This window comes from Amblyraja radiata, chromosome 18, assembly GCF_010909765.2.
Source record: "Amblyraja radiata isolate CabotCenter1 chromosome 18, sAmbRad1.1.pri, whole genome shotgun sequence".
Classification (NCBI taxonomy): Eukaryota; Metazoa; Chordata; class Chondrichthyes; order Rajiformes; family Rajidae; genus Amblyraja; species Amblyraja radiata.
The window spans coordinates 33,626,338-33,733,781 of NC_045973.1; the positions used below are offsets into that span (position 1 = coordinate 33,626,338).

Consider the following 107,444-nt stretch of genomic DNA (forward strand, 5'->3'; position numbering starts at 1 on the left):
AGCCTTCTGTGGTGGGGAATTTAACGTTCACTACCTACTGAGGGAAGTCACCTCATTCCTAAATAGCATGTTCCATCTCCTGAGACTGCAAACCCTGGTTCTATACCATCCTGGCCAAGAAAACAGCCCCCTGTATCCAGCCTGTTTAGGTTATTAATAAAACACCCACTGTAGATTATTAATAAAGCATGGATTATGCTTTTTAAGTAAACCCTGCAGGTTATCTAATTATACAATGAAATTGGTCATGAATTCCATTAATTTTCTTTTTAGAAGAAATCCTTAATCCATTGTCGTCCAAACTCGTGAGTTTCTGAGTTAATCACAAAGACTGCAGTTGAGACATACATGGATTGGGAACTTCCGTGTTTAATTAAAAATAGATGACACCCTCTCCTCCAACCATTACACGTTTACAACAATACTAATACATAGCATATGGTTAAATATATGGTGATAGAAATCCATTCGTAGTTGCCAACCACACAATATAGTTGTGGCTACATGTTGACCTTCACTCCAAGACTGGATTCTATTCAATGGGGCAGAGCTTCAGATGCAGAATGATACATGCAACCACTATAATATCATCTATTAAGCATACAGTATATGCCTGAGGACAAATTGTGCAATATAAATTATGTAGCTGGAAGTTTAATACAATTGCAGAAGAAAACATGCTGTTTACTTAACCCGTAGTATCCATTAAGGAGTGAAATCTGCTTTCTTTACTTGTTTTGGCTAATGTATGACTTTGGGCTCATAAACATTGCTAGCTCTGAACAACCTATCAATTCAAGGGACAATTGAAGATGGGTATTAAATGCCATGTTTTCTGCTGATATCTTCATGCATTAAATTAATAAGAAATATTCACTTCAGAGGCCACAAAGGTAATCTGGGCTTCTGCCACCAGAGGACCTGCTCCCCTTAGCAGGCTTTCTGCCACACTCTGGTCCAGCTTCCATTCTTCCATTCGGTGATCTGTTTGAAGATGCTTCTTTAGCACTCTATACCTCATCTGGAAATTTAAAATTAGGCCCGAGGCACTTTGCTCCTCTGACTCGTCAATCAAAAATGTACAAATCCTGTAGCTTACTTTCTGTTATTTTTTGTAGATTCTTGGAAAACCATGTATAGCTCATTACAGATCAGTCAGAGTTAATATATTTTTGCTTTAAAAAAAAAAATCAAATGATGCAATTTGAACCACGATACAACAAACACAACAAATTGGGAATTTAGTTCTTACATAATTGAATCATCAAGTAATTTAAATTAATCAATTTTAAATTAAGAGGTGGATTGAATTCTACAAATATTCGGGACTGTGTAATACGCAATGTTCTTTCAAGCCTCGGATCTGGGATTTGATGCAGTCCAGGCTAAATAGTATACCAAAATCTGATGGAAATATGTTCACAATAGGGCATTTCCTGTAATTCTAAACACATTGTCACTTTCAATTTGGAGCAGTCCAATGTTTTTTTTTCCTGCAAGGCCAGAATTTAATGGCCTCCTGTAATTACCTCAAAAGGATGGTAGCAATCTACCTTCTTGAACTACAGCATGAAGAATCTCCCACAGAGCTGAAATATGAGTTCCTGTATTCTGGCCCAATGACAATTGAAGGAATGGTGATTAAATTTCAATTCAGGATGGTGTATGACCTGGAGGGAAGATTGCAGATCTTCTCATGTTCCTGTTTCTTGTCCTTCTAGCTGATTTAAAGGTCACAGATTTGAGAAGTATGGTCAGAAAAGCATTGACAATTTACTGTGGCGCATCAGTAAATGCTATGGAGTGTACCATGGTGCATAACACAAAGTGCTGAAAGAACTCAACGGGTCAGGCAATATCTGTGGAGGAAATGGACACACAGGGTTTCTGGTTGGGACCCTTCTTCATTCTGATAGTGGTCGCGGTGAGACAGCTAATGGGTGGAGTAAATGACAAGGACTAGAGGTGAAGAGATAAAGCGTCAGATAAGAAGAGGAGAGGAGAGAAATGTAAAGCCAGAAGGCGGGAGATTGGTGGAAGGGAAAACGGGGGAGTGGGAGGAGGGGTGAAGAGGGATAACAATAAAATGGAGGATGGAAAATGAGTGAATAATCACTTATCCTGTTCTTATTAGTGCTTATGGAATAATGTCTGCTGGTGCACAACGAAAACCACACTTTTTTTCAAGCTAACTTTTTAAGTCCTGTCAACTAGGCATACGAGGCTTCAGGTCTTGTAGGGAAGAACGTACTTTCTGCAATACAGCATTATTTTAACAATACACTGATAGGTCAGCATATATTATGAACCAAAATTAAAACTGAAGCAAATGTGAGAAAAATTGAAACTTGGCAATTTCATATCATTATGGATTGCACCAGTCCAAACATTCTTATGTTTAACTATCTAAAAAGATCCTAATGTTTTGTTCTGCTTGGAAATATTGCTGATAACCAGAATGCTGTAGTTGATGAATTGTTACTACAATCAGTCTGAAGAGGGGTGTAGACCTGAAACGTTATCTGCGCATTCCCTTCGCAGAAGCTGCCTGACCCACTGAGTTCCTTCAGCACTTTGTGTTTTGCTCCATATTCCAGTATATGCAGTTCCTTGTGTCTTCTCCACAGATGTTGTCTGACCAGATGAGTTCCCTTGTATTTTGTGTTTTATCACTGAATATTTATCAAATTTGATGCTCACAAATTTAAACACCAGCAGATGTAGAATGGCTATTTCCCTTGAGTGAAGAGTGGAACCAGGGTTTGAGGGATGGGGGTGGGAGGTAGGTGGGGGGGGGTGGGAGGTAGGTGGGGGGGGGGGGAGTGTGATGAGATCGAAGTTTAGGGATTAGGTAGGTGTTTACGACTAAATGTGGTGATGTTTCTTTCCTCAGAGGGCAATGAATCTTTGTAAGTCTTTGCCTCAGAGGGTTATAGATGTTCAGAGGCATATTCAATACTGAGATTGAACCTGCCCTGGTTAAAACAAGACACTGGTCACCTATCCTATCTTTGCCTCTCATCATTTTACATACCCCTTCCATGACACCTCTGAGTCGCCTTCACTTCAGGGAAAACAGATCCAGACTATCCAATCTCTCCTCCTCACTCAAGCCTTTCAACCAATATTTTCAGCGCCTTCTTCATCTTAATCACATCCTTCCTACAGCGCAGCAACAAGAATTGCCAATAATATACCATGTGGCCTAATTGACATTTTGTACAACTGCACAATGACGTCCTGACTCTTGTACTCAATCCCTGAGTCAATGAAGGTAAGCTTGTCATATGCCTTCCTCACCACCCTGTCAACCCATGTTGCCACTTTGAACCATGTACTTGTACACCAAGGTCTCTCTCTTTAATCACACTCCTGAGTGCACTGCCATAACTCAAATATAGGTTTAACTTCCCAAAATGCATTTAGTTAAGTTAAATTCCATTGCAGTGACTGACCTTGTACAACTGTAATAGGACCTCTTTGCTCCTATACTCAAATCCTCTTGCTATGAAGGTCAACATGCCATTTGCTTTCTTCGCTGCCTGCTCTACCTGCATACTTACTTTCAGTGACTGATGTGCAAGGACAACCCAGGTCTCGTACCTCCCCTTTTCCTAATCTGACACCATTCAGATAATAATCTGCCTTCTTGTTCTTGCCACCAAAGTGGATAACCTCACATTTATCCACATTATACTACACCTGCCATGCATCTGCCCACTCACCCAACCTATTCAAGTCTGCAGCCTCATAGCATCCACCTCGCAGCTCACACTGCCACCCATAGGGTAAATGGTCAGAGTCTGGTAGAAATACGAAATGTTAGTGGACATAGAAATAAGATGAGAGGGGGAAAGTTTTACAGAGATTTATTAGACAAGATTTTTTCACAGTTTGTTGGTGCCTGGAACACGCTGCCAAGAAGAATGGTGGAAGATGATAAACAGACACATGAACAGGCAGGGATTTATGGAACAAATATCACATACAGGCAGATGTGTAGTTTAAAATGGAATCATGATTGACACAGATATCATGAATTTATTTGTGCACAAAACAGTTCTATGTTCTAAGGTACAATTTCTGTGCCAGCAGGTGGCACTGATGTGCTGCAGTATTCATTTTTGTAATTTTGTGGCATCTTCATTAATTTCATAAAGTTAGTATATTTAAGTACTAAGTTGAGAGAAGACACAACCAGATATAATTCACAATTATTGAACTTGTAATTTTGGGCCTAACCCAAGGTCAGGTGAATATCAGGTTACAGCTGTTGCAGCAATACAAGTTGCCCTCAATACATTATTTAAATAGAGTGAGTATTGAGATTAAAATTAATCTTAATTGAAAATTTTATTTTTTGTTTGTTAGACGATGATAAAGTTAGGTTTTACTGAAGCACCTCAATGAGGAATTGCACTGTCAAAACTTTCCAATAAGCGAGTTCATTATTACAACTGCACATGCCCAGGTCATGGGTCATTCGAGATAAACATTCTCGCCAGCTGAGCTACAGGGTGTGTACAGACCTGCATATTCATTTCAATGACATTTATAAATAAATGTATCCGTGAAACATGTCAGCAGTAGGCCACGGTGTACTGCAGGCTACACAAATCCACAATTGTATCTATTTAAATTATTGACTCACTACAGCACCAGCCTTGAAAACACAAGAATGCCTGGAACGAACCTGTCAATTATCAAATCCGTGGCATTAGCCTGAGTCACAGCCATTCAAATTCGATATTGATTTACACGAATTACAAGTTGTGTGGTCAACCAATTTGAGACAGTCCTTACATTCCTATCTAAACAACCTTCCTGTATTGAAGGAAACGAGGAGAATGTGCTGTGTGGGGGTAGGTTGGAAAGTTCATATAGGATTCAAACAGGCTGCTTAAACCTTTGAAGTGGGTTGGCTTCAATAAAAATGCTGTCGCTTCAACCTCTGGAATTGGTTCCAGTCTGTCAGGACACAGAGTTGGGAGCACCGTCCGGGTGACCGGGCGGTGATAATTATGAGAATTTGCAGCTATTTGAACCGCAGCCAAACTAGAGGCTTCACTCAGGAGTGGGTCGCAGCTCCCCAGCTGACGACACCTGTTCTCGCTCTCTTTAAAGGAGGCATCGTCCGCCCCAGTGAGTGGGCAAATGCGGAGTCAACCTGTAATATGAGTGGGAGCATTTTCTCAGTCAGACTTTGTCGACCGTTGGGGTGGGGGATCTGGGAGAGAGAGAGACCAGACGGAACAGTTTAATAACGACCCATTGAAATCCGCCCTTCGACCACTCGGCAACCTGGGCTGATCTGATCTGACAGCCCTCTCGTTAGCTCGCTGTTCCTTCACAGGGCCAACCCTGTACTCAGTTTTCCTCGGAGATGAATCTTTGCCTTAACGGTACATTCACACAGCCTGTAGGTAAAGCATCACCCCACATCACACTGATACAGTCACTGCTTGCCTCAGATTAAATAGATTTTTACAGATAAATTATGAATAAAGATACGAAAATATTTCAAACACAAGTTACAGAGAGCAAAGCATTTAAGAGGCATTTAGATGGGCACATAAACATGGAGTAAATCGAGAGATATGTATTATGTGCAGGCAGATGGGGTTAGTTTAATTTGGTATCAAAGTTGGCATAGGCAGATGCCCGACGATGTCCGCCTCATGCTCGCCGGCGCGGATTTCTCAGATCCTCAGCAGCTCGACAAACGGGCCGACGAGCTCTGGATGACCAAGCATCAAGATGGCGGCGCCATTAACTGCGTATCCGCATCAGCATGTTTTCCGCCTCAGCAGGCCCGTGATGAGGCCCTGCCCACGTTTTCCAGCGCTGATCCACAGCAGCGTCCTGGGACTCGCGGTAGGCACCATTGGTGTTACTATCACTTCCGCTACGGCGCGACGCTGCTGCCCACCCTGTACGTTTCAGGGAAATGCCTCGGCCGATCGTCTGTAGAGGCGATCGCGATCGGCACAAACAACCGGCTCTATGTCCGCGGCCGCACATCTTAAACCTGCCCACGTGGATGTGGACAGCTACGACTGCGACATAGAGGTCGTCCGCCATTCAGGCTGCCATTTCCTAGCGATGTTACAAAACTTACCTTCAGCGGCGCTGCAGTTCTGCCACTAGCCGTGTGCTCGACTTTGGCGCCTTTGAGGGAGGGGGGGGGGGGGCGGGATTAAAATGCCGTTTTCTCCTGTTTATCGGAGGCATCTTTCCTCGGGCTGCTAAGCTGCTGAAAAACAATCGATTGGACTTCCGTTCCCGATTTTTTAATTTATTTAATCGCGCGACAATTCACTAAATACATTAAAATAAAAAGTGACTTCTTACGCTCTCAATGCCTACAACGGGACAGATCGCATGAAGGGGACAAAACATAATGTAAGTTGTTTATTTCACATATAAACTTGTTTCTTGAGATGGCTTTAATCTAATTTTCATTTGCGAAAATGTGATTTGGGCCCCATATGAATCGGCAGTGTTTTTCCTGCCGATATGGGGTTCAAATTCACCGCAAATGCAACGTTCCAATCAATCGCGTTTCCGAAAAACCCACTCTCGATGATTTTAATGCTCTTTTTTTTGGACAATCATGTCATAAGAGCATCTAAATCATCTATATTTTGTGTTATTGTCTACCCATAGTCAATATTTTTAGACTAAATATCAGTTTTAGTCCCTTGTATTGTGCAACAAAATTTTTTTTTAAATTGTATTGAGTGGATGTTTCTAGATTCATTTATGGGAATTAAACATTAAATTCCTTCCATCTGGCATATAAATTCATGACAGTGAGATTTAAAAATCATGTTATATTGTGAATTCTTGTGTGAATGGGATTAGTTTGTTATTTGGATACTTAGGCTATTTAAAACAAATATCCTTTTCTTAAGAAATTGAATCGACAGGACATTCTTAATGGGAAAGTAGTGGGCAGAAAGGCATGTCATGTGTGGTTTGAAGAGCAAAAACTTGTAGTTTACAATGCCAACATTGAAAAGTTGAGGAAAAACAAGGTGTACAGAGTTACTTATTGGTTACAATCTGAGGAGTATGATGATGCTACTTATTATGATATGCCAATGTACCAGCAAGCAACTGATCTTCTCCATAAAGACTTGGTCTATTGCTAGAAATTGTAAATTATTTACCTATCTGTTACAGATGTACAGCATATAATACAATAATATTAAAGTTCTGATCTAAATATCACATTTTTGAATTTTCAAGGCAGTCTGGGTGTTTATTACTATTTCCGTCACAATGGTCAATTTTGTAATTAACTACAATTAGGTAATTAACTAATCATATGCTTTAATTTCAGGTCACCCAAGTAAGATGTATCATATTTGTTTCAGAATGCTTCAATCTATAATAACTGAACATTTCAAAGGTTCAAAGGTTCAAAGGTTATTTATTGGTCACATACACCTAGGTGTAGTGAAATGCTTCTTGCCAATGCAGCACATAAAGAAAGAATACAGACATAACATTAATAAGAGATTTAAACATAAAGAACATCCCCCCACAATGGCTCCCACCATGAGGGAAGGCACAAAGTCCAGTCCCCAACCCCAGTTCACCCATAGTCGAGCCAATTGAGGCCTCCACAGTTGCCTCTACGGAGGCCCGATGTTCCTGGCCGTTCTCGCCGGGTGAGGGTGCTCCGGCGTCGGGAGAATCCTCACAGCGGCTTGGGACACCTGGAACGGCCGCTTCCGTACTGGAGGCCGCGGCTTCCAAAGCCAACAAGGCCGCGCCAGTTGGAGCTCCACTACTGGCGATCTCGTCGCGAGATCCCAGGCTCCCGGTGTACAGTTCGGCGTCGCCGCCCGCAGCTGGCCGCTCCTCAGACCCGCAGCTCCGCGATGTTGTTCCCGGCGGTCTCAGCTCACCGGAGCTTCAGCGCGGCGACCCAGGCAAGGCATCGCCCGCTCCACGATAACGCTCCAGCGCTGTGCCGCTGCCGAAGCCGTGGTTCTGGGCGGTCCCCGACAGGAAACGCCGCTCCAGGCCCGCTGGTAGGCCGCAAGGACGGGTCGAAACTGCAGCCCGGAGAAAAGCTGCCTCTCCGACCAGGTAGGGACCCTGAAAGGTAGTTTCCCCCTTCCCCCCCCCCCCCACCCCCCCACATAAAAAAGTCTAGAACTCCAGAAACAAAAACACTAACTAACTAAAAATTGCAGACTTGATTTTTTAAATCTCAAAATTTTATAACATTGCTACATTTCCTGGTGGACTCCGGTGTAATCGTCAGCATCCTTCCCCCGACCGCCGTGACACTCATGCTGGTAAACGGGGCCCCGTTCTCTTGGCCGTTAACAGGAGCATCATCCGAACGTACGGTACGCGAACCCTTGCGCTCACTTTCGACTCACGCCCGTACAGTGAACGTTTATCGTGGCGGATGTCGCTCAGCCGCTCTTGGGAGCTGATTTCCTCCGCTGCCATCATCCGCCCCCTGTTCCGGTGCCTGGCAGGTAAGCCGCGGGATCTCGTGTGGTCTGCAGAGACAGACGTGGCTTTCTAGGGTGCCAAGGTGGCCTTGGCCAACGCCAACATGCTGGTACACCCGCATTCTTCCGCCCCTACTGCGCTCACCGTTGGTGCAATTCTGGAGCAGCTCGTTGACAGCCGCTGGCAGCCGTTGGCTTTTTTCAGCTGGCAGCTGCGGGTTCCAGAATACAACTACAGTGCTTTCGACCACGAGCTTATGGCGCTGTACCTGGCCGTCAGGCATTTCAGGTATTTTCTCGAGGGCCGCGCATTCACTGTGTTCACGGACCACAAGCCCCTTTGCCCTCGCTAAGATCGCTGATCCATGGTCCGCCCGGCAACACCTTGCCTACGTCTTGGAATTCACGACTGATATCCGACACGTAGCCGGGAAGCTTAACGTCATTGTCGATGCCTTGTCCCGCCCCATCATTCCCTCCGTTTTGGCCCTGGCCCAGCTCTACGGTGCCCGGTTGCACCACACGACCGCCTACCACTCGCAGGCTAATGGGCTGGTCGAAAGGTTCCATCGGCACCTTAAGTCAGAGTCTGAACTGGGTGGACCAACTGCCCTGGGTCCTCCTTGGTATCCGCACCGCGCCTAAGGAGAATTTGGCCACTTCCTCCGCCGAGCTCGTGTCTGGCTTGGCCCTGCGGGTGCCTGGGGATTTCACGGGGGCTGATGCTGGTCGCATCAGCCCCCGTGTTGCTGGCCGGCCTTCAACGGGTGCGCACATTGGCCCCTGTTCCCACTTCCAAGCACAGTTCGTCCGCGGTGCATGTGCCCGAGGTGTTACAACAGTGTGCCTATGTTTTCAGTCGTAGAAGCGCTCACCGCTCGCCATTGCAGTGGGTCTATGAAGGGCCTTTCCGGGTGCTGTGAGTGGACATGGGAGGCCGGGAGGAGTTCGTCTCCGTTTGCCGTCTTAAACCTGCCTAAGTGGATGTGGACATCCCGGTGGTCGTTGCTGCACCACGACGTAGAGGTCGGCTGCCCGCTGTTCCGCCCATACTGAGTACGCCCGTTTCCTCCACCACCGTTACTTCTGCTCCTTCACCTGCCCCCGGTTTTGTTTTGCCGGCCCCTCATGTTAAGCCCGCCCTGCCTTCACGGACCATGCGTTCCGGTCGTCCCATTGTGTCCCCGCTCAGTTCCGTTCCTCGGGTTCTGGGGGGGGGGGGCCTGTAGCGGCACCTGCTGGTGCCCGTGGATAGTCAAACCCTGTGGTTGGTTACTTCGGTCATGTGACTGTGAGGAGGGGTTGTGTGTTTGTGCGCTTTCTGGTTGACGCCCATCCGATCTTCGACCACCGTTGTGGTTAGATAGTTTTTGTTGGCTATTGTTCAAGTACTGTTGTTTTCACCTCTTCGTCAATAAAACTGATTTTGAAACCTTCTTAACCCGCCAAAGTGCAATAATAATAATAGTCTGTTGCAGAGCTTATTTGTTGTTGTGTTTAATAGCCTGATGGCTGTAGGGAAGAAGCTGTTCCTGAACCTGGACATTCAGTTTTCAGTTAGTACGATAGCTATTGCAAGAAGATTTATTTACTGGCTCAATTTGAATAGTTTTCTCCAATCATTGGTAAGCAAATGCAGTCCTTGCCAAATTTGTAAGAAGTCTCCCAAAAACGTATTTGCAACCATGGAGATGACCCACTACACCATTTCAGAGAATATATTTGGAAGGGTAGAATATGTAGAGTATGTGAGATAGAAAATTTAAAAAAATGTTATACCTGCAATCCAGCTCAAGTTGTTCTTTTGACAAAGTTAATTCTTCTTTGGGCCTTGGGTTTCTTCACAAGTTCTATGATTTTTTTTAGGTAGAGCCAGGGATTCAAGCCAGAGAATTGCCAGGACAACAGAGGACAAGGCCAGCTTACAGTTAAAGAAGGCTAACTAAAGCAATGTTCATCTATCTGCCCTGGGTGAGTCTCAAGTACGAAGGAGCTGGTGGAATATATACCTTTCACATTCCTTCATAATGTTGCACAGCACGTTACAGCCAATGAAGTGCTTTTGAAATGTAGTCACTGTTGTAATGTCAGAAATGTGGCCGTCATTTTGCACATATCGAGCTCTTATGCATAGAAATATGAGGCATCAGTATTGGGGAGAATATTGGGAAACCTCTGTTCTTCAAAATAGCAACAAGAGATCTTTTACTGCCTCTTGAGAGTACGGGTGGGATCACGGGTCTTCGCTCAATGATTAAACACAGGCACGGCACTGGAGAGTACAGATGTGACGTACAATACTGAGCTGAAGTACTGGTGGGGACTGATCTGCTGCTGTGTAACAAAAAAGTACAGATCTCTGCTGTGACACGGTAGTTGTATTCCTAAGAAACCTTATGTTAAAGAAATCCTCACAGTAAAAACCATTGATTCACTGGGAGAAAGGGTTGAAGGCCTGAGAGTTTCAGATTCGCAATAACCGTTATATTTCCTGCAGGATTTTCAAAAACAAAATTGTTTTTAGTAGCTAGTTTATTTTGTTACTGCAAACTAAAAATGGTTCAATGGCCCTTTATTGTCACGTTACCCAAGTACAGTGAAATTCTATATTTGCTTACAGTTCAGTGACAATCCTACTATACATTAGGCATAATCATACTAAGTATAAGTGAAGATAGTGGACCACACCGTGGCCACACTACATTAAAGGCACCATCTTAAATTTTTTTTTAAATTCAAGAGTTTTAATTTTGTTTACATTTTGACCTGGCGACAGCACAGGGTGAAAGTTGCAGGGATTGTCATGGCAAGGCAACATGTTGATGTCCTCTGCTTCTGCTCCGTTGCACCGCGCAGTGCCACATTGTTTCATCGAGTATGGTTGTACAAATGTCAATCCAAAGATTTAAAACCACTCTAAAATAGGCCTCCTGCTGTGAAGCTGGTGACTTATGTTTCTAAGGGGTATTATGGAAACACAAGCTATAGCAGGACTATCGGTACCATACTAGCGGGTACATACTTATTACACAAACTGGAACACAGCTTTTGTCACTTTTATTATTATCAGTCTCTTGTACGTTATTCTTGCTACACTCCTCAGCTTGTTTATGAAAGAAAGAAGTTAACGTTGTTTGCATAGAAGCCACAGCGTTGTTAGTGAGAAAAATTAACTTTAGTATTAGAGAGTAATCTACGGAGTGGCATGGATTACCACAGATGTGGCCTTATGTGCCTGCCCCACTTACATGATTTGTTCGGCGACTGCCGGCACCCATCATAGGTCGTTGCAGGTCGCCGAAAATTTGTAACATGTTGAAAATCCAGCGGAAACCAGAAAGACGCTACGACTCTTTGGGCTAATGAGGAGACTACTCATGACCATACAGGCGACAACCCAGCGACATGTCGCGGGGTGAAGCCTGTATGGTCGTGAATAGTCGCCCAAAGAGTCTTACCTTGTTCTGGTCGCCGCTGGATTTTCAACATGTTGAAAATCTTCGGCGACCTACAATGACCTATGACGGGTGCCGGCAGTCGCCGAAAAGGTTGCGTAAGTTGGACAGGCCCATCACTAATGCGACTGAGTCAGAGCAGACAATATGGCCCGCAACGCTTAGCAGTGTTGTTGAGCTGCAGTTATAAAAGTAACAGAATTTACTGAAATAAAGCAAATACGTTTCTTTTGCATTTTAGCCACCTAAATTGGAACCAATGCAACCAAGTAATCAAGTATGAAAAAAGAACATCAAATGAACTATTGCTAAAGCCACGAATATTGCAGAATATTACTATCAAAGGCGGTAGATTGGCAACTCTGTCTCACACCGTTTCTTTCGCAGAAATGTTTGGACAGGAAGTGTACCTGTCGATACAATATCCTCACACATCGGGTATTACATAATTAGTAGACCAATACAAATCGTGTTTTGTTTTTAGATATATAAGAAGTTATAGAAGGTTGAATCATTACATAAATTATGAGCTTATCTACCCCAACTACGCTTACATAAAATCCCCTTTATTTACTATGCGGCCGCTGTTAAATTCCCTGCTAGTTAAAGTTTCACGGCTTATTTTAGCTTTTTTTTTTAACAAAGGTGCCGGAGCAGCATTCCGGTGAGCTCCGGCAGCATTGCACCCCTGCCTGTCAAGTCTTTTATTGGCTGCCAGGGGTACTTCCAACCAAGGGACCATCTTCTAAACCATTTGATTCCACGAATCTTGCTACTGATTGATAGTCACTGAAACTGGGAAATGTGTGGGGTGCAGAAACAGATTCACAAGGAGTTATAAGGGGAGATTGTTCAGTTATTTTAACATCACCAATGACAGTGTAAAAGGACTAAAGACAAAATTTATTTTTCTCTCCATTGGTCCACAAAGTGTACCAGAGGACAGAGTCACCTGATATACAATGAAAGAGCCAGTTTCAGTTTCAAGCACTCTTTTCCACTAATGTAACTGTGAATTTCATCATTCAACCATTTGCATTTGTTGTGAGGTGGCTCAGATTTGAAAACAATCTGTGTTTGGAAGCAGAAGAGACTGCTAATGCTGTAATGAGTTTAAAAAAAACACTGGAGGAACTCAGCAGGTCAGGCAGCATCTGTGGAGGAAAAGGAGTTAATCAATGTTCGGGTTGAGACTCTGCATCAGCATTTCATGTGTTGTGTGTTATGGCGAGCAAGTGCAATGTTGCAACAAAATCAAGATAAAGGGCGGAGCAATAATGCAGTCTACATCAACCCAATCTTAAAAGGAATTGGATCAGTGGTTGGTCTAATGTTTAGAATCAGAATCATGTAGCAGGTGCGAAGGCAACAACATTTGAGAAGGGATTGTCTATTGTTCCCCTCTGTTGCAAATTTAAGGTTTTTGTTAACTCAAATCTGTGACTATGTGGTGGTTGATAATGCATCTGCAATTTTTCTTGCAGTTCTTACAGGGAGAAAACTTATTTTTAAATATATTTTTTTAATTAAAAGTGGGTATCAATCTAGTGCAAGGTTGATGTGCCAAAACAACAACCTTGATTTCAACATCAGTAAAATCAAGGAACTGATTGTTGACTTTGGAAGAGGAAGATTGAGGATCCGCAACTCTGCCTTTATAGACGGGATGGCAGTGGAGAGTCAAAACTTCAAATTCCTGGGCGTGCATATTCCTGAAGATAGACGCAAAATGCTAGAGTAACTCAGCGGGACAGGCAGCATCTCTGTCAAGTCATCTTTATTAGTCACATACACATACAAGATGTGCAGTGAAATGAAAGTGGCAATGCCTGCGGATTGTGTAAAAACAACAGAACAACAGAACAGAATAGAACAGAACCAGTATTTACACTTTAGGAAAATAAATTTAAAAAAAGACACAACCCAACAGTAAATTAGTCCCTGGTGAGATAAGAGTTTACAGTCCTGATGGCCTGTGGGAAGAAACTCCGTCTCATCCTCTCTGTTTCCACAGCATGACAGCGGAGGCGTTTGCCTGACCGTAGCAGCTGGAACAGTCCGTTGCTGGGGTGATAGGGGTCCCTCATTATGTTGTTGGCTCTGGGTCTGCACTCACTGGTACAGGGGTGTGAGTGTAGTTCCCATTGTGCGTTCGGCCGAACGCATTGCTCTCTGCAGAGCCTTCCTGTCCTTGGCAGAGCTGTTCCCAAACCAGATTGAGATGTTGCCGGACAAGATGCTTTCTACAGCCCCAGAGTAGAAGCACTGAAGGATCCTCATAGAGACTCGGAATTTCCTCAGCTGCCTGAGATGTTAAAGGCGCTGCCTTGCCTTACTTACCAGTGCGGCAGTGTGTGTTGTCCATGTCAGATCCTCTGTGATGTGGACTCCCAGGTATTTAAAGCTACTCACCCTATCCACATTTATCTCCAGTGGTGTGTACGTCCTCGGATGTTGAGCCCTTCTAAAGTCCACAATCAGCTCCTTAGGGGCCTGTCCCACTTTACGAGTCATCCCGACTATTTTTTTACTCGTGGACATTTTTCATCGGGATGAAAAAATGTCCCGACTTACCTGATGCCCTGAGTACCTACGGCTAGCGTAACGAGCCGCTACAATATATCTACGAACTCCTACGGACTCGTTACGAACATTCTGCGAGTTTGAATCGGGGGAAAAACTCGGGAGAATTCGTGAATTACCTCATATAGTGGGACAGGCCCTTTAGTTTTTGTGACATTCAAGAGGAGGCTGTTGTCATGACACCAGAGAGCCAGATCAGCCACCTCCTCCCAGTAGGCCTTCTCATCGTTATTGGAGATCAGGCCCACCACCACAGTGTTATCAGCAAACTTGATGATGGAGTTGGAGCTGAACCAGGCCACACAGTTATGTGTGTACAAGGAGTACAGTAGGGGGCGAAGGGCGCAACCCTGGGGGAAGGGGGTTGCAGGTATGTCTCCCCATCTTGACCACCTGGGGCCTGGCGGTGAGAAAGTCCAGGACCCAGGCACACAGGGGAGTGTTCAGCCCCAGTTCCAGCAGCTTCTCAGCAAGTCTGGTGGGGACTATGGTATTGAAAGCTGAATTGAAATCAATGAACAGCATCCTCACATAGCCCCCTTCTGGCTGTCAAGGTGAGAGAGAGTGGTTTGCAGAACCTGGGAGACCGCATCATCCGTGGATCTATTCAGACGGTATGCGAACTGCAGTGGGTCCATGGTGCGAGGGAGGAAGCTGAGGGAGGAATTCCTTCTGGATAGAAGAAATGGGTGACGTTTCGGGCCGTGACCCTTCTCCAGCTTTTTATGTCTATCTTCGGTGTAAACCAGCATCTGCAGTTCCTTCCAACACTATAAACCCTTCCGTCGGGCGCACAGCGTGCATTGAACTGGTCCTCTTTGTAAATATATCAAATATATCACTCCAAAATGTATTCAACTTTGTACATCCTACAAATGAATGTGTTATATTAGCGTTTTGAAACAAACATTTATCGCATCTGGGAGAGACGTTTGGATAAAATGTATTCAACCTCGTTTTTGAATAATACAGTCTATGTAATAATTTGAATTGAATTAAATTATGTCTTGCATTAATAGAACAGTTATGTGTATTCATCAAATACTTTTCCCATCTATCCTTCGAGATCTTTATCATTAGCTCATGTTCCCAATCTTCCCTTAGTGCTTCTGTTGAGGGTGATTCTCTATATAATATATTATTATAAAAGTATGATATTAATTTTTGTGAATCAGCCTTAATATTCATTGCTTCTTCTAAAGGGTCTAAAAATATAGTTTGAAATCTATGTGTATATTTCTTCATAAAGTCACATACCTGTATATATTGATTATCCTTCAATTTAAATTTTAATTTTAATTGTTGAAATGATAACAGTTTACCCAATTCATACATATCCCCTACTTTCCTAATCCCCAGTCTATCCCATTGTTGATATGTGTTGTCGATGAGAGAAGGTTTGAATGCGGGGTTGTTCAATAGTGGGGTTAGTACTGAGAAATTATTTAATTTCAAGGATACTTTTATTTGTTTCCAAATTCTTATTATATTGTGAATAATTGGGTTCTTCTTATATATTATACTATTCAATTTTATCGGTGAGAGCAGGATCGTTCCTATATCGTGCGGATAGCACTCCTCTTTCTCCATTCTTATCCACTCCAACTGCTGAGTGGAACTATCCAGCCAGTACATTATGTTCTTAATATGCACTGCCCAGTAGTAATACATAAAGTTAGGTAATGATAAACCCCCAACTTCTTTAGATTTGCACAAATGCTTTCGTTGAATTCTATGTGTTCTGTAATCCCATATAAAATTAGTGATAGTAGAATCTAGTTTTTTGAAAAAATATTTTGGAATATATATTGGGATCACTTGAAACAAATATATTAATTGTGGTAAGAAAGTCATTTTTATAGCGTTAATTCTACCTATCAATGAGAGCGGAAGTGTTTTCCAAAATTTAATCATATCATTCAGTTTATTTAATAGTGGTATAAAATTGGCACTAAATAATGATTTGTGTCTTCTCGTAATTTGAATACCCAGATACTTGAATTTTTCTGTTGCAATTTTGAAGGGGAATTTTAGTAAGTGTCTCGAATCCTGTGGTTTTAAAGACATAATTTCGCTTTTATTCCAATTTATTCTATATCCTAAAAAAGAGCCGAATTCCTCAATTAGTGTTAATAAGGTGGGTATACTCGTTTGTGTATTAGTAATATATAAAAGAATATCATCAGCATATAGTGAAATTTTATTCTTTGAATCCTTAGTGTTATATCCGTGAATATTCGGGTGATTTCTAATCCTTTCGGCCAACGGTTCTATCATAAGGGCAAATAGCAATGTGATAAGGCACACCCTTGCCTATTACCCCTTGATAAGTAAAATTTTGGAGATAGCGTATTGTTGGTTAATATTCTTGCCGTAGGTCTATCGTAAAGTAGTTTAACCCATCTAATAAAATTCTCTCCCATATTGAATTTTTGGAGTACCTTGTATAAATACTGCCATTCTACTTGATCAAATGTCTTCTCTGCATCCAGCGTGACAACTGAAATATCTTCATTGTCCTCATTATGAGAGTACATTATATTGAAAAGCCTTCTCAAATTATTAAATGATTGTCTTTTGGGTATAAATCCCGTTTGATCCGTATTTATTAAATTGTTAATATAATTATTTAGCCTTCTAGCTAGAATCTTTGCTAAAATTTTCTGATCCGTATTTAGTAGTGAAATAGCTCTATAAGAACCCGGTTCATCTAAATCTTTATCTTTTTTTGGTATAAGTGTTATTGTTGCTTCTGCTAGGGTTTCTGATAGTTTATTTTCGGTATAAGCCTGCGTGTATAAATTGAATAATCTTGGTATAATAGACTCCTGAAATCTTTTATAAAATTCATTACTGAAAACCGTCTGGTCCTGGGGTCTTCCCATTTTTCAGTGAGTTTATTATTTGTTTTATTTCTTCACTAGTAATCCGTGCTCCTAATTGCTCTTGTTCTAAACTATCCAATTTTGGGAGCTTGCAATTATCTAAAAAATTTGTAATTTTACTTATATCTGTATTTATTTTCGATGTATATAAATTGTGATAAAATTGGGCAAACCTCTTATTAATATCCTTAGGCAGTGTTAAAAACTCACCCTTATCCGATTTAATTTTAGTAATAGTTTTTTCCTTTTCTCGTTGCTTCAGTTGCCTCGCAAGTAGTTTATGTGGCTTATCCCCAAATTCGAAGTGTGCTTGTTTTGTAATTTGGAATAATCTTATTACTCTAGTCGATAGTATTCTATTAACTTTACATTTCAATAAAGTTATCTTATTATGTTTATTTATGGTTGGGTCAGTTGCATTGTCCAGTTCTAGTAGTTTTATTTTCTGTTCTATCCGCTGAAGTTCTCTTTTATTTTCCTTATTTTGAAAACTTTGGTAAGAAATTATGACGCCGCGAATATATGCCTTGAAGGTTTCCCATAATAGCGGTGCAGAAATACCCGGCGTATCATTTATTTCGAAAAAAAGTTTTATTTGTTCTTTTATATGCTCATAACCCTGCGGGTTATTTAATATATGTACATTGAATCTCCAAAAAGGTTTTATACTCGGCATTCCCTCAATTTTAAGTATAAAAGTCAATGGTGAATGATCAGAAATAATACTATTATGATATGATGGTTTATTCGTATACGGGATTAATTTTGTGTCCAATAAAAAATAGTCAATTCGCGAATAAGTTTTGTGAACTGATGAATAAAATGAGTATTCCCTACCGCTTGGATTTGCTATTCTCCAAATATCAGCTATGTTATTATTTTTTATATAAGTATTTAAAAATTCACAGGTCTTAGTTTTAACAAGACGCTTCCCTAGCTTTATTGATTTATCTAAGTATGGATCTATAACACAGTTAAAATCTCCCCCCATTATTATATTTTGATAATTATGCTCTGCGATTAAATCTATTATTTTCCTAAAAAATTGTGGGTTATCAAAATTAGGCGCGTAAATATTTATCATAGTTAATGGTGTATTGTAAATTTCTCCCGTGACTATAACATATCTTCCCTCTTTATCAGATATAGATTTCTTTAATTTAAAAGGTATACCCTGCCGAATTATAATAGCCGTGCCTCTTGCTTTAGAGGTGAATGAGGAGTAATAGGTTTGACCTATCCAATTTGCCCTTAATCTGATCTGAGTTTGTTGTTTCAGATGTGTCTCTTGTAGGAAAGCAATATCTATATTTAATGATTTTAATTGTGCCAGAATGTTACCCCTCTTAATTGGCTCATTCGCACCTCTGATGTTCCAACTACAGAAGGTGAGACCTCCGATATTTATTCGACTATTATCTTGCATTGGCTATTATTACCAGACTGTATGATTCGTGTGATGCAGCCAAGTACCTCGGAATCCCGAATCCAGAGTTGTCCTTCATAATTTCTACAGTAGTTCTACATCTCCTGACACTATTAAACATAATTAAGGGAAAGAGAAAAACATAAAATAAAGTGTACATAAAAATTGTTAAGTCATACAACACACAATTGTGAATAAACAAAAAAAGTGAATGTAATTTATCAAAAAAGCAATAAATTACAAAAAAGCCACCTAAGGTAGCTAGATTTGTTTTTAAATTGACCTCTGTCGATGAGATTATGCACTGGGCCTTATCCCCCTATTAGAATTTGACCAAACGTTAGTCGGTTCCCTCTAATTGTTACCAAAATTATCATATCAGGTCAATTAATCGCTGAACAGTTTGAAATAGAATAAAATAAAAGGGAAGGTAGAAGATTTGGATTAAAATTAAAGAAATTATGGGTTAAAGTACCTCGTCAATAATGACACTTTTCATTTACCTGTATGTTAATTAATTCATAATTAGTATTTAGTATTTAAAATATATGTCTAACCTCCCCCATCCTTCCTGCTATATAGTTAGTCGTGTTAGTATAGTACATTACACCTTTAACGTTAGTTGAGTTTATTGCGCGTAAGTGGTTAATTAGTTAGTTAATTATATATATAAATAATAGGTCATATAGTGTGGAACAGATGCCTCATAATGGCCATTTCAAAAGGAGACGGTCTCATAGTTCTCCGTGCTGAGGGGTTTGTTGACGAGCTTGCGACCTTGAGCTTCCATCTGTGCTTTCTGTTCAGAAGTTTAATTCGGCCTCTGTTATTGAACAACACATTCTTGCCAGATAAGCCTGTCTGGTAACCGTCTGAAGCGTTCTAGTGTCTTAATTGAAACAGAAAAAACAAAGTTCCACAGATAAAATGTCTATTATTCTGTTCCTCCTTGAATTTTGTTTAAAATCTCCTGGGCGTATTTGCAAGCAGAGTCCGGGTCCGTAAATGAGCGTTGCTTGCCCTTAAACGTAATTAGCATTTTCGCTGGATAGATCACGCCATAACGAACTTCAGAATGTCCATATAAAATACTGCTTGCCCTTTTAAACTCGCGTCTTTTTGCCAAAATTTCCCGAGGATAATCCCTGTAGAATCTTACGATATTATCAGCAAATGTAAGATTTTCTCCATAGGTTATCTTCTTTAATAGAGTTTCCAAAGTTGAAATATCCAGGAACTTTACAATGATTTGCCTTGGTTTAGCATTATCATGTTTTTGGAAGCGACCCACTCGATGAACCAGATCTATCTTTGGTTTTTCTGGAAGTTTGAAAACATCTTTAAGTAGATTAGTAATTAAATCACGCATTTGAAGGCCGTGTTCAGCACCCTCTTTAACTCCTACTATTCTCAGATTTTGCCTCCTTGACCTGGCCTCTAAATCTTGACATTTCTCATTCAGTTTATTCGTTAGCTCCCAATTAGTATCGTGTTGTTTTTTCAGACCTTGTATTTCTTGGCTCATCTGTTCCATTCACCATCCATCTCTTCCATCAATTTTTCCGAGTCTGTTAATTGCTTCAGCAGGGTGTCATGTTTATTGTTATAATCTTTCTGCATACTTTCCAATTCCTTCGCCGTCCTGGACTCCAAATCTTTAAACTGCTGGTTCAGGGCTACATAAAGCTCTTTTACTTCGCCGCAGCTATTACCAATTTTCTTAGAAAGATTGCCCTCCATAGTGGAGAAGTTGTTCTGAATTGTAGAATTCATTTTGGCAAATTGCTTCTGAAGATCTTTAGTAATATCTTTAAGAATATTAGCTCTTACCATTTCTTCCCAGCTTTTCATTTCTTTCTCCTTTGTATCACTTCTCGCAGCCATATCGCTTGTAGGTTGTTGAGGTTCCAGCTCCTCTTCCAAACTTTCAAAAGTGAGTTCCGGGGTGGTTTCAAGCTCATCCAGAGCTTTTTGGCGCTGGAAACTGATTGTAGTCTTCTTGGGTCCTCTCTGACCTCTTCTCTTTCTCATCCAGTTTTTACGATAAGATCGTTTTAAATCCCAAATCCACCGGTACCGTTTGATGGAGTCAGTACCCTCGACGTTCAGCAAACCTGATAAGATTTTTTAACTCGATCCTGGCATGGGAGTCGACTTTAAACACGATTTGTTGGAGGAGAGCTCAGTGCAGCTGCCTTCACTGCTTCATAGCAGCCACCGGAAGTCCGGACTTACAAGTTGATAAACAAAATTAGTTCTGCGCTTCCATTCCCGTTTATAAAAAACGTTGCTGGACGATTGCATCGCTGGATTGAAGTTAAACGCGACTTCTAACGGCTTCAACATAACGGATCAAAATCAACATCAAGGACTTGCACATCAGGACAAAACAAAAGTTATATTGTTTATTTTACATCTTACCTTGCTTTTTGGTGTGGTTTCATTTTAATCTGATGATTCAAAATATGTTATTTAGGCCCCGATATTGGCCGTGTCTTGCCTGCCGATATCCCGGGGCTTATGGCAGTGGCCACATTCCGATCCATCACAAACCACTCTCAAGATAACCAAATTCATTATTTTTTTGCACAATCATGTCATAAGAACATCTAACATTTATATTTTGTGTTATTGCCTATTGAAATTTTTTTAGCCTTTTAAGAATGGGATAGATGTTTAGATCTAGTAATTGAATTTAGATGAATTTAATTGATTTGATGACTGATTAATACGATTTTTTAGTTGGGTGTTTACTGTTTGTTTTAACGTTACAATAAAATTAAAGTTCTGATCTTGAGAATACCACATTTTTGAATTTTCAAGGCAGTCTGGGTGTTTATTACTATTTCCATCACAACAGTCAATTTTGTAATTATCTACAATTAGGTAACTAACTAATTATATGCTTTAATTTCAGGTCATCCATGTAAGATGTATCATATTTGTTTCAGAATGCTTCAATCTATAATAACTGAAAATGTCATTCAGTTCTCTTATTTTTTAACAAAGATTGTCGTTTATGTCAATTGACTGTCCTCGATCATAGCTTTGGTGTTAAGTTAATGGAAAAGCAATAGGGAACAAGATGCTAATTTCCGAGTATGAAAATGACCATAACCTTTTTAATACTGAAGATATGAAAGTGAATTAGGTGTCAAATTAAAGTCATTTTTATGCTTTATCTGATGGGATAAATTACAGGCTTGATTTTAAAATCTCAAAATGTTGAAACATTCTTAATTCTTCGAAGTTCGTACGTTCTCCCTATGACCTGCGGGGGTTTTCTCTGCGTGAGATCTTCGGTTTCCTCCCATACTCCAGAGACGTACAGGTTTGCTTGGTATGGGTGTTAAATGTTCATCGTGTATAGTGTGTCGATGGTCGGCACAGACTCGGTGGGCCGAAGGGCCTGTTTCCGCGCTGCTCTAAGCTGAACTGGGGGGGGGGGGGGGGGGGGATGGGAGGAGCGCCCTGATTGGCTGGCCCTGTGGAACGTGCCCAGTTCAAACTGGTCGCGAGGGGCCGGCGGTTGCAGAGCGCGCTGCTGCTGCTCCTCGTCGTCCTGACCCGGCGCTGCACCGGCTCTCAGGTAAAACAATTGCTCCCATTGCAATCTGGCCCCCGAGCCGTTCATTTTGTGTGTGTGTTAGTGCCGATCGCTTTTACATAGATTCTCTCTCTCTCTCGCGCGCGCCACTTGCGGGGATAGTGTGGCCTTTATGGCCCGGCGTGTGTGTGTATGTGTGGGCCATGTAGACGGACGGACGGGCGGGTTTGCAGGCGGAGAGCCGGCTTGCAGGCAGCGCGTCAATGGTCAGCATGTCCCGCATTCATCATCCGAGAGCTCCTAGCCTCGGGTAACCAATGCCAAAGGTTTACTGGGGGCCAACTCTCCCGAGCCGAAACATCACCGGAGATAGACACAAAATGCTGGAGTAACTCAGCGGGACAGGCAGCAAGTATCTCTGGAGAGGAATGGGTGACGTTTCGGGGCGAGACCCTTCTTCAGACCATCACCTATTCCTTTTTCTCCAGAGATGCTGCCTGACCCTCTGAGATACTCCGGCATTTTGTGTCTATCTTCGGTGTAAACCAGCATCTGCAGTTCCTTCCCATGCACTAAAAATCACATCGTCAGTAGATGCGGTGTCAGTAATCGGTAAACATTGCAGCGAGATATCTTCATTCGTGTTATTGCAAGCAATTAAACGGTTGCCGACCTCTCAAAGATCAATAGTTCGTTTGGTTCGGATGGGCTGTCCGGCCACCGGGCAGCTATCATTCATTCCCAAACCAATTGGAGTGGTGTTAAAAAAAAACAGCATTGCGGATGTCAGGGGAAAGTAAGGCAGATTAACGTACACGCAAATGGTGCACCCAATCGGTATACTTTTGCAAATTGTCATCGATACGGAGCAGTTTAAGTAGTTAAAATGAATTCAGATCTTTGGATTGTAATTTGATTGTGCGTATTTTATGGGACTGCATTATTTGTTTATTATGTTATCCAGATCAGCCTATGTAAAAATTAGATGAACGTCTATGTGTAATTTTCCTAAGAATGAGCAAGGTTTCCCTTTCTGTAGGGATGTTTACACCAAGCTCTCGGTAAAAATGCCGGTCCGCAGCCTATTTGTCGTCTATTGGTATCAGGACCACTTCACATCGTCATTCAATCTGCTTCTACATTCTCCCCTCTTTCCATTGAAGAAAAATCTGCTCATTCTTAAATATTAGGGTCTAACCTCAATCAGCTTGCATCTCTGTCCTCATCCAAGATTTTATTGTGCCAAGAATACCCACTTTTTCTTAATTTCAACGGATGGTTACCTCCAGCCGTTTTCTTGTAGCCGTTAACTCTAAAAATATACCAACGGTGTTTGCAAACTGTTAGCCTCTGTCAAATGTTCTCTTTGCAACCACAGGCACATTGTTAATTGAAAAGATTAAAATGAATGGCTCTTGTAGGGGTTGTAGAGATGAGGTTGAGAAGGCGATGAAGTTTTATTTGCACGTGCCATTAGATTCACATGAGAGCCTTATCTAAAATCAGTATATTAAGCAAGAGGGTACACAAAAATTAAGCAAGAAATTATTATCTTTACTTGATTTTAAAATGCAGCTCCTGGACTTTTTGCGTGTACATCCAAAGAAACCTAATCCAGAGATGGCCTGGTATTATAATCTTCTTGAAAAGTTTTGGCTCTCCGAATAAGATATTGAAAATTCCAATATTGAGCTTAACTGCAGAAGTTCAAATTATTGTATACATAGAATTCTGCAATGACCCATAAACCTAGCTAAGGCCTACGTATGTTTAAGATAATTCTGTGCTACTCCTTCCACCCTACAACTATGCTAGGATTGAATTAATGCAGGCATATTGCAGTGGTTTTGTGTTAATTGTGGGTAAATTGGTGGCAGGTAAAAAGATAGTTCTTTAAGATTAAAACTCAGTCATTTTCTCGTTTTAGCATTAGGACCATCAGTGTAGTTCTTAGCAGTGAAGATTTTATGTGTTTGAGACATTGCTTATTGTTTAATACATGTTAAACATTTACCAGCAACGTAATATTCAGAATTATGGCAGTGTAAATACCTGTTAGCATGTATTGATTTTGTTTTTATTAACTAGCTTTTGTTATGAATATAACTGCAGTTGAAACATAGAAAATCGGCACAGGAGTAGGCCGTTCAGCCCTTCGAGCCAGCACCGCCCTTCAATATGATCATGGCTGATCATCCGTTAGCCCTAAGAGCTACATCTAACTCTTGAAAGCATCTAGTGAATTGGCCTCCACTGCCTTTTGTGGCAGAGAATTCCACCGATTCACAACTGAGTGAAAAAGTTTTTCCTCATCTCAGTGCTAAATGGCCTACCCCTTATTCTTAAACTGTTACCCATGGTTCTGGACTCCCACAACATCAGGAAAATGTTTCCTGCATCTAGCCTGTCTAATAGAATTATGCTTGTTTCTATATGATATCCTCTCATTTTTCTAAATTCCAGTGAATATAAACCCAGTCGATCCATTCTTTCATCATATGTCAGTCCCGCCATAGTATTGGTAGTTCAGAAGCTGGTCTTCGGTTAAAGAATGATGTTGATAGGTTGGTAACATGAGAAGAGCAGGACAATGGACCCCAAGGGAATGTCGATGAGCCTTGGTGTGCAACCCCAAGAATCTCAGAGTGGCAGCTCTGGTGGTTAAGGAGCCATATAGAAACATAGAAATTAGGTGCAGGAGTAGGCCATTCGGCCCTTCGAGCCTGCACCGCCATTCAATATGATCATGGCTGATCATCCAACTCAGTATCCCGTACCTGCCTTCTCTCCATACCCTCTGATCCCCTTAGCCACAAGGGCCACATCTAACTCCCTCTTAAATATAGCCAATGAACTGGCCTCGACTACCCTCTGTGGCAGAGAGTTCCAGAGATTCACCACTCTCTGTGTGAAAAAAGTTTTTCTCATCTCGGTTTTAAAGGATTTCCCCCTTATCCTTAAGCTGTGACCCCTTGTCCTGGACTTCCCCAACATCGGGAACAATCTTTCTGCATCTAGCCTGTCCAACCCCCTAAGAATTTTGTAAGTTTCTATAAGATCCCCTCAATCTCCTAAATTCTAGAGAGCATAAACCAAGTCTATCCAGTCTTTCTTCATAACACAGTCCTGACATCCCAGGAATATGGAATAATTGCTTTCATTAGCTGGGGTGTAGAATATAAGAGCAGTAAGCTTTTGGTGCAACTTTATGAAATACTAATAGGTCACATCTGGACTACTGTGTGCAGTTCTGGTTGCCAAACAGAAGGATATGATTGCACTGGAAAGAGTGCACCAGAGCTTCATCTTAAGGTTGCCGGGAATGGTGCATTTCAGTTATGAGAAAAATCTAGATAGGCTGGGTTTGTTTTCCTTGCAGTAGAGGAGACTGACGGTAAAGACTTGGCTGAAGTGCTCAAATGTACATAAATTACATAAAGGCATAAATAAGAGCACACTTTTTCTCTGTAGCAGAAGTGTCTAAAGCCAATGGGAATAGGTTTAGGAAAAGGGATAGGAGGTTTTGAGAGAATCTGAGGAGGAACCTCAAGAGTGTGATTAAAATATAAAAAAAGCTACTAACCAAGTGTTGGTAAATTCCATCAGTGTAGACAAATTCTTGTTTGTCATACGCATGGTGGGCTGAAAAGCTTTTTTTTGTGTATTACAACTCTTTGTCAATGGGACATGTAGATACAAATGAAAAATAAGAACATGTAGGGGAAGATCAACAAAGCACAAGTAAAAGGAGCAGGAGTAGACCATTTGATCCGTCAAGCCTGTCCTATCTTTCAATATGATTGTGGCTGATCTATGATGGCCTCCAATTCTTCAGTGTCAGTTGCCCATAACTGTCGATTCCCTGATCTTTCATGTATTTATCTACTCTTTAAATATATCTAATGATTTGGCCTCCACCACCCTTGGGCACAGAGATTCATTAGCCTCTGAGAGAAATTTCCAAGCATTTTATAGGTCACAATGGAATATTGGGTAATGTACAGTAATGAAAGGGGAAATTGATGAACAGAGGGAGCTTGAGGTTCAACTCCATAGTTTCCTGACAGTGGCAATATGGATGGATGGGGTAATGAACCTATATGGCTTGTGTGCCTTAAGTCGGGGCATAAAATATAAAAGTTGGGATATTACATTGCAACTTTATTGGTTTCAGTTATGGTGAGAGATTGGGTAGGCTCGCTTTGTTTTCTGTAGAGCAATGGAAGCTGAGGGGTAACCCAATAAATATAGATACGATTTAAGAGATCTAGTTAGTCGCGAAGGTTGCGGACACCAATAAGATCAACAAACTGATCAGGTAGGCTGGTTCCATCCTGGGGGTGGAGTTGGTTTCATGGGAGGTGGTTTTGAAGGGGAGGATGCTCCTTAAACTGCGGAGCCTCCTGGACAATACAGCTCACCCCCTCCATGACACACTGGTCAACCTGAGGAGTACCTTCAGCAACAGACTGGTTCCACCAAGATGCAGGACAGAACGCCACAGGAGATCCTTCTTCCCTGTGGCTATCAAACTTTACAACTCCTCCCCCTTCTGTCATGCGGTAGATTGAGAAGGACTCCCCTCCTCTCCCCCTCCCATCCCAATCTTTGCACATCCCCCCCCCCCCCAAGCCATTCCACACGTCACTTTAATTTCATGCTTCATGTATTTTGTGTTTTTATGACCGTTGGCAGATCAATTTCCCTCTTGGGATAAAGTTCTAATGTATCGTAGATAGTAAAAATCTTTTGTTCCATGGTAGGGGCATCAAAGTCAAACAACCAGGGAATAATTTTTTTTAACCCCTCATTTTCTTGAGGTAGGCATAGATGATGTGGCTTTGTGTTACGGAAATATGTGATAAGGGCCATTTCGAAGGAACTCAACACCCCCTCCCCTTATCACAGAGGTCGCCTGCACCAAAATTCCATGATAAACCTATTCTGAAAATGCACCCGATGCGCACACACATCTCTCCATTATCAAAATTCCTTTAGTTTCATATAGTATAATTCTTCCTCATGTCCGGCCATCTTCTATATCACGTCTTTCCGGTTGGTCAGTGACGGTTGACGGTCGGTGGTTGCAGAATTGGCTACTTCAGTCAGTCACTGTGGTACAGTTTCTGTCGTCAGCATTGCCCGGGATGCACCACGTGGAGGCTTCTGCTTGCATCCCATAGTATAATTAATTCATGAAAAATTTAATCAATTTGGTGTGTTAATAGTAAGTGATCACACATTCCACATCTTGTTTTTTTTACAAATGTTTGTGATTGAGATCATGCTTAGCATAATTATTGCATAATGTTAATTGGAACTATTATTTACTGTAAATTGTGTAAATTCTGGTCCTGCATAAGGAAATTTCACAAACTAGTTAGGATTTAACATTATAATATTTGGTCTGTGACATTGTTGCCGGCCTGATTAGGAAATGAAAGGAACTTAGAACGTGAGGAATTAAGTTTCCATTGATTGCTATCTATGGCTTGCATTGCAGTTTGGGCTTGCATTCAAAAGTATATGTCAGTTTAATGATGCTTGTCATCTTTTCAATAGTATTGATAACTGCTAGTTCCAAACTGCTTGGTTGTCCAATAAAATGTAGTCATCTAATATGAAATCTAGATGGTAAATTAGGGATATGATTTGCTATTCTATGTTACTGCACAAATATAAGTAGATCGAGTCCTTGGATATTTACCTCGGGTTACTTGTTTATTCACAAGGGAAGTTCAATACATTGAAGAGCTTATACTTAAAATTCAGAAGTTACCAGGCAGAGATTGTGATCTCTCAAATTATCAGGAAATAAACTCTCTCCCACAATGTAATTTTGCTTGTTTTGTGCTCCAATGTGCATTGGTTCTTACTTACAAGCACGGACTTGCTAAAAGTTTTTAAAGCACAAAAGCCTCTGTGTTAAAGAGCACAAAGTAGAATGCATTCATTAATATGGTGGGTTTTACTCCCATGATCTATGGATATTAACACTTTTATGTTGCACAGCATACAATAAATTGGTGAGAGTGAAGTAATTTGAAATTACGAATGCTTTAAATATTTGTTGGGAATAGTTATTGTGAGAGAACATTTTACCTAGTTTGGACAATGCAGAAAGAACACTGGAAGCATAAAGTTCAATATTACCATATCTTTTGTGTGCAATTAGAAGTTGAGTTGCACTAATCTTGACAAGTCAATGTTTTTTGAGGATTATGCACATTAATTACATTGCAGAATTTATTATGCTTATTAGCAATATATGCAAGCTGAATGGTTTTAATTTGTCGTTGTGGTAGAAATAGAATTGAGTTTATATTTAGGCTTGTAGCTGTTGATTTGTAATCCATGCACGTGTAACCACTGCGCAATTCATTTGACAGCATCTTGAAGACTGGACAAGCAGCACTAAAGCTGATCAAAGGATCATTCAGCCATATATTTAGCAGGACTTATGCTGCATTGCCAGCTTTGTTGGTCTGTGGAAGTTTAATGCCTTGTTTCTTGCTTTCCAAAGTTTCCTTTTCTGATCTGGCCGGCAAAGCTGGTATGGCACCAAAATATTTTTAAAATATTAACTGTGTACTTGGGTATTTCATTGTTGGTTGGAATCTATGTAACTTAGAGAAAACTAGTGTTATCTGAAAAATTATTATCAGTGAGTTTGTGCTGAAATATTTGAGCTCCTGTATGTACTGAAAACTAAACAATCATGCTAAATACCATGGCCTCTTTTATGAAAATCAAAATTTTCGTAAGTGCCAATCAAGCTGCATCACCTTTTGTATGTATTTTCAATTTTGGTTGCTTGGAACAGGACAGTATGATGTGAACGAGCATTTGATCTAGTTCTACAATTTATGTGGGTTTTAAATGTGTACTGCAGGGATTTGAATTTTCAAGTTTACTTGGTTACAGAATATTGGGTGATTTAAAATATTGAAAATGGTTTGTCTGGGAAAATCTCACCATATTGGGTTTTTTTGTTGATTAATTCAGAAAGTCTAATATAAAATGTTATTTTTAATTGAGATAAATACTAGAACTTGTTCACTATTTATCAGGGTAGTGTGACTTGTGGTTAAATACAAAAGTTTCAAGTTGAGATGGTGGTGTACATCTCATTGTTCCAGTGGAGCCTTGGTTTCCATTTTTGTTTGTTTTAATATCCCCATTGTGTTCGATCACAGAAGAGACTTAAAACTGTTTCTCAAAGATCCTTGGAGAAGTGTTTGGCAGCGTTTTATGAATGTGTGCAAATGGTGAGAGCTTTCTTCAGTAGCCTACTTTTGGATTAAATTTGGTGCTTGCCATCCAGGATACACTGATGATTATGATAGTTGCTCCAGTTTTTATAGAATATAGTAGATAAATCACTTTGTCTCAGTGCACAAATAATACTTGCATGTGCCAGAGCATGCTTGATGAGACAGCTATCTGCAATTGCCCTTGCCATTTACTGTTCCTCCTGCAACTGTCCTTACCATTTACAGTTCAATGATCTGGCAGCCATCACGTGAAGTTGAATAACCATGCGCAACAACTTGAGCTTCTGGTGAGGCTTGATCCTGCAAACCATCACTAGCACTCCCTGAAGGCCTTTGGACCACTTGCTGTTGCCAACAGCACTTTTTACATGCTGTAAAAAAAAAATTTAGACCATTTACCTGTGTAGGAAGGACTGCAGATACTGGTTTAAACCAAAGATAGACACAAAATGCTGGTAAAACTCAGCGGGACAGGCGACATCGCTGGAGAGAAGGAATGGATGATGTTTTGGGTTGAGACCTTCAGACTGAAGACGAGTTTGACATTTGATGCTATTTCCTACCGCACCCTCCCCATGGCCATTTATAATGAGGGTTATCTATAAATACGTATGAGCAACTTCAGATTTTAATTTTTGTTAAGGTTTGATATTCAAGAATGAGAATTAGATTTTGCATATTAGTTGAATATTGTTTGTATTACAAATGTTTCAGTACTGGAGTATGTCGGTCCTAAGTACAGACCTTCAGTTGTCTAGAGAATCCATACCCGCTCCTAGGTTTCAGCACAATAATGCTATGTTTAACAGTCGGAATTGGCCTTTAATTCTGAAAATTGCTGTTTTACATTTTTTTAATAATGCTTCATAATTGGTAATATGCCTGGCTTTAACGAAATGGCTTTTTGCCATCTATTAAATTGTTTCTCTAAATTACGTGTACTTAATTTTTAGATTCATCTGTAGACCTGCAGTTTATTTCTATCTCCATGTCCATTCTGAAGTTTTAGTAGCAAAAATGACATTAATCTCACCTTGTTACTTTGCAGCTTTCCAAAATGGCAACTATTGCAGAGTTGGAAGAGGTAATCCAGCAGCTTCGGCAGCAGCTGCAGGAATCGGAACGTGAGAGGATGAAGGCAGCTCAGTATGGACTAGAGCTGTTGAAAAATGAGGCTGAGTTAGACAACAAATTGACAGAAGTCACAAATGAATTTACTGCTGCCAGAGAGGTATGTATGGTGGTTACTTAAGTTAGGACCAACAAATTGAATGGGCAAGGAACTTTTGGAATGATACATTGCAAACAAGTGTTTGAGCTAAGAAAACATTTTCTACTGGTTTGGTTCAGAGATACAGCAAGGAAATAGGCCCTTCAGCCACCAAGTCCATGCCGATCACCTGTTCACACTAGTTCTATGTTATCAAACTTTCGCATCCACTCCCTACACACTTCGGGTAATTTCCAGAGGCCAATTAACCTCCAAACCCACACGTTTTAGAAAGTGGGAATAAACCCATGTGAGAACGTTCAAACTCCACACAGACAGCGCAAGGTCGGGATCGAACCTGAATCTCCGATGCTATGAGGCACAAACTCTACTGTGTCATCCTTAAGCATTTACAAAACCTGTTCTTGGGTATGTGTGCTTAAATCAAGTAGATCTACTTCCACTCTCCCTTCTGTTATGTTTTATCATGTGGCTGTTATGTTTCATAGTAATGTATAGCCAGTTGTCAAGCTTCTCCAAGATTAATTACATAAAAGTATGAATCGTATGCTTATACTTTGTACTAGGAGGAGAAAATGTTCTTATTTTAATTTAAAAAAATCTGTATCCTTTAAACAGCTCCTGGAGCAAGAGAAATATTCATTGCAGCGAGAAGTTGAACTGAAGAACCGTATGTTAGAAAGTCAGAGTTCAGATATTGAGAGCATCAAACAGCAACAAAAAACACAACTGAGTCAACAACTGGAACAAGTGGAGAGAATTCACACTCGTGAAATTAATGAGTTGAAGAGCAAGGTATGATATTCAAACACTTGTCTCTCGTTGGATATCTAACACAGTTTCTTATTTTAAGGAGATCTTAAGGAAATGGAATCATTAGCTGGCAGCTTTTCATTAAGTCTTTCAAACACTCATTCTTCACAAATTGTGTTTTGCATTTGAGATGTAGCAGTCTTAAAAAATAAAGCTTTACTGGCAGATCACAAAAATGCCTTGTTCTTCAGTGGCATAAAATAATGAGGTGAATCAGTAACTCCTGAGTGACGTTGTGAGTGTTTGTTGAAACTGGACTCTTGCGACTATCTTAATTGTTTCAAGTACAAGATTGTACAAAGGTTGTGATTGCCCATACTATTTAACAAGGATCATTAAAGTGTCTTTAATTGCTTTTGAATATATTATTCCTTCTCTTCACTGGCATATCTGACTATATATTTTTTCCTTCAACCATTATTCACAGCAACACCAAAGCTGGGAATGTAGAGTTGTTGTACCATTGACTTTTAAGATCTTGCCCGCCCGCCGGGGGCTTTGACTTTGACTCTGACATCGGGGGGGGGGGGGGGGGGGGGGGGGGAGTGCAGTGGAGAGAAAACAGTTTTTTGGCCTTCCATCACAGCAATGTGATGGATGTTTATGTAAATTATGTTGTGTCTTGGGTCTATTTGTTTGTAATGTATGGCTGCAGAAACGGCATTTCGTTTGGACCTCAAGGGGTCCAAATGACAATAAATTGAATTGTATTGTTTTCTTTTGTTGATGTGCGTTATTTAAACCACTGCAAAATCAGCAAGAGTCTTAACTTATTTACTTTTGAGGACATTAGAACTACTCGTCTAATCAGTATAGTCTAAATATAATGTGTTTTGTTGGGAGGTGTGTAATTAGCCAAGAACTACATTTTTCTGGCATCGCTGGAGTATTGAGGTAAAGTTAAAAGGGGAGCCATTATAGAACCAACTCTTATTTACATTTGTGTAATAAGAATGGAGAATCAGGTAGAGGTTGAAGAAAGAAGAAATCTCTTGAAAGTAAACTATAACAGGTAGGGATTGGGAACCTCTGAACTATTCAGTGTTAGTCCTCTATTTTTAAAGATGTGGAAGAAAATGTATACGTCTGATAGCTTATTTTTAAACTGGATGTGTTTTCCTAACTGACGATATGTCAATGCAGTTAAAAGAGATTAGCAGCACTTTTGAGAGATATCTGAAACTTAATGATGTGATAATTTGAAATACACGTTCTCCCTGGTATTGTTTGAAGGTAAAGAATTTAAGATTTAGGTACTTATTTTTAAGCAAAATTATGCAATTCCTATTGCTTAACACCAACAGATCAAGTAAATATCTTGATTCATAACTAAATTACAAAAGTAAACCTTCCCATGGGCTTAGGGGAAAAGTGATGTGAGCCACTTTTAACTCTTAACCATTGACTGTTTACTAGTTGGAAAAGCAGAAGTCTGAGCTGGATGAAGCACAGCTATGTGAGAAACAACTGAGACACAAACTGGATCATCAAAGTGAACTACTTAATACTAAGACTGAAGAATTGCGGAATCTATCTGAGCGTGCGCAGGAAACAATGTCATCTGAAATGATGAGCCTACAAGTGGAGAACATGGAACTTGAAGCTGCAAAGGTAGAGAATCTAAAATCTGAAGTACATTTTCATATAAATAATTTGCATTCCGAAAGCACAGAACTATTCTTTTACTTTTGTGATTACCCAAATACATTCTCAGTAGAAACAAGTTCACTGAAGGTTTGTTCTTAGCACCACAGAAATTACATGTGGTTTTGCATGCACATTTAGGTGCTCGACGTACTAAAAAGGTGCAATTGTGAACTTACGCTTCATTGGACTTTGCAGTAATTGTATTTAGCAACTGGTTGTGTACTTTGTCACCAAGTATTTTAATATTTTAACAATTGTTCTTGAATATGAGATAATATGGGAAAAAATTCAAAGTTTTAAACAATCAAATTTGCTATGTTTTTAAATCATCTTGTTTACAGCCATAATTTTTAAATTATTTCAAACGTAATTGAAATCTTACAAACGTAACAAAAGCAAAGATAAATCTGATCAAGTGGCTTATTTATGCAGCAGGTGTCCAAGCTTTTATCTTTTGTATTGTCTAAGTTAACCTCTTCAGCCATATGCAGTTATAATGTGTAGGAAGGAACTGTAGATGCTTCAGACTGAGAGTCAGGCAGAGGGGGAAACTAAAGATATGGAAGTGTAAGGTGAAAACAACAGATCAGAGCAGATGCTTATAAAGGAATTGTAGATGGTTAATTGTTAGCTGAGGGGAAGATGACAACGAGGTATACAAACAGTAAAATGAACTAGGGTGGGGAGGGTTGGAGAGCAATAGTTACTTGAAGTTGGGGAAATCAATATTCATACTGCTGGGTTGTAAGCTGCCCAAACAAAATATGAGGTGCTGTTCCTCTAGTTTGGGTTTGGCCTCACTGACAGTGGAGGATAGGACAGAAAGGTTACTAAGGATGGGGGAGTTTGTGTTTAGCAAGCGGGAGATTGCGTAGGCCAAGGTGGACTGAGCGAAGGTGTTCAGCTAAACGTTTGCCGAGCCAATATATAGGAGTCCACACCTGGGAACAGAGATCAGTTTCGAGGAGGTGCAAGTGAACCTCTGTCTCACCTGAAAGGACTGTCAGGGTCCTTGGACGGAGTTGAGGGAGGGAGGTATAAGGACAGTTTTAGCATCTCCTGAGATTGCATGGGAAAGTATTTGGGGAGGGGGTGGTTTGGGTGGGAAGGGATGAGTTAACCAGGGAGTTGCAGAGGGAACGATCTGTGCAGAAAGGGGTGGAAATGGGAAGATGTGGCTCGCGGTGGGATCCCGTAGGAGGTGGCAAAATGTTGGTGTGCTGGGTTGTATGCGACGGCTGATGGGGTGAAAGGTGAGGACTACGGAGATTTTCTCTCACCACCTTATCCATCTGCAGAAGACATAGCCCTCACCTTTTCCATTGCACTGTATAGCGTCCTGAGCATCCTTTCCTGCAGAATCAGCTATTTTTATTTCCTCCGGTGCTTTATTGTTGTGATGGTACGCACCATATGATATACCAGCATTGTCAAAATGTTAAACAACATTACTTTGTTTTCTTGCCACGTGACATATGTTTATTAATTGTGTGTACTCGCGCCATTTTCTACACAAAAATAGCACTGATGTCCTCCGATTTTATAGACTGCATTTGGTGCTTACAGTCTGTTTTCATCACTGTGGAAACCAAATACAAATTTGGTGACCATTTTCACAGAAGTCAAGTCAGATTTATTCATCACGTGCACATAAAGTGCAGTGAAATGAACTTACCAGCAGCGGTACAATAAAAAAAAGAACGTACAATACACAAATATTTAACACAAACATCCACCACAGCATTCATCACTGTAGTGGAAGGCACAAAGTTCGGTCATTTTCCCCAGTGATCGGGACCGCAACCTTCTGCAGTCGCCGCTGCGGGTGGCCAGATGAGCAGACAAGGTAAGTCCTGAATCGGTGCATCCCCACTGGAGACCGCAGCTTCAAGATGGTGTAGGCCGCATGCTGGCGGTCGAAGATCTAAAGTCCCCGCCACGCCGCAGCCAGAAGCACCGCAGACCGCAGGGCCGGCGGTCGGAGCTCCTTTCCTCCGGGGTCCCCAACGAGGGACCCCAGGCTCCGGACGCCGCGCCAGTTGGAAGCACCGCAGTCTGGATGATGTAGGCTGCGGGCCGGCGGTCGGAGCTCCTCTCGAGGGATCCCGCGCGCGGTTAGAAGTAGGCTGCAGGCCGGGGATCGAAGCTCTTCTCCGGGGTCCCCAACGCGTGATCCCAGGCTCCGGACGCTGCGCCAGCTGGAGCCCCACAGACTGCCGGCGGCAGGCTGCCGCGGGCCAGCGAACGGAACCCTCCCCACTGCTGAAGCCCCGGGCACATCACCGGGAAAGGCCGCACTGATCCTTTGTGTTAGGCGGCGAGGGAGGCAACATGGAAAAAGTCGCCTCGCTGTAGAGGAGGCGACCGAAGCGGTTTCCCCCTTAAGCCCCACACCACCCCCCACACTGAGAAACATTAAAACACATAGGGACACACTAAAAAACCCCAAAAAAGTGGGAAAAACTAACACGCTGCTGGCAGGGCAGCTGGCTCGCAGCGCCCCCACTGACCCCTTCAGAAAGCCATCTCAGAGTGACTCCCGCCCCCCTCCCGCATATTTTCCAGTCACCTAACACTTTAATCCTCTGCTTCTCCTATTTTTGCCTCAGATTTTAACTTTCTGGAACGAAGGTCAACATAAATTTGAGGAACCATATCTTATCTTTTGACTTGGCATGCTACAGCCATCCAGACCCAATAGTGAATTCAACAATGTCAGATAATCAACTATTCCAAAGTGCATTTTTTTTTAAATGTTGTCAGGGTCCTGACAATTTCAGACTTTATTTGTGGTTTCCTGTTTACATCACTCGCCAATTGTTAGTCACCAATTTTGATACCTCTCATTTAGTTATTGCCATTCGTCATTTGGTTTCTCCTAGCTTTCTTCTTTATCAACAACTGAGCCATTTTCTTCCCACAAACCTTTTCTCCAACACAAAACTATTCTTATCTCCAACTGTTCCCAGTTCTGATGAAACATTGACGGCCTGAAACTTTAGATACAAGGAATTGCAGGTGCTGTTTTACAAAGAAAGACTAAGTGCTAGAGTAATTCAGCAGGTCATGCAGCATCTCTGGAGCAGGGTCCCAACCTGAAGCATCACCTATCCACGTTCTCCAGATATGCTTCCTGACCCGCTGAGGTACTCCAGTACTTTGTCTTTTTTTAATCTGAAACCTTAACTCTGTTTCAGATTTTTCAGCACAGATACATAGAAAATAGGTGCAGTAGTGGGGCATTTGGCCCTTTGAGCCAGCACCACTGTTCAATATGATCATTGCTGATCATCCAAATCAGTATGCTGTTCCTGCTTTCTCCCCATATCCCTTGATTCCATTAGCCTTAAGAGAAGAAGGGTCTCGACCCGAAATGTCACCCATTCCTTCTCCAGCGATGCTGCCTGTTCGGCTGAGTTACTCCAGCTTTTTGTGTCTATCTTCGGTTTAAACCAGCATCTACAGTTCCTTCTTACACAGCTATATCTATCTCTCACTTGAATACATCCAATGAATTGGCCTCCACTGCCTTCTGTGGCAGAGAATTCCACAGATTCACAACTCTCAGGGTGAAAAGGTTTTTCCTCATCTCTGTCCTAAATGTGCAGTATTTTACTTTTGGATTACACGCATTGCAATTGGCTTCAGTGCTCCTGGCTAACATGTTTTCTGTGCCACATTGCCTTTTGGAGATCAATGTGTATATGCAGACAGGATGGAATCAAGCTCAGTTGCCAGAATTGATACACTAGCTGTTCTTATCTCTGCAACAATGCTGGCAGTTAAGAAAACACATTGCACTATATTCTAAATGAATGTTCAATTGAAATATAACATTTATGTCATAATTTTCACATTTGGTCCTTTAAAACTCTGAATTTGAGTCTGTGCCGTGCCATTTTTCTGTTTTGTAGAACTAAAATGAATAATATACTAATATCTGTGGCATTAATTCTCACAACTGTTGTAAGTAATCATAGTTTTAAATAAATGAGTATAATGTCACAATGTATATGGTTTACATGAGCCTTTGTTAAATGGGAATTGCAATGTTTTGAAAAAATCTAATTGCCCCTTCTTGAGATGCTCATTACCACTTAAAGTACTCCCTGAGTCTCCGTTCTATTACAGATATTACCTGTATTTGCACTACCACTTTGACCCTCAACACTCACCGCCTCTGCAACTTGTAGCACGTGTTTACTCAATGTATCTAAATAAATAACTCCTCCGCAGTCTTCCTTATGAGATGTATACAATATGGTCTGAACTTCTACAAATGATAGCATGGAAAATAAACTAACTGTAAATCCAAGATACTCTACATACAGATCTGCATCAGTGCTGTGACATTTTCTTGGTATGCTGACATAACATAGGATTATAGAACATAGAATAAAGTGGACTTAAAATCATTTGTTGCGAAGTCCTGATTTCAAATGTTTTATTATCTCCAATTCAGGCAAAATTGCAGGAAGATTTTAATGAAATGATATACCACCAAGAACAGTTGGAACTTGCTAATAATAATCTTCTACGCAAGATTGAGCGAATACAAGAGGAAAAAGAGGAACAAGAGAAAGAGACGGTTTCATACTGCAATGCATTGGAGGTGATCACATTTGTTTATTTTTAAAACCTATCGTATATTCTCGATGAAGTACACGGGTCCAAAACTGATCACAGTTCAAACTGTTTAAGAAAGAACTGCAGATGCTGGGAAACATCGAAGGTAGACAAAAATGCTGGAAAAATTCAGCGGGTGAGGCAGCACCGAAACGTCACCTATTCCTTCGCTCCGTGGATGCTGCCTCACCCGCTGAGTTTCTCCAGCATTTTTGCCTACTTGCAGTTCAAACACGGACAAACAATTTAACCCAGCTAAATTTACAGGTTAAGAATTTTCTGTTGATGTAGCTCATGATAATATAAAATGATGCCAAACTGTAACCCAAATGTCCACAAGGCATTCATCTATAATTACATAAAAACATTTTTTTTTAAATGGTTATGTGCACATTATTCTGGATAGGTACAGACCAAGTGCTGGTAAATTGAATTAGTATAGATAGGTGCTTTATATAGTTACATGGACATTATCGGCTGAGTAACCTGTTTCTGTAACTTTATAAATTTTTTAGTTGTGATATTGTGCTTACTTTTATGTTGCATTCAATAGTGATTTTGAAGACAATTTGCTTTATCACATTGTTTGCATAGCAAATGATACGTTTTGCGGCATTTTAATTAAAAGAGGATCAATTATTTTTATCTATATGTGGTGAACAATGGAATTTAATACTCTTTATTATATTTTATCACTTTATATTTACATTTTTTTGCCAGATCATACAATTGTTCCACTGGGCATTGTTGTAAGATAAGAATGCTGCAGACCCATTCTTAATCTGAAATAATACTCAAAAAGTATATATACATGAATCATTTCAAGGTTTTTCTATTTAGTTCTTGCAGTGATTTGCTGTTTATGTTTGTGTTAATACAGAAAGCACGAGTGGCTAACCAGGATCTGCAGATCCAATTGGATCAAGCTGAGCAAGAGGCTCGTGATCCCAACAGTAAAGGAAACTCGCTTTTTGCTGAGGTATGGTATTGCAAAAATCTCCCAATACAGCTGTTTTTTAACAAGCGTGTTCCATCTGAGAATCGGATGATATAATCTCAGATAACGTTAAGTATTTCTGAACAATAAAAGTTGTTCATTTTAAGTAGTTTTATGTGCACTCTCCGAAAACCTGTCAATCAAAGCATCTTCCTGGGTAGTCCTATTTGCCCGTATGTCTTAAACGCTATAATGTCCAAATATCTTAAACATTATAATCAAACCCACCTCCACCATCTCTGGCAGTTCATTCAATATGCCCCTCCTTGCTCTGTGTGGAAAAAGCTGCCTTTTGGGTCTCATTTAAATCTTTCCCTTCTCATCTTTAATGATTGCCTAATAATTTTATAACTACCTATCGAAAATGACGGTGGCCATCCACCTTGTGTATGATCCTGCTTCTTTTCTTCTTCTGCACACCCATAAGATCACTTATCAGCCTCCTTCATTCCAGGGAAAACAATCCCAGTCTGTCCACTGTCTCCTTATAACCCAAGCACTCCAGTCCCAGAATCATCTTCCTTAATTTAATTACACCTCTCTATAATATGGTGACCAGATCATTTAGTATTTTGTCCATTCTATGATATTTAGTACCTATCCTTAATCAACATAAGGATCACACTTTGATTGGTACATGTAAGTATGATGTTAATTAAATTGAGGGATTTGTTTCTGAATTATTATAAATTCGTCATTGCTTAATCACAACAGAATCAACAATCAACTAGGTCAAAGCCCTGCATTAAGGGCCAGTAGAATTCTGCATATTAGAAGATTTAATTTAGAATACATTTTAAAGAATATGTCACTTTCAATGGAGACGCAAGAACTCTTTGCAGAGCTGCAAAGTCTATATCTCCTCAAGGTATGTCTACTTTGAAGAAGTTCTCTCTCCTCAAAGTCTATATCTGATTATTTGAAGCTGACTGCTATTTCAAACCAAGCCACAGTGGTGTCATATGAGCTCGTATGTGCAAATTTGTGAAAAGGGAAGTTGGAAGATGTCAGAATTGGTTCTTCGCACCAGAAAATTATATGAATCCGTGTAGTGTCCTTGTAAGTTCATATGATAGATGATGGTTTCTGCTCTTGTTAGATTGTTATGCATTTCTTCCTGGTTGAAGTGATCATTGCCATCAGCAACTCTATCCAATACCATCTTACCCTTTATTTCCTGGAACAAGCTTTGATTGTTAATGCCTGTGCGTTAGTTATGCCAGAGCAGTTGAAGGACAGGATGATAACAACTTTTTCAATTGATTGATGCTTTTTTTTCCCATCTAGGTGGAAGATCGTAGAGCAATGATGGAGAGACAGCTTATTGGTATGAGAGTACAGTACCAGTCCCTGCAGAAGCAACATGCATTTTCTCGTCAACAGCTACACAGAATGAAGGTATTTCTTCAAAACAAGTTTCTGTAACTCCCAGGATACTATCTTTATTCATGAACTCAGGGTTCTAAAATTGATGGAAAAACTAATTTTGGTAATTGCTTTCTACTATTACACAACTGGAGAGAATGTAAAGAAGATTGACTAGGATGTTGCCAGGGGTGGAGTAATTCGTCCAAGAGACTCTATAGACTAGGTTTGTTTTCTTTGGAGTAGAGATGGCTAAAGGAGTTGATGAGTTGATATTGTATGCAGGACCTCATTCTGTTAGGTCCAGTGTATCTATCTTGTGATCTGTTCCAGCACCTTCTGGATAGGACAGGTTTGGAGGGATATGGACCAAATGCTGGCAGATGGGACTAGTGTAGCTGAGACATGTTGGCCAGTGTGGGCAAGTTGGGCTGAATGGCCTGTTTCCACACTGTATCACTCGATGACTATGACCTCCTCACCTAACGAGACACATTTAAGCTTCAAAAATTAACCCTGAATTCAGCAAATTTACACCATCCATTCCATTTCTTATCTTGCATTTTGAGAATTATTTTTCGTCCATCTCCCCTGGAGACATAATTTTTCATTTATCACCAAATTTCACTTCTTTCAGGTGTTCCTTTAGTATTGGTTCATACACCTGTACATAAATCCTTCAGCTTGCATTATGATTGGAAGAGTGTTAAATCTCTTATGCTTGCCACCCTTTAGGGAAACTTCCCCCTTTGTTCCAGCCAGCTCCTTCCTTTCTCTGCAACTTGTTTCATTCTCTCTCGGTTGCCTGACTATTGAGTATTTCCATAAATTGCATTTTGCTCTCTGCATCTAGACATCTCTGTTGGGAGCAATGGTTCTCTCTTATCCCCCTCATGCATTTGTAAAATTCATCAACTCCTTTAGCCATCTCTACTCCAAAGAAAAGAAACCTAGTCTATAGCGTTTCTTGGATGAATTACTCCACCCCTGGCAACATTCTAGTCAATCTTCTGTACGTTCTCACCAGTTAAATATGTCTTCCTTTTGTGTGGCGACCAGAACTGCACAGAGTACTCTATAGCCTGAGTACCATGGTGCCACGCATTCCCCTGGCAATAGGCCTGGCCCACCGCTACAGAACCAGGAAACCTTCCCCCAAAAGGCAAGCCGCCAAGCCCTGCTCATACCCGAGGGCTGGAGAATGGCGACAGGAGTTGGTCAACTGCGAATGTTGCAATTCAAGATGGGTGCGGTGGCAGAAGCAGGGAAACAGACGGGCCGGTAAATCAAGTGGAGTCTTACCTACGAGGTTAGAAGACTGAACAGATCATGATTGACGTTTCTGGATAGTGGAGTGGGCCGCTGGAGGCCCTATAGTTGCCTGGGGCTTCACTGGATCAGGCGCCGTTCCAAGAGGCGGAGCACATGGATCGGACACAGCCTGCAGTGACACAGAGCAGCAGCAGGGGAGGACATCAACAACTTTGCCTGCCCAGGCCAACCCTGCTACACCACTAGGACAATGGGCCATTATGGTGAAGTCAAGAACTCTACATTTATCATTTATGACAGCTTTCAGACTTTAATCTTGAAAAAGGCATCAAAACATGTTGATTCTTGTGTATTGTCTCGGTGTACTATACCTATGTACTTGTACTTATTGCGTTCATGAATAGTAATACTTTTACTGAACTCTGCAAAAACAAAATTTCATTGTACTTCGGTGCATGTGACAAAGTACTATTGAACCATTGTAACATTTTAAATAGTACCATAGTAGTAATGGTATTTTAAATAGTAACAGTACCATAACCCCACCTACCGGTTACTCTTGTATTCTATGCTGTGGCTTATGAAATCAAATATTGATTCCGTGTCTACTATGCCGTTCCTTCGGGGACCTGCAGCCAAGATCCCTCTGTTTGTTGATACTTCTTGGAGTCTGACCATTCACCGTGTACCTCCTTGCCTTATTGTTTTTCCCATAATGCATAGACCTAGCATTTTATAAATCAAGTTCCATCTGCCATTGCTCTGTCCATCTCACCAACTTGTCAATGCCGTCCTGTAATGGATAACTATCCCCCTTACTGTCATCAGCATCATTAATTAAGGAATCGTTGGCAGGCTTGCTAATCATTCTGCCTACATTCACAGCCAGATTATTATGTATCTAACAAATAATAAGGATCCCAGCACCAATTCCTGTGATTAAACTACTGGAGGCCAGGTTTCCAATATTAAATACAACCCTCTGCATAACCCTCTTATCCTCGCTGCAGGTTCAATCCTCATAAACGAGCAGAGCAGACTTCAAGCAATTCAGTCAAATTAGTCAGCCAGGATATCTCCTTTACAAAGGGATTCTGGCAGATCTTGATTAATCCTTGTCTCGCCATGAACAGATTAATACGGTCGCAGAATAATTCCATTACCACCCCTGTCCCTTCACCCGACACGTTTGATGTGTCTTCTTTAAATGTGACAATGTTTGATTCACTTAGTTTTTCCCTGAAGGCTCTGTGGCATATGAAGATTCATATGCCACAGTTCTCACTGCTCATCGATGTGTGAGGTAAATCAATAATTTGAATCAAATAGACATGCCGTGTCTCCTGGAATTGAAGGACTCTAATTTAAAATGGAAACTGGTCCACCAAAACAGCTTTCAGTGACTGCCACAATGCTTATCAGTGGGGTTTTTTAGCTTCAATTCAGCTTGAACCATTTATTTTAATTCTTACATTTTTGTCCATCTTGACCCAATTGTTAATTTATTTTGTACATCAAATGTGAGGTTATTCATTTTTAGTTTTTGTATAAATACAAATTTAATTGTAGAAAATTGTTCCAAACACTAATAATTAAAAAAAATCAAGACATTCAGAAACATAGATAATTTTATTTTATAATAAGACAGGCATTTTTAATTTACACATTGTTTACCTTTATACAAAAAATCTTGTAGTCAAATCTTTTGAACTTGTGCATAACCACTGTTTACTTAACTGCCTTGCATATTAGTGAGTATTTTCTGCTTTCAAGCCATTTCCAGGTTTGTTCTTGATTATTCCGCATGGTATACTCAGCGCACACTTAAATGTATTTTTCCGTGTGCTCTTTTGCATTGCATTAGCCCAGTGGTGTATAATTTAAGGCCAATAAATTACCAGAGGCACTTGATAAGTTGATCCATTAAAGTGTATTGCAGAAAATGAAAACTAAAGCTCAAGGCAAAAGAAAGGAACAACAAATAACAAGGAATATTGGGTAGGCATAAATGGGTCTTTTTCATGCTGACAACATAGTATGAGCGGTATGCCACTCGGATTGGTGCCAGGGCCTCCACTAATTGCAGTTTGTACAAATTAATTGGTTAAAGGAATCAAAGGTCTGTTAATTTTGCTGATGACAGAAATGGAGGCTGTGAAGGCATATAAATACAGTAAGTAAATGGGCAAAGATCTGGCAAATGGGAATATAATTTGGGGAAATGAAGGAAAATTTTAAAAGCATATTTTTGAATGAGACTGCAGAGCTTGGTCTATGATGAAGGATCTCGGTTTCCTAATTAATCATTTGCAAAAGGCTAGTGTATGCAAATACAGTAAGTAATTAGAAAAGGTAATTGCAATGGGGAATTTAGATAAAAGTAGGGAAGTTGTGCTTCACCTAAAGAATTGTTGAGAATATTTCTGGAGTACTGTGTGTAGTTTTGCTCTCCTTGCAATGATTGATGTTAATACTTGCCAAATGCCTGGAATGGGCAGTTTTTATTTGGAACGTTTGGTTAAACCAGGTCTGTATTTCCTGAAGTTTTGAAGAGTGAGAATTTCATTGAAACTATAGGTTACTGGGGAATCCTGACAGGGTAGATATGAAGAGGATGGTTCATCCAGAGGAGAATCTGACACAAGGGTGTCTGCTTATAATAATTAAAAAATGGGGTCTCCTATCTAGAACAAATGAGATTTTTTTTCTCTGGAAAGATCCTAAGTCTTTGGGAAAAATACTTGACAAGCAGGGGGGTTGAAAAGTCATCTTGGCTAGATGGGTATTTGAAATCGAGATTCCAGTCAGATCAGCCATGGCTTTATTAAATGGTCGAACAGGCTCAAGTGGGCGAGTGATCTTATCTTGATCATAATTTATAAGTTTATATGTTCCTTCAAGATTTAATGTTTCTAATTTTATTTTATTAGGTGCAGATAGCCACAATGTTACAAATAAAGGGCTTGCAGTCAGACCCAGGACAGCTAGAACGTTTGCAATCCATGCTCACACAGAAGAACAATGAGATTCAAGCTCTAGTGGTAAAGCTACGACGCCTGGAAAAAATGGAGGTAAATTAATACTCAAGTACTACAATGAATATTAGATTTTTTCTATTGATGGCAAGGTACCACTGAAATGCTAGTGTGTGACAACATTAAACTGTCTGACTGTGCCAATTTGGAGGAGTGGTACATGTAATTAGGACATACATTGTAATTTTATTCCAAATGTTTGAAAAAACATGCATGAAATGTATGTGCTAAAGGCCATTGTGAGAACATTATGATTTACTAACCTTTCTCCAAACTGGCGTCTAAACAGATTTGTATTCTATGTTTGCCAGATTGGTGGTCTAATGCCAACTTCTGTTATAATGATGATTTGTCTGAGGGTGGGATCTATTGGGTAGATATTGCACAACTTTCTTGTCATGAGCTGTGTTTTTTTAAAGTGACCACGTTTGCATTGCATCTTTTCTCCACTATTATCCAGAATACATTTTGTATGTTTTAGATAAACTATGATCCCATGGAAAATCAGAATGAAGTTGTTGCTGCAGATTTTGGAGATGGGCAATATTATATTGAATTGCTGAAACTGCAAATTGACAATGCCAAGTATGTATCAAGTTTGCATTGTGAACAATAATAACAAGTCTATCTGTGACAATAGCTACATCAGGAAACCAGCTTTAGATTTAGGCTTCTGTGAGTATGTTGACGTCTCTGATAGGATTAATAAAAATGTTTGAAGTCTGCCATCATAGTTTATTAAGCAAGATTCAGTCAGAATAGAGAGCCCATTTGACTATTACACAGTCATATAATAAATATGTGGGGAATGTCTGAAACTGTGCACAAGAACATTACTAGCAGTTGTGTGTTTCGTTACTATATGGTGTCTTGACCCCCAAAACGCCCTGGGTATAGTTGTACCCCACATTGGCATCATACCTAGTTTGAGTTTCTTATTTCTAGGTTCAGATTTTGAACTTTTTGGGATTTTAGTATTTTTAATTCTCACACTCCAGTTGGAATCTTGCTCTCCTTGATTGGATTCGTTCACAGGGATACGGTTTTATGCATTGTAGTTGCCTGCAAGAGTCAGTCAGGTCAAGGACTCAACAGCACATCCCAGCTTGCTAACTATTGTATCTGAGCATGATCTTGTGTTACTTGAAAATTGAACAAGTCTAGTTTTGTGTGTGCACAATTTCAATATGTCTTGATGGGAAATTAAACCGGAACAATAAATTGATATTGTTGTAATCTTCCTTATCTTTGAAAAGCATTCAGCTAGAAAGCTGCATTGAATGAAATGTACTTATTTTCAGTTTAAGAAGGAACTGCAGATGCTGGAAAAATCAAGTAGATAAAATTGCTGGAGAAGCTCAGCGGATGAAGCAGCATCTATGGAGCGAAGGAATAAGTGTGGTTTCGGGTCGAGACCCTTCTCTATTCCTTCGCTCCATAGATGCTGCCTCACCCGCTGAATTTCTCCAGCATTTTTATCTACCTTCATTTAAAGTTTAATTACTTTCGGAAGAACTATGACCATATCTATAATAGATAATATGAATATTAATTCTTTACATAAGTGGATGAACAATTTAAGTGCATTGAGCCTATGTAGTCCGCCGAGGCAGCTCCTATTCCACGTGGTTCCTATATTTTCATTTGGAACCATTTCTTCATTTGTAGCATATGTAGATGCAATTACTGAACTGTTATTGTATTTCATTTGAAATTTGACAAGATTTGGTAGAAATCATTATTTAAAAATGTGCAATATTTGTTAAAATATACTCATAATTAAGTTAACTTTTTGAATTTCCATGTTCATGTCACTAATATAATGTAACTGTTACACTAGGAAAGAAATTAAGTCATTGAATGATGACCTCTCTTTACAACGCATGAAGGCTCTTGCAGAGAGTCAGCGTGTCTTAGATGTTGAACGTAAATTTTACACCAATGAGAGACAGTTGAAACAATATCAGAGTGAAAACATGAAACTTCGCGTCAAACTGGATGAGATGAAGCTTAAGTACGAACCTGAAGGTATCTTTGTGAACTTACAAATTTGAATTTTGAAAACGCAGCAACAAGAACAGGATGCAACCTGACCCTACAACTACCTCTCAATTGATTGGGCTACAATTATCACTCAATTGATATCACTAAAACAAGAGTGAAAAGCAAACTGTTGAAGGAACTCAGTGGATCAGGCAGCATCCTTGAAAGGAAATAGACTCTTAAGTCTCGAGTCTGAAGAAGGGTCCGACACGAACTGTTGTCGTCTGTTTCCTTCCACATATGCTGCTTGACAATTTGAGTTCCTCCAGCAATTTGGATTTTACTTGAGATTCCAGAATTTGCAATCTCTTGTGTCCGCATCACTAAAACAAGTCATATGATTAGCACATTGTTGTTTGTGTGCATGAATGGTGTTTTGATCCCTACTTTTCAACAATGACTACATTTTAAGAAAATCATTTGTAAGGGATTTTACAGTATCCAGAAAGCTGCTATTTTTAGCGCAAATTTGTTTTTTTTTTAATTTAGTTCCATTTGTTTATTTTTCTATTTGTTGTATTGTGCCGGTTTCAAACTTAAAACTTACAAGTGCTTTAATCTCCTGTATTGTAGAAAGGCACAAGATTCAATTGAATTCCCATAAATTTCTTAAAGCTATTTAGCCTGTTGGACACCCAAATTTGGCAAAAGACAGATAGAAAAACATATTGCTTTTAACCTCTTTTATAAAACAATTCAGTACACGTTTCTGATTGCTTTGTAGTAATAGCATGTTCTCTAAGTATGCTGTTCTTCAGAATTCTGCAAGTATTAATAAAGTTGAGCTATCATAGTATATAGAATTACTTCCTTGCTCTAGCACTTAATATAGTATCAGCATCAAATATATTTAAATGATAAATAATGCTAGCTATGAACTTAAATTGATTAAAAGTTGAACCCATACAAATTTAAATATTTGGTTTGAACACAACCATTTATGTTTCCTGTTGTGTTCTGTAACCAACATAGATGTTATTTTCCAGAGCCATTATCTTTTAAGATTAAGTTATGTTTAGTCTTTGTCGTCTTCCTTTAACATCACATGCTTATTATAACACAATTAAAAGCAGGATAAATCATATGGCCTATTGTGTTAGAATACTAAGCACCAAGACCATGAGTGATCTTCCACATCATTGTCCTGTTCCAGCACTAACCCCATGTATTTGTTTTTTTTCTTGAATATATTTGGTGATAGAAACTCCAGTCCTAAAGAGTAGAGAATTCCAAAGATTCATTATATTCCTAATGAAGAAATTAATTCTCATCTCTACCTATCATTCTGAGACTAAATCCAGATTCTGGATATCCTGGCCAAAGGATTCACCAACCCCATATCTATCCTGTCAAATCACAAAATAATTTTATAAGATATACTTTAATAACTAACTGTATATTGAGTTTTTTCTTAAATTTGTAACGTTAAAAAATGCATTATAAATTGTTATGGAAGGTTATCGTAACATATATACAAGAAAAAACATTTCTCCAAAGAGAAAAATCTGCTATAAATTTAGATGTGGAATATATGTTCCACTCAAAGTCACATTCTAATGAAGTTCACAACACTATGAGATAGAAGCAAAAAATTATGCCATAATTTAATACTGCAATAGGTTTGAGGAGCTAAATAACCTCATCCTGTTCCCAAATGGTGCAATGGTCCAAGATTCAGTGACAAAACTTTCAGTGAATTAATACATTGTTTGCATTGAATAATGGAGAACAATATTTTTTAAGGATGTGTTTATTTGTATATTATCTTTAGGTGTTCTAATCTGGTTCCTCTCTGCAATTAGATTTGGGTTTTTTTGTTTAATTTAACTGTATAATTTTGTTTTCATATTACCATTTTCACATGAAATGATCTAACATAATGTGTACATGTATGGAATTGCAGAGAATGCTGGCATAGATGGGCCTTACTAACTGCCATGTCCTTTAAGGGGCTGTCTCACTTAGGCGACTGCCAGGGACTAGTTTTAATGGAATTCACCTGCAACACCTACGACAGCAAAAATTATCACCACTGTCGCCGAACATTTTCCAATTTGTTGAATATTTTGCAGCAGTCGCCTGTAGTCGCCCAAAAAATTGCTTAAGTGGTACAGGCCCATAAGGATGCTATTGTTCTATACGGGTAAAGCCTCATTGTTCCAATGATTTTTCTTTTGTATATTTTTTTTATTTGGCTGTTAAATTGCTGTATGTTGAACAATGCTCATCTAAATGTTATGCTTGTACTGTAGTACTTTATAATTCTAATAAGATGAGAGCTTTTAGAATTTCTTGTTGCATATTCTAAAGATGAAAAATGTGATACTGCTAGCTTGTTAAATTTGCAAATTTTTAAAATCCAGAAGTGAAGAATCAGCAGCAAACTCGCAAGAAGGAGAAACTTCCAGTTGAGGTACTCGATGAAGCTCAACTTGTATCCAGTAGCACGCCTGCTATCGAAGCTACTCTCTCATCTGATAAAATGACTGACACCAGAAAAAGGCAGACCAATATGCTACGTAATGAGATTTTGACTCCAGCATCCAAACCAGATGTTCATTCTGCTCCACCTTCAGGAGTTCTGTCTGCTAATGACAGAGAAACAATAAAACAGGAACCAACCAGTAAGCAGACAACATCTAAAGAGGGCAAGCGGGTGCGAATCATGCAAGAAGCAGGTGAAGTTCTAGTTTTTTCTGAAAGGAAGAACACTGAAGTCTCCAGGCCAACTCCCTCCCCAAGGTCAGTGCCTCGATTTCAACTATTGCCTGCCATTTCTCGCTGGCCTGCTGCACACTTCATCTACTGCATGAACTATGGTCTGTGCTTTATTCTTGGTTTCTTTGGTTATATTTTCACTGCCTTACCAACGTTTGGACTTGCCAAATTATGGAAGACTAGATATCTTTTAATGAAGAGACAGACTTAGGTAGTGTGCAGTTTTTTTCTTTTTTTTTAAATCTTGCTGCAGTTTTGGAATGCATATTGTTTAGCTACCATAATCTTGTTAATCTGGATCATTTATTTTGTGGATTATGGTTTTTTTTGGGGGGGGGGTTTTAAATTGCTGCTAATTTTATTTTGCTTTCCCATTCCCTCTGTGTGCTTGTCTTTCCTTTTGTAATTCCTTTGGAAATGCTGTAAATCCTGTAAGTGTAACGAAGTGGACTGAAACCAGTGTCATGAAAGTGTCAAAATTTGCCTAATTTATTTACCCAAGCATTGGTTTTAATGCACATTTTGTTTACAATGAATTGGTTTGGATTTACATTTTTGTTAACTTTTTTCCTTGAGAGTAGCTGCATTGATTCCCTGCTATTTCTATATCCTCCAAAACAATTGTTAATTAGTTCTCAGTCGTTTGCCAGCACAGTTCTTGATTTAGCCAATTGACGTGCTGTTGCAACGTCAATTGACAACCTGCCGTTAGGAGGAACTTGCAGGAAGAATGATTTTTTTAATGAGAATCTGTTGACTGGATTAACAAATCCTCGTCCATGACAATTTCTTACCTTATAATCTTGCACTCCATAATTTTTGGATCGTATTCTATTCAAACAGCAAACAAATTTGACATTTGAAATTATCTAATAATTTTAGAGCACTGTTTTGCTGCTTAAATTATTGGGTAATTATTTTATATGAGGAAATAACTAAATTGTAAATAGTAGACTAGCAAATGAATACTGTTGCTCATCAGTGTGTCTTTAAGTACGCCATTGATGTGCAACGGAATCATTGCATTATGTATAGTTAATTATTTTGATATTGTTCACTTTATTGATATTTCCTGAGTGTATTCTTCTTTCCCTTCTGGAAACTTACTTGTCCTTTTCTCTTTTCTCCTACCTTTTAAACTACTTTAGATCCATGCTGTCTCCAACGGGCTAAACTGCCACTTCAAAATATAACTCTGCTCGTCAAAGACGACTTCCCCAATAAAATTCTCGTTTAATCGCTAGGGTACAATGAGAACTGCTAGAAGTTTTGTATGTATCCTGATATTTCTGTTCTGTCCATTGCAGCAATTCTGTAAAGAGATCAGAGACAAAGCTCTATAAATTCTCTTTTTTTGCATATATTCTCTCTAACCATTTTTCTCTTCGTGATTTCAAATTCTGCTCAAGGTTTTCGCCTTTCTATCTTATGAACGTGCATTGTACCAGTTAGTTAGCAACATGATCTAGTGTGAACAATGCTGCGATAGAAACATTTGTCTTGTAATCCAATAATACATTCTCATTCGCTATGTAGCTATTTCCTTGTTTCTAGCTTCACTTTAGGCCACTTTTGGTAGATATGGCCCGCTGGGTTGTTATTCAAAGTAGTAAAATATAGTTGTCTCTGAAATATATCAGAACATGTTTTGACCTGCTAAATATTGTTGCATAATTATTGAAATAATCAGTATTTTTATACATTAGTATTCCATACATACTTGGCTTGAAATCTATTGTGTGGTCCAGGGAAAGAGAAGCTTTGCAGCGCAATATCGCATGCATACTTTAAGTTTGCATTGCATTACGGCAAACTGAATGTGTGGAACAAATGGTACTAAATCTGCCTCCTCATCAACTGAGGTTATACATTTATAACCAGAGTTTCCAATAGAAAGGAGAGGTCAGGAGAAGAACTGTGTCCAAGGTGCCATTCTTGAGTATTTAATGAATAATTGTCATCAATTCAACACCTCCATATTACCAGACCATTTAGATTTAAATGCCATTTTAATTATTTCTAAACACCAAGTTGGTGAGTGGGCAATAACATAGTGTTGGAGCCAAATTTGAGGTTGTGGTAAGAGTTCGGGAAGTACCAATGCTGATACGGACTTGGGGAATCCAGTGCATGAGGCACTGAATACTAACATAAAGGCCCAACAGACAGTCAGAAAGACAAATGGGAGGTTGGCCTTTATTACTCAACAATTGAGTAGAAAAGATGGCTCGCTACATTTGTATGGCGCTTAGGTGAGATTATACCTGAAGTATTACGTACAGTTTTGGTCTCCTTACCCAAAAGAAACAAGGTAACCTAATAGAAATCCACAACATTTTTGGATAGCTTGACAAAGATAATGCTGGGAGTATATTTTCCCAGGGGTCACCACCTCAGAATAAATTCTAGACCATTTAGTAGCGAAATTAATAGAACATTTTCATACGCAGGGTAATGGAATTCTTTACCTTAGATGTCATTAATCTCTTTGAAAACAGATTGATGGACTTTTGGATATTAGAGAAATTGAGTGATATGGGTATTGGGCAGGAAAACCATGTTAGAAACATAGAAATTAGGTGCAGGAGTAGGCCATTCGGCCCTTCGAGCCTGCACCGCCATTCAATATGATCATGGCTGAGGTAGGATCGTCTATGGTTTTGTTGCAAATAGATCAGGCTCACAGGGGCCAAATGACCTAGTTATATTCTAATGAGAAGATAAATTGGTAAAATTCTTCTGCATTTTTGATGGGTCTTCCCTTGAATATCCAAATATAATTGTTCCAAGTAATTCCCCCCCACCTTCCCCGTGGGGTAACCATTTTTTTTGACATCCCAAAATATCAAGTACATTTGATACCCCATGTCTTCATCATAAAACTGTAGACACTTAGTCATTCCGCATATTAGAGGCTGAGCTAAATAGACTTAAAGACTAATGGGAAATGTGAGAATAGGTCAGAAAATGGTCAAGACAAAGTATTAGACATGATCTTAATGACTAGTTGAATAGCTGTGCGGAACTCAGGATTGGTTTGGTATTTTTAGGATGCAATATATAATGTAGTTTAAAGCAAACTTAACGAAGAGCTAAAATGAAGTGTGAAAAGTTTTGAGGTAAGAATCATGCCTTGCACTTTCTGGAATAGATAAAATATTGACATTTCTTTGAAGATAAAAAGTAGAATGTTTGCATTGAGAGGAATTGTTGGCAGGCAGGAATGAAGGAAGAGGATCATAATAAGAAAAGCCAAGGAGAAGGTTGTTCTTGGATATGAGAGTAATCACTGAAACAAAATGACCTGTTGAGTGAAATGTAAGGATTCTGTACAGAAGCAGAAAGTGCGAGAATGTGAATATGAGTGGTGGGAAAATGAAATCCCTATTAAAGCACTGACTGGCTGGGTTGTGCAGCCTGTTTTGTGCATGTTTCATGCCAGAGTGAGAAAATCAAGTTAAGATATTCAGTAGGCTAGAGCAGGGAGAATAATGATGAGGTAATGATAAAAACACTGGTAAACTAAAGTGACAAGTAAAAATTAAGAAACGAACAGGAAAGCAAAGGGAATGTGTTGTATGTTTGAGGAAGATGAGTGACAGAGCCTTGCTTTAAAATAAGTGTTATATGCTAGGAATAACTACCAAAGCCTTATTAATCATTGTAATTAGAGTTTGAAAAGTTAGAAAGCTAAAATTAATGGTAAATTTAACAAAATGCTGGAGTAACTCAGTAAAACAGGCAGCATCTCTGGAGGGAAGGAATGGGTGATGTTTTGAAACATAGAAAAAAGGTGCAGGAATAGGCCATTCGGCCCTTCGAGCCTGCACCGCCATTCAATATGATCATGGCTGATTCTCCAACAGTATCCTGTACCTGCCTTCTCTCCATACCCCCGATCCCTTTAGCCACAAGAGACCCTTCTTCAGACTAGTCCGGGGAAAGGGAAACAAGAGATATAGACAGTGATGTAGAGAGAGAGAGTGAGAGAGAGATAGAACAAATAAATGAAAACTATGCAAAAAAAGTTACGATGATAAAGGAAAAAGGCCATTGTTAGCTGTTTGCTAGGTGAGAACGAGAAGCTGGTGCGTCTTGGGTGGGGAGGGATGGAGAGAGAGGGAATGCAGGGGTTACTTGCAGTTAGAGAAAGCAATATTCATCTCACTGAAGTGAAATTCGAGATACTGTTCCTCCAAATTGCTTTTAGCCTCACTCTGACAATGGAGGAGGCCTAGGACAGTATCAACCAGTATTTGCAGTTCCTTCCTACACTAACAAAATATACCTTGAACATCAAAAATCTGGTTTTAATTTTGTATTCTGTGTGAATCTAGTTTGATTGCTGGCACTTGCCAATGATATCCAAATGTTTGGGGAAGAGGGGAAATGAATAAATAAAATCAGTGATGCAAGTCATTGATTTTTGCAATCATTATTCCCAAGTATTAATACCAGCTGGAGATAATGTTCAGATTTTAATAAAATTTAACTATTGCCGTTTAGTTTATGTCCATTGATGAAATATAAACTGCACTGTTGTGACACTGGTACAGTTCAATTCTTGTTAATATTAACCTTCTGAGTTTTAAATTACTATATGGCTTTTCAAATGTTAAATGGAGAACTGATGTCCAGAACAACAGTACTAATTTAGGTTTGAGATTCTGTTATAGTGTTTGGAGGATCAGTGAGAATGACACAAGTGCCTATTATGACTTTTAATGCATCTTGAAATATATGCTCTTGTGAAGCCATTATACAAATTATATTGAACTTTTAAATGTATTGCTTTTGTGAATGTTATTGGGGGGAAAACATGTTTTTGTAGACTGCTGTGATTTCATGAGATAGATCTTTTACACTTGACAGTCAAGATTATGTAGATAGCGTGCAACCCAAATGGGGCTGCCTTTATCACTAGCAAGACCTTCAGAAGTGTATTGAGGCTTGAGGGTATTTTCATTTATTTGTGCTGGACAGAAAATTAACTGGTGTTTATTCTGAGAAAGTTTTGGTACTTATACTGAACTATTTTTGCATCAATAATTTTATTTACATTTTGTACCAGTAGTTATTTATCATGCCGCTCAGTGCTTTATCCAGAGAAAATAAAGGGAGGATTACTTTTTCAGTCAGCAGTTTTCTACAGAATCATTGGTTGGATGCAGAATCTGGTATATTAAGCTGAATCTTAATGTTCAGATGTAGGTGTTGTGGGTGTAGGAGAGTTTGGTGTTACAATAGAAAGTGGAAGGTTATTTTTATTTTTTTCTTGAAGATGTAAGGAACTGCAGGTGCTAAAATCTTGAGCAAAACATAAACTGCTGGAGGAACTTGTTATGCAAAATGGGCAGGTGATGTTTCAGGTTGGGACCCTTCAGACTTATTATAAGAGGGGGAAGAAAGCTGGAAAAGAGGTGGGGGTGGGGCAATGCCTGGCAAGTGATAGGTGGATGCAGGCGAGGGAGCTTAATTGGCAGATGCGCAGCTAGGCTGTCGCCGAGGTGTCGCCTGTATGGTCGTGAGTAGTCTCCTGAGTTGCCCAAAGAGTCGTAGCGTATTTCTGGTCACCGCTGGATTTTTAACATGTTGAAAAATATTCAGAGACAGTCGGCAACAATGGGTTTGACGCCAATGAGCGTAGCTTGACTTCTCCTGACGTAGGTGCTGTTGTAGTTGTCGCCAGGTTGACGTAGGTTGTCGTCGCCAGGTTAACATGGGTTGTTGCCAGGTTAACATAAGTTGTCGTCGGTGCTGACTTTGTTTTTTTTTGTTGTTAAAGTAATGATTCTATTTCAAGTTTTATGTCGAAGGGGGGTCTAATTGCCAGTTTTTCGGCGACCTGCTTACGACTATGACAGTCGCCGGCAGGCGCCTAAATATAGCCGAAGTGGGACAGGCCCATAAGTGACAAAAGCTAGAGATTAAAATTAGACAAAAGGGTGTTGGATAAGGAGAGAAGAGGAGAGGTTTTGCAGATATTTTTGGTGAAGGAAAAAAAAGCCACCTTGACATTTTGTTTCCTGCCCAGTTGAGTGCGTATGATGTAGACTTGCCCAAGCCCATTTATTCTCTGTTGTCAATTGATTTTAAACAATTTAAATCTTGATATTTGTTGGATTGTGGAGTTGCAAGGAAATAACAAAAGGGATAGAGCCTTGTATTCTAAAGCAACTTTTCAGTGATGTAGGCAAATTAATTTAGTGCCCCTGCTTGTAAAGAAGACGAGCTCCAATCTAGTCTTGTTAGTGTAATTGGCTTTTTTATTGTAACTTTTATGTAATTATAATATTTTTCTGGAGACACAAGAAACTGCAAATGAGTAAAACACAAGCTGTGGGAGGGTCAGGTGACATCTGTGGAGTGAATGGACCGATGACGCTTTGGGCTAGGGCTCTTCTTCAAATTCCAGCACTTTGTTTTTTGCTATGGTATTTTACTTCTAATACTCATTCACGTTAAACCTCTCCACCAGTTCTGGAACATTGCAGGCTGCGCGGAAAAATGCCCTGAATCTTTGCTGGGACTGGAACAAGTTGTCGGCCATAGTGCAGAGTTGAGCGTTCTCTCTCTCTCAAGGGTTTTTACCGGAGGCGGCGAGCTGGAGCAGCTTGGCGTTGGAGCCCAGGTTGTGGCGGTGGTCCACGTGGAGACCACCCCCCACAGTCACGTCCATGATGTCGAAGCTGTCCGGGGCCACCACATCAGGGTTCATGTAGCGATAGTACAGCAGGTTCCCCACCACTTTGAGCAACTCCTATTCAGTGGCGCCTGGGAACCTCTCCCACAGTGAGCTCTTCAACACTTTTGCCGTGTACCTCATTCCATACGATATCTTGTCCACGGAGGAAATTATGGCGTTGAGGAATTTGTCGATGGCAGCTCTCAGGTTGCAGATGGATATGTCGAGTCTCCGCTCGACCTCCGAGTGGGTCAGGGCTTGGTCCGTCGTCACTTCGTATGGCAATTGACTTCTGTCCTGTCTGACTCTCCATCTGGTTCACCCAACACTTGTAGATATCGACTGGGTCGGTTTTGATACTGAGCGTTTTATCCTGCAGAACCTCTTTGACCACCGGCCCCAGGGTCTCCCGCAGGGCGTTCTGCCCACGGATATTCCGGTAAAAGCTCACCACCCGTCTGGTCACCATGGGCTTTCCAGTCACAATCTCGCGGATTTGGTCAGCCTTCGACCTAATCTCCTCCCGGAGGGCCGTTGTGAACAGACCCAAGAGCAGGTAGCCCTCTCTCTCGTTGGACACGTAGTTGTACAGCGAGAAGATGACAGACTCCATAGACTTGGTCGACTTGTTCTGAGGCATCTGGAAGATCAGCCTGGCCAGGTAGAGGGGCTTGGTCTGCAGGAGGTAGAAGAGATGTTGGTAAGCCTCCAGTTTCTCCCACTTCTCTCTGCTCAGGGCCTTTAACCCTTTCTGCTTGTCAATCACCATCAGGTCCGATAACTGTTCCTTGTTCTTCCTGGTCAGTTTCTTGCAGTAGGAAACCACTTCCTGCAAGGTGACCAGTAGCCCGATCTTGATGTCCATGACGTTGAGGTCTTGCTCCAGTTGGTGACTGGAGCGGATGCGCTGGGCCACCTCCTCCCACAGTTGCATCAACCATAAGTCTCGATGAGTATACAGACACTGTATAATCATATGTCAGCTTTTGCGAGGACAGTTGCATTCCAACTAAGACCCGGATATGGTTCAACAACAACAAGCCCTGGTTCACTGCAGAGCTCGGACAGCTCCGAAGGTCTAAAGAGGAGGCCTACAGAAGTGGGGGATGCAGATCTCGACATGCAGGCCAAGTACAAGCTGAGAAGAGGAATCCGAGCTGCCAAGAAAAGCTTCTCTGAGAAGTTGAGAAGCAAGTTCTCAGCTAGTAACTCTTCTTCAGTTTGGAAGGGCTTGCAGGAAATTACCAGCTACAAGAGGAAAGCCCCCGCTCTCTGGACAATCGTCAGCTAACTAATGACCTGAATGAGTTTTACTGCAGATTTGAAAATCTGAAGCGTAACCCTGTTACCCCATCACCTCCCCCCCCCCCCCCCCCAACCAATACAGCCAGCCCACAGTCTGCAAAGAATGGACCCTGCCCCCTCTCCTTTCCATTCACCACTTCACACCGACTTAAGGCAAGACTCCAGTATGAATAAACTAGACTATTTTCCTCCCCAACCAACACTTTTTTGATTTTTTTTTTTTGATAGAATTTATTTGCCACACAACCAGGGTTGGTGGAATTTGGGTTGTCTGCAGCGGTACAATAATAAAGAACACACAACCACAATAAAAATGTAACACAAACATCTGGCCAGTCCTCCATTTCCCCCCCGTGGACAGGATCAGAGTCCAGAGTCAGTCCAGGATCGGCTCTTCCTCACCGGAGACCGCGGCTTTAAGTTGGTGTAGGCCGCAGGCCGGCGGTCGAAGCTCCCCTCCAGGGGTGATATTAAGTTCACGCCGGGCCCGCGGTAGAAGTTGTCCGCGGGCCGGCAGTGGTGGCTTCTTCTTCCCCCCCCCCCCGGGTCCCCCACGAGGGATCCCGGGCTGTAGACGCCGCACCAGCTGGAGCTCTGCAGACCGCGACTTCAGGCTGCCGGCTGCCCCGGGCCAGCGAAACGGAGCACTCACCTCCAGCGAGCCCCAGCGAGGGCTCACCCGCTCCACGACGAGAGTCCACGCTGCGCCCGCCGCTGAAGCCCCGAGCGCGTCTCCGGGAAAGGCCGCGCCGATCCTTGATGTTAGGCCACGGGGGAGGCGACCTGGAAAAAGTCGCCTCTCCATGGAGGCGACCAAAGCAGTTTCCCCCTTACCCCCCCACACCACCCCCCACACAAAACACACCGAGAAACATCAAACACATACTTTAAAACATAATAAAAAAATAAAAAAAGTTGAAAAAACTAACGCGCTGCTGACATGGCTGCTGCCAGAGCAGCGCCCCCTACGGAAAAAAAACGGGGAAAAACCCACTCACAGCCTGATCTCAGTCTGCAAAGACTGGGCCCTTCTAGACCCACCCCCTACAATCACCACCTCACACCCAATTACACACACCCTCCTTGCTGAACAACATCACTTCATCAACAATAAAAATAGAGGAGGTGGAGAGGCTTTTCAGTAGACAGAAATGCCGGAAATCTCCAGGACCTGCCAATGTTTCCCCCTCTACTCTCAAGCTCTGTGCCAAACAACTGGCTCCAGTTTATACAGACATTTTTAACCAGTCCCTGCAAACATGTACTGTTCCTGCCTGCTTCAAAGTCTCCACTATTGACCCTGTAAGCAAAAAGGCTAAAATCACTTGTCTTAATGACTATAGGCCTGTCGCACTGACCTCTGTAGTCATGAAGACACTTGAAATGCTTTTGCTGGCCGAGCTGAAAAATATCACAAAGCCCCTGCTGGACCCTATGCAGTTTGCATATCGAGCCAATAGATCTGTGGATGATGCAGTCAACCTAGGCCTGCACTTCATCCTCCAGCACCTGGACCACCAGGGAACCTATGCGAGGATCCTGTTTATTGATTTTAGCTCTGCATTCAACACCATTGTGCCAGAGCTACTATACTCCAAACTTTCCGAGTTGACTGTGCGTGAACCCCTCTGTCGGTGGATCAGACAGGAAGCAGCATGTGATGCTGGGAAAGCACATCTCGGAACCGCAAACGCTCAGCATAGGAGCCCTGCAAGGCTGCGTACTCTCTCCTCTCCTCTACTCTCTCTACACCAATGACTGCACCTCCACAGACACCTCTGTCAAGCTTCTCAAGTTTGCGGACGACACAACCCTGATTGGACTGATCCAGGATGGAGAGGAATCTGCATACAGACAGGAAGTGTCACAGCTGGCGTCCTGGTGCCATCGCAACAACCTAGAGCTCAATGCTCTCAAGACAGTGGAATTGATTGTAGACTTTAGGAGAGCGTCCTCTCACCCCACTCACCATCAACGACACCACAGTCACATCTGTGGAGTCTTTTAAGTTCCTGGGAACCATCATCTCCAAGGACCTTAAGTGGGGGGCGACCATCGACTCCACAGTCAAAAAGGTACAACAGAGGATGTACTTCTTATGGCAGCTGAGGAAGCACAATCTGCCACAGGCAATGGTGGTCCAATTCTATACGGCCATCGTGGAGTCTGTCCTCACCTTCTCCATCATGGTTTGGTTTGGCTCAGCCACCAAGCACGACACCAGGAGGCTGCAGCGAATCGTCCTATTAGCTGAGAAAATTATTAGCTGCAACCTTCCCTCCATTGATGAACTGTAAATTGCAAGATCCAGGAAGTGAGCGGGTAATATCATCTCTGACCCCTCTCACCCGAGCCACAAACTCTTTGAATCAATTCCTTCTGGAAGGCGACTCCGGAGTGTCAAAGCTGCCACAGCCATCATAAAAACAGTTTTTATCACGAGTAGTTGCAAAATCTATAGACTCTCTTTGATCTGGTATTTTGTTGGTTCACATGCTCAATCAATGGTGTTTTATTATTAATGTTTAGTGTTTTCTGAGTCATTCGTAACTGTCACTATGTCATGTTGTTACTTGTGGGCGGAACACCAAGGCAAATTCCTTGTGAATACTTGGCCAATAAACTTACTTAGACTTATACTTATACTTAATGGTTTAGAGTGAATGCCAGATAATCTTTCTGTCAAATCATGAAATTACAGCAGATCTATGAAATTGAATAATTTTTCCAAATCATTGACAATCTGTGGCTTAATTTCTATGAAGAATGTCTTTAAATGCATTTGTGGATTCATTCGCATATTTATCCAGAGCTTTTTGACATTTTAAACTTGACCACTTCATTTAATCTGAAATTATTCAATCGTATTTCTAATTTTGGTGTCAACGGTTAAAATTACAATTGAAGCTGGAACAGTTATTATTTCTGCTTGGTGTTGGATAGATTTCTCACTTTATCATGTGTATCTTGTTCGATCCGATAAAGCAGAAGATTGTTTGAATATTTTCTTTGTAGGGTATCCAAGGGTGATATAAAAGTAGAAAAAACAGATGAGAAGAAATTGGATAAAGAATCGGAAGAATCAAAGGGAGCGAATAAAATTAAACGACAGAAGATGCACCCAGTCATCCATGTGTCATCTCAACCCACTGTTGAATCTCAATGTGCCCAACAGTAAATAAATTATGCTTATCTTTCTGGCATTGAAGCATTCAGTTTCTTTCCAATGTTCATCTTGGGAAATGTCATTCAATCCGTATGTGTACAATATCATATGCCGTCACATTGAGATGTGCAAGATAATTATTACATCAGACATTCCAATTAAATAATCTCGTGTGGTAATTGAAAATAGGAGATGCCAATATTTTTATTATCTGGCATATAAAATCTTGTATTCAGTGGATGTTTCTAAATTTTAAGGTTTGGTATTTTCTCGCTCATAATTGAATTGTAGAGTTGACCAGAGAGGAGGCTGAAGCTAAAAGAATTGTAGAAGGTTGCCTGTTATCAAGGTATCATTGTTGCTGGAAGATCAGAAGACATGCTGAAAGCCACAGATTAATTCAGATCTTAGTACATGATTCCAATACATTATGGCTTTCTCCCCTAGATTAACAACTTTAAACAAACTAATGTTAAATATGATGCAAGTTCTACTGTTTTTACTGTACAGTGCATTGTTGGTGGGGTTGTGGAAGCCATTATGAAAATGTACTGATTTATAATCCCAGTGAATAAGTTGCAAGTTGATGGCGAGTTTTTATAGATATGCAGTTTCCATTTATTGATTTAATTTTTTGAAATGCAAACATTGATATAATGACCGGGTGTACATACATTTCTTTATTCTAACCATTATATGTGCTTTCCCATGTATTAATAAGAACAGCCAAAAAAAAAATATTTGTTCAAATCTCCCCTAAATATTAAATCAATTATTTCAAAATGTGGTAACTTGCAGTGCTAAGCATTTCTAAGAAACCCACACGCACACACGATTAATGCCATCTTTTGAATTGGAATACTACTTGTTCTACCCCTCAACACTTTGTGACTAAGCTCGGGTATAACCAGGAAATTGACCACTTCTTAACTTCCTCCTTGCTCTGCAACAGTGGAAGAAAGTTTTGATGGGGACTTTTTTGAAAAGAGTTTATTCTTTGTTGTTTAAATCTTTATTATACCATCTTATCAGGTGCCTCGATTCAATTAATTGTCAAGTTATTAATCTTTATAAATGTAATTCAGATTTTATGATCTGATGCCAGTCTAAACAAATAAATGCAGTGATGTATATTGGGCTATTCTTTACATTAAATTACAATCAACATTTAGTTTGAGTTTTACAGCTTTTGGGAAAAATAAAGTTCTTTCCTGAAAAATGTTTGAATTTTTGTTTTAGAAAGTTTATATGTTTCACTTAACCTAACACCTTAAATTCATGATTTTCAGGTTGTTAACCGAACCATGTATTTTGATCATAAAGTAAAAAATAAAATATGAATTTTGTATTACCAGTTTCTGTTCCTTTTTATGAATGGAAAGGAGTGAAAACGAGGGTGTGTGTGTGTGAAAGTTAATATTCTTTTGTATGTTTCTATTAAACATTGAGGGAAATGCAGTTCTTTTTTGAGGGAAGTCTAATATTAAATGTAATTATAACCTATAATTCAGATTACAGTTTAGTTGTTCCAGTCTTTATAAATTCAACATTTATAGTTTAAAGAACATTAACAACTTATCCATGCACATTGTTTTTGTTTCTCCAAAAGATTTTGTTTTTTTCAGATTTCTTTATGATCTATTAATATGTTATCTTTGACTAGAAAACAAATCAAAATATTCTTCAGTTTTAAACCATTGAAATGGTTGCAAGGTGCAATCATTGATTTTGGGGCAAATGAGACAGTTTACAGTACGGAATTATACCTTTGGCCCCATGTCCATGCAAACCAAGTTTCCAAAATGAGCTAATGGCACTTGCCTATGCCTGATCATTGTCGCTTAAATTTTCCTATCCACGTAATATCCAAGTGTTGTTACTTGTCTCTACCAGGTGCCAGAAGATCAGATGGTGGCTAACGTTGTGCCTCTATTTAACGAGATTGGCAAAGAAAGCCAGGGAACTATACTAGTGAACCTAATATCTGAAGAAGGGTCTCAACCTGAAATGGTCTGAAGAAGGGTCTCGACCCAAAACGCTGCCTTTGCTCCATAGATGCTGCCTCTCCCGCTGAGTTTCTCCAGCATTTTTGTCTACCTTCGATTTTCCAGCATCTGCAGTTCCTTATTAAACCTAATATCTGTGGTAGGCAAGTTACTGGGGAGTATTCTGATGGATAAGATAGATATGCATTTGGATAGAGAGTAATTAGAGATGGTCAGCTTGGTTTTGTACATGGGACATTGGTCAGTTTCGTTTTGTACATTGTACATTGTACTTTACAAATCTGCGTTTTTTGAAGAAGTAACAAAAAGGCTGACGAGGGCAAAGCCATAAACATTGTCTATATGGACTTAAGCAAGGCATTTGATAAGGTTCCACATGGTCGGCTGCTCTTGAGGTCACATTGCCTCCAGGGAGACCTAACTGACCTGATAGAGAATTGGCTTCATGAAAGGAAACGGGGGGTAATGATGGAAGGTTGTTTTTAATTGTGACTGCTGGTGTGCCTCGGGGATCGGTGCTGGGCCCGATTGCTTGTTTATGTTAATAATTTGGATGCAAATGTAGAAGGTATGATTGTGAGTTTACAGACGACACTAATGTGGGTAATATTGTAGATAGCACCATTGGCTATCAAAATTTAAAGCAGGATCTTGATCAGTTGGGCAAATGGAATGAGGAATGGTTAATGGGGTTAAATACAGATAAGTGCGATGTTGTATTTTGGGAAGTCAAGGCAGGACCTTCACAGTGATAGGCAGGATCTTTGGGGAGTATAGTAGAGTAGAGGGATCTCGGAGTGGGTGTACATGCATAGTTCCTTAAATGTGGAGGCACAGGTATATAGTAGATGGAGTCACAGGTAGATCGAGTATGTAAGTTGGGATGTTATGTTACAGTTCTACAAGACATTTGTGAGGCGGCATTTGGAGTATTGTGTTCAGCTTTGGACACCCTGCTCTCGGAAGAATGTTGTTAAGCTGGAAAGATTGCAGAGAAGGTTCAAGGATATTGTCAGGATTTATGGGGTTGAGCTATTGGGAGAGGCTGGGCAGACTGACTTTATTTCCTGGAGTGCAGGAGGACAAGGAGTGATCTTAGAGGTACATAAGATCATGAGGGGCATAGCTCAAATGCACAGACATTTTTACCCAGAGCAAGGGAATCCAGAACCAAAGGGCACAGGCTCAAAGTGTGAGGGGAAAGATTTAATGGAACGGCAACATTTTTCACACACAGGGTGGTGGGTATATAGAAAGAACTGTCGGAGGAGACAGTTGAGACGGGTACTATAATGACATTTAACAGATATTTGGTACATTGATAGGAAAGACGGGTACATTGATAGGAAAGATTTAAAGATACGTGGGCCAAAAGCAGGCAGGTTGGGTTAGTGTAGATGGGGCACTTTGTTCAGCGAGAGGAAGTGGGCCAAAGAGTCTCATGTGCAGGAAGGAACTGCAGCTGCTGGTTTAAACCGAAGATAGACACAAAGCTGGAGTAACTCAGCGGGATAGGCAGCTTCTCGAGAGAAGGAATTAATGACATTTCGGGTCTAGACCCTTCTTCAGACTGAAGTCACGGGAAAAGGAAACTAGAGATATAAATGTAGAGATATAAAAATAGAGATAAAATGTAAATGTAGAGATATAAAGAACAATGAATGAAAGATATGCAAAAAAAGTAACGTTGAAAAAGGCCATTGTTAGCTGTTAGGTGAAAATGAGAAGCTGCTGTGACTTGGGTGGGGGAGGGATAGAGAGAGAGAGAAGGAAAACGGGTTACTTGAAATTAGAGAAATCAACTTTCATACCGCTGGGCTGCAAACTGCCCAAGCAAAATATGAGATGCTGTTCCTCCAATTTGCGTTTAGCCTCGCTCTGAAATGGAGGAGACCTAGGACTAAGGTCAGTGTGGGAATTGGAAGGAGAATGAAAGTGTTTAGCAACTGGGACATCAGGTAGGTTCAGGCGGATGAGCGAAGTTGTTCAGCGAATTGATTGCCCAGTCTCCGTTTGGTTTCGCCAATGTATAGGTGTCCACATTTTGAACAACGGATACAGTAGATGAGGTTGTAGGAGGTGCAAGTGAACCACTGCCTAACCTGCAAGGACTGTCGGGGTCCCTGGACAGAGTCAGGGACAGGTGTTGCATGTTCTGCAGTTGCCGGGGAAGTTACGTGGGGAGGAGGTGTTTTGGATGTGAAGGGATGAGTTAACAAGGGAGTTGCAGAGTACGAAAAGGGGTGGCGATGGGAAGAGGTGACTAGTGTTGGAATCCCGTTGGGGGTTGCAAAAATTCCGGAGGATTATGCATTGTATGCGATGGCTGGTGGGGGGGGGAAAGGTAAGGACTAGGGAGGCTCTGTCTCTGTTGCGACTAGGGAGAGGGGGAGCAAGGGCGGAGCTTTGGGTGCCGAGGAGACACGATTGAGGGCCTCCTATGATGGGAGAGAGGTACTCCCGTTCCCTAAAGAACGAGGACATCTCGGATGTCCTGGTATGTACTGTAACACATCATCTTGGTTATAGATGCGACGTAAACGGAGGAATTGCGAGTAGGGGGTAGAGTTTGCAGTAAGCAGGGTGGGAAGAAGTGTAGTCGAGATAGTTGTGGGAGTCAGTGGGTTTGTCAATGACATCAGTCGATCGTTTATTCCCTGTGATGGAGACTATCAGGAAATGGGAGGCAGGTGTCGGAGGTGGTCCGAGTAAATTTTAGTGCAGGATGAAAATTGGAGGTGCAGTTGATGAAGTCCATAAATTCTACATGGATGCAGGAGGTAGCACTGATGCAGTCATCAATGTAACGGAAATAGAGTTCAGGGATAGGACCAGTGCATGTCTGGAACAGGGATTGTTAAATGTACCCTACAAAGACTTTGTGTGCTACATGACTTAACTCCTGGGTCTAGCAGATCTAGCAGAATAAAGAACTGCAAGAATTGAACTGAACAGGGTTAAACCACATCAGTATGAAGAAGGGTTTTGACCCAAAATGCCGCGCGTTCCTTCTCTCCAGAAATGCTTGTCCCGCTGAGTTACTCCAGCATTTTGTCCCTATCTTCAAGTCCTTACACGGTCATTTGAACTTTAAATAATGGCCACTAGATGGTACAAGCGTCCTGCAAAGCTTGGAATGAAAACTTGCAAAAAAAAATGTCAGTACTTAGTCACGAGGTTTAATTGAGTGTTTTGATTTATGATCTGTATGCGAGTACAGAACTAAGTTTAGTCTGCGGACAGGTTTGCACTTTTATGGAACTTTGTAAGTTCATAACGAACTATTAAACACAGCTGTAGTAAATGACAGCTGTTCAAGGAATTCAGTCGCTGAGTAAAACCAGTAAGGATCAATCATTTAGGCTACATGTTAATATTAAAGTAATTGAAGATGATTGCAAGACTGTGGTTTAAATATTTTTAAAAGGATGCCTTAAAATGAAAGTGAATTAAAATCACTGAAGGAGCAGTTTACCTTGGTTGTATATTTACTCTTCCACTAGCTTTTCATGAGAGTAATCCAGTTCTATACTCTGATATAAAACTGAAGATGCTAAACTCAGGAAATCTGCTAGCGTCTGTGAAGTGAAAAGCAGTGTTGATACAAGGTTTGCAGAGCACCTGTATTCAGTCTGCAGGAGTAACTAAAGAAAATTTCAGTCTCCGGATGCGAGCAGGAACAACCCCAGCTTCTTCAGGCTCTTCATATAACCAAAGTATTTCATACCTGGAAACAGTCAAGCAATTATCTTCTGCACACTAATTTCTGTCAAAAAATGTAGCACACAATGTAAACTTATGCTAACAATTATATGATTTTATTTCTAAAAAGCTTCCGTTAATGAACCAGATTATTTCTTCATTAATTTGGAATTATATCTTGCCAATTGTTATTTCTCAAAATGATGCCAATTCGCCATCAAAACCACAAAGCTACTACTTCAACAAAACCTTTGGGGAAATAATTGGTGCCTGGACATATGCTGATCCATCTGGCAAAGAAAAGTTGGTTGAGGCTGGAAATGCAATGTTTGCCAATCCAGTTTTTTCCAGGGCATGATACCATAATGAACAAGTGAAGGATGGAGCAAGTGAATTCATTCATAAAAGCATGAGAATTCTGTTGGTGTCCAGCACAAAGTGACACAAAGAACGGAGCTACAGAGCAGCTCAGCAAGACTGTACCCTGTTCTTGGCATATTTTTGCATTTAAGGCATTTGTGTGCAATCTGATCAGTCACATTCAGCGTTGGTTCCACTTCCAAGCAATATTCATTTCACAGTTTCGCTTTTTGCTGCTGGACGTGTTTGAACATGTGTATTAATGGACACAGCGATCTATTACTGATTGTATTATCCACTCTTCACTTGGCTCCCCTATAGACATTATGCATATACTCTCAATTATCTTTTTCTAAATATGCTAAATATCAGCTTTAATTTCAAAGATGTTGCCTGTGGTTTATCTAATTTCTATTTCCAGTGCTCGGTGCTATTACTGATGCCAACTTGAAGACGCCTTGATTAATTGTTCTAAGTGGCATAGTGCTCTATGCTGCACAATATGTTTCACAATGGTGAATCACTAGGCAATGAAATTCATTTCTCCAGTGAACTATGTTGTGTGATGCACTAGACAAAGGGCAAGTTGTTTTGTTTCTCTGAGGGGTGCAAAGAGAAATGCTGCTGTTGGTTTTTGGAGCAGAACTGATGTGAGTATATATATATTTTTTAATTAGTTCTATTATTAACAAGGCCAGCATTTAAAGCTCATGTTTAATTGTAGTAGATGATTGTGTCCCCACCTTAAACTACACGTGCAGCAAGTGCATTGAAAGTGTTGGTAAGTTGGTGGCTCTAAGCGTGTATTCAATCACGAAAAGTAATACGTTTCCAAATTAGGATGTTTTGTCACATAGAAGGAGCTTGTTACGATGTTCCCATACAACTGTACCCCTATCCTAGTAATAGAGATTATATAACGTTTTGGGGCGAGACCGTTCTTCAGAAGAAGGGTCTTGACCTGAAACGTCACCTATTATTTTTCTCCGGAGATGCTATCTTACCCGCTGACTTAATCTAGCTTTTTGTGTATCATCGGTTTAAAAAAGCATCTGCAGTTCCCTCCTACACTATAGAGATGACAGTATATGTTTGGGAGATGTCGTTGAAGATATCCTATAAATAAGTCTTCAGTGCATCTTGTAGATTGTGTATCATGCAATTGCCAATGTGCCACTGGTGCACGGGGTGCCAATCAAACAGCTGTATTGTTTGAAATGCTGATGGAGCAACAGCATAGTGAATGGTCCAAAGTATTTTATGCCAGTTGTGTTTTCTTTTATAATGGTGCTGGATAGACGTTCAGGGATCACTGACTGCAAAATACTCCACATGTGCCTTGTGTTATGTTAGAATGAAGCAGATTGTGTTGCTGTTCAGCCGGTAGTTCTGAATAAATCCTCAGGGCCTGATGGGATCTATCTCAATTATGCGATGGGAAGCAAGGAATAGATTATTGAAGCTCAAAGATTTTTTACAATTTCATGAGCCGATGGTATCGGATGTCTGAAGATTTGTTAATGTTGTCCCCAAAAAGGGCAACAGGAATAAAGCTGGAAACCGATCCATGCGAGTCCAACATCAATGGTAAGGATGTTGTTGAGAAGATTGAGGTACAGGACCAATGTTCATTTGGAAAGCCAGAAACTCAGTTGGAATCAGCATAGATTTGTGTAGGGGTGCGGTAGTCATGTTTACAAGGACTAAAGCAATATCCTTCATGGTAGGCTACTCCAGAAGGCTAAAGCACAAAGTATCCAAGGTGTAGATACAAGGAACTGCAGATGATAGTTTACAAAAAAGGACACAAAGCGCTGGAGCAGCTATGCGGGTCAGGCTGCATCTCTGGAGACCATGGTTAGGTGGCGTTTTGTGTCGGGGCCCTTCTTCAGGATCCAAGATGTGTCAGCAAATTGGATCCAAAGTTTGCTTAGTGATCATCGGATAATGGTGAATGGATGTTTTTCTGACTAAATCTGTAACAAGTAGAGTACTGTTGCGATTGATTCCAAGACCTTCGCTTGTAGTATATGGAAGTGACTTGAATGTAGAATGCTGATCAATTGTGTGCAGGCAATGAAAAAAATTATGGAGTCATGAAGGCCAAGAAGTTTGGTTTAAATGTAGATCAGGGTAGGATCAGCTGGCAGGCTGGGCAAATCAGTGGCAGATGGAATTTAATCTAGACAAGTGTGAGGTTCTGCAATTTGGGAGGTCAAGTTCTGGTTGGACACTCGGAGTAAATGTCAGGGACAATAGTCCTGGACCTTAAAGCATGTCAGTTTGCAGTACTGGAAAACCAGTGAATTTCTGGTGGATCCGAGCGTACCTTTCACTGTGCTGGTTCTCCAGGAGCAGTTGACCTTTCCCTCTGTGTGCATCCCTGAGAATGCACATAGATTTCATGCAGCATAGATTTCTGTGTAATGCATCTGTTTTGGAAGAACGTTGACAAATACCATTGCAATCCTGGACCTGCTGGACAATAAGATATTATAGTAGATGGATGACGATCTCCTTTGCGATGCAGCCATTATGAGGATACTATTTAGTGTCACTGATTCTCCGAATGTGCAAGAAAGATAAAATCAGGGCCCTCCTCTCTCTACCAGCATAGCCAGATCTTGATCCTTGCTTGAAAGCTTAGCTGATGAGGCATTTTACTGAGGGAAATGTGAAACTGGAGCCACCATTTTCTTCTGCAAGTCTCTGATGTCAATGTAATCATGTATAGTCTTTTCGCTGACTAGATAGCACACAACAAATAAAGCTTTTTATTGTAGCTCAGTACACTGACAATAATAAACTAAATTAAGCACTGCCTAACTTATTCTATTAAATATGCTTAATGTGAGATAGGTGATGTGGTATGGTCTCATTAAAAGGAATATTATGTGGCACCATAACCAGACACATCCTTCATAAAGCTGAGGACAAATAAAACCTCAGCATACAATGTCACTCAATGTTAGCTTTTCCAGAATCTAAGCAGAAGTGCATAAACGTGCCAAACTATGTACAATTTGTATTCCCTTTTTTTTATTTGTACTGCATAACCAATCCATTTTGGAACTACAGATAAACTGCAAAAGGTCTCTGATGACTGCTTCAGTGCAGTCATGGCTGAGTATGGGCTACACATGCAGCAAGTCGAGACCTCAACTAATGATTGCATTCTTTCCTGTGGTCAAGATAGAACATGTGCCAGAATACAATTTTTCTGATTTATTTATATCTTAAATTCCACCCAGTTCATGGTGCATGATGAGTCCTCCAAACCATGTTCTTGGCATCATCTTGCACCAGAGAGTGAATGGACAAAGGATTAGTAAGACAATCTGACAAAGAACATGGCTGTAGTACATTCTAACCAATTGGTTGCAAGTCAAGAAATGGGCCCATTCTGAGTCAAAGCAGAAGACAGGAAAATGCTACACGGAGGTTTTGACATGTGTATGTACGCAGGACGGTATATTAATTCCCTTCCTGATGGGCTCAGCAAAAGATTCTAGTTAACACACAAAGAAGACTGAGAGGAGAGGGCATCTGGGTTAAATTAGGTATTTTTCTGTTTCCATCAATGAATTTGGGCTGTGGCACTGAAGTGAGTTGTATCTAACTGGGAATTCTCACCCCAAATTCTGGTCCACATAGGGATGTGTCTGTAGCGAGAGGATTTGAGTATAGGAGCAAGGAGGTCCTACTGCAGTTGTACAGGGTCCTGGTGAAACCGCACTTGGAGTATTGTGTGCAGTTTTGGTCTCCTAATTTGAGGATGGACATTTATGCTATTGAGGGAGTGCACCGTAGGTTTGCCAGGTTAATTCCTGGGATGGCAGGACTGACATCTGATGAATTATTGGGTCGACTGGACTTGTATTCACAGGAAGTTAGAAGGATGAGAGGATATCCTATAGAAACATACAACATTCTTCAGGGATTGGACAGGATAGATGCAGGAGAAATGTTCCCGATGTTGGGAGTGTATAGAGTCAGGGGTCACAATTTAGGAGTAAGGGGGAGACCATTTGAGACAGATGTGTGACTGTGGAATTCTCTGTCACAGAAGGCAATGGAAGCCAATTCACTGGATGTATTCAAGAGAGAGTTAATTTTAGCTCTTAGGGCTAACGGAATCAAGGGACATGGGAGAAAAAGCAGGAACGGGGTATTGATTTTGGATGATCAGCCTTGATCGTATTGAATGGCGATGCTTGCTCGAAGGACCGAATGGCCTACTCCTGCACCTATTTTCTATGTCCGCAGTTACCTTCATGTATTTCATATTCCCAATTAGCATAAGGCTCCCGGAGACGTTTGCAGCTTACAGCACATACTTGATGTGGATGAATTACCAAGGTCAACACACTCGATTCGAGTGGTGATGAATTTGGGCGGAATCTTTGAATCTATCATTCAAGTTCAAGTTCAAGTGAGTTTATTGTCATGTGTCCCTGTATAGGACAATGAAATTCTTGCTTTGCTTAAGCACACAGAAAAATAGTAAGGCATTTACTACAGTACAGATAAATGTGTCCATATACCATGATATAAATATATACACACATGAATAAATAAACTGCAAATAAAGTGCAAATAACAGAAAGTGGTTGTTAATAATCAGAGTTTTGTCCGAGCCAGGTTTAATAGCCTGATGGCTTCCTGAACCTGGTTGTTGCAGTCTTCAGGCTCCTGTACCTTCTACCTGAAGGTAGCAGGGAGATGAGTGTGTGGCCAGGGTGGTGTGGGTCTTTGATGATACTGCCAGCCTTTTTGAGGCAGCGACTGCGATAAATCCCCTCGATGGAAGGAAGGTCAGAGCCGATGATGGACTGGGCAGTGTTTACTACTTTTTGTAGTCTTTTCCTCTCCAGGGCGCTCAAATTGCCAAACCAAGCCACGATGCAAACGGTCAGCATGCTCTCGACTGTGCACCTGTAGAAGTTAGAGAGAGTCTTCCTTGACAATCCGACTCTCCGTAATCTTCTCAGGAAGTAGAGGCGCTGATGTGCTTTTTTGATGATTGCATTAGTGTTCTCGGACCAGGAAAGATCTTCAGAGATGTGCACGCCCAGGAATTTGAAGCTCTTGACCCTTTCAACCATCGACCCGTTGATATAAATGGGGCTGTGGGTCCCCCTCCTACTCCTTCCAAAGTCCACAATCAGTTCCTTGGTTTTGCTGGTGTTGAGGGCCAGGTTATTGCGCTGGCACCATATGGACAATTGCTCGATCTCGCTTCTATATTCTGACATCCCCATCAGTGATACGCCCCACGATGGTGGTGTCATCAGCGAACTTGATGATGGAGTTTGCACTGTGGTTCGCTACGCAGTCATGGGTATAGAGTGAGTACAGCAGGGGGCTGAGCACGCAGCCTTGAGGTGCCCCCGTGCTGATTGTTATCGAGGCTGACACATTTCCACCAATACGAACAGACTGTGGTCTGTGGACGAGGAAGTCGAGGATCCAGTTGCAGAGGGATGCGCAGAGACCCAGTTCTGCGAGTTTGGTAACCAGTTTGGAGGGGATGATTGTGTTAAATGCCGAGCTGTAATCAATGAATAACAGCCTGACATATGAGTTTTTGTTGTCCAAGTGGTCCAGTGCGGAGTGGAGGGCCAGCGAGATCGCATCCACCATTGATCTGTTGTGGCGGTACGCGAACTGCAGTGGGTCCAGGTTTTTGTCGAGGTAGGAGTTGATTTGCTCCATAATCAACCTCTCAAAGCACTTCATCACCACCGGCGTTAGTGCCACTGGTCGATAGTCATTGAGGCACGTCACCTTACTCTTCTTGGGCACCGGTATAATTGATGCCCTTTTAAAGCAGGTCGGGACCTCAGACCTCAGAAGTGAGAGGTTGAAAATGTCCGTAAAAACTCCCACCAGTTGGTCCGCACAGGTTTTTAGAACACGACCGGGTATACCATCAGGACCAGGTGCTTTTCGTGGGTTCACCCCTCTGAAGGATTTCCTGACATCGGCCTCTGTGACTGTGTCATGTCACCATTTTCTGAGTTCTTCTGTGCTCCTCTTACTGGAGATGAGAGTGATAATTCCCTTATTGAGCTGACATTCTGCCTGTCATTGAATGTAACTTGCCTCAAAAGAATGCACTGGCCTTGTTGGTCTATACTCTCCTTGTCATCAAAACCTGAAATGAAAGACCGGGAGTTCTGGGAACTTGTGCTGCCTGTGCCTTCGAGATTGTTGAACCCAGCATGGAAGAAATTACAGATGCTTAAAGTTGTTAAATGTCAAGGGGAGGTATTTGAATTTCTCCTCGGAGGTGGTCAAAAACATGTGTGGTATGGATATAACTTGCCATTTAACAAATCAGGCTGTATCCATTCTGCTTCATTTGTTGAAGGGTTGTCGATAGAACTGCCAAAAGGTGGCAGCCTGAGTTAGGAAATTATCTCAGCCAATGCAAACATCCGCTTTCTGGCTTTTATAGTGGGGGGGAAAAGGTAATTGTTGAAGAATTTAAGGCTGGGACATTGTGAGCTTTTGGAGTATCATATAATTGGCATCCAAAACCACAGCATCTTCTCTTGTTCTGGGTACAACAACAGCAATTCTGACCGTGTTTTTCTTTTTCATTCCCACAGGCTTCAGTTCCGCCATTGCCACATTTGCTATTGTGATTTGTGGACAATCTCATGTAGTTGCAGCGATGACTTTGTTGTCACGCTGCTCCATTCGCTTGTCCAGATGCACAGCTATTTCCAGATCACAACTTCAGCACTGCTGTCAGGATGTTGTCACAGGACCGCAGTGTCATACATACATCATGGAAACAAGCCATTCAATCCAAAGAGTCCATGCCATAACCTATTTACACGAATCCTGCACTAATCCCATTTCTATCCCCCTGCACACCCGGCAACTCATCGCGCATTCTACCTCTCACCAGCACATGAGGTATTCTGCACTGGTCATTTAACTTGCCAATCTGCATTCTTTTGGATGTGGGAGGAAGCCAGAGGATCTGGACTAAACCTATGCAGTTACTGAGGAATGCCACTCGGACAGCGCTGGAGGTCAGGATTGAACTCTGGGTGCTAAAGCTGAGAGACACTTTTTTCAGGCACTGCATTTATCAGGGCCATACTTGCCAAATTGATTTTCCTGAATGAGTGCTCGATTTTATTCCTGTCTTCTACTGTGGTCCCCCACTCTTTCCAGGCGGTCTGTCTGCATCTTCAATGTAGATAAACAATAAATACAGTATTTGTTTCATTCTTCCACCATTTCCATGTTTCCCCAAAATAATTCTTGTTTCAATCTGCCAAACCCTTGCATTAATTGTAGATAATCTTTTTGTATATCCATAGAGGAACCTACAATCTGCGTATTTGTTAGGGCGGCACAATGGCACAGCAGTAGAGTTGCTGCCTTGCAGTGCCAGAGACCCAGGTTTGGTTCTGACTGCAGATGCTGTCTGTAAGGAGTTTGCTTCTCCCTATGACCATTCTGTTTCCTCCTGATGCTCTGGTTTCCTCTCATATTTCAGACATGGAGGTTTGCAGGTTAATTGGCTTCTGTAAATTGTCCCTAGTGTGTGTAGGGTAAAACTAGCGTATGGGTGATTGTTCGTTGATGCGGACTCTGTAGGCTGAAGGATCTGTTTCCACATTGTATCTCTGAACTAAACTAAACTATACTCACTTGCTAATCTTATATTCTACTTTCCCTTTAACAATGCCTTGGTCTTCTTAACCCAATCCTCAGGTTACTGCTTTTGGCCACTTTTAAGCCTTTTTCTTTGATTAATTTTCCTTTTTATTTAAATGCTGAGAGATAAGTATTACTTGTAAAATTTGCATTCATTTAAAAGTTAACTATTGCTGATTTAATGACATACCTTTTAATATAGTTTCCCAAACTACTACAGCCAACTCACCTTCATGGTTTTATTTATTCAGACTGAAGACCTTGTTCCTGCTCACTCCCGCACTGGCACTTCCTTCGCGGAGCGGCCAGGAGGGTTGTAAAGTCAAATGTATTGTTGTGTGGTGCAGGTACATTGAAAGCCTTGCTTGCAGCTGATCACAGGCACATGGACTCGGACAAACCACACCGTGAAAAAGAAAAAGACTGTGCAAGGCATTAATACAAAAAACACAATTAGATAGCCATTCCATAGTAGTGCAAGAGGTAGTCCATGGTGTTCCATTATTAAGGTAGGTTTGGAGTCAATCCCAGTCTTGCACCAATTTGCTCCTACTCTTTACACAACTTTCTCTTATGATCACGACATCCTCAAGACCCCTCAACTACCATGTCGTCAAATAACCTTTTTTCAGTTTACAATACAAGGGTAAAATAGTCCCTTGAGATTTTTTACATTCATCTGAACAGGAAGAAATGGTTTGGCTTCATTCCTGATCCCGATGGGAGCCCCTTTGACGAGGCAGCATTCTCGTAAAGCTGCATTGAAGTGTCTGGGGAAGGATTTTAATGTTATGTTCTGTTCTTAAATCCTGTAGCAGTAAACCTTCCAGCAGAAATGAAGGACCACTGAGCTCATCTGGCAGTGACAGAAGGCAGGTCTGCCCTGCAGTTGGAGTGAAACAACTAAAATCTAGTTCGCTTAGGGAAATATGAATCATTCCTCGCAAAGTGTGCAAATAACCCACTCACCTAAAGTATATCCAATCAGGTGATGATGACTCAGTAATGCATAGGGTGCGTGATCTTTTCCTTTCGAGATTGTTCAATATATACGTACAACAGACTCACTAATACCTTTCCTGATAAGACCAGTAATCTGGATTTAGAAGTTAAATCCTTGTGGATGCATTAGTAAGACTGACCCATTTACATTTGTTACAATTTGCAATGATATTTTAAAATGAAACTATACATGCGTTTGGCGCACAACTGGATATTTCACGTAACCATACAGACTTTTTAAACAATAAAATGTTATTTGTTTCTTTATTTCTGGAAATTATCTAAAGTGACAGCAGTATCAGATCTCCCTGATTGCAGACTGGATTTAGGAAAGCTCGCCTTGTTGATCTATTAGTTTTTATTTAACTGAGCATGACAGATTTTTAATGAGGGAGTAGAAAATACAAAGGAACATGTTACGCAAGAACCTGAGGTCAATGACGAACATCATTGAACCTGTGTTTCATTAATGTTTGCTTTCTTTTGCAGTTTAGGACAGATTAAATATACAAGGTATTTAGTTTAAAAAATAAATAAATAAATAACAATTGGTGACTGGCAGGGAGAAACATCCAATATCAGACACAGGACACTAGGTAGTGGATTACTGAGGGACAAATCATGGGGCGATGGGCCTGAGGGTGGATTTTAATAGTTTTAAACATGTCTGGTAATTATCTGAGTAAACTGCTTCTCTGTTACGCTTATGTTATTGAATTTTCACAGCTTTTGAGCATTTTCTGTATTTTTCCATTTGCTGCCAGTTTCAGGAATAATAAAGAAATGTATTAATTTGTGTGGATTTTCAGACTAGAGCTTTTGGTTTTCTGTTCTACCTTGAAGTCGCCTATAAAGCAAACATACTTCATATTTATGGACTTTCCAAATAAAATGTCATCTTCCTTTTAGTTTAGTTGTCATTCCTTTCACGGACCACTCAAACCACAGTCACAACCCCCTTCTCCCCTCTCAGTCAGGCAGAAGATGCTTTAAAGTACCTCCCACAGAATTCAAGAACAGCTTCTTCCCTAGTGTTATCAGACTTGAATGGACCGCTCCATTCAGCTCCCAGTTTACCACGTGGACCCTGCATTTTCTCTGTAACATTCTATTCTGCACTCTGTTTCATTTCTTTTTTTGCATTATTTGTTTGCATGCACGTATGGATTAATTGTAGTCAAATATGGGGTGATTTACCTGGATAGCATGCAAAGCAAAATTCTTCACTACCACAGTACACCCGAAACATCGCCTGGCTATTTTTCCCCTTTTCAACTGCTGCCTGACCCTCCATCTATTTGTGTTTTGATGAAGATCCCAGCATCTGGAGTTTCTTGTCTCTATGGTGTGCTTGCCTTCATCAATAGGGGCAATGAATATAAGAGTTAGGAAATCATGTAGCGGCTTTATAAAAGTTTGCTTAGGTCGTGTTTGGTGTATTGTGAACATGCTAGTTACAGGAAGGGTGTGGAGGATTTGGAGAGGGTGCAGAAGAGGTTTACGAGAATCCTCGCTGGAATAGTTTGGGCAAATTTGGATTGTTTTCCATAGAGCATGGGAGGTTGATGGGAGACATGATAGAAGTATAAACAATTATGGGAGGCATGGATAGAGTAAACCAAACCTTTCTTCCAGGGTGTAAATGTCAAAGACTAAAGGGGATATGCTGGGCAAGTTTTTTTACACAGAGTGGAGGCAATTATTTTAACTTGGCATCATGTTCGGCACAGACATTGTGGGCTAAAGGGCCTGTTGATGTGCTGTACTGACCTATGCTCGATTTTCCCTAATATTTTTTTAATGGTGTCTCGTGGTAAACAATAAACACTATTTAAATATTTTTAGACAAATTAGCCGTAGTGTAGACTTTGTGGAATTTCAACCCCTTTCATCTTAAATTCAGCGTGGAGCAGAACAATCGTACATTTTTTTGGAATCCAGTCTTGCTAAGCAAAGTGACCTCCACGAAATGCCAAGAATGAGGAAAAAAATGTTAAAACGCTAAAGCTTTTCTTCCTCAACGCATTGCGTGTGAAAAACTAAAGCTATAGAAGTACAATGCATAATATTCAAATAGAATCATCACAGGCTGAGTTAACGATTTTTTGAAACACTGAATTACAGGCGTCCCGGCATTTCCTTGGTTAAAAACCTTTGGCTGCTTTTGATCATCACAAACTTTCAGGCGATGTGGAATTAGAGACACAAAGAACTACCGATACTGGAATTGTGAGCAAAATACTAATATAGAGTGGGGTATAGATGACTCAAGCCCTCTTCAGAGTTATAATGTGTGATTCAGGAGCGATAAACACAAATGGGTAAATGGCCCTTTTTTTAAATCGTCAAGCAAGCTGACTCGCTTCCATTTCCACGTAACAGTGGCAAGTCTTGGAATGATGGAGTAAGGCATTATAGACGGCTCTTCGGTATCTCTGCAGCTGGACAAGGAAAAGACAGAGCAGAAGTTAATGGAAAAGTACCGCAGGCTTATGGCACGTGTTAGTGCTCCACGTCACCCCTTCAGTGGGTTCAAGTGTCAAAGCAGTTGTCGAAGGAAACACAGCATATTGAGCAATGGTCGATTCACATTTTCAGTGGAATGCAGCACATGACAGTGAAGGGGATTTTACCTGTGGTTCCACACTGTGTGATTTGACAAAGACACTGCACCAATGGAGGCTGGATTCAAGGGCATTGCAACTAGTCAATATTTAAATAGTAACGGGCTAATTACATTGCTATCGTAGACTGAAAGTGAATGTTTCCCTTCAAATACTCGTGTTTCTGTTGAATAATAATCCACAATAAACATTTATTTGAAGAACTTTCTCCATCTATGTGGAACACTAAAGCAGCCAATGGTCATTGGTAGGATAGGTCGAGTTCAGGACTTCTGGTTCCTCCTTGATCCCTAATGCTATGACAACATTTAAAAGACATTAGGACAGGTACATGGATAGGAAATGATCAGAGGGATTTGGGCCAATTGCAGACAGGTGGGATTAGGGTAGAAGGGCATCTTGGTCATGTTTGGACATGGGCATGTTTCTGTGCGGTGTGACTATGACCACCTTTGAGACCTGCGCACAGTCTGAATCTCTGTGTAGTAGGTGGCTCCATGCTGCACGGATATTGACTTCTGTAATATAGTCATCCAAGATGGTATCCCAAAGTGCTTTACATCCAATGGTGCATTTGAAGCAGCATCCGTCTGGTAACGCAGGAAGAGTGGCAAGCTGGAGACGCGAGGAATAGCAGATGGCAACCAATTTGTGCACAGCATAGTTCCTGAAACAGCAATGTGATCATGGCCAGTTGTTACGTTTTAATTGAGTGAGGGAAATTGGACGGAAATCCACTCTTTTTCACAGTCATGCCCTGTGAAATTTTGAGAGAGCAGATGGAGCCTTGATTCAAGGATTTACCTATATATCACCATCCCTGCAGTAAGGCATGCCTTCAGCCGAGATAATGTGCTCTCATTCTTTGGAATGGAGTTGAGTGCAGAGCCATTAACCTTTGGCATCCGACACAAGAACCATTTTTAGTACTTTTATTCTAGAACAACTGTACTCTTGAATTTATACAGTAGTTACATTAGTCTAGGAATATTTAAGACACTCTAATGGAATCTTTACCTGAAGTACTTTAGCTGAGGTATTAACATCGTAGAGTCTGTTCTCACCTTCCCCATCATGGTCTGGTTTGGCTCAGCCACCAAGCACGACACCTGGAGGCTGCAGCGAATCGTCTGATCAGCTGAGAAGGTTATTGGCTGCAACCTTCCCTCCATTGATGAACTGTACACTGCAAGGGCCAGGAAGCGAGCAGGCAAGATCATCTCTGACCCCTCTCACCCTGGCCATAAACTCTTTGAATCACTTCCCTCTGGAAGGCGACTCCGGACTATCAAAGCTGCCACAGCCAGACATAAAAACAGTTTTTATCCACGACTAGTTGCTCTACTCAACAGCCAAAAATCTGTAGCCTCCCTTTGATCTGGTATTTTGTTAGTTCACATGCTTGATCAATGGTGTTTTATCATTAATGTTTTATTATTATTAATGTTTAGTGTTTTCTGAGTCATTCATAACTGTCACTGTATGTCATGTTGTTACTTGTGGGCGGAGCACCAAAGCAAATTCCTTGTATGTGAATACTTGGCCAATAAACTTACTTACTTACATGCTTAAAATTTCAGGGCTTCATGAAAGCTGTCTCAATAATACACATTGCATCTGCACAAAGTGCTGAAGTAACTCAGTGGGTCATGTAGCATCTGTAGAGGGAGTGGAAAGGTGATGTTTTGGCTTGGGACCCTTCTTCAGAGTCCTGACTCTACAGAGTCTAAAATGTCCCAACCCAAAATGTCGCCTATCCATTGCCTCCACAGGTGCTGCCTGACCCGCTGAGTTACTTCAGCACTGTGTTTTGCTCAAAGTTCCAGCATATTCAGTTATTTATATCTCACACGTGGCATTTAGTTGCTTTTGTGGCAGCCTATTACAGGTAGTAGGTTTCATATTGTACAACTACTCCTTAAAAAAAAAAAGATAATATTCGTATGGATTGTAAAAGACCTCTCACCTCTTAAATCATACGCTTTTTTTACCTACTGATCACCCAATGTCCTTGTCAAATGGCTTACTAAACTCCTTTCTGCAGGTGCACGGTGGAGAGCATACTGCCTGGTTGCAATGAGGCTTGGTTCGGCAACTTGAACGTCCAGGAGCGGAAAAGACTGCAAAAAGTTATGACCACTGTCCAGTCCATCAACGGCTTTGACCTCCCCACCATCGACGGGATCTATCAAAGTCGTTGCCTCAAAAAGGCAGCCAACATCATCAAAGTCCCACACCATCCTGGCCATACTCATTTCACCATTGCCATCAGGAAGAAGGTACAGGAGCCTGAAAACTAACGTCCAGGTTCAGGACCAGCTTCTTCCCTACATCCACCAGGCTATTAAACACTACAACCTCAAATAAGCTCTGAACTGCAACAGACTATCATTATGATTGCACTATATTTGTTATTTATTGAGTATGTGTGCATGTGTATATACACACATTGAACTTTATTTCTTCTCCTGTTATGTACTATGTTTACATATTCTGGTGTGCTGCAGCAAGCAAGAATTTAATTGTCCTATCTGGGACATATGACAATAAAACACTCTTGACTCTTGATAGACAATGAATACAGCCTTGCCCCAATCAATTACCTTAGTTAAATGAAATATAAAAGCATTAGAGATGAGAGAAAACAAACTCTGGAAGAAACCTTGCCAAAGTCTGATAGATAAAGTTAATCTCTGCGGCCATAGACCTAGGAATTACACACAATCAATACACAAATCACGATGTTGTTTTTATTATGTTCTCTGTCTAGGGCCCGTGGTGTTGCTGCGAGCAAGATTTTCATTGCACTTGTGTCTCACCATAGATGTACCAATTTGACAAAAAAAAAACCTGACTTAGTCTCAGGACGATTTAAATTACATTTGCTGGAGATATCTTTTAATTTTCCCACCGTTTAATATATGAGACAGGCTCCTCCAGAACACAAGTATATGATAATCTTCAGATTTCAAATCCCCTGTGTAAGTGCTTCAGAATACATTTTTGTCAAATATTAAGCCATCTCTAATCACTGAAATTAGGACGTGTGGAACAATGATTTTTTTTTTCAAAAAGGAAGCATTTTCTCCACATTCTAGGAGGTCCAGACATGTGCTGGGGGCAATGCTTATCAAGGAATGGGTTGCTGCTTAATCCACCACGACAGTAGGGCTGTAGGGCCTCAATGCTGAGTTCATTGCCAGTCTGACCAGACATCAGGCAGTACACACTATTCATCAATCGTGGCAGATTTTTCTTTTCTCTTTGGTACCTCCTAATTGTTTTTTTAGATTTAAAGATATAGCATGGAAGCAGGCCTTTTGACCCACCACAACAGCCAGGAATAAAATTAGAAAATTCAATGTTAGGTAACTAACTTACCCCCCACCCCCTTCATCCCCATTGCCCTTTCCCCACCCCGCCCCTCCCCTGCGCCCCAGCTGGACTTGCACATATTTATCCTCTCCCTCTCCCCTTCCACTGATATTCTTTCCTCTAGCTTCACAATTTCCAACTCTTCAATCCTTTTGTCCCACAACTCCTGTCTTTTCATCTCAGGGCTTTGTCCAAACACCTGCCTATTTTGCAAAAAAAAACATCACCTGAAGAAGGGTCTCGAACCTAAACGTCACCCATTCCTTCTCTCCAGAGATGCTGCCTGTCCCACTGAGTTACTTCAGCTTTTTGTGTCTATCTTCGGTTTAAACCAGCATCTGCACTTCCCTCCTTCCTTCACATCACCTGAATCCACCTATCACCTTCCAGACTTTGTCTTGCCCCTCCACTCTTCCAGCTTTCTTTGTCTCTCCCACCCCCCCCCCCACTCCTCCCCCCCCCCACACCCTACATCAGTCCCGACCCAAAATGTCACCTATCCATGCATGACTTCAAGAAATACTACCTGACCTGATTAGTTACTCCAGCACTTTCTATCTTTTTTTGTAAACCATCATCTGCAGTTTTCTTGTTTGTACATTTTAAGGCGTGGAAGGATACGGCCCTGGTACAGGAAAATGGTATTAGTGTAGAGTGCTAAAGAGCCTGATTTTATGATGTACGACTCTGACTTGATCCAGTAAGAGGAGAGATCAGTGTATCTGCCCTCTCTTGTTCTGTGCTATTTACCCACTTACCAACGTTAGAACCTTGTGTAAGAAGGAACTGCAGATGCTGGTTTAAACCGAAGATGGACACAAAAAGCTGGAGTAACTCAGCGGGACAGGCAGCATCTCTGGAGCGAAGGACTGGGTGACATTTCAGGTCGAGACCCTTCTTCAGACATTAGAAACTTACCAGCTTCAGTTCAATAAACAAAAAGAATAAACAAATAAATAAATTGAAAGAAGAATAAGAAAAACGCAAAATAAAATGCAATGTTCTACATATAAAGGAAGTTGGCTTTGATGCAGATTCTTGCAGTAAAGCCACAAATGCATCTTTAGGTGTGATGGGGATGACCCATCTGCAAATGACCCTCCACGGATAGTCCACATTCAGCTGCTCGCAGATCACATGCGGAGAAATATCTGCCATTGGAGTCATGTAGCTCCCACACAGAAGATGGTTTTCAGATTCCTCAGTGGCCTGCCATCAAAACCTCACTGACTGCTTGTTTAAGATTCAACATGGCCAACCAGATTACTCCTTGATCCTGCTGAATCCTTTCATCAAATGTTGAAATGTCGTGTTAGTTCATCAAATGCTGTTAGTCGTGGCTGAGAATCCACAGCAGTTATGTTGAATGAGTGACCAGTTAAAAGAATAGAAGCCCCTGATTCTCCCCTGATGAAACGTGGACCCGTATTACAGAAAGTAAACTTGAAAACAACTGTGCTGAAATAACTTGGACTATAATTATCAAGGAAATGAAGGCCATTGAACATTTTCTATCTAAGTGGTCAATTGTCAAGGAAATTAAAGCTATTGAATATTTTCTATCTGTTATAAAATGTTTTATTGTTATGAACCTATCTGTTGTAGATGAGTTTTAGTGACTGGTGATTAGTTCAGAGTCTATTCCTTGGCGCACAGGAGAATGAGGGGTGATCTTTAGAGGTGTACAAAATCAAAATCATGAGACAAATTGATTGGGTAAACACAGAATGTCTCTTGCCTAGAGTCGGGGAATCGAGAACCAGAGGACATAGGTTTAAGGTGAAAGGGGAAAGATGTAATAGGAACTTGAAGGGTAACATTTTTACACAAAGGGTGGTGGGTGTATGGAATTCTTGCGGCCGCAGGAGGTAGTTGAGGCAGATACTATTGCAATGCTTAAGAAACATTTAGACAGGTACATGGATGAGATAGGCTTAAAGGGACAAGGGCCAATTGCAAGCAGGTGGAACTAGTGTAGATGGAATATGTTGGTCATTGTGGGCAGGTTGGGCTGAAGGTTCTGTTTCCATGATGTATGACTATAAGAATTTAGATGGGTACATAGATACAGGGATATGGGCCAAACACAGGTAGGTGGGACTAGTGTAAATGGGACACGTTGGTCAGTGTGGATAAGTTGGGCCGAAGGACCTGTTTCCACGCTATATGACTCTATAACTCCATTACTCTATTTGAATGATCATGCAAAAGAAACTGCAGTTGAATCGGTACCGTATTGAACAACCATGCTTCAGGTTTGGTTTAAATTACTTTTTGTTTAAACATGTCTGTTCACTAGCAGCACGCGAATGAAAGGACAGTGGTTAAACAAGATTTATGTAGCACAAGTGCAACTTGTCAAAGGCTATGCATAGTGACAGCACTATTCCCAAGCAGAAGTGTGTTTGGGTTAGTCCCCAGCAAGTGAACCCTGGCAACCTTTGTTATGACAAAATGATTTAATACACATAATGTGTAAGTAACCTTCCTCCATCTGTTGTATGTTTCTGTGAAAATGACCCTTGTTGAAGTGGGAGAAGTTGGTGATATGTTAGGTTTACTCAGCTCTCGCAAAGCTAGCAGATTGGTGGGTAAAACAAGTCCAAGCTCACGCGAGATTTTAATCATTAACTGAATTTTCAATTTAATTTAATTTATTTTTGTTCCCCTATCATATTAGTTCCAATCGGTTCTTTGTATTGCGCACACACACACACACACACAGAGAAAAACACACACACACACACACGCAGAGAAAAAAACCCACACACACCACACACACCCCACACACCCCACACACCCCACACACCCCACACACCCCACACACCCCACACACCACACACACCACACACACCACACACACCACACACACACACACACACACAGAAAAAAACACACACACACACACAGAAAAACACACACACACACACCTGCAACTGGTTCTAACTTCAACCTGAGGACTGGACTGAAACAACCATTGACTTGTCAGAAATATTAGCACATGGCCAATGGAAGCTGTCTATCCCTGTTGAGTAGATCGCTTTGTGCGTCAGTACATCTGCCTCCCATTTGAACGTCTTTAATGGCGTGGGAACATTGACAGGTGTTGGTTAAATACATAATCTTGCATGTGTGTGAAATAATTTTCACCACTTTTTATTTATTCTTCTATCAGCCTGTATGCATTCCTGGCAAGGCCAACATTTATTGTCCTTGAGAAGGTGATGGTGAACTGTCTTCTCAAACTGCTCAAATCATTCTAGTGAAGGTATCGCACAGAGCTGTTGGAAAGGGAATTTCGACCCAGTGATGAAGGTGGTGATATACAGTATATTTAACCTGGTGTGAGACTTGGAAGGGAATGTGCAGGTGGTGATGTTCCTTGGCATCTTCTACCCTCAGTCTTCGTGGTCGTAGAGGAGACACAATGAACTGCATATGCTGGAATATTGTGGAAAATACAGTGCTGGGGTGACTCAGCAGGTCACACAGCACCTCTGAAGGACATAGATGACGTTTCAGGTTGGGACCCTTCTCCAGTCTGAAGAAAGGTCCTGACTTGAAACATCGCCTATCCACGTCCTCCAGAGATGCCGACAGACCCACAAAGTTCTTGGACATAGAAGTCCTAGGTTTGGAAGATGATGTATTTTTTTTTAATATATATTTTTATTAGAAGTTGAGTACAATAATATAAGACATGAATAACATATTACATTTCATGTACAACTGATTTTAAATTTAATAGTAAAAGAGAGTAAGAAAAGCCAGAAATAGAGAGAAAGAGAATATCATATAAAGTGACCCATTGAGTTGCTGCAGCACTTTGCTTTCTTTCTCTAGATTCCAGGATCTGCAGTTCCTTGTGCCTGCTCTATGTTTGGTGCAGTTGAGTTTCTGGTCAATGGTGATCGGCCAGAGGTTGTTGGTAAGAAACGTAGTGTTGGTTAATGCCATTGAATGTCAAGGTTGGTGGATGGACCTCTTGTTGAAGATGGTCATTGCCTGGCATTTCTGTGGCATGAATGTCACCCACCACCTCTCGGTCAATGCTTTCAACAACATACAACATAGAACTTAGAACAGTACAGCACAGGAACAGGCTCTTTGGCCCACAAAGTGGTGCTGAAAATTCTCCTTCTGCCTGCCAAAAAAACACACTTGCCCTGCATGTCTCCTTTAAACATTCTCCCTCTGACCTTAAAGCAATGCCCTCTAGTATTGGATATTTCCATCCTGGGAAAATGGTTCTGACTGTCTACCCTTTCTATGCCTCTCATAATTCTATAAACTTCCATTGGGTCTTCCCTCAGTCTCTGATGCTCCAGAGAAAACACTCCAAAAGCTTCAGTCTGATCTGTAGGCTGCGAGATTACTTAGCTTTGTTCATTCCAGGTTGCTTAGTATGGATGGAGTTCCATATTATGCTTCATTGAACAGGTACCTCGTTTTTGATTGTGCTGCTCACACCACATTGAGTCAAACTTGAGCTTTGACTTGATAGTAATAGCAGAGAGAGGCTAATGTCAGACCAGGAGGTTACTGATTATGGTGGTGCACATGTCTCTTGCTGCTGATGGTTCACAAGGCCTCACAAATGCCAAGTTTTGACCTTCCAGACCTGTTCTGTACCATTTAGCACATTGGTGCCTCACCATAACATGTCATGACCTTTTTTCCCACAAGGACTATGCAATGATCATTTCACTCAATACTGCAACGGAGGGTCTCGTCTGCCGCAGGTAGATTGATGAGGTTGAGCCGAATCATCCATCGTGTCATTTTGCTCGCTTCCTGCTTTGTTTAATTTAGTTTAGAGATACAGCGTGGAAAAAGGCCCTTTTGCCCACTGAGTCTGCGCCGACCAGCAATCACCCATACACTTGTTCTATCCTACATACTAGGGACAATTTACAGAAGCCAATTAACCTACAAACCTGAACGTCTTTGGAATGTGGGAGGAAACCCGAACACCCGGAGAATATCCACGGGGTCATGGGGAGAACCCCGGTCTCTGGCGCTGTAAGGCAGCAACTCTACCGCTGCACCACCGTGCCATCCAGGGCCCAGTCGGCATTTTTGTCCTTCTGGACTTGGCCATTTTGTTCTGCACTACTGCCTGCAAGGCACTTTTGCTGATGGACCACAAGACCATACTGTGCACTTGCTACTTTCTGTGCTTCTCCCATGTCGGCAAAAGCAGGTTGGTAGTTGGTAATCAGGAGATGGTTTCCTTGCCCATTTTTGATCTGTTCTCACACAACTTCACTGGGTCTCAGGTCAATGCTGCGGACTCCCAAGACCTATTCCCTCTGAGATGGCAAATTCTTAGCTTGGACCACTGCCTTTAATGGCATGTTTGATTATATCAGAGTGTTCTCACCTTATAACCTTCAGTCCAGAACCCAAACACATGTTACAGCCATTTGAAATGAAGGAGCCAGCTCTCTTTGCTGAGAGCCTATTTCACAAATACTGTACAGGGGCAGTATTCAAAATGATACTTTTAAAGTAGTGGGTTACAAAGAACTTGTGTTCATCACTAAAGCTGTAAATTACATTCAGTAGATAAAAATTAAGCTGCTTTGACTAAATAATGGTGTCATTATCTGCCAGATGATCATGGCTATATCGTCTGAGAAATTGGATCTCCATTTACCTGATTAATGGAATCATTTACCTTTTCTTTCGGTATCATTTCATAACATTGACAACCAAATAGACAATAGGTGCAGGAGTAGGCCATTCGGCCCTTCGAGCCAGCACCCCCATTCAATATTTTCATGGCTGATCATCCACAATCAGTAGCAAATTGGAAAAGTTCAGCACAGTTCAGTGACTCAGAAGCTTTGTGCGGGTCCCAGGGCGTGCTAGACGGATTAGAAATGGATGAACTGAGGCTTTGAAGACAAGCACAAATATTCTGAAGTAACTCAGCAGGACAGGCAGCATCTCTGGAGAGAAGAAATGGGTGGCATTTTGGGTCGAGACCCTTCTTCTTAACTGAGGCTTTGACTGTCCTGTAAAAGGAACAATAACACTATTTCAACGAAGTGTAACAGAGTTCCTTCCGGTGCCCTCACCATCATTCGTCATCTCTCAGCCAACATTGAACAGATCATTTGGTCATCAAGTTCCTATTTGTGGGTTGATGCCATGATCAAAATGGCTGCCATGTTTCCTGAAATAGCCACCTCTCTGAAGAGCACTTAATATAAAAGCGCTTTGGGATATCCAAAGGTCATCAAATGTGACGTGTAAATGCCTGCCTTTCCTTTCTAAGCTGCAGCTAGCTGCTGTAAACGAGAAGCACTCTTGGATTTGGCATTTTAGTGGTTTGAAATCAATCATTGACTATCATCTTAATCTGCAATGTGCTGGCATACAAATCATTTTACTTTGACATTTAAAGAATGTTTGGGTCCATATGTATGTAGAATTCAAGTGATGCTGGAAACACTTAGACGTTCTAAAGACGTTTCAGATTTAATTCATGATTAAACTGTTCATTAAAGCGTTCTGCCGTGCTTTTATATTTATATCAGAACATTGCAAATATTTACTGTCTGATTTCGAAAGGGCAGGCTGTGCATGTATTGTTATGTCATCTGGGTTTTTGAAATAAATAAATCAGATTAATGTCTTATGATTCTGAAATTTGAAAGATTTTGTCATCATTATCAGAGATAATCTGACTGCTAATTGAGTTAAATCTGCTTCAATGTCCAGGCCAATGTTTATGTTTTAAATCTGGTTCAATAGTATTGATATTCTTTGTGTGACATGGTTTGTCCATTAGTTACCACCAATATGTTGAGTAATTTCACTGAGGTGAGTTCAAAATGCAAAACAGTTTACCTTGTTATTTTATCTGTTGAGGAATATTTGTAGTTGGGGGAAGGAATATAATGATGAATATTTACAAAATTTGAATTCAACTTTTTTCCTTTTTGAAAAAGGCCTACATTATCTTTGTTGGAAGCTTGGAAGTTTATGATGCATTGCGTAAAACCATGCCCTTCGTGGATAGAGCAGGCACCCAGCCTGTGTCACATGCCTCTCCGCCCCCTTACACCATCTGTCAGCATGGAGCTTGAAACAGGACCGAATGTTCATGGAAGCAAACCAGAGGTTGAAAGGGGAATCCAGCACCTGTTAATGGTTTATCAATTTAATAAAGATGATTACTCGGTTCCCATGGAACTACAAGGAGAATGGAAAGTTGGAAGAGGAGCACTTGCTGGAATCTTGGAAAGGTGAAGAACAGACATATAAATAAAACGGGTGCCAATTCTATTTACTACAGGTAGCAAAATATTAGTTTTCACATATAGGGTTCGGGATGTGTGCCAGGGAAAGTGGGTGAATATATTTCCTCCAACTGTTGGCTACGGTAGTGCTGTCCTGCTGAGAACTAACAATGTGATGTAAATGATCTTTTCTGTTGTATCTCACCACTCTGCATCAATTGGAGTAAATGATTTGCTCGTAGCACAGAGCACTGAAAAGTTATTTCAAGATGTATGGAAATGATTGCTGTTTGCGGCAAACAGGCTAATTCACTGTTTCAAAAAGTGTATAGTTGTTTTTCATACAACGGCGATAACTAACTTCAAGTAGCCCTTGCTTTCACCTCCCTCTCCATCCCCTCCCCTTCCCAATTCTCCCACCAGTCTTACAGTCTCCAACGACATTTTATATCTGTACCGCCCACTGCCCTGACATCAGTCTGAAGAAGGGTCTCGACCCATTCCTTCTTTCCAGAGATGCTGCCTGTCCCGCTGGGTTACTCCAGCATTTTGTACCTTCCATTTAAACCAGCATCTGCAGTTATTTCCCACACAGGTAGTAAGTATCGATGTGTTAGAAACGATCTTTTCTGATAAATTTCATCATTCTGCATCCATTGGGGTCATTGGTTTGGCTGGGTGGGAGATTGCAACCTTCACGTGGTCTACCCTGTTTTGACTCATGCGATCAACCCAACATGCACAAACAAGATCAAATAGACCAAGTTGACCTACGACTTTAGGCTGTGCATGCCATACGCAAGAAGATTGGTTTGGTTGTTGTTCTTTTAGGAGACAAAGATCATGGAGCTTGAGAGGTTCACTTAAGGAGATATAGATGAGTAACTGCAGTGCCTTTTTGTAGATGGCCCACACTTCAGTCAGTGGAGGAAGGAGTAAACATTCAGGTTGGTGGAGGAGGTACTAACCTAATGGGGTAGAGGACTAGTGTATCTGACCTTTCCTCTCTGATCCCACCTGCGATGCTGACAGAGGGAAGCACAAAGTGTTGGAGAAACTCAGCGAATCAGGCAGCATCTGAGGAGAAAATTGACAGGCGACTGACTTTTCAGGTCGGGACCATTCTTCAGATGCGAATCCTTGTTATAAGAACACAAAGTGGATTTTTGGCTTTGAAATGTATTTTTCAGAGCTTGTCAGTAAGACGATGTGAAGTCTCAGTTTGCTCTGCTCTCTCTGGTCTGAACTATCTAGCCACCCGAAGCCCGAATCCTGGTCCTGCGTTCTTCCTCACTTGCATATTTGTTTCTCTGCTTCTAATCAGCCTTTGCCGCCAGTGACGTCCTCTTTTTGCCCTGCTGTGGTTTATTCTGCCATCCAGTTCACACAGGCTGCCTTTAGCTCCGTACCACGACTGTTTGCGTCTGCCTAGTACCTATCATATCAAAAAATGTCCCTCGGTGTCTCATTGAAACATAATGAAGCAAAATCTGACACTAATAGCATTTGGAGATATAAGTACCAGAGAAAGTGATAGGTTTTGCAGACTATCTTAAAGACAGAAGTACAAGGATGAACGAGGAAATTTCAAACTATTGTTAGTTTGGTTTATTGTTACGTGTACTGTCGTACAGTGAAAAGATTTTAGTTGCGTGCTGTCCAGTCAGTAGAAAGACTATATATGATTACAATTGAGCAGTCCACGGTGTACAGATAAATGATAAAGTGAATAGAGTTTGGTGCACGATAAAGTCTGATTAAAGATAATCCGAGGGTCTCTAATGGGGTAAATAGTAGCTCAGGACCACTCTCTAGCAGTGGATTGGTTGATGGGAAGAGGGGAGGAGAGGGAGTGAACGGAGTGGGACTAGTCCTTGATTATGCTGGTGGCCTTGCCAATGCAAGGGAGGTTAGTTGCGTGATGGTCTGAGCTGCGTCCACAATTCTCTGAAATTTCGTGCGGTCTTGGATGGAGCTGTTCCCAACAGGAATTGGTATTCCTGAGCGATGTTGAAAAATCCCTGACTTTTGTAAGGTTGATAGAGACATGTTGAATAATGAATAAGCAGGTGGGCAGGAGTGAGATACCAAAAGGAGAAATGGAAGCCATGGAATAGAGGAAAGAGAAAAAATAGATAATAGTGTAAGAGTAGGACATGAAGAGACAAGATAACTGTAAATAACATTTGAAAGAATTGCTAAGTGGCACCAACAGATTCAGATGGATTAAATGCCAAGGGATTGGGGATATGGTTCAGAATTGTTCATAACCAAATACAATGGCTTCAGCCTTGTTGCTGATGAGTTGATGTTCTTACTCATCCATAACTTGAAACATTCACACAACACTGACTGTGGTCAGTTTAGAATCCAAAGTGCTGATAAAGAGGAGGTGGATTGAGATTTGACATTCATGGTCTTTTTCCCCCAGCATGGGTTAGCATGGATTGTCACCATACTGGGTAGATCACTTCGAACTGGAATAATGACATATGTTTCTTTTTTTGCAGCAAAACTTTCTTAACATAATATATATATTTCAAAACAACATGCTAGCTACCACTGTCAATATTGTCAGAGAGTGTATTGTGTGCCTTCAGGGTCAATTTTCTGAGGAAATATTGAACCATTGACGAAAGCACGGATAAACACCAGTAATCATTCCGAGCAGGAGAATAAAGTTACAAAGGTTAGAATGTTCTAGTCAAGTAGATTCATTTTTAAAGCAACATTTTAGGGCTAAGGTTAAAAAAAAAAACCACAGTCATGAACGTAAAGCTACACATTTAGAACCAACAAGATTAAAATCAATGAGTGCTATTAATTGGTAAAAGTGAAGGCATGGGGACATTTCAGGATCTCAAAGTAAGCATTGGGAATATGAGTCGAAGGATAGCAGGAATATTTATCATGCAAAGACATGTCAGAATGGGGAATGCTTTGATTTAGGGTGACCAATACTAATTCATTTATAACATTTAAGGAAAACTGAATAATCACTTAAGAGCAGTTATAAAATATTTTGTATAGGAACGGAACATTAAAATTGAAGGTGTTTAAGAAGGCACTGCAGATGCTGGAAAATCGAAGGTACACAAAAAAGCTGGAGAAACTCAGCAGGTGCAGCAGCATCTATGGAGCGAAGGAAAAAGGCAACGTTTCGGGCCGAAACCCTTCTTCAGTCTGAAGTCTGAACGTTGCCTTTTTCCTTCGCTCCATAGATGCTGCTGCACCCGCTGAGTTTCTCCAGCTTTTTTTGTGTACCACCTATTAAAATTGAAGGGGTGTTATTGACTAAAGTGGTTAACTTGCAACGGTTCTCTGATGGAGTGCCATCCCACTCTGCAGTAGGTGTGTATGCTGTAAAATGTTAAAATTTGCAAAGACCACATTGAATGTCCACAGTGCCCTGAACTTGATTGTACCCTTTGATAAACTGGCTGAAACCAGCAGACAAATTCCAATTGTTTCACATTGCATGTAGACGTGTAGATTCTTAAAAAAATAGTTACAACTTCATCTTTTACTGCATTAATGCTACAATTTTCCAATAAAACCTGCAAAGAAAGAAAACCTTTGATCTCCAACTGTCAGCAATTCATTTACATACCTAAAGCAAATATTTCCGCAATATCCATGCTTTGCCTATTAGTTCAAATATTGTAGCAGTTCTGTGGGTTAGCAGGATACAAGTGTGCCTGCAGGGTGAACTTACAAAGAGCAGGAAGAAGCTAACTGTTAATAGTCACTCATTCTACTACATCTGAAGCATCACCCTTGTAATAGGAGCCTGTACAGCACCGTGTAGCAGTGTTGCAGAGAAATGACCTGCTTACTGACCGGGATTCCCTCAGCTTCTAATATCATCACATCTCATCCTGATTAGTACAAGTATCAGAGGTTATGGGGAGAAGGCAGGAGAATGGGGTTTGGAGGGAGAGATAGATCAGCCATGATTGAATGGCCGAGTAGACTTGATGGGCTGAATGGTCTAATTCTACTCCTATTCCTTATGACCTGATGATCACAAAGGCTGAATCTAGCTGAGAGATTTGCTGGTTTCAGTGTTAAGGCAGCATGAAGAAGGGTCCCAACCCGCAACATCGCCTATCCACGTTCTCGAGAGATGCTGTCTGACCTGCTCAGTTATCCCAGCACTTTGTATCATTTTTTGGCATGAAGAATCCTTAGCCAAACTGTCCACAATGCAGAGGCTCGGGTGAAATCCTCTAGTGTCTAGAGCCATACTTAACACGTTTATGTATATTGGCTGGGCAGGCAGAGGGGATGATCAATGCTAAAGAAAAAGTGCAATTGAAAACTAAAAGGCAATAAGTGGAGACTTAGAAAACTAATCTTAATATTGATAAACGTGGATGTTGAATCGTGATAAGAACATTGGATAATGCTTACATCTAGGATTATTTTTGCATGAAAGGATCATGCGTTAATCACTAAAATTAGTTCTTTATTTACTGTAACAAACCAAGTACTGGGTATTATTTCTGTGAGATTAGAATAGGAAAGTAAGCAAGGCGTGTTAAAGATCTTGATCCTTGTCTGGACCTCACTTGGTGAACTGTGACCATTTATGATACATTTATTTAAAAGATAATTGAGAAACTGAAGTAGGAATTGGAGAAATAATAAAGGGATATCAGAACAGTGAGATATGCACTTAACAACGAGTTCTTACATTGAGAAGGCTTCATCTGGAAAAGAGAAGTCAAAAGACTCATTGCTGGTCAAGATTTTGGAAACCTACTCAATGTGGGCTTTCTAAAGGGAGCTGGACAGGTACATGAGAGAGATTAATTGGCAGAGCTTTGAGGGAAGAAAAATAGGGGAGTGTAACAGATGAGATTGCCTGCCAAGGTGCATCCATCGATTCAATGAATCAAACTGATTACTTCTGTCCTGTAATGAAGCTATTCATGCGTGGAAATAGGTTGGTCTAAATAAAATCTTGCCACTTACAACATTGTTCACTGATGGAACTCATCAATAAAAAGTAATCAATAAAAAAATCTAAAAGTGAATTTAAGAGAAACCTCTTTATTCATAACCTTTACCCAAGCGTGGTTTGGGGGAAGTTTGAAAACTATAGGAAATCATAGGGAACAGAAAACTGTATCGACCAGGGTTAGGTAAAGGGATAAGAGAAGGCACAGGTAGATCATAACTTTTAAGATGATCTGGCTTTAAAAAAGGTGGAATTGATATCAGCCGTAGGGAAAATGTCAGGATCATATTGATATCGTAGTCGGGCACTTGGAGGTTAGGAATAGAATTGAGCTGAGTAAATGCAAGGGGAAACCACGTATGGTAAAATCTGTTGAATTATTTGGGAGGATTGGAACCAGCAGAATGGATACGGAACAAACCAGTTGGATTGGTGCATGTGCACTTTCACAAGGCCTTCGATAAAATGCACACGAGACAATATAAAGCTAAATTAGCGTTCACGGCATGGATTGAGAATTGGTTAATGGATAGAAAATGTAGAGTGGGAATACATGGACCATTTTCAGATTGAGACGATGGGATCTGTGGATGCAGCAGGGATGAGTAAGGGGACCCAGTGTGATTACACCCCAGTTTGCTGCTGATGGGAAGGGGGCATTGTCAATTGTTAGAAGGATGCATAGAAGCTTCAAGGAGAAAAGGACAGGCCAAATGAATGAACAAACATGAGGCAGATGAGACATAATGTGGAAAAGCATGATGTCATTACTTTGGTCGAAAGAAAATAGAAAGGTCAAGTGATTTTTTTAATGGTGAGACATTGTAAAATTGCAGTGATCTGGGCTTCTTTAAATGTTTAAGAAGGAACTGCAGATGCTGGAAATTCGAAGGTAGACAAAAATGCTGGAGAAACTCAGCGGGTGCAGCAGCATCTATTGAGCGAAGGGAATAGGCGACGTTTCGGGTCGGGACCCTTCTTCAGACTGAAGAAGGGTATCGACCCGAAACGTCGTCTATTTCCTTCACTCCATAGATGCTGCTTCACCCGCTGAGTTTCTCCAAAAATGTTGTCTACCTTGGGCTTCTTTAAATGTGAATTTGTCGCTGTTGGAAACTCTGCATGTAGAGATGGGTACAATCACATTAATACCCAGAATATTGGATCATGGGATCATGAGACTCATTCCAAAACCTCACCTGAGTGCTTCATCAGCATGTATATTGGCGATAAACTGCTGGGGGGGGGGGGGGGGGGGGGGGGCAAGGCCACCAAATTCAAGTGCAGTTTCATACCACTTCAAGCAGGGTGCAAAGCCACCAAATTCAGGTGCAGTTTCCTACCACTTCAAGCAGGGTGCAAGGCCACCGAATTCAAATACAGTTTCCTACCACTTTAAGCAGGGTGCAAGGCCACCGAATTCAAATACAGTTTCCTACCACTTCAAGCAGTGTGCAAGGCCACCAAATTCAAGTGCAGTTTCCTACCACTTCAAACAGGATGCAAGGCCACCAAACTCAAGTGCAGTGTCATGCCACTTCAAGCAGGGTGCAAGGCCAACAAATTCAAGTGCAGTTTCATGCCACTTCAAGCAGGGTGAAACCACCATAAAACACCCATAAAACCACACAAAACACCACACAAACACCACACTTACAATTCAGTAGACATTCAGTGTGTTCAGTTGATTCACTGCTCAGTCAGTCGTGATCTCTCCCTCCCCCATCTTGCAGAAATTGAACCACACTCACACTTCTGGGTTTTATAATTCCTCCCCTCCCACCCGAAGGGGCGTGGCCTTCATGGCGTGATTGACAGGAGAGAGATTCTCAACATTTTTTAAACACTAATAACACTTTTATTTTTCATTAGGATGGGAAGAATCCTCTGCACCTGATGAGCGGAGGGGGACTGAGTAAGATGGCCAAAAATCACAGCCATAAGTGGCAGCGTTTTATCTAAAATCAATATACAGTGAAAACAGGAAGTTGTCAAGTTCCAGCCATTTGCTGTGCTTTAGTTCAAACCAACCACCACCAACCATTTGCTGTGCTTTAGTTCAAACCAACCACATTTTCATTTTCAAACCACATTAAGGGCACTCAAGGTCAGTAAAACCACACTCACAGTTTAATAGACATGTGTTCAGCGTTATTCACAGCTCAGACTGAGAGACGTGACCCTCTCGCTTCCCCCATCTTGCAGAGACGGACTGAGGTGAGGCACTCAACACTTCCAGGTTTATAGTCCCTCCGGAAGGGGTGTGGCCTTCAGGAATCTCAACATTTTGTAAACACTTGTAACTCTTTTATTTTTCATGGCGTGATTGACAGGAGAGAGATTCTCAACAATCCTCTTGTCCTGCGCAGCGGAGGGGGAATCTGAGTAAGATGGCCCAAAATCACAGCAGTAAGTGGCAGCGTCTTTTCTAAAATCAATACACAGAACAACAGGAAGTGATCAAGATCAGACATTTAATAATATAGATATCATCAACTGTCTGTCGTGCACCATCCACGTTGAAACTTTGACCTAGAAAGCCACACAAATTCCTCAGAAGACCAAGGAAGTTCGGCATGTCTCCAACAATTCTTACCAACTTCCACATCGGATAAGAATTTGCACCATAGAAAGCATCCTGTCAGGATGCATTACACTTAGGTTTAGCAACGGCTCTGCCCAAGACTGCAAGAAATTGTAGAGAGTTGTGGATATAGCCAAAGGCTTGTTTATACTTGCGTAGCATGATTTGACTGTACAGCATGCAAATAAATGTTTTCACTGCATCTTGGTGCATGTGACATTACCAAACCAATGTCGATACCAATAGTCCCTCAAAAGAGGTGGAACATATCCCAAATGATGGCGGTCATAAATAAGGTCGACAGTGAGAACCATTTTCTCATAGTAGAGATTTCTACAACCAGAGGGGATGAGTTTAAGACAGGGGTTAGAGGTTTAAATGGGAATTGAAGAAATAATTTTTTAACCAAGAATGCGGATGAATGCCTGAGAAACATAGAAAATAGGTGCAGGAGGAGGCCATTCGGCCCTTCGAGCCAACCATTGTGATTATTAAAATGTGCATTTTAAGTCCATCAAGAAGCTTGTTAAATGCCACTCCAATTTTGTTATATATTTTAACTTTATTCTATTTTGCCTTATTTAATACGGTATATGTAAAATATTTAAGGTAAAATAGTTTGGCAAGGATTTATACATGCAGGCATGAGTTAGATTTATGTATTTATTTAACTGTTAAAGGTGCCTTCACTGAGGTGATGTTGAAGACAGGTACTTTCCCAATGCTGGTGATCTCGTGAAACACTGTAGCATAGATGGCTGTAATGTGCCAAGTCCACAAAGTAGGGTTTGTATTGATAGATATTTGATGGCTGGCATGGGTATGGCTGAAGACTATGTGACTCTTAAATAATTTGCCTTATCTCTGTCTTAAATGGGTGGCCATTTATTTAAAGATAGTGACTTCCCTCCCTTTAGAGGTTAGGAATGCTGCGTGGAGACAGGCCCTTCAGCCCACCAAGTCAATATCGACCATCCGTTCACATTAGTTCCATGTTATCCCACTTTCACATCCACTCTTTTGCACACTAGGAGGAATTTTACAGGGGCTAATTAAAGTTAAAACCCGCACATCTTTGGGATGCGGCAGGAAACTGGAGCAACTGGAGGAAACGGACACAGAACATAGAAAAATAGGTGCAAGAATAGGCCCTTCGAGCCAGCACCGAACCTGGGTCTCCGTCTGTGAGTCAGCAGCCTACCTGCTGTGTAGGTCCTGTGAAGATCTCACAAAGTCTTGTAACCTACCTGAAAGGATACATTACATATGTTTTTATTATCTTAATTTAAGATGTCATTGTTAATAAAATGATAGTTTTATTGTTACTAAATTGCTAATAAAATGATATTTTAGAAAATTACATTGATTCATTTTTAAGTATTTATTTTTTAACTAATGTTCTTGTATTCGACAATGCAACTAGTGTTTTTATATTTACATTAATGCAAAGGGGCTTTTTGATATATAAATGCTGCTCAATGAAACATTAGATTAGAGAGTCATACAGTACAGAAACATGCCCTTTAGCCACAGAATTGCAGAGAAATGTGGATGCGGCCCTCTTCATCACACTGCCTCGGCAAGACTGCCAACATAATCAAGGATCAGTCTCCCCCGAGTGACTCAGGGATGAGGTGCAGAAGTGTGACAACACACATCTCCAGATTCAGTGACAGCTTCTTTCCAGCTGTTATCAGACGGTTGGACCATCCTATCACTAACAGATTCACCACCTTATGGCTAAAGGAATTCCTCCTCATCTTCATTCTAAAGATACTTCCTCTTATTCTGAAGCTGTGTCCTCCGGTCCCAGACTCTCCCACAAGTAGAAACATCCTCTCCACATCCACTCTGTCCAGGCCTTTTCATTGCTTTATCTGCCTGTAACTTGTTGAACTAATTGTGGCAATCCAATTAGCCAGGTCAAGAATCACACATTTGTTTTGCTTATAACTTAGGTTTCGTGTGATACACATTTCTTTCAATATTAAGCAAGACATAAAGAGCTAGAGTAACTCAACAGATCAGGCAGCATTTCTGGTGGAAATGGACAGGCAACGTTTCAGGTCGGGGCCCATCTCCATATAAAATGTAATTGAAAATTGCTGCCTAATCACCTGCTCAGCCATACTGTTTTGACCCTTCCCCTGCTTTCAGAGTTCTGCTCTTTAAATGCTAAGCTGAATATAAACATTAACAAAGATATAATTGATTTCTGTAAATGATAGTAACAATTTACGTTCAACTGACAGTTAAAATGAAAATATGCAATTATTATCCAGTCCGACTGTTCCAGCATTTGATGCATGATTGTGACATTCATTTTTACCGGATATTTAATTTGGCACTATAACGGAATAGGTTTATAATATCCATAACATCTTGGCAAATTTCCTTGTCTGTTTTTCATTCTCCCAAAGCCTTCCACTCTAAATACATCAATCAGAATGTTTTCAACAAATCCTCATTAAATACCACAGATTCAGTGAATGGTCATTATTTGTCAATGGAGATGTCATTCATCCTGGTTCCTGTCCTTTTCCCTTATCTGCATGGGAATTGTGAAGAGGTTTATTTCATGAATGGCAAAACGGCTTTTGACCCATTGGCCTTCGTCAGTCAGATTATTGAGCATAGAAGTTGGGAGGTCATGTTGCACTTATCTAAGACGTTGGTGAGACCACATTTAGTTCAGTTCTGGGCACCATGTTAGAGGCAAGATCTTGTTAAGTTGGAAAGGATGCAGAAAAGTTTTACAACAGTGTTGCCAAGACTCGACGGTCTGAGCCATAGGGAGAGGTTGAACAGGCTGGGACTATTCCCTAGAGCGCAGGAAGATGAGGGGTGATCTAATAGAGGTGTATAAAATCATGAGAGGAATAGATCGGGTAGATGCACAGAATCTCTTGCCCAAAGTAGAGGAACCGAGAACCGTAGGGCATAGGTTTAAGATGAAGGGGAAAGATTTCATAGGAATCTGAGGGGTAACCTTTTCACATAAAAGATGGGGGATGTATGCAACGAGCTACCTGAGGAGGTAGTTGAGGCAGGGACTATCAGAATGTTTAAGAAACTATTAGACAGGTACATGGATAGGACAGGTTTAGAGGGATATGGGCTAAGCGCAGGCAAGTGGGACTAGTCTAGGTGGGACTAGTGTAGATGGGACATGTTGGTTGGTGTGGGCATGTTGGGCCGAAGGGTCTCTTTCCAAGCTGAATGACTCTGGCACAATATCTCTGAAATGCCAAAACATAGAGGAAATTAACAGAAAAAGCCGAGTCACCTTGCCTTAGCTTCACCGATAAGTGAACGTTTGATGGATTCATACACAGCTCTCTAGCTGCAGAGAGAGAGAGAGACGGAATAAGGAAATGTTACAAGCTGTTAGAGTAAAGATGAGCAAAGGATGACGTTGTACAAATATCCAATAGTCTGAAAACAGGCGAGCAGCACAACAATATCCTGAGGTCTAGAACTGTCGAGCACAGGAACGTACTTTAGATTTATTTTTATTTATTAGAAGTAGTGTACATTACAGTGATATAAGCCGAAAATCACATAATACATTTCCTGTACCACTTCATATTTTAAACTTTAAAAAGAAGAAAAGTAAAGAGAGTTAGATAGGATAGTAAGTGCGTGAAAGAGTGATCAAGAGAGACCCTTAGAAACGTAAAACTCAAAAAAGAGTTAAGAAGAAAGCCAAAGAAAAAGAAAGCGAGAAGAAGAGAACAGAAGATATAAAAAAGTAAAAAGTACTTTAGATTTAGAACATACTTCTTATACTTTAGACTTTGATAACAGTCATTATTAACTTGCACAGCACATTGATTAGGTTACATTTAGAGTGCTTGGCTCGTCTCGGACCAGCGGCAAAGTATGAAGGAGGTTGTGTACCGTGTAGTATCACCAGGGTGGTATCCTGGATGGCAAAATGAAGTAAAACTTGAAGTATTGAATCTCATTCCACATGGAAAGAGGTGGCTAAGAGTGGTTTTAATAGTTCTCCATTAGGAAAACATGATCAAAAATGTGGCCTAACCAAAGATACCTATAGTATCTTTGATCCTAACTGTTGGTCCTTAAAAAATAAAATAAGTAAAGAGGATAAATACAATCCGGTATCTGGGGTTGATATTGTCTGCTAAATACTGCATTGACTAAAGATCAATTAATGCACAAATACTATTCCTCCTTGAATATGGTGGCTTTTACCTGAAAGAAAGCAATGAAATAAACATCAAATCATTGATAAATTCTCACATGCACCACATAATATCAAGCTTTCAAAATCCCTCAAAACACCAATACCTTGACTCTCTCTGTCTCAAACGATTACCTCTATCTCTCTGACCAATGTGACAATTCATTTCCTCTCGCTCCAAGCACTGTCCAGGCAGACAAACAGTCTTTGCTTTCCTGTTTCCTCCCCAATTCATTTTTATTTTAGCTTAGTTTTGTTTATCGTTATGTGTACCGAGGTACAGTGAAAAGCTTTTGTTGCGTGCTATCCAGTCAGCGGAAAGACTGTACATGATTACAATCGAGTCATCCACAGTGTACACAGGATCAAGGGAATAACATTTAGTGCAAGATAAAGTCCATTCAAAGATAATCCGAGGTTCTCCATTGAGATAGATGGTAGCTCAGGACTGCTCTCTCAGAAGGATCATTAACAAAGGTTGAAATTGAGGGGACGGTGCAAGAAAAGTAGGAGCAAAGTAAAGTAGCTTCACGTGTGAATCTGAGTGGAACCGAATATAAGGCATAGTAAGAAAAGGTTTTGAGAGAATGGCCAAGACTCAGCGAAACAGTTAAAGTAAGAGAGACCTGATTCCGTTTGGTCCCTGGACAACATGGTGGGAGACCAGTGAGCCACATATAAAGAATTCACGCTGCTTCCTGGCTCAGGTCTCCGTTAAACATAAAACACCAAGGAAGTGGCAGAACTCATAATGAAGGACAGCAGAACAAAACATCTATGCTGGATATTACCTCAGTCCTTTCACCTCCAAATTAATAACCCGCGCACAGAATTCTGATATAAAATTGAATAGAGTCCAGAAGACCTACCGCTCATTTTTTCCTTCACATGCAGATAAGCTCCTCAAAACACGGGCAAAGGGGTTTACGTCTCAGAAAGAAGAAACAAATTGAAAATCTTCAAATGCTACAGCATCCAAAGACAGCAAGTAATTTTGATATCAACACAGTGAAGATACAGAAAAGTAGACAAAAATGCTGGAGAATCTCAGCGGGTGAGGCAGCACCTATGGAGCAAAGGAAATAGGCAACGTTTGGGGTCGAAACCCTCCTTCAGACAGGAAGGTCATTTACAAGGATCTTGTGGCCCGTAACAAAGTGTCTGTTTTGGAATAGTGAAGACAATTCAAAAACAATTTACATTTCCAAGGTGTAGTTTAAATGGTCGATACCTAGCACTGAAAATAAATGTGCAGCATTACCAAATTGAGTATATTCACAAAGCCTATTCCATCTCGACAGTTCAATCAGATACCCTCACCACAAACTTACCACCATAACGCAAGACTATCTGATGGCTAATGTTGGAATTATTTAGAAATTGTTCACATTTACCATCAAAGGTTGATTAATAAAATTGAATAATTCATCCTTCAAGTTTAGGATTTGCCAAAGTTACTCTTTTTAGTTCAAAGCTGCTCAATTCATATGAGGCAATGATAGCACCTTAAAGTTCCACCTCTGCTGACCGTAATAAAATTGAATAAGTCATCCTCCAAATTTAAGATTTCCCAGAGGATAAGGGGAGAATTGATATAAGTATATATACAATTATGAGAGGCGTGGATAAAGTAGACAGTCAGGGCCTTTCTCCCAGGGAGGAAATGGCAGAGACGAGAGGGCATGGCTTGTCATAGACGAGAGGGTAAAGTTTAAAGGAGATGTATGGAGCAAGTTTTTTTTTAAACAGAAGGAGGATACGATGGCGGTATTTAAGGGGCTTTTAGATAGACATATGGATATGCAGGGAATGGAGGGGCATGGATTATGTGATGGCAGATGAGATTAGTTTAGCTTAGCATCATTGTGCTCTGCATTCTGTTTTATGTTTGAAGTTAAGATCCTGAATTTAAACTTTCTTCACTTGTGAATGATACTTCCAACTCCAAATGTCATATATATCAACAGTATATCGACAAGAATTTGTGCTTAAGTGACCCACAGCACCCTTCTGTGAAAATAATTCCCCACTGAAAATCATAAGGTAGTAATCTTTCGTTGAAAAAAGTTACTCTTATTAGTTCAAAGCTGCTCAATTCATATGAGGCAATGATAGCACCTTAAAATTCCACCTCTGCTGTATTATTTGCACTGCTTAACTTAAATGAGATGTTAATTTAATTTACAGCACCAAACACCCACAGAATATCTTCATTCATGTCTGCACCATTTAAAATTTAAAGGCACAAATTTTAACACGTCGTCCTAACACACTGGTGCAGAGGACATTTAGAAAGACGTTGCCAAGGTTGGAGGTTTATGTTTACAAAGATAAACTCTCCAGATCGAATTTCCTGGAACTAAGGTACTGAAATTAAACCTTAAGAGGCTTCTGCAGGGTAACTTTAGGAGAGCTCCCCCACCCCTCACCCCACTCACCATCAACAACACCACATAAACAACATCTGTGGAGTCTTTTAAGTTCCTGGGGGCTATCATTAGCAATGTTACAAAATTTTGAGATTTTAAAAATCAAGTCTGTAATTTATCCCATCAGATAAAGCATAAAAATAAGTTTAATTTGACACCTAATTCACTTTCATATCTCAAGTATTTAAAAAGTTATGGCCATTTTCATACTCGGAAATGAGCATCTTGTTCCCTATTGATTTTCTATGGACATAACAAAAAAGTTGTGATCGTGAAGTCAAAAGCCCATAACTTTCTTAAAAATTAAGAGAACTGAATGAAATTTTCAGTTATCATAGATTGAAGCATTCTGAAACAAATATAAAATAATCTTACTTGGATGACCTGAAATTAAAGCATATAATTAGTTAGTTACCTAATTGTAGCTAATTTCAGACTTCAATTACTAGATCTAAACATCTATCCATTTCTTAATAAATGATTAACATTTTTAAATAGCCTAAATGTCCAAATAATATTCACAAATAATTCACAATAAAACATGATTTTAAATCTCATTTACATTAATTTATAGGCCAAATGGAAGGAATTCAGTGTTTAATTGCTGTAAATAAATGCCCATTTAAATCAGCTTTCCAGTGGGTCTCTGTGGAACGCGCTGGTTTAGAACGTTCACATTGCGGTAGATTTGTGCCCCAAATGCCCATAAAAATACTGCGCGATATAATGGGCCCAAAATGAGCTACTCGCAATATTAAACTTTGTATAAAGGGATCTTTAGAAGCCCTTTTTAATGTAAAAATATACAACCTACCTTTGTGGTTTGCTTTATGAGACCCTGCGGTTGCTGGCGGTCGCGGGTTTAGAGATTGATTTTTAAACTACTATAACTATTATTCAATGCCTTTAAACCTAATAATAGCTTTTGCGACGGGGTCTTCCAGCGATTTTTCGTTAATAATTAACTAGGCTGAACATCTTCGATTTGAACAGCCTAGAGAAAATCGCGTTTTAAACCCGCCCCCTCTAAACGGCACCAAAATCGCGCACACCCGCAGCGACAGATTTTCAAAGACGCTTCAGGTAGGCTTTGCAACATACCTACTATCATCTCCAAGGACCTTAAATGAGGGGCCACCATCGACACCACAGTCAAAAAGGCACAACAGAGGATGTACTTCCTGCGGCAGCTGAGGAAGCACAATCTGCCACAGGCAATGGTGGTCCAATTATATGCAGCCATCGTAGAGTCTGTCCTCACCTTGGTCTGGTTTGGCTCAGCCACCAAGCACGACGTCCGGATGCTGCAGCGAATCGTCCGATCAGCTGAGAAGGTTATTGGCCGCAACCTTCCCTCCATTGACGAACTGTACACTGCAAGGGCCAGGAAGCGAGCCGGTAAGACCATCTCTGACCCCTCTCACTCTGGCCACAATCTCTTTGAATCACTTCTCTCTGGAAGGCGACTCCGGACTGTCAAAGCTGCCACAGCCAGACATAAAAACAGCTTTTTTTCCACGAGCTCTACTCAATAACCAAAAATCTGTAGCCTCCTTTTGCTCTGCTATTTTATTTAATTCACATGTTTAATCAATAATGTTTTATTATTAATGTATTATGTGTCATTCCTAACTATCACTGAATGTCATGTTGTCACCTGTGGGCGGAGCACTAAGGCGAATTCCTTGTATGTGAATACTTGGCCAATAAACTTATTCATTGATTCGTAAAGAGAAAGGGCCTATTTTCCTTTGTAGGGAAGTAGGGAAATAGGCCCTTTGGCCCACCGACACCGTGCCGACCAGTGATCCCCATACACTAGCTCTATCCAACACACCAGGGACGATTTACATTCTTACCAAAGCCAATTAACCTACAAACCTGTATGTCTTTGGAGTGTGGGAGGAAACGGGAGCACCCGGAGAAAACCCACGCGGTCACAGGGTGAACGAACAAACTCCATACAGACAGCACCCGTGGTCAGAATCAAACCCAGGTCTCTGGTGCTGTAAGGCTGCAACTCCACTGCTGTGCTACTGTGCCGCCCTCTAAAGCTTACTGCCTGAAAGATAGTGGAGGCAAAAATCCTTCACCGCAATCCAAAAGGGCATCCTATTGAGCTGTAACCTGAGTGTTAAGAGTGTTTTATTGCCATATGTCTGGAAAACGGAACAATTAAATTCTTACTTGCAGCATCTAAGCAGATATATGGACATAGTGCTCAATAGATACCACAATAAACATAGAAACATAGAAACATAGAAAATAGGTGCAGGAGTAGACCATTCGGCCCTTCGAGCCTGCACCGGCATTCAATATGATCATGGCTGATCATCCAACTCAGTTTCCTGTTCCTGCCTTCTCTCCATACCCCCTGATCCCTATTAGCTACAAGGGCCATATCTAACTCCCTCTTAAATATAGCCAATGAACTGTGGCCTCAACTACCTTCTGCGGCAGAGAATTACAGAGATTCACCACTCTCTGTGTGAAGAAAGTTTTCCTCATCTCGGTCCTAAATGATTTCCCCCTTATCCTTAAACTGTGACCCCTTGTTCTGGACTTCCCCAACATCGGGAACAATCTTCCTGCATCTAGCCTGTCCAACCCCTTAAGAATTTTGTAAGTTTCTATAAGATCCCCCCGCAATCTTCTAAATTCTAGCGAGTACAAACCGAGTCTATCCAGTCTTTCTTCATATGAATGTCCTGACATCCCAGGAATCAGTCTGGTGAACCTTCTCTGTACTCCCTCTATGGCAAGAATGTCTTTCCTCAGATTAGGAGACCAAAACTGTACGCAATACTCCAGGTGTGGTCTCACCAAGACCTTGTACAACTGCAGTAGAACCTCCCTGCTCCTATACTCAAATCCTTTTGCTATGAATGCTAACATACCATTCGCCTTCTTCACTGCCTGCTGCACCTGCATGCCTACTTTTAATGACTGGTGTACCATGACACCCAGGTCTCGTTGCATCTCCCCCTTTCCTAATCGGCCACCATTCAGATAATAATCTACTTTCCTGTTTTTGCCACCAAAGTGGATAACCTCACATTTATCCACATTATACTGCATCTGCCATGCATTTGCCCACTCACCCAGCCTATCCAAGTCACCTTGCAGCCTCCTAGCATCCTCCTCACTGCTAACACTGCCCCCCAGCTTCGTGTCATCCGCAAACTTGGAGATGTTGCATTCAATTCCCTCGTCCAAATCATTAATATATATCGTAATAGCTGGGGTCCCAGCACTGAGCCTTGCGGTACCCTACTAGTCACTGCCTGCCATTGTGAAAAGGACCCGTTCACTCCTACTCTTTGCTTCCTGTCTGCCAACCAGTTCTCTATCCACATCAATACTGAACCCCCAATACCGTGTGCTTTAAGTTTGTATACTAATCTCTTATGTGGGACCTTGTCGAATGCCTTCTGAAAGTCCAGATATAACACATCCACTGGTTCTCCCTTATCCACTCTACTAGTTACATCCTCGAAAAATTCTATAAGATTCGTCAGACATGATTTACCTTTCATAAATCCATGCTGACTTTGTCCAATGATTTCACCACTTTCCAAATGTGCTGCTATCCCATCTTTAATAACCGATTCTAGCAGTTTCCCCACTACCGACGTTAGACTAACTGGTCTGTAATTCCCAGTTTTCTCTCTCCCTCCCTTTTTAAAAAGTGGGGTTACATTAGCTACCCTCCAATCCTCAGGAACTACTCCAGAATCTAAAGAGTTTTGAAAAATTATCACTAATGCATCCACTATTTCTGGGGCTACTTCCTTAAGTACTCTGGGATGCAGCCTATCTGGCCCTGGGGATTTATCGGCCTTTAATCCATTCAATTTACCTAACACCACTTCCCGGCTAACCTGGATTCACTCAGTTCCCCCATCTCATTTGACCCCTGGTCCCCTGCTATTTCCGGCAGATTATTTATGTCTTCGTTAGTGAAGACAGAACCAAAGTAGTTATTCAATTGGTCTGCCATGTCCTTGTTCCCCATGATCAATTCACCCGTTTCTGACTGCAAGGGACCTACATTTGTTTTAACTTATTTTTTTCTCTTCACATTTCTATAAAAGCTTTTGCAGTCAGTTTTTATGTTCCCTGCCAGTTTTCTTTCATAATCTATTTTCCCTTTCCTAATTAAGCCCTTTGTCCTCCTCTGCTGGTCTCTGAATTTCTCCCAGTCCTCTGGTATGCTGCTTTTTCTGGCTAATTTGTACGCATCATCCTTCGCTTTGATACTATCCCTGATTTCTCTTGTTATCCACGGATGCACAACCTTCCCTGATTTATTTTTTTGGTAAACTGGGATGAACAATTGTTGTAGTTCATCCATGCAGTCTTTAAATGCCTTCCATTGCATATCCACCGTCAACCCATTAAGAATCAATCGCCAGTCTATCTTGGCCAATTCACGTCTCATACCCTCAAAGTTACCTTTCTTTAAGTTCAGGACCCTTGTTTCTGAATTAACGATGTCACTCTCCATCCTAATGAAGAACTCAACCATATTATGGTCACTCTTGCCCAAGGGGCCTCGCACAACAAGACTGCTAACTAACCCCCCTTCCTCATTACTCAATACCCAGTCTAGAATAGCCTGCTCTCTCGTTGGTTCCTCTACATGTTGGTTTAGAAAACTATCCCGCATACATTCCAAGAAATCCTCTTCCTCAGCACCCTTGCCAATTTGA

At 40.9% G+C, this 107,444-nt stretch overlaps 1 protein-coding gene across 2 annotated transcripts; it reads left to right on the forward strand.

Moving 5' to 3' along the window:
• The first annotated feature begins 22,332 nt into the window (after positions 1–22,332).
• Positions 22,333–61,904, forward strand: spdl1 (spindle apparatus coiled-coil protein 1). 2 transcript variants are annotated; one of them, XM_033037083.1, is made up of 12 exons: positions 22,333–22,415; positions 30,696–30,878; positions 31,497–31,673; positions 33,108–33,302; positions 37,801–37,950; positions 38,845–38,943; positions 40,249–40,359; positions 44,529–44,669; positions 45,115–45,218; positions 46,474–46,661; positions 49,040–49,418; positions 60,400–61,904. In XM_033037083.1, the coding sequence occupies exons 2-12, from the start codon at positions 30,705–30,707 to the stop codon at positions 60,560–60,562; spliced, it is 1,881 nt and encodes a 626-aa protein (XP_032892974.1). In that variant the 5' UTR covers positions 22,333–22,415; positions 30,696–30,704; the 3' UTR covers positions 60,563–61,904. The 2 variants fall into 2 exon arrangements, with proteins under 2 accessions (XP_032892974.1, XP_032892975.1); XM_033037084.1 differs by lacking the exons at positions 22,333–22,415; positions 60,400–61,904 and adding an exon at positions 50,543–51,950.
• The last annotated feature ends 45,540 nt before the right edge of the window (positions 61,905–107,444 follow it).

Excerpts from the sequence above, each read along its gene's own strand:
- spdl1 (XM_033037083.1), top strand. The coding sequence starts at position 30,705 with ATGGCAACTATTGCAGAGTTGGAAGAGGTAATCCAGCAGCTTCGGCAG. Across the intron at positions 31,674-33,107 it reads TTAATGAGTTGAAGAGCAAG|TTGGAAAAGCAGAAGTCTGA; the intron begins GTATGATATTCA and ends ACTGTTTACTAG. Across the intron at positions 45,219-46,473 it reads CTGCAAATTGACAATGCCAA|GAAAGAAATTAAGTCATTGA; the intron begins GTATGTATCAAG and ends CTGTTACACTAG.